This window comes from Bicyclus anynana, chromosome 3 (assembly GCF_947172395.1).
Source record: "Bicyclus anynana chromosome 3, ilBicAnyn1.1, whole genome shotgun sequence".
Taxonomy (NCBI): domain Eukaryota; kingdom Metazoa; phylum Arthropoda; class Insecta; order Lepidoptera; family Nymphalidae; genus Bicyclus; species Bicyclus anynana.
The window spans coordinates 15,252,128-15,353,644 of NC_069085.1; the positions used below are offsets into that span (position 1 = coordinate 15,252,128).

Consider the following 101,517-nt stretch of genomic DNA (forward strand, 5'->3'; position numbering starts at 1 on the left):
ACTATTACTACTTTTTTATATCACGCTTTCATAAGCATGAACAAATGTATGACGCTAGCATAAGAAATTCATTATGTACGGGAAAGACGGATGGCAGGGTTCTGTAAAAAATTGATCTATCACTCCCAACTAGCGAGTAAAGGAAGCAAGTGTAATTTGTATCTATTCTGATATATCACTCGATCATATTTTTTTCATGTGAAACTTCGTGTTATGAATCGTGTCGAAAATTGAAATCGAAAGATTTTTTGGAAATACGGCACCCTAAAATGATTTAGGTTAATTGCTTCGTTGGTCCGATGGTTAACATGTGTGGCTATGTATCATGGGGGTACTGGGTTCGAGATGTTTCCTCTTTTATAGTTCCGTGTTACAAAGAAAGCTTTCATAGATTTTATCGCGGACGAATTTGCGGACTTTAATTACTAACTAACTAGTAACTATCTAGGCGACGCCCGACGGTTTTAATCAAATCAAAATCAAATCAAAAATCATTTATTTCAAGTAGGCTCAGTTTACAAAGCACTGTTGACACGTCAGTAGACTATTTGTAAAGATTCTACCACCGGTTCGGAAGGCAGGTTCTGCTGAGAAGATACCGGCAAGAAACTCAACAGTTGCTCTTTTGAAAAAGTCATACAGTATTATAATTTACAATTGATAACAATTACTGTTTACATTTCTTATACTTTTACTTCCTGTGTGAAGGTGGAAGCCGATCCAACGGCCTCCAAGCATCTTTATCATTAAGGAACTAATGTTAACCGCGTAGTTCCTGTTTTAAGAATACGTGAATAAATTATAGCCTATGATACTTACAAATAACGTGGCCTTCTAGTGGTAAAAGAATTTTCAAAATCGGTTCATCAGAGATTACCCCCTTAAAACAGCTCGAATTTTACCTCTTCATAATATTAATAAAAATTACAAATATAACCAACAAGAATTAATTATTATTATTTTCAAAAAATACCACGGAATAGCCGAAAAGATTATACCAGTGGATTCAATACTTATCCACCGAATATCAAGCTCTAGACCTCGAGCATTTGATATTACAAGAAATATAGTGGAGTTTTGTTTGCAATAAAGCATAAAAGTCATCGGCAGTTCAATAAAGTATACTTGATGATATATTAAGAGCTAAAGCACATTTAAAAATAAGGATTAATATTTAAACATCAGTTCTCTTCAATGTAAAGTCGACCTAATAAATAATATTGAAATGTTCACTTTGCTTTGACGAAAATTGAGGTTTAAATTAATCCATGTTTATAAATAAAACCGTATACAAGATTGATACTTTGTTGTGTGCAGTACATGGTTATTTACACTCGACTATGTTGAACCGCGAGGGGATCAAACACTCATTTGTATGTACATTGCTCTCAATGCCTTCGAGTGTGAAAGTGTATCCGAATACAGAATGACGGAGTACTGATTTCTATAGAATTCTAGTTTTGCCCTATAAATTATTTCTAAATATTACAAAAACCTTGGTGGTATTACTTAGGGGTATAAAAAGTAGATTGGCTCGATACTTACACACACAAAATTTCATCAAAATCGGTCCTGTCGTTTCAGAGGAGTTTGGTAACACAGCGACATGAGAGTTTTGTATAATTTCTTTAAGTTTAAATTAATTTTTAATTTAAATTAAGTTTTCGTAACAAAAAGTTCGACGGCCTCCGTGGTGCAGTGGTAAGCGCAGTGGATGTACAATACGGAGGTCTTGGGTTCGATCCTCGGCTGGGCCGATTGATTTCTTAATTGGTCCAGGTCTGGCTGGTGGGAGGCTTCGGCCGTTACTAGTTACCTTACCGACAAAGACGTACCGCCAAGCGATTTAACATTTCGGTACGATGTCGTGTAGAAACCGAAAGGGGTGTGGATTTTCATCCTTCTCTTAACAAGTCAAGCCCTGCAGAGACCTAGAGACTGCAGTCAAGGGCTAACTTGTAAAGAAGAAAAAAAATTAAAAAAGTTAGGGGGGTATTTTTCAATTGGAAAACTTAGTATAGAAAACAGTGCTTATGATATGGTAACAGAGGCTATAAGTACATACTCTAGCCTCTGTTACTATGTAATACCGTCTATCCTGCGTCTAGACTCTCTGATTGGCTCGGTGTAGCGTCCAGCCAGACTATTATAGTGAGGAAATAGAGATCGCAGCAGTATTTGTACTCACGCTGATATAATATCTCCTAGAGGAGATAATTATATCTATGCATAAGTTACTAGCTAACGCCGCGCGGTTTTACCCGCGTGGTTCCCGTTCCCATATAAATAAAGGTAAAATATTGATAATATTATTCCTCGATAAATGGGCTATCTAACACATAAAGAATTTTTCAATTCGGACCAGTAGTTCCTGAGATTCAATCAATCAAACAAACAAATTTTCAGCTTTATAATATTAGTATAGATACGTAGCGAAGACCGCAGCTAGTAGACTTGGTTTCATAAATGATAAAATGTCTTCTTATTATGTTAGAAAACTTTAATGAACAATATTTAATTAGAACATCTATTAATCTTCACTACAAGTGTGTGGTAAATCGAATGTAAGAAATATATAACTGAAAAAAAGTCAGGAAATGAGTCAACCGTCCCCAACACCAGGGTTGATAAGGGGTATGTTTTTGTGGTATTATTAGGTATCACATTAAAAACCAACCCCGCTTCTCCCCTATATATTTTTTATAACATAGTACCTAAGTTGGGTCCCTAATGTGTATACTCATAATTGTAATAAAATGATTAGATTAGTGAATTTGCCATTCATAAAAAATAAAAATAAACCTAGCCCCTCACAAAAACGTCAAGTTTATGAGGATTAGGGATGTCTCACTTTGTACCTAAATAATGTAACACTTCTTGTTTTTAGCAATAAAATAAATTAAAAAAATATATTGTTTTACCTCTGTAATAATAATAAATAAAATATAAAATCCTTTATTAGCCAAAAAAAAGAGAAATTACAATCTACTAGCTTACTAACTAATAAAAAAGATTAAAATTACTTATCGATGTACAATCATAAGTTAGTATATTAATACTTAATTAATATTAAACAATCAGCTGAATGGGGCGCTGCCTCAGCTCTATGCTACAGCTAAAATACTATAGCGCTGATTTTCAGGCATGACCCCAGGGTGAGCTCCGAGGGACCGATCGGTAATGCGTTTGCGTTGCGTCGTCGTTAAAATGATATATAAAATCATATAGCACCAACTACTACATACATATTTAACTAACATTATACTTAATATAAGTGTATACTATAACTAATGTAATAATTAATGTAATGTAATCACATAAGAAGGTCATTATAATCATTATCATTGTACCTTGTGTATATTCGTGCAATTGGAACTAATGATCTCTCTCGTTTAAGATTGGCTCAGACCAATTATTGTATAGGACCTGCCTCGCTAGACGTTACTTTTCTGTTAAAGTATATGATCAACGATCTAATGCGATTATAGAAACTGTCTCTATAGTATCGATGTTAAATAGTTGTAATCGTGTTCGTCGGTTAAAGAGCTCCGTAAAAATACCTTTTTGTGTAATTAAATTGTTTAAAAAACGGCCAAAAACTTCTGGTTTAGTTTAAGATATATACCAAATCTATGCTCGTTTTCTTTAAAAAATGACAGACAATTTTGTTCGTGACTATGATTGCGATACAGGTCCTTCTATAATTGGTCTGAGAAGATTGGTGATACAGGAACAAGTACCGCGCCGGTCGCTATCGATCGGATAAAGCCATATTGCTAGAGATGGTCTACATTTGTTAAGCTTCAACTTAATTTTAACCGATTTAAAAAAAAGCGGCTTAGGTATGTATTTTACTATAATTATTAGTTTTTACAAGATCCTCAAATATTGTAGTCTAATTAATTATTAGATACTTGAATCGGCACTTATACAAATAATAACACGGTAAATAAGACGTTAAGTATCATCCATCAGTTAAAAAAAAAATATAGTTACACCGCCAGATCTGCCTTCTTTGTTGGGAAGAGCTCAAAAACTACTAAGTCTGAAGGTTCTAGAGAATAATAAATGCATACATTCAGTCGGTAATCTTCTAGCCACTCAACTTACAGCATTACGCCCAGTTGTATCCTTAGATGCTTTTGTGCTTTACTATCGCGTTCCAGGCATGACGTCCGGACGTATTCTCTCTTCCAATGGATTTACAATTTAAGGAGGAAGTCTGAAACTGACGCCAGTGACTAACAAAAAGTTGCGGAGTAAAATGTTAGCTTGGTTTGGACCTATAATTCTGCTGTCAAGGGGCTAGAGTACTTTGATGCCAAAATTAATAGGCATCTATTTATAGTATACTTGCTGACCTAATCACTCTATAAAATTGCAATATTTTGATACTTTAGTTCCCAATGTATGGAAAATGACACAAGAGAACGAATCAAACGTCGCCGCATGATTGAGAAATTCCTTAAATACTGTATAACGCTATGCCTAAGAAGAATGAAGAACATAGTTCCATGTGTCTTGCTTGCACCACTCCATCCATCACTTAAACTTCCGCTCCGAAACTAAACAAAACTTCCGGGTGTTATGAGTTTGACGTGTTTGTCTGTCAGTCTGTCTGTGGCACCATAACTCCCGAACGAATGAAGCGATTTCAAATTTGTTTTTATTTGCATTAAATGTGACTTATGCGCAAGTGTTCGTAGACATGTTTAATGAAAATCGCCTTTGAAAAACTTTCACCCACTTTCACCTTTTAAAGGGCTTAACCCTTTAAAAGGTGAAAGTGGGTGAAAGTGGGGAAGAGTAGCCGAATGTCTGCAAATATACTCGAGTAGGGTCTCAAATGAAAGAGACTTGATTGATAACTTCATGACAATTATGTATGTGAGTAATACATACAATTGAAAATTTTGAAAATCCCAAAATGAAAAAAAATGTTTTTCAAAATTTTCAATTTTATTTATTGCTCATAATATACCTTCCATTTGGTCCATAGTTATCATAGTCACGAACTTTTACTACTGTTCATTAACAGAATAGATTGCCCTTTTTCCGGCGGTTACAACATTAATAGATTATCTTACTTCCGGTTATGAACGAATTTTTGTATGTCATCAGTAATGTTTTCATGAATTACATGCGAGTATAGTGGTATACTAAACACTCCTTGATATTAATCGACTGGAGGGCTATTCTGTAACGACGTTTTGTATAACTCACAAGTACGAGTTTCGAATTCACCTCTACCTTTCTCTTTCTATAGTATCGTGTCAGACAGAGCGATATGGAGGTGAATTCGAAGCTCACACACGCGAGATACACAAAACATCGTTACAGAATAGTCCTGCTGTTTACAACGTAGACATAACTGAATTCGTTCTACGTTTCCGGTGTTGTTTTTGTAGACCGTCTACGCCCGGTCGTTGACCGCTGCTGGCGTAGCGCCAACTGTGCTACGCTGCTACGAACTGACATGACATAATTATTGTTATTGTTATAACATCATTCTGTTTTTGGCTACCTAGTTATATGACTGATAGGGCGTTATGACTTGTGACTTGTGATTACTGACCAGCAGGCTAATTCACTATCTTTGACGTACCTATGTTATTGACATATACGAAATTGAGATTCTATTAAAAAATGTCATCCGGTGCCTACTGGTGGATATCACACAGTAGTTAAATGACATTTTGTAAATTGATTTTATGTTTATTTGAATAAGTTGATAATAAAGACCAAAATAGTAAATAGGCCAGCTGTTTTTCTTTTTTTTGTTTGAAAGTTAACAAGTGACCAATTCACTTGTATGGATTACTAGCGGACGCCCTCTACTTCATCCGCGTAAAACCTTACCCCTACCCTAAGAATCCTATATCCGTCTCCTGTTTCTAAGCTACCTCTCCACCAATTTCCAGCCAAATCGGACCAGCCGCTTTTAAGGTATAAAAAGTGTAACTAACACGACTTTCTTCTACATATACTTATTCACCAGTTTAAGATCATAATAAGCTTTTATTATGTACTGTATAGCAAAAATAATTAACGGTGACAAATACACAGTCTAACAAATGGTTCATTTAAAACTTAATTCAAAATAATAATGTTTACTAATAAACGTTTTCTTCGAACAGTGCGTGTTGCCAGATGACCTACGGACCCGAGACTTTTTTTTTTTTTTTTTTTTTTTTTTTTTTTTTTTTCGTAGGGGGGAAAATCCTCATGGACACCCGTTTGGGTAGTGCCGGACTCCTACCGGCTAAAAACCCTCCTACCTTCAAAAACGCTAGTGTACCTGCCCTTTAGCCTACCACCAGCGTCACTGCCTCTTTCACTTTCCCAGTTCCCTTTCATCCTTCTCCTTTGTTTTCATTACGCTTTCTAAATACATCTTAATTGCGTCCCATTTGTCACTCGCTTGCAACATTATATTTATTAGGTTTTCAACCGTGATTTCCTGTCCTACCTCCTTTGTCACCTCCTCTCTTTCGGTTTTAAACCGGGGACAATAAAACATGGTGTGTTCGGCATCGTCGTTTGGGTGTATGCAGTAAATACATTTAGCGCAGTTCCTTTTTTTAATGCGTGTTAAATAGTCCATAAAAACACCGTGCCCCGAGAAACACTGAGTCATCCGGAACGTGATAGTGCCATGTTTCCTCTCTATCCAGGTCTTAATATTTTTAATCAGTGTATGGATCCAGCGTCCTTTCACAGATTGGTCCCATTCCTGTTGCCATGCCTCCAGAGTCCTCTCTCTGACTGAACTCCTTTCCCCAGGCATTTTTAGCTCATAAGTGTTAGATCTTTCTTGTGCCAGAAGATGGGCTGGAATGAGACTTGCCAGTACGAGAGCTGCGTCAGTGGATGTAGTTCTGTATGCGCAACATGTCCTTAAGGCCATTGTTCTTTGTGCGCTCAGTACTGTTCTTTTATATATATCTTTATCCAAGGCTGTAACCCATACCGGCGCCGCATACATTATTACAGACTCCATAGCCAGAGCTAGTGTTCTCCGTTTTCTAGAGCTCGGTCCACGCGTATTGGGTAGCATTGTGCACAATGCCCTAACAGTTGTTTGGGCTTTTTTACATGCCGAGTTTATATGCTTGCCAAAGTTCAGGCTTGAATCCAGGGTCATACCTAGGTAAGTCACAGAGGGAGAGGGTATTACCGGTGTATTCCCGCAAGTGAATATAATATCGGAATAGAGCCGCCTATTAAATATAATGGCCACAGTTTTTTCCGGGGCGATTTCTAGATGATTATGCCCCATCCACAGCATTATATTATGTAAGGTCTCGTTACCTTTCCTCACTAGGTCTTCTTTATCCTTAGCCGACACCGATACTGCAAGATCATCTGCATAGCAGACCAACTTGACCCCTACTGGTAGTTCTATTGACATGACATCGTCATATAAGACGTTCCAAAGAGTTGGTCCGAGGACGGATCCTTGTGGTACACCACCTTGGATTTCTACTCTGACTCCCTTGTTGACCTGAATAGCCCTGTGCTCAAGATAACCAATCACACTGTTTATAATGTATTTATTAACTTTCCTTAGTTTGAGTTTACTGATTATTTTTGCCCATGATGCATTATTGAATGCATTGCGCACATCTATCAGGATTAGACCATTCCATTTTTTCTCTTCTTTAGCGAGTCTTGCAGATGTTATCACTTCCTTAATAGCGTCTATAGTCGTTCTACCCTTTCTAAAACCAAACTGGTTGTTATGAAAACCACCGTTTCTGTCAATCTCTTGTAAAAGTCTATTATTGAGAAGAGTTTCATAAACCTTGGCCAAAACATTGATAAGGCAGATCGGTCGGTATTTAGTTGGTTCAGTGGGATTCTTTTTCGGCTTGTCGATTAATATAAGCTTAGCGAGCTTCCACGACTGTGGAAACTGCCCGCTACTTAGGAGCCCATTAAATAATGCTACAAAGTACATGGGATATTCAAGAATCACTTGTCTTACAACTTCTGGTGGCAAAGAGTCAGGGCCGGGGGCTTTTTGCGTCTTAATTTTACTCGCAGCATTTCTAATATCCTCTTCTGAAAAACTCATTTCTTTTAGATCTTCTTCCCTATGGTCTATTTCCTCTCTTACCAACCTCTTGTCCTTTGATACTATAAAGAGATCATGAAATACTTTGATTTTTTCCTCAAGAGGTAGGGTTCTTTTAGGATTAGGTAGCTGAAGTTGATTTTTAACTATTTTATAAGCCCCCCCAAAAATGTCTTCCTCTAGGTTATCACATAGCTTGACCCACATCCGTACCTTTGCATTAATAATTGTCATTTTTAAATCATTTTTATAGCTCTTATACTCAAGCTTTAGCTCTTCCCTCTTCTGTTCATCCTTGCATTTCTGGAACTTTCTTCTTCTTAATCTGACATCCTTTATTTTTCCCTGTATAGCTTCTGTCCACCAGTAAGGTAACTTATAGTTAACATCGCATCTAATCAGTGGAGTGCTGGCCCTGAAAGCTGTTTTAAGAGCAAAATCACAGTCTATATGGTTTACTTCTTTGTCCTTAATTATATTTTCAAAAATTGCGTTAAAAGTATCCATGTTAGTCTTTCCAAAGACATACCTAGGCGCATCGTTTACCTTGTCATCTATGTTAGTGATAACTATTCTGTGATCGCTCATGGATACCTCCCGTTCTAAGACTGTCCATGTCGTTTTATTTGTGGGTACATTATCACTGACAAATGTCATGTCGATGTACGATACTCCGTTTGGACGCACGCAGGTTGGAATAATTCCATCGTTAAGAATATTAAATTCCAGGGAGTGGACCCATTCAAGTAGTTCTATTCCCCTTCTAGTTGTAGTATTTCCTCCCCAGCAAGCGTGTTTGGCATTGAAGTCACCAGTTATAATAACTTTGTTCGAAGGTTTTGCGAGTGTTTTAACATCATATTGAACTTTTTCCAAGTATTCTAAGAATCCTTCCGGTGTACATTTATTAGGGCTAATATATAAACTATATAATGAAAAATCTTTAGTTTCCACGCAGATAAAACAGCCAGATGAGCGGTACTTTATTACACTATGCCTTTTGCTGAAATTAAAGATCATGGCGCTTAGGTCTTCACTGATGTATTGATGCCTGTTGTTGGTTTTGCATTTACCAACATTGGGTTCGCTAAAAGCAATGAAGTCGCATTTCTGTTCTGACGCCACTATCAGGGCCATATCATGGGCGCTAATACTTCTATTCGCATTTAATTGAGATCCGCAGAGGAACCAAAGTCACTGACATAGCTCAGCGAGTCGTAAAGCTGAAGTGGCAATGGACGTTAGGGTTCTAAGAGCTGGGATGACGACCGGGTTGCAAGGAGCCGCTGGATGCTGGCGACTCGAGACAGTTTTGTTTGGAAGTTCATGCAAGAGGCATTGGACGTCCATCGGCTGATAATGATGATGATGAATAAACGTTTCCCCTTTAGAAATTCGCAAGTCATAAACAGAAATCAGGATAAAAGACTTGGTTTTAAATTATTAAGTTACTATGCTAAATTAAAATAATAATTAAAAACTTAACGAATTTAAACCATTTCAATCGCAATGGAGGTCAAAATGTCAGAGTTCAAATGTTCCACACGTGTAGGCTTACATTAATACCAACGTGTTTCAGCTGAAAACGGATATATGGCACATGTTACCAGTGAAATCTGAGCAATTAATTCATTTCTTAATTACAAGAACCGAAAGGGGTGTGGATTTTCATCCTACTCCTAACAAGTTAGCTCGCCATCTTAGATTGCATCACTTATCTTCAAGGTGAGATTGTGGTCAAGGGCTTACTTGTAACTTCTTCTGCTAACAATTTAGGTAACTAGCCACGGCCGAACCAGCAGCAGCACCAGCACCAGCCAAACCAATTAAGAAATCAATCGGCCCAGCCAGGGATCGAACCTAGGACCTCCGTCTTGAAAGTTCAAAATTCAAAATTCATTTATTTCAAGTAGGCTCAGTTTACAAGCATTTTTGACACGTCAGTTGAATATTTGTAAAGATTCTACCACCGGTTTGGAAGGCAGGTTCTGCTGAGAAGATACCGGCAAGAAACTCAACTCAACTTGCTCTTTAAAAAAAATCATACAATATTATATTTACAATTGATGACAACGTTACAATTTCTTATAGTTTTACTTCCTGTGTGAAGGTGGAAGATGATCCAACGGCATCTTTATCAATGGAACTCATCAATGGTGTAGTAACCTCGACTGAGTAAATGTTAAGCTATGCATTGGCAGGTCCATCACAGTCTTGGGGATCTTAAATGGGGGAAAATATGTTCTATTTTAGTTCTGTTGGGCTACTTACAAGAACTTGTCAAACTATTTAAATCAAATGAAACAAGAACAAAAGACAAACAGCAGCAAAGGTAGGTTGATCTTGTAATAACAAAACATCAAAGGCTAACTTAACTCAGTCCACTGAGCCAGACCGACCTCCGGGGGATATATCGAGTAATCTCCGACGAAAAGGGTCTGACATTTGACAGGTGTGTTTCATTATGACAAGTTTTGATGTGCCTTGTTTGTATGGATTTTATTCATACAAAATTAAACAAACATGGATCAAGGGACTGCCAAAATGTTGTCTTTGACAATTTCTTTGTGAAGATTACGTTCTGATAACGTAACAATTAATTGACATCAAAAATTCATACTAATATTATAAATTCCGTCTGTCTGCTTGTCTTCCGTTTACTTTTTCATGACGAAACCACTGAACCAGTTTTTATAACTTTTAAGGCACTGTTACACATGCTCTAAAATAGCATGCTAAAACGTGCTATTGAGTATGCTCCATACGAGCATGATTATCATCAGTTTACATTTGCTTGCAATAAGTATGCTATTTTTAAGAATGCTCCTGAATAAGCATGCTAAAAACATTCCAATTACACAAGCTAATTTTTATCTACCGCTCTCTGTCTATAGTATCGTGTTAGACAGGAAGAGATGAAGGTGAAGAGAATAGCAATATTATAAATGTATATATAAAAATTGCATTGTCATTACATACTAGTATCACATTATATCTGTAGTTTAATTAGGAATTATTTATTTTTAAAATGTAAAACATATTTACTGCTTATTTTAATTTAGTTAATTTGAATTTATTTGTACAATTATAAGCTGTGACGTCACACGGGTCTCAGCTGAAAATCAGCGCCGTGTATTATACTTGTACGTAGTGCACGGCATATGCTGAGCTCTACACCCTTTCTTTTTAAGGGTTACAGACAGACATGCTGTCATAATGATAGGGTACTGTCTGTAACTTTTAGATTTGAATAAATTATTTTCTTTCTTTCTTCTTTCAATGCTGATCGAATTCTCTGCTAATCGACTAGCACACTCAATAAGCAAACCTGTTCAGACGCGCTAAAAGCACGCCCCCTTCCACCCGCGCAGCAAGTAGCATGCTCATAAATCGCACGACTGTTGATTCTTGAGCAAGTTCATGTTCATGATTAGCAATGTTGCGATACACATGCTAATAAGTAGCAACTGCTCAATAGTAGCATGCTTTCGAGCTTGAAATGAGCATGAGTAACAGTACTTTTTATTGCAGAAAACTCCATGGTTACTGCGGAAAACGGAGTTACGGACGTCAGCTAATATTTTATATAATATTTTGCAGCCTCAGTACAAATAACCAGTGTAACATCATTAGTTTTATTGTGTTTGTGGTTCTTTGACCTCTTTGTGATAAAACTCGAACAGAAATGTATTATCGCCATGTTTTTTAAGAGAGCACTTTAAGCCACTTTAATCTTTAAAGAAAACGAAGAAAAATGCGTTTATTTCAACATTAGCACAATATCTCCAATGTCACCCTGTGATGGCATAACCCAGATAAAGGCCCCAACTCAGCATAATGTAGCGCTAATGTTCAGCTGGTACCACAGATGTGGTAAAAGTTATCAATTTAAATCCTGTTAACACGCAACATGTTCAATGTAAGCTCCAAATCTATCTATCATTCACTAGCTGACGCCGTGCGGTTTCACCCGCGTGATTCTCGTTCCCGTTGGAGTACGGGGATAATATATAGCGTGTAGCCTTCTTCGATAAATGAGCTATTTAACACTGAAAGAATTTTTCAAATCGGACGAATAGTTCCTGAGATTACTCAGGAACTACTGGTTCGATTTGAGGCCAGTAGGCCTCAAATCCTTCATTTATCGAAGAAGGCTATAGGCTATATATTATCCCCGTACTCCTAACTTCTTAGGCGCGGTCAATGTAACAAACAAACAATCTGTTTAGCTTTATAATATTAGTATAGATTATTTCCATAATTAATATTGTTCTATTACAAGTATGTGGCGATGTTAACTTCAAGTAAGTTGCGTTTAAAGATGTTGTACCTTTTAGTTAGTAACTTTACTTTATTATTGCTTATTATAGTCACGCAAAAAGCAAGGTTTAAAAATGTATTGACGATTCTTAATGAACATCTGAATGAATTTTTAATAAATAAACAAATTTTGACCATATGCATGTTTCGTTGACTGTTAGAAAAAGCTTAGAAACATTTTTTTATTAATAAACGAAATCAATTGAATCATCATCATCAATGACAGTCCTCTGCTGGACATATGCCTCCTGCATGAATTTCAAAACCCAGCGGCTCCCTGCAACTCGCTTGATATATCAGTAAGCTAATAGGGGGTCAACCAACACTGGGCTTCCCTGTGAAGGGTCGCTATCCAGCACCTTAGCATCCCAACGTCCAACGGCCCTTCGAAGTATGTCACCTACCCATTGTCATTGAAATCGAATATTCGAATTCAAATGCATTGAGTATAACATGAAAAATCAATTTGCAATGAATGTAAATTAAACCAAACTAATTAATAAAAAAAGATTCTGACGAATTGATAACCTCCTCCTTTTTTTAAAGTCGGGTAAAAGTTAAATATTTAAATGCATTACATAAAGCTTTTCAACTTTATTACAAAAACAAATAATTGCGAAGAGAAATGTCTACTAGTAGATTAATTCACAAGACAAACTAAGTACTAAAGAAAAACTGTGGGAGCACGTTCACGCAGTACTTTTTACCAAGACTCGTAAATCTAGATTCAGTTGGTATGGATGAACCTGACTAGTATATCATTGTAAAGCTCCAGCCATAGACTAGAATTTCACTATATCCTATTTTTTTGATTGAGAGAGAAAAATAGTTTAACTACTTAGTTCTATAACAGGTGTGTTTGGAATGTTTGGAAATCCCTATGTTTGGTAGTCCCTACAAAAGACAGTCCTGCAGTGGACGTCCATCAGCTGATATGATGATGATGATGATGAGCCTATTTGAAATAAATGAATTTCATTTTTTTTTTTTTAATTTTTTGAATGATTTTCATCGGTATCCGGCGAAGGTTTGTATTAAATGATTTTTATCATCCCGACGAAATATGGAAACTTTATGCTTTATACTTAAACGTTTGAAGGTTTGGACTGAACCTTTGTATCGTCTATCTCCCAAAGCCATCATGATATTATACAACACCTACCTATGGTACATGCATGGGGTGACCTTATCAACGAAAGCTTAACATAACTGAATATATATCTTATGTATACGTAAATTGAGGACAAGTCTTGCTCACAGCAATCAATCCTACTAAACGCGAAAGTTTGTATGTATGTTTGTTTGGATGTGCTGAAATTTAAATCCAGCTATTACCCAAGATTAACACAAAGGCTACCTTTTATCCTGAAAACATCAATGGTTTTTGCAAGATGTTCGAAAAACTGAATTCCACGCGAACGAAAACGCGGACGTTCGCTTGTTAAAAATGAGAGAACTAGAACGATAAATAGAAAAACAAACCTTATATCTCAGAATACAGAAAACCACCAGAAGGAATGATAGCGCAAAGAAGTGAAGCCATTTAAACTACACATTTTACGATTACTCACTCTGTGTTTGTCGTGTTGTTTGACGTGCTATACAGGTGACAAATTTAATTAAATTAAGCCGTCTTGTGCTATTCCTTCGTGTAAAAATGCCGTTGGTAAAAAAAGAAACTGAATAGGATCACATTTCACGTGTAAGTAGATCAAATAAATATTCTTATGTTAAAATAATGAATAATTTTTACGTGAATTTAGTTGTCATAGAAACCGATGACTTCATTTCAAGTGTTGCCAATGTAATTGTTTTGATTTTCCCTACTTTTAATTTCAATTCAAGGATTTATTATTTATGTAAAATATTAATCAACTAAATAGGTAGGCATAGGTTCCGGCAATTAAGTTGAAATAAAATTGTGGTAATCAGCGCAGATAAAGAAAGTGTAAAATAATCTTAAAGCTTTAAAATTTTACAAATAACAATGGCGTGCTATATTATAATAAGTTCGTTCGTTCTTGTCGGTTTGTGTGTTTGTTTGCACATTTGTTTGTTTTCGTGTGCTTGTTTGGTCTTTTGTTTGTTTGTGTACCTACTTGTTTGCTTGTTTGTTTGAGCAAGAGGATTAAATAAAATATTTTTATCTTCAAAACACATTCTTAAAAGATATTAAACCAATTCAATGGCCTTATTTATACTTGAATTTTAAGAGACATAAAAATTAGAGAAATAAGACGAGATAATAATAACTGTGCACACGATTGAAATACATATTTATAATAATAATATAATATAATTATATGGAATATATAAAATTATTATTGTAAATATGTATTTCTTTAGTTTGTTAGTTGATAAGTTTTATAATAACCGTCTTATTATATCTATTATTTATTTGTCCTTGTCTTAAATTTTTTAGAGTTCATTTTCTTGCTGACTCTTAGCAATCACTAGAAAACTGGTCCCACTGTTTTTATTATTTACCATACAAGTTAACATTTAATGTGATGAACTGTACACTTATTGTTTTCCTTTTAACATTATAAATTTTTACCACAAAATAGGGAAAAATTTAACAGCCTCATGTACTAGCAACATTACGCGGGTGAGAATTGCGACGAGTGCAGGCTGTTGTGTACAATTTTTGGACACACTGCGCACTATAGAATGACATCTAAACGTGGCTTCTGGTGGTTTTCTGTATTCTGAGCCTTATATATCAGAACAAAACACTCAGTTGGCACGTCAAAGATCGATATGCAATATTAGTTGCACGTAGCCGCAGTAAAGGCCCGAGGATCATGCTCCAAGGCAATAAGGCGCCGCAGGTGCTCGGTCTGGCTAGACAGGCAATGCCCCCAGCTAACACTAAGACACTAATAAAAATCCCATCAATGTTGCCAACTTAACAGTATTTTAGCTACATTAGTTGGTATCGTAACTGAGAGATTACGATGATTTATATGACATATCATGTAATATTTATTTTTAGTTTGGTTTTTAACCGACTTCCAAAAAGGAGGAGGTTCTACGTTCGGCTGTATGTATGTTTTTTTTTTATGTATGTCCAGCGATAATTCCGTCATTTGTGGACCGATTTTGAAAATTCTTTTTTTGTTTTGAACGGTTTCATTCCAGGGTGGTCCCATTTTTTTCATGTCAGGATCTGATGATGGCATCCTAGGGAAATCGAGGGGAACTTTCGAAAATTGTAGGGACGGCTAGTGCGTTTGTTAGTGTTTCCATAAGGTATTTTAAACTAGTGGTTTAAAATCCAGTGTTATGTTTTAATTAAAGCCGTTTCTGAAAGAACCACAGAAATTTTGTAATTTAAACGGCTTAAATTAAAACATCACTGGCTTGGCACCGCCTTCAAACTGATCAGAAGGTAGCACATAGGTAAGATGTTATTTTTTGCTTTTTAGTTTAGGTTAATTTTTTAGTTGGAAGTCGGTTGAATTTTTTTTATTAAAATTTTTTAACAATTATTTTTAGTTTAATTTTTTGTTTTAGTTTAGTTTTATGTCGCTATATCTACGCACTTCCATGGTGTCACCTGGTTGAAGGTTGTCAGCTGAAAATCAGCTCTGTATGTCCAATATTTCCTTGGTACATGCAGCACAATGCTGAGCTGGATCCTTTTTCAAGGTTGTGCAAATTAAGACTTAGTGATGTTCTGATGCTTAGACTAAGCGATTTGAGTATTAGGCACTACAATTATTGTATTAAGTGGTTAAGTGTAGCACAATTTTTGAAATAAATCTTTTTTCTTTCTTCTTTTTTCATATGTATACAACTAGCAGACACATCGCGGTTTTACCTGCGTAGTTTCCGTTACCGTGAGAATACGTGGATGATGTATGTTACTCGGTAAAGACGTAGCTTTCTATTGCTGAAAGAATTTTGAAAATAGGTCGAGAAAAAATAAAAACTTACGTCTTTATAATATTAATTTAGATAGGTAAAGAAACAACTATACAAAAAGAACTAAAGTTCAAAAACTACAAGCCGACCCGTAAAAAAGGGCCCAAGAAGTTAGGAATAAGTAACTATTTCTGATCGATATACAGAAATGCATATGTGCAAAAATGCACGTGTTGATATTGCACGGTTAGTGTGACTGATTGGATAACGGAAAAGTATTAAATAAAAAATAAAGCTTTCAAACCATAATCCGACTGTTTTTTATTCTATCTGCTGGGATCGCCTTCTCAATTAAGCATAAGCTTACCTTGAAGTTGGTAAAAAAAACAACAAATTTAAGGCAATGCAGACCTACCAAAGCAAATTATTTCTAAGTAAAATTACATAGAAATATAATTCAATGTTCTGTGATGTATTTGTATGATAAACAAGATGCGTATTGGATAATTTAATTGAAGTTTCCAAGTACTTAGACAAGACTTTGTTTTCTTGTATTAGTTACAATAATAGAACGAAACATTGGAAAGGATTTGTATAGAATCAATGACATCGTACCGGAACGCTAAATCGCATAGCGGTACGACTTTGCCGGTAGGGTGGTAACTAGCCACGGCCATAGCCTCCCACCAGCCAGACCTGGACCAATTAAGAATACCTCAATCGGCCCAGCCAGGGTTCGAACCCAGGACCTCCGTCTTGTAAATCCACCGCGCATACCAATGCGCCACGGAGGCCGTCATAAATTAGCCACGGCTGAAGCCTCCCACCCGCCAAATCCTTCCAATTGAGCAGCCTGGTGGGTCAAGGCTCCAAGTCGCAGGCACCCCTTTGTATACAGATATAAAAGACTACTCTGTAACAGGATAAGTTTCTCAGTAAAATTAACTCTAAAACTTCTTTAATACCTACAATGTAATATTGTTAGGAACTGTTACCAACTCGTTTGTTCGGAGCTTGTGTAAGTTATATATTCTTTGTGTTTTAACAATAGATGTTGGAAAAACTTAGGAGACCATTTTCTTTAGCTTTTAGTACTTGTAGAGTTCTTTGTGGCGGTGAAATTACAGGTAGAGACTTAGCACCTGTGTTAGGCCTTTAACTACGATTACCTCAGCTGTGAGCTGTGATAGCCCAGTAGATATGACCTCTGCATCTGATTCTGGAGGGTGTGGGTTCGTATCCAGTCCGGGCATGCACCTCCAACTTTTCAGTTGTGTGCATTTTGAGAAATTAAATATCACGTGTCTCAAACGGTAAAGGAAAAGCATCCTGAGGAAACCTGCATACCAGAGAATTTTCTTAATTCTCTGCGTGTATGAAGTCTGCTAATCCACATTGGATCAGCGTGGTGGACTATTGGCCTAACCCCTCTCATTCTGATAGGAAAGTCGAGCTCAGCAGTGAGGTGTGAAATGTGGGTTGATAATGATGATGATGATGACCTTCGCTGTAGCTACCTTAGCGAACTTAATCATAGTTATGGTAAACTGGCTAAGGTAGCTATAGCTATAAAGTTTGTAATTTTGAAATTACAAGAAGATTAATCTGCATAATTCTATTATAGAATTATTATTATAAACCAGTACTTATAGTAGTCTATACTAATACTATAAAGAGATACAGTCTGTGGTATTGTAGGAGTAATCTCTGGATCTATTTAGAAAACTCTTTTACTATTAGAAAGCAAAGTTATTTGTGAGTGTCATAGGCTCTATTTTATCCCCAAATTCTCACGGAAACGGGAACTACAAGGGTGAAATCGGTGGGCATCGGCTAAGAGATTGTAAAACAGTTGCATAATAAGACGAGTGCATTTTATGTAAAACGATCGAAGTGATTTTTATAATAAAGATGCTAGTGTTTTAATGCCAAATAGTAAAAGTACAGTCTTTGAATAAAAATAAATGCTCAGTATTACAAATCCCGAACCAAGCTTCGAACCCAGGACCTAGCGAACCACTGGACCAATAATTAATCTATGACTAAGGACATATTTAAGCACGTGGGTAATTTATGTCATGATGATAATTATTTTTTCAGATTTCGTAACCAGACCTTTATGATATAAGAGTAGATAAACAATATTATATTGTAATAAATATATCATGGTCAAAGATCCGGCATTAAAAATATACACCCTAATCCGCTATTTACTATTGATAAGAAATAGATAATATTCACTGCGATACATTGCAAATAGGTTGCCTAGTGCAAATGCGGCCAGTCACATTTTTCATACAAAATCCAAAAAACCATGAACTAAATCAAAGGCAACGTATTATAGTCAAATTAAGCATAAAATAAGCTTTCATTTGACATTTTAGACGAATAAAAAACTGATGAGGTTATATAAATAACATTACTTAACTGTTAATATCTGGCAACCCCACAGTTGCAGCGTGAAAACAGGCAACCTTTACTTTTTTAATTCTTTTGGGTATATTCGATTTACTAGTGTACATTTTTTTTTTTTTTAAATGTGAAATTAACTAAAGTAAATATTTTAAAATATTTTAAAAGAAGGCATTTAATACTATCCGGCGCAATTTAACTAGGAAACCTATGAGCAATGTGTCAATGTGAATATTTTCTACCATTAACATTAACATATCTTATCCAAAAATATAAATAACAGATGAGGGTATATATTTTTTACGCCGGTTCTCATACTATCAGGAAGTCCGGCGAGGGACGATACGGTTGATATGTGGACACAATGTTTGACAAAAACATTGACCTCAAATATTTATCTAAAATCCGCTACGTGCAACAAACTTTAAAAAGGGAATGCCCATCCCCGGCTTAGGCCTAACTTAACCACCCAAAAATTTACTTATATCTAAAAAAAATCTTGATAATTTGACTTTAATAATGAAATCATTACTTTATCAAAAAAAGTTTGCTACAATGTTTTACGACATTTTCAATTCATCTTTAATTTGGACACAACGGGGACAAGCTGAGTTTTACGATATTTTATGATTGGTTTGTTTGTTCGTGTTCTTGTTAGTCATAGAAAAAATAATACAAAAAAATTATACAGCTTCAAATGTTACTTCGCCGCTTTGGTATACCGACGAACATTTTGCCAGTTAAAAAAAAATATTTTTCTCCAAGAAACATACTTTTATTAAGCCAATTATTTAATCAGATCTTTATTTATACATCATATTATCATCTCCTTTATATTGGGTTCCCTGGGCTGACATTGTATGGGCCAGTGGGCCCTTTGAATCATTCAAATTTAATTTTAGAATTTAAACCATTTCTGTTTTCATTCCTAGAATTAGATAGATAATGTTTAGTGACAACCGTTTGGTGCAGTAATTAGTGGCTCTGTCTACTATATCTAACCCGTGGATTCGTTTTTCATAACTGTTAAATATTTGCGTGATGAAAGTTCCTTTTTTTATTATTATTTTTTACAAGACCTTATTAGCCCTTGACTACAATCTCACCTGGTGGTAAGTGATGATGCAAACTAAGGCGGAAGCGGACAACTTATTAGAAGGAGGATGAAAATCCACACCCCTTTCGGTTTCTACACGACATAATACCGGAACGCTAAATCGCTAGGTAGTAAATAGCCACAGCCGAAGCCTCCCACCAGCTAGACCTGGAACAATTAAGAAAACCTCAATCGGCCCAGCCGGGGATCGAACCCAGGACCTCCGTCCGTAAATTCACCGCGCATACGCCACGGAAGCCGTTTTCCAGTGTCAGAGTAGTTTTTAGGGTTCCGATCGTACGTACGTACAAAAATGGAACCTTTATTTATGTATATTATTATGTTTAAATGTTTATGTACATTATACATAGCTCCCGTGTTGCATGAACAAGTTCATGACTGAAGACCCCGTATAGGTTCAATACTAGTAGTTAGGTAAGTATAATTTTTCATTCAAATTCGATGCAAGCATATAAAAATCACTTTAATTATAGTTTAAATAAAATTACTTATCGAATAAACATTCACGACCACAAATAGATAACCACGCAAATTGCGTTTCTTCAGCGGTAAACACATTGCACTTACTCGTATGATATTCTCTCTATATCTCTCTATATCTCTCTATATCTACGTATATCTCATGTTGTTATTTTGATAAAAGCCGTGTCACCCACACTCTGTGTCCTTCCCTAAGTGTTTGAGTGCTTTCTCTTACCTGAGATTCTGGCTCTACTAGCTTCGCTTTATAGATTTAGTTCCGTAGGTTCTCAGCTTTTGTCCATAACCTACTTCGCCTCAGTTTTTAGAGGTCCGTAGCTCAAATAGATAAAACATCAGGGCCCACTTAATTGTCTGTCTACTTGTCAAGATCTTTTTTTTTCAGGAATACGTAGTGAAATCAAATTGAAAATTAAATAAAATGTTCAATTCTAAATCTGTATAAATATCGATTTAATCCGGTATACTAATTATACCGGATAATCAAATTAATTCATCAAATTAATTATATATAATAATTAATTTGACCGGACTAATTGGACTTCAAAGTCTTCGAAAGATGTTACATTTTTGACACTCGTAGCAAGTAAATCAAAGCGCAAGACGGGGTTAATTTTTGTTCTTTTGACTAACTTTTATGGGAATATTGTCAATAAATATGTTTGGATAGAAGCAGGCGTTACTTTGCGGAAGTTCATCATGATTATATAATGATTTATTTATTTGCAAAGTCATTTTGCAATTGCACGTTGTAGAGTCAACATCTCCTGAGGATGCTCCGGTTTCGGGGTGAAACGTACGTATAGAGTATTTTGTCGGACCTGGGTGACGTTGTCGCATGGTTGTTCGTCGACTTTTCGCGGATGATAGCAAAATAAATAAATCATTATATAATAAATATGTTTTAAAATGTCCCATTTCTCTCCAAATAAGCGCATTCACTGTGCTGTGACAATAGTTCAATGGCAGATAGAATCTAGGACCTTTCGGTAATGAGTCTGGCCAGCTAACTTAAGTAGGTATACATTTTAAGAATTATTACAGTTAATAATTATATAAAATTGAACTTTGATGGAATTTTGCGATTTTGAAAGCCAAGTTTCATTTAGGTAAGGTTCAATAAAAGAAGACCAAAAGTCCTAGAAGCTAATGGAACATTCTACATTTAAACTATATAGAAAAACTTAGTAACGAGGCACAAATGCCGCAAAATTATATTACATTGTAGACAAATGAATAGAATGTAATCCTCATTATAATCTTGTTTGTTGTGTATTCGCAACAAAAGAATATCAAGAGAATACTTATCAGGGCAGCCTCAACTCAGAGACGGCGAAGTTCTACCTGCTTTGTGCTACATCACTTGATTCAACTCACCATTCAAATATAACTTTTATGACGTTACAATAAGGACTGAAAAATTATAAATTCGCGTGCACTACTGTCTCCTTCATACTGAACACAGAGAGACACAGCGTTATATTTGAGGGAATATTCGCTTAGTGCGATATTGTTGTGTGCTTTAACTGGAAAACCCTGTTAGGGTGTCCACGCATGCGCGTTAACGGGACCAAACATTCCCCTCTCAAATTCAGACGTCGTTCAGCTTCACATGCCACAGGCTTTACTTACATCGCGTTCTCCTTAGATCAAACTAGATTTTTAGACAAATATATGTATGAAACTATTAGTTTTAATGTGTTATAGATGAATTTCTTTCGAATTGTTTACTTATTTAGTGAAATATGACGTTTTAATGAACTGTTTTATACAATGCTGAGTTATTTATGTGATGAATAAGTGATACAAGCAAAGTTTGAGATCGGGTTTTGGTCTGCTGTTCGTAATCGCCGATTAATTTGGGTAAGTTAATTTGCGATTTTTTCATGTGTCTATAGTATTATTACTTACTTGTATATTATACCTACATATATTTTACTGATTTTATTTACGATTGTAGAAAACAATGGCGTGTACCTACCGGTAAATACCACAAAAAATAAATAAAAATATAATTATTAATAATTATTTTGATTTTCTAAAAAAAAAAGATGCTTATAATTAATTTCCTTTAGTGTGCTAACATAGAAATTTTCAAAGTTGTAAGAATATCTTAGAAGCGAAGAGGAAATCCTCATAGACACCCGATACTATACTACTATCGTTAACAACTGAGTCTTAGGGCCATAAATCATTTCTCTATATCTATCTCGCTTGCACTTATGGGTCTTATGGAGCCGTCTAGTGAAGGGTGTAACAATGAAAGACATATTATCGATAAGTAAAGTTTATTATCGTATCTTGTTCACAAAATTAAAAAAATTAACAATATTTGATTTAATATAATACATATTTCATATTATATAATTATTAACTAAATACTTCCGTCTTGATTCGGTCCACTGTCGCTCTGCTCACACCACAAACAAATGCGGCCATTTCACGTGGTTTGTTGAAATTTAGAGAAGCCACTTTATTCGGATCACTTTTCAATTCATTGAGAAACAGGAATACGTTGTGAATCAGTGTTCGAGCTTGAGGGCTAATATCGCCATGTAATTTCTTCAGATCAACGTTAGAAAATAAAGTATCCATAGTGCGCAACGAGTAACACATGAATGTATTTATTTAATTGCAGTAAACACATTTATAGCAAAAAAAATACGCAATGCAATTACATTAGAAACCGACCAATCAGAATCGTCCAAATCATTATTGACTCATCATTAGCACGTGCGCAGGTAGCCGTTTATCGATAATTAGGGTGCGCAGGTAGGCGCGCTGCACATTCCTATCTTTTTTGACTTTTATGACCGGACGACTCAGATGATAATGCGCATACTATAGCCAACAGCATGAGCCGGGTGAGACTCATCGTTATGAGTCTGCTAAAACTCCTACTGTCACTTAGTTACCCGTGTACCCGCATTTAAGCCTTAGCATAGCAATACTTGTGTCTGACATAGCAACACTTATTCTTAGCATGGAAAAGACTAAGTTGTCTGGGTTTTTTCTTAACCTTTAATTCTTCAAGAATAAATCTGCAATAATTGTCCAGCTTCTCTTTCTAATTCTATATTCGATTATTATCGATAGAAGGCTTTTGCAGAAGGTTGCTGCCTGTTGCTTTCCGTCTTTACGCACTTTTCCCAAGCTGTCACTAAGGTTTTACTTGTCGGAACCCTGACAGATTTTCCCTTTACCTTTAAACCTGCAACCTTATGATTCAGGTGTTCCATTTTTTTTTATTCTTTATACAAGTTAGCTCTTGTCTACGATCTCACCTGGTGGTAAGTGATGATGCAGTATAAGATGGAAGTGGGCTAACTTGTTAGGAGGAGGATGAAAATCCACACACCTTTGGGTTTCTACACGACATCGCACCGGAACGCTAAATCGCTTGGCGGTACGTCTTTGCCGGTGGGGCAATTAAGAAAATCTCAATCGGCCAAATCAGGACCTTCGTTTTGTATACCTATCCACTGCGCCACGGAGGCCGTCAAATTAACCACTCAACCTACGAGGCATATTCTACTGTAGGCACAATAATATGGAAGGTCCAATCTTGTACACAGACCATTTCCCAATTTAGGTTTGGCTCCATTAAAAAGTATGAATGCAAACCTTTTTCATCGAATATGTGCGTAGGTAACCCTTTACATTTCGTTACAATACATTTACCCTGAACTAAAAAAGGTCGAGTTTTTAATACCTGCGTACGACATTTTAACCACAACAAGCAATAAGATAGAGAAGGGAAATAATTTGTGTGTGTATTTATACATTATATAAGTATTTATATGTAGTATATAATTGTATATTAATATTATAATATCAACTATCTTAGCACCCATAACACAAGCTACTTTGTATGCTTACTTTGGGGCTAGATAGTGATGTGTATTGTTTAAGTATATTTATTTATTTATTTATTTATAATTATATTAAAGTTATATATAAACTACTAGCGGACGCCGGCGACTTCGTACGCGTGGAATTCAGTTTTTCATATATCCCGCGGATACCTTGGATTTTCCGGGATGAAAAGTAGACTATGTGTAAATCCAGAGTTAAATCTTTTACCATTTCAAATTTCAGCCAAATTGCTCTAGTAACCGCAGCGTAAAGGACGAACAAATATATATCGCGAACTTTCGCCTTTATATTATTAGTGAGATTAGACCAAAGAGTCACTCAAGGTTATAAAAGGCAAAAATATGAATAATTTGAGATGATAATGGCAAAATAACTAAATTAGTCTATTATAATGAGAGCCGTTACAGCCCAGTGGATATGACCTCTACCTTTCGAATCCGGTCTGGGGCATGCACCTCCAAATGTTGTGTGCATTTGAAAGTACACGTGTCTCAAACGGTGAAGGAAAAACATCGTGAGAAAAACTGAGAATTTTCTTAATTCTCTGCGTGTGTGAAGTATGCCAATCCGCATTGGACCAGCGTAGTGGACTATTGACCTAACCCCTCTCATTTTGAGAGGACACTCGAGCTCAGCAGTGAGCCGAATATGGATTGATAATGATGATGATGCTAATGAACTTCAGCCAAGTAACGCTTGCTTCTATTCAATATTGACAAACTGAACGCGCATTGCCTCTCCCGATCGTATGATCGAAGGTCAAAATACTTAAGTTGGTATTAAACTGTAATGTTACGTTAAGGTTTCAGCATTTCAGAGGCTTCCACGCTAAGGCTGTTGAATGAAGGTCGGGCCTTCGATGTAGCCCTGCGCTAATGTTCGTGACGTCCATCCTTTTTTGCGTGCCACTAGAAATAAACTAGCATTAAAAGTTATTCTGGGAAGTGCAGTTATGGAACTGAGTATTGTTGCGCTATTCTGTAACTATGTTTAGTTTAATTTGTAAATGCGACTTTCGAATCTTTTCTTTCTCATTCTATAGTATCGTGTTAGACAGTAAAAGATAGAGGTGAATTCGAAACTCACACTAGCAATTTAGAAAAATATCGTTACAAATAGCCCTACTGTTCAGTAACGATGTTTTTAAACTCGACAGTATGAATTTCGAATTCACCTCTTTCTCTATCTAACACGATACTATAGAATGAGGAATAAAGAATTCGAAAGTCGCACTTGGCTTTATTTCTATCTAAATAGATATATTTTAGAATTTAAACTATCGTGAGTGTTATTCATATTAATTGATTATGACAAACTCACGTGATATTAGGTCGGAGTATGCCCGACTAGTTTCCAACCCATACGGGGCCCTTAGTCATGAGCTGGTTCTTGCATCGCGGCACGATCCAAACTGAAACCCGTATCACGTGAGTTTTAGCCGCGTTACATAGATATAGATATATTTGAATAGAACTAAATGTTAGACAGAGAGATAGAAACGAATTCGGTGATTAAATTGCCGAGCTATGAATGCTATCTCTTACATTCATGAGAACGAACAAGAAGTTAATATAAAAAAGTGCGAACGGTACCTACCTTACCATAAGTTTGACGGCCTCCGTGGCGCAGTGGTATGCGTGGACTTACAAAACGGAGGTCCTGGGTTCGATCCCCGGTTGGACCAATTGAGGTTTTTCTTAATTGGTCCAGGTCTGGCTGGTGGGAGGCTTTGGCCGTGGCTAGTTACCACCCTACCGACAAAAACGTACCGCCAAGCGATTTAGCGTTCCGGTACGACGTCGTGTAGAAACCTAAAGGGGTGTGGATTTCATCCTCCTACTAACAAGTTAGCCCGATTCCATCTTAGATTGCATCATCACTTACCATCAGGTGAGATTGTAGGCAAGGGCTAACTTGTAAAGAATAAAAAAAAAAGTTATGATACCACGACGTTCGCCAAGTTTGGCTGTACATAAAAATGTCCAATTAACGCAAACGTCAGGATAACGAATTTGAAAAGTTCCATTAAGTATGATATTACGTGTTACAAAACTGTTGGCACTTTTCAGTCAATATAAATTTCTATACCACGCTCTTCTCGAGCCAAGGCGCGTTTGGAACCCTCGTTACTTTAATATTAAATTTTCGAGTATGATATTACGTGTTACAAAACTGTGTTCTCAACTTTTCAGTCAATATAAATTTCTATACTACGCTCTTCTCGGGCCAAGGCGCGTTTGGAACCCTCGTAACTTTAATATTAAGTTTTCGAATAATTATTATCACCATTATCTTAAGTTTAATATTATTACCTGACGTTTCGAAAGAGCTTGTAAACTAAGCCTGTTTGAAATAAATGAATTTTGACTTTGACTTTGACTTTGACTTTAGACGTTTGTTATAAAGTCAAAGTCAAAGTCTGTACGTATAACTTTCCCGGTGTCACGATGCCTCAATAAACATTCATCGAATATGGAGTTCGGTCACGTGCGATCTCTTACCCGTAATACCGGTTTCATAACTTTATATTTCAAAGATGGGTTCTGTAACTGAAAGAGATAAAATATAAACCTGCTGTCACTGGATAAAAGCCAAGATTTATAGAACAATCCCGGTATATAATACACTAACTGTCACGATTACCACGATTGTAAAGAACAGACAATTACCCGCACTGCGAAATTATGGAATGCCCTTCCAGCTTCCGTTTTCCCTACCACCTACAACATGGGTATATTCAAGTTAAGAGTGAATAGGCATTTTCTAGGCAAGCGCGTTCCACCTTAGGCTGCATCATCGCTTACTGTCAAGCATGATTGCTGCCAAGCGCTAGCCTATATAATGTAATAAAAAAAAAAGACAACTTTTATAAAATTTCGTTTTATTAAATGTCTGTATATCTGATTGTCTGTTTGTCCGGTCTAATTTCTTCAACGGCTGCAGTGATTTTAATAGAACTTTCACTGAAAGATAGATGAAGTCATTGAGCTACATATAAGCTACTTTACACACCGGAATTCCGGTATCAATTGTGAATTCCTTCCAATGGAGGGAAACCCGTGTCTGCCTACCATTATTTAGTCGCCATAGTATTTTTTTTTTTTATGACAGGACAACGTTTTCCGGGTCAGCTGGTAAATAAATAATGTCGTAACTCGGGTTTAACTATGCGGTTGAATATTTATGCTTTTATTTTATAAGACTCCATTTTCTTAATAGAAATCACTTGAGAGATGAATTGACGGATGAATAAAAAAAAAAAAAAAAAAAATCACAACTGACCTAAAAAACATAAAACGTACCAACTAATCTATAAAGTGGAAAATAACATCATATTACGTTCTACCTGCTGATCACTTTGAAGGCGGTGCTAACCCGGTGATGTATTAATTCAAGCCATGTAAGAGTATCATAAAGATATGGTTTTACAGACTCTCTTTCATGTAGTACCTCTTTCAGAAATTACTTAAATTATTTCAAAACCGGTTTAGCACCGCCTTCAAAGTAGGTTTATTTTTCCATTTTTAGTATAATACTAGATATAGATCTAGGCAAAAAAAAATTTGCCTAACGTATGTTGCTATGAGTCGTGTTAAAACATTGGATGTAGTAGCCTTGTCTGATTACAACAAATTAATGATTAGGCCACACGATGTAAAAGCATTGAAAGGCCACGCGATTACGCAACTTGAATTACATCTCAAAGCCCAAGCATAAGGTAGCTACTCTAAACCGTTGAGGAGTTCCATTATCTGTCCTTCGTCTTTATCACTAGACCCCTAATGACAGTCACAACCCATCTAGGTGAAAAGTTCTTATCAATGCAAATTAATCAAGCCCAATCACAAGATAGATACTGTAAACCATTGAGAAAATTTCTTAACTGTCCATTGTCTTCATCATCAGACTCCTAATGACAGTCACAACACACGAAGGTGCAAAGTCGTCATGAATACAAATTGATTAAGCCCAATTACAAGGTAGCTACTCTAAACCGTTGAAGAGTTCCAATACTTGACCTTCGTCTTCATCATTAGACCCATAATGACAGTCACAACCCACCTAGCTGGAAAGTTCTCGTTGATAATAATAAATCAAGCCCACTCACAATGTAGCTACTGTAAAGTGTTGAGGAGTTCCAGTTAATGTCCCTTGTCTTCATCATCAGACAGTTGCAACTCATCTTGATACAAAGTCCTCATTGATTAAGCCTCTCATAAGGTAGCTACTGACCGTTGAGGAGTTCCTTTACCTGTCTTTCGTCTTCATCATCAGACTTAATGACAGTCACAACCCATCTAGGTGGAAAGTCCTCATCAATACAAAATAATTGAACCCAAACACGAGGTAATTGCTGCAAACCGTTGAAGAGTTTCCAAGCCTGCGTTTCGACTTCATCATCAGGTCGACTCCAGACCTTCATTGAATTGTAGTGCTTCAAAGTGCTTATTGGAAAAAATATTAAACGCTATAGTTGCCCTTGCGATTTTTTAAAGTTCCCCTCGATTACTCCAGGATCCCATCATCAGAACCTGACATGATGACAATGACTCGTATTGAGAACCTCCTCCTTTTTTTTAAGTTGGTTAAAAACTGACTTTTTAAAGAAACGTTGTGCAGTGATCGTGCAAAGATAGTCCATTGATTGAATCCAGTTACAATTTCAGGACTGAGTATTGCATTTTTCAAAGCTCATATAACATTTCAATGTCTTAGACGTCTTATATTTTACTAACCGAGGCCATGCGGTTTCTGCCAGCACAGTTCCCATTCCCGAGAAAATGGGAATGAAATATAGCCTACGACACTCACAAACAACGTGGCTGTGGTTTTCTACTAGTGGTAAAAGAATTTTCGAAACCGGTATAGTAGATCCACAGATTACCCCCTACAATATCACAAACTTTTCCTTATTATAATATTAGTAATTTAGAAAGCTCCAAAATTCACATTGTTAAAAGTTACTTAAAAGGTCGTAGAAAAAGATAAGGGATCTTTTAAACAAAATTCACAGATACTGAAAAAAATGTATCCCCTAAAAGGCGGACCAAACAATAGATTTTTCTCCCAATTTCCTTTTCGAAATTTTCTTCGGTATTATAGAATAACGTTTTATTTAACTTGAAAATATTTAAGACATTTTCGTTATCAAAAGCAATGTTTTACAAAAAAGTGTCGTATTTTTTAATGGAAATATTACAAGAATAATTTATTAGTATGCGTGATTGTTGTAAACATGACCTAATGTGCCCCACTTCCTCGGAAACTTTTTGTCAAATCAAACGTGATTGTCAAATAAAATTTGACAATTTGCGTCGTTCCTGGAAAAGCGTTTGTCAAACATAGCTTGATGAAAGTCAAGTTTGACAACATGTTAGTTCGTATCCAAAATTTGTTCGTATATTACTACGAAACTACTGCACCGATTTAAAAAATATTTCATCAATAAAAAGCAACATTATCAGCGAGTTACACAGGCTACATTTCATCGCCGTATTCCGCCAGTAATTGAAACTACGCGGGTAAAATTGCGAGTGTGTCTACTAGTATAGGTAAATGATTTTGCGGTGATTCCAGAGATTCTAGCGTCTAATGGCTTTATCTTGCAAAAAGAATGTCTTTGTATGATGTGACAGGTTCGCTTTGTTCTCTGTAATATATGGCTTATTATTTATGCACTACTTGTTAAGTACTATCAGGTAGATTAACGCTCTAGGCCAGGGTTTCTCAAACTTTCGGCTCCACGAACTCCTGTTAAAATTTCCGTGTGACAGCGAACCCCCTTACTAACTAATGAACCCCCTCCCCCCTCCCCCCAAAGAAAAAAATAATTTGACTGTTGAAGAAAATAAGGTTTTTATTTAAATAAAAGGTTACACATAAAGTACCAAAAGAAATGTCTTGCTAATATTAATGGGATGGGTGTGCCTGTTACTTGTCGCAAATGGAATCAATGTTAGGAGTAATTTTGGACAATTTTAACCTTAATTCTGACTCGGTATCAGTTATCAAGCCACCATTACGTAAATCTTGTCGCGAACTCCCTGCTGTCGAATGGCAAATCCCTAGGGGGTCCGCGTACTTTGAGAAATCCTGCTCTAGCAAATGGCAAAGTTGCCTGCACACAGTCAATGTTATTGTCAATATAAACTGCTAAGATTTAAGTGGTAAAGTTTTTATTACTATCTTAGTAAAGATACCAATACTGGTTTATATTATGTGGCTAGAAGAGATAACAATACAGTCAATCTCATCCATGACTGTCTTCTATGCGGCATCGTACTAGAACCAACGATATTATATATCATAGATATGTTACGTCTCTACAAAATCAGAGCAAAAAGTGATCCGAATTTAGCTACTCCACTCAGCACACATGCACTATTTTGTGTTTACTTACATTATACATATATTTAAGTATATGTAGTTTTTACACTCCCTGAACACACAACTCGACATTGTAGACAATTTGTTTAAATAACTTTCGTTGTTAACTAAGCGACTAAATGAAATTAAGACAATTATACACATTTGTCCGCCTCAGTTTTGATGTATGATCTCTAGTATAAAACATCATTGACTAGAACTCTATATCGCTAGCGTTGCTAGGTCAATACCAGTAGAGAAAACTAAAGGTAAATTTAGAAAATACATAAATATTAAATTTACCCGAGGAAGGATCGAACTCAGGACCTCCCAGTTAATAAGCAAGACCTGCGCTATACTAATCGGCCCACTGGCATGCACCATAGAGAAGCAAAATGCCTTTACCCTGAGAACCTAATATGAGCCTGTATTAATTATTATTGTAGAAATGATTTTCCATTTAGTATAATATAAATAGTGCTTACCTAAGTTACAAACCTTATGCAAGCCACGGTCGACGAAAAAGGTGATTGTAGGCTTACACTTACGCAAAATAAACCACGCTTAATTAATACTACAAAATATTTCAACGCAAATAAGTTAGATTATAAAAGGGATGGCTATAAACCTACAGGTTATAATAAATACAAGGCCATTCACAAAGGGTATTTACGTCGCGATAGGGCCTTTTGTAAGTAAATAATGTAATAGTGAATATACCCTTGAAAATGAGAAGGACAAAGGGCTTACGTGTCTTATTAAAGTTAATTTACTCATTGTATTCGTTAACAATATTTATTATTTGAGCAATGTTTTCTTTTTTCTGTAATCTTATTTAGTATTGGAGCACATCAGAATTAATTGGTGGTCAACCTTGACGTTTTAAAAGTGCTTCAGTTCAGCTTCACGAGACATTGTTGTGGGCCACATGTTAGCCTACGGACGGTAAGCAAAGATGCAACCTACGGTGAAAAGCGCTTTCCTAAAGCTACTATTACACATGCTTATTTAAAGCACGAAAGCATGCTACTGTTGAGCAGTTACTACTTCTTCTTCTTCTTCTTTCCTGGGCCTTTTCCGCACTTGGCCATTTGTGTTTGGCCGTTGTACGTTGGTCCCTTTGGTGCTGGTCCCCGCCGGAGTTACTCCAGCCAGCCGAGCTCGCTCCAGAAGTTTAGCAGGCCGCCCAGGTCGCCGAACGCCTCATGGAGTGTTGCTGGGGATCCAATGTGTGCTGCGCGTTGTACGGATACACCTCTGCATCTAAGCATAACATGTATCGGGGTTTCCTCTTCCTCCATGCATGCTCTGCACAGAGGACTGTCGGTTATACCTAGAACCGAAAGGTGTTTATTTAGTGAACAGTGCCCTGTCATTAGTTCTGTTACCGTTTTGAGTTTGCTACGTTTAAGATTAAGTAGTTTTGTTGTTAGTCGTGGGTTGAGGTTTGGAAAGGCCTCCCTAGTATGTTTGCACTCATTTGTTTTGGCCCATGACTCTGCATGTGACATCAGCGTGTCCCTGCGGAGCCATGTTTTGTACTCACTGAAGGGTATTGGTACTATAGGAAGTGGTCCATTAACCTTCAGTGTTGTACCTTTGCGTGCGAGTTCGTCTGCTCTGTCGTTTCCCGTGTTACCGTTATGACCCTTCACCCATTTTAGTGTGACGTTATTTGTTTTTGTTAAGTTTGTTAGAGCTATGTGACAGTCTGAGATAAGCTTTGAGGAGGTCGTGTGTTTTTCAAGAGCTTTTAGTACTGCTTGACTATCACTGCATATGTTTATATTAAAATTTGTTACCTTTCTAGCGTTCATTGCTAGAGCCGCAGTTGTGATTCCAACGCATTCGGCCTGGAAGACGGAGTTGCTCTTACCCAGTGCTTGTGTGATGTTTATGTTGAACTCTGGACAGTAGACTCCAGTACCTGTTCCTGTGTTTGTTTTTGATCCGTCTGTGTACACTTCCACTGTGTGTACATTTGGTTTTGTTTCCGTATCATTTATGATGATGTTGTATTTCTTGTCCATCAGGTGTTGTTTCATTGTTTTGTCACATATCCACCCTAGGTTTGGGTGTTTTGCCATTTCTTTCATTAATATGCTTGCATGGCCTGTGTTTGTATCTTTCCATTGCCCGCTAGATTTTAGTCTGAGGGCTGTTAAAGTTGCTTCCTCTTTAATACGTAGGTGAAGGGGTGGTATTCCCAGTATTACCTCTAGAGCGGTTGTGGGTGTTGTACCCATGCTGCCTGTTATTGCTAGACATGCTTGCCTTTGGAACTTTTGTAGTTCTTGCTGGCTTGTTGTTAGTAGTGTTCTAGGCCACCAGATTATGGAGGCATAGGTCATAGAACTTCTTACCACTGTTTCATATAGCCATTTCACTATGTGTGGTTTAAGGCCCCACGTTTTCCCTATCATGCGTTTGCATTGAGTCATGATTATGGTTGATCGTTGGATCTTTGTGTCTATGTGTTTCTTCCAGTTCAAGTTTTGGTCCATTATTACCCCTAAATATTTTACCTCAGTGGATAGTGTTAGGGTTGTATTGAATAGTTTAGGTAGTTTCTTGAGGTCAGGCTTCCTCTTGTTTGTAAAAAGTATTAGTTCTGTTTTCTTTGGGTTTACAGATAGTTCATTTTCTGTGCACCATCTTTCTATTTGTTTAAGTGCATTTTGCATTATGTTGCCTAATGTGTTTTCATGTTTGCCGCTGATGAGTATTGTTATGTCATCCGCGTATCCTATCGTGGTGTAGCCTTTGGCGTTCAGTTTCCTTATCAGGTCATCCACCACCATGTTCCACAGGAGCGGCGATAGGACGCCGCCTTGAGGGCAGCCCTTGGCCACTAGGCCATGTATCTTGCCATTTATGTCGATTTGTATAACTCTTTGTTTTAGGAGTGCATTTATCCATCTCCGCAAAGTCAGAGGTACCTTGTACTTGTCCAAGGATTGATCTATGCTTTTAAAAGTGGTTCTGTCAAAGGCACCCTCTATGTCAATGAAGGTTGCTAGTGTTGCCACTTTGTTTTCTAGATTGTGTTCGATTTTGCTCACTACCGTGTGTAGTGCTGTTTCTGTCGATTTTCCTGTGCAGTAAGCATGTTGGTTTCTGTGAAGGGGCGTTTTGCTTAGCACCCCATCGCGTAGATATCTATCTCCTAGCCTTTCTAGGGTTTTCAGTAAGAAGGATGTAAGGCTAATTGGTCTGAAGGATTTTGGGTTTGTATAGTCGTTTTTTCCTGGTTTTGGGAGGAAAATGACTTTGACCGTTCTCCACGTTTGTGGGATGTATCTATGTGCTAGACATGCTTTAAATAAAGTCGTTAGCCATGGTGTTAGTTGTTCTGTGCCCCATTGTAAGAGAGCTGGAAAGATTTCGTCAGTTCCTGGTGATTTAAAGGGGTGAAAGGAGTTAATTGCCCACTTTAATCTGTCTTTTGTCACTATGCTGTTTGCTAGTTCCCAGTCGTCAGCCGTTGGTGGGACATTGTGTTCATTTTTCCATGCTGGACTGTTTATTATTTTGCAGCCAGGAAAGTGTGTATCTATCAAAGTTTCACTTATTTCTTGATCTGTGTTTGTGTATGTGCCATCTGCTCTCTTTAGTGAGCCTAGGGTAAGTGAATGGTCTTTCGATAAGATTTTCCTCACTTTGTTTGTATTATCATAGGAATCGATGTTTGTGCAGAATTTGCGCCACGCTTTAGTGTCTTTCTGCCTGACGATATGTTTATATTCATTCTGGTTGTCTTTGAAAGCGTCCCAGTCTGAGGGTTTCCTGGTGTTTTTCGCTTTGTTGTATAATTTCCTTAATTGTTTCCTTCTGTGTTCAAGCTCTGGGCCCCACCAGCTGTGTATTGGGGTTTGTTTTGTTGCATGTGTTTTTAATGGGCAAGCTTTTTCGAAGCTACTTCTCATTTGTTTCGGTATTTTGTCAACTACGTTGTTAATTCCGTTAATATTGTTCAGTTTTGCCATTGTCAAACTGCCTGTTGTATCGTGTAAAAGGCGTTTGTAGATATGTGTGTTTGTCTTCCTTGGGTTTCTCCATGGAGTGTCTTGTTTTTTGATTAGGTTTATTTCAAAACTTATTCTGCGATGGTCGCAGAGTGATAACTCTTGACATACGTGCCAGTTGGTTACTCTGTCTTCAATGTTGTTAGATGCGAGGGTGATGTCCACTATCGTTTGAAATCTGCTTGATACGAAAGTTGGTTCTTTCCCCCTGTTTAGAATGCTAAGGTTAGTGGTTAATAGGTATGAGATTAGTTGCTCACCTCTCTTGTTGTTGTCTTCACTGCCCCATAGGGAGTGGTGTGCATTTGTGTCCACTGCTATTATGAGGTCAATGTTGCCTTCTTCACAATATTTGATGAGGTTCACGACCTGTTGCGGTGGTATTTGTTCTTCAATTGGTAAGTATAGCGATGCCAGGATTAGCGGCCGGGCTGGCGCCTGCGACGAAAGAGGCGTTCCTTTTTGTATTCTTACTGTAGTTAGGTCTCTGTAACAGTATTGGGTTAATAGTGTCGCTGCAATGCAGCGTGGCATATAAATACATGTTCTAGGCGGTTCGTTAAGGCTATTATAGAGTAACTTACCGCTGCAGTTGCTGAGTCCGCATACTGTGTTATTCCTGACCCACGGCTCTTGGATCAGGGCTATGGTGTCAGCGTGGACCTCCAGCTGTCGCCGTAGAGCCGCTACAGCCAGTATTTTGTGCTGGAGGTTGGCCTGCAGCACTTGTATGGTACTGAACGCTAAAAGAGAATCAGTTTGGGTGGGCCCCAGGGGCCCACTCTTGGATGAAGATGTTTAGATGGTCCATGGAGCCATCTGAATCATCAGAGTTCACTTCCTCCGACTCACGGCATCCTTCCCATGGTGTCCCATCCGAGGAGGGTGGTGCACTAGGTCCGGGTGCCGTGAAGTCGGGTTCAGTGTTGTCTGAGATGTTTTTACCGGGGGTTTTGGTAACAGAGGCCTCTGTCTTTGAGTCAGCTGCCTTTGTTCCCGTTGTTTCGGTCTCCATCTTAGAGGCGGGAGGGAGGTCCCACCCTGGTGGTATCTCACTCAGTTCTTCATTCCGGAAGAATCTGAGATAGATGGAGCCGGTCATGTAGGCCATCCTTCTCTCATGTGAGAGGATTTTCTCGATTTGTTCCTGGGGTATTCCCATAACTAGGAATACTCCAGGAGGCCGGCTGTTTGTCCTCTTGTAGTTGTACAAAGACCATGATTTTACATCGTAGGCCGGGTTTTGACGGCTGAGGACCCGGTGCAGAGTACCAATGTCCCCGTCGTAATCCGGCACATAAAGAGCCGTCTTGATCCGGCTTGGGATGTCGCATTGCCTTTGTACGACCACAGTGTGATTCTCCCGTGGTGACTTCAGCCGTGGGACGACTGCGTGTAGCCACTGGAGTGAAGGTTCATCCTTGCACCACAGTTTTAGGACGCCCTCACTTAAGATGGCCTTCCCTGTGAAGACTGGTGCATGGGTAAGAGGCAGACCCGGTATAGGGTCTTGTAGGCAGGTTCCAATTATCTCTTTTGAGATCTGGCTTTGGATGCCCGCCGCCTCCTGGTTTGTAAGATCGCTCTTTGGTTGTAGGGCGATCGCGACGCTAAGATGTGGTTGCGCCACACTCGCGTACGTCGCCCCAGCCCTTGTGCGTCTTTCCGTTTTTTGCCGTTTATGAAGTCCCCGGGGCGAGATCGTATCGTCAAGCCTATCCCGCTTTTTGCCGGACTGGCTCGTCGACGACGACGCCGCAGGGTTCCCGCCCTTGCCGTCGGCCTCACCGCCACTTCGCCCACTAGAATTGCAGGCGGCGGGGTGTGTCCGACGTTGGGCGGGGATGTTTAGACTTTGTGCGTTTGAATTGGGATTGAAAATGCCTTTGGCCGGTCTTGATGGGAACACACCCGTGGTATGGTTTGTCCCCGGACGTGAAGCGACATTCACCGCGGGTGAGCTGCCGCCGGATGTCGACTGCAGCCCAGTCCCACTTGGACCATCTGAGCCCCCTATCCGGTTATTACCTGTCACCTGGGTGTCCCCGCCCGTCCTTGCCATTGGCCTATTCAATTCCTCCCCTACTCGTTTGTTTGTCCGTTTTCGTCTTTTGTTTTTGTTTTTCCGCCTTTTGTGCCTGGGCACCACTTGGGTCCAGGCAGAGTCGAGATTCGGAGGCGGGAGTGCGGCAGCCAAGGAGGAGGTGTTTATCGTATTGTCCATCGTGTCGGTCAAGGTTAGTCGAGTGGGCTTTATTTGTGGGGTCCGTTGTTCTGGAATGGTGGTATGTTCATTTAAAGCGGGTCCGTCGGTCCGTTGGGAGTAGCAAATGGGTCGTTGGGCGTGCTGAGCACGAGGCGGTACCTTGCCCCCCCCAGAGTACGTGGGGCAGACCGCAGCCACGCTTCCGGCCGTGGCCGGTTGCGATGGCGCGGTGAGGGATTCCCCGTTTCCGGGACCCTCCTGGGTAGGTAAAATTACTTTTGGTGCCGTCTCCATTTTGGTTTGCAAAGGGTGAGTAGTTTTGTATAGTATTTGTATGTAGTAGTGTGGTGAGTGTAATGAGTGTTACGATGGGGGCGTGAAAGAGGTGGGAAGATTGGGGTTTTATAGGTACGGGTTTGGCGTTACGGGATCATGGATAAAGGGTTGTAGGAACCTTGCCAGAGTTTGGAGTGTCTCTGGCCCGACCATTTTTTGGATCAGTCTTTCAGAGGTGATTTAGACCTCACGGTCACTGGTTACCGCTTCATGGTCACGAAGTGACCATGGCTGTGTCAGGTTATTTGCCGCCGCCTGAGGTTCGGCGTTGACCTTTTACAGTAGGTATGGTCCCTCCTACTAACCCTCCTCCTTTTGCATCCGGGCTTGGGACCGGCATGGGCGGAGTTTTACTTATTAGCATTCAGTTACTACTTATTAGCATGTCTAATAATGAGCATACTTATTAGCATTGCTAATAATGAGCATACTTATTAGCATTGCTAATAATGAGCATGCTTATTTCGAACTTGCTCAAGAATCAACAGTCGTGCGATTTAAGACCACGCTACTTGCTGCGCGGGTGGAAGAGGCGTGCTTTTAGCGCGTCTGAACAGGTTTGCTTATTGATTATGCTAGTCGATCAGCATTGCTATTCTATGTTCTCTTCACCTTCATCTCTACCTGTCTAACACGATACTATAGACAGAGAGCGATAGATACAAATTATTAATGTGTAATTGGAATGTTTGCTTTGAGCATGCTTATTCAGGAGCATACATAAAATTTTTTTTATTGCTAGCAAATGTAAACTGATGATAAGCATGCTCGTATGGAGCATATGAAGCACGTTTTTAGCATGCCATTTCAGAGCATGTGTAACAGTACCTTAATAGATGAAAATCAGCTGTCATTTTTCTAGTTATATTTACGAAAATTGGAACATTCGTTGACTATTGAATTTTTACGAGTAGTATTATGTATTCCATGCTAAAGTGTTTAAAGTTCCACTTTTTAAAAGGCTTAAAATGAGGCATAGAAGTTTACACCGATTTACTCTAGTCTAGAACAATATCACCGGCGTACGCTAGTCAGAAGTAATTAGTAAGATTGACTTAAAATTGAATTACTAATCTCACTAACACCAACAACCAAACACTTTGACAAGACCGCAATAGTGTTGAGTACCTAACTAACTCGGCCAAATAATGGTGTGTACTTAACTAATTGCTACATCGTAATAGTTTGAAGTCCTAGTAAGTACAATATTGGCTACGTAATAAACGTTGCCAATACGTAGGCACGTAATAAACGAGACGCAATAAACGTTGCCAATACGTAGGTATTATTAGACACTACTGTGCTGCAAAAACTACTACTAGACACGGGCATAAATTAGTTATTTCTGCGTATCGTCTCCAAAGAGTTAAAAAATCTTTTGTAGGTTTGGGTGTACTCTTCTATAACAAGATCCTCAAGACTGTGATGGACTTGCCAATGCACAACTTTAAGCAATGTGTTAAAAAACATTTACTTAGTCGAGGTTACTACAACATTGATGAGTTCCTTAACGATAAAAGTGCTTGGAGGCCATTGGATCATCAGCTTCCACCTTCACACAGGAAGTAAAACTATAAGAAATTGTAATTGTTATCAATTGTAAATTATAATACTGTATGATTTTTTCATTTCAAAACTGTTGAGTTTCTTGCCGGTATCTTCTCAGCAGAACCTGCCTTCCGAACCGGTGGTAGAATCTTTACAAATAGTCAACTGACGTGTCAAAAGTGCTTGTAAATTGAGCCTACTTGAAATAAATGAATTTTTATTTTTGAAAAAAAAAAGGGGAAAGCCAACAGAAGTTCTGCAACAAGTCCAAAGGAGGAAGCTCGAATACCTGGGTCATATAATGCGAAACTCCAAATATGACCTACTCCAGCTTATTATCCAGGCAAAGATAAAGTGGAAACGAAGGCCTGGTCGTAGACGTACCTTGGCTCAAGAACTTACGCCAATGGTATGAGTACCAGATCACTCTTTCGGGCAGCAGTGAACAAAGTGAAATTAGCCTTAATGATTGCTGACCTCCGATAGGAGGTGGCACTATCACTAATACGTAGGTACGTAATAAACGAGAGCCGTGATAGCCCAGTGGTTATGACCTCTGTCTCCGATTCCAGAGGGCGTAGGTTCGAATCCGGTTCGGAGCATGCACCTCCAACTTTTCAGTTTGTGCATTTTGTGAAACTAAATATCACGTGTCTCAAACGGTGGAGAAAAAACATCGTGAGGAAACCTGCATACCTAAGAATTTTCGTAATTGTCTACGTGTGTGAAGTCTGCCAATCCGCATTGAGCCAGCGTAGTTTACTATTGACCTAACCCCTCTCATTCTGATAGGAGACTCGAGCTCAGCAGTGAGCTGAATATGGGTTGATAATGATAAGGTAGTTTGAACTATACCTACCTACTCATTTTATCTTCAAAAACATAAAAACTTCTAAGTTAACAATAAAGGTACGCCCAACACACCCATTTTGTATATCTATAAAAGATAAATATCATACATTTTTTTTGTTATATTTCGAAAGGGTAAGGTAGCATTTTTGATGAAACCTCCCAGGAGGCTTGACATTTTCCGACACTTCCAATTATTATTATTATCATATTTTAATCAGTTTACACAAAATCTTGAGATTTTAAACACCGAAACCTTCCTTATAAATCACTCTCTATTGCTGAAAACCGCCTGAAAATCCGTTTTTAAGTTTTAAGAGTTTATTGCGAACAGTCAGACGGCTTTGTCTTATCAAATATTTACATTTTTATTATTACCTAAGATTATATAACCTATTATTAACCTAAGCCACATATTCGTGTTATTCTAGGTAATATTCTAGTGTCATTATTAACCACGCGAATTTCAGTTTGAGCAGCATTCAGACCTTCAAGGATTCCTTCAAAATTCCAGGCTTCCCCGCGGCGTGTTGTTGTATAAATTATCTCAAAGCAGACCCGCCTCGGGAAAATTCTGATAGATAAACTTAAAAGGGTGACCTTAAAATATTCATATCCAATTTAAGCAAAGGTCGAACTGTTGTTGTTTTAGAGAACGTTGTAAAACATTGAATTTTTTAACGATTCTAAAAATACACTTTGTGGTTTTTGCGGAATTTGGAATGCTGGGCCTTAATTTTGTAAAAACAACCGATGAACACAAAACTTTACAACTTTTCACAAAAGTAGAGACAATATGGAATGTCTTTTCAACTGAAGAGTGAATACCTAGGCATCTTCAAGGCAAGCGCGTTCCACCGTAAGCTGCATCAAATTAAAACACAGTTACAGTCCTGGATTGGCCTATAAGCTATTTAAACAATTGTTTGGCGCGTCCTGTCAAAGGAACACCTGAGATAATCAAGAAAAACAATTAAAAACCCTTCGAAAAACATGTGAAATATTTTTGTGCTGACCCAAATTCATGGGGTAAGGGCAGCAAGAATAACACATATTCTACCTACAGCACATGCATAGGGGGGCCTAAGGTGACGATCGCCTAGGCTCTAAGTCATCAAGTTATCTTAATACGGCACAGCTATGCACCTTATGAGTTCGGCTTGTATTGAATGAAGGATAAGTGGGCTACAGAAATTAATTCTTTCTGCCCAAAATATAACAAGAGAAGAGGAAGACCGTTATGTAAATGGTGTGATGATCTAGTGGAGTATGTGGAACCTTTGCGTTGTCTATGTTATCTGGTGGGCCCTTTATGATCAAATACCTGTAATAGCTTATCTTAAATAGTTTGAGGGAGGCCTTTTCCCGTAAATGGGATGACCTTTATTATAAACCATTCCATTTCAATACATGAACTTTATAGTAAACAGGAATTACTTCCACTCGATGAGCTCAGTCACGAAAACCATACTTGGACCTCTTTGTCGAATCTTACAAGTTCGCTTATGCTAAAGAAAGTGCGGAAGGCGATCATAACCTCATCACGTTTTACTGCCAGGGGAAACAGGAAGTTTCAGTTCAGTCATAAAAAAAAGGTTTCATGACCGGATATAAAAAACTTACCTAAACTACCAGCTTTACATCCTGTAGTTTCCTGACCTTAATTTAGGAAATCAGTCAATATTAGTTTATTAACTTTTTAAAAGTGTATTTATTATATATACGGAGGCCGTCAATAAAAGGAGTTGCAGGAAGTCGCTGGATGCAGGCAGCTCAGGATTGTGGTGTAGGGACTTTCAATCCCTACTAAAAGTCCATGTCCTGCAATGTACGTTACATTCATCAACTTATATGACGGTGATAAATGCTTACCCTATTTAAAAACCTTGTGCTCGCCTCTGTAGTCTATACCACAAGCTCAAAGTATGCTACAAAAGTGTCGTTAACCGTAAAACTTGTGATTATGTGGAAATATAAAACGTACCTACAACTGCGATCTCATTGCATTGCAAGCGTCGAGTTTAATGCATGCAAATGTATAACTTGAGGTAGATATGAACACGGTCGATATTCAAATGAGGCTTCCGTTGGCTGGGAGTTACAACTCAAATTAATGCTGCGGGAATCGAAGCACACAGGTTGTTTAGTGTTATTGTACACGACAAATAGGCGAAGTATGAATACCTACCTATAGTAAAAGATATCGTATTAAAAACTACCCCTTTCAATTTATTGAAACCTTCAACACCCTTTCAGTTTCCTTCAGAAACGATTATTTTCAGTTTATTGATGAAAAGTGTTGAATCAAAATTAGAATGTTTAAAAAAATATTGCTAGTAGGTTGCCTAAAAATTTTCTGACCAAACTATTATTTATCTATCATTAATGGTAGCTTAGGTTTTAAGACAACCTACTCGCAACATATTTTTTAACATCCTAATTTAGATATCACAAATGAAAAAAAAATATTGTAGGTATGCAGGTTTCCTCACGATGTCTTTCCTTCACCGTTTGAGACAAGTGATATTTAATTTCTTAAACGTCACACTACGGAAAAGTTGGAGATGCATATCCAGGACTGAATTTAAACCTATGGCTATCACGGTTCCTTTGTAACCGATTAACTAATTTAAAAAAAAATACTTTAATTTACCCAATACCATCTATGAACAGAGCTCTGCCTGTATAATTGGATATATCTGTGAATGATATATCCAACTGTATAGTTGGATATATCTGTGAATGATATATCCAACTATACAGCTGGTCTATTTCCGTACCCATCTCTAGCGGAGGTTACACAATTATGTTCGACGGAATGAGGAAATATGAAGTATGATTAAACTGGGATTAATTGTATCACATATTATATTATATTTTTGTAATTAAGTTAAATACGGATATACAGTGGCATACCAGAGAATTTTCTCAATTCATCAAAAAAAGGGTAGGACTTTCCTTTTCATAAAATGAATAGGTATATCTGGCAGTACAGGCCCTTAGTTCAGAAGTCCACAACAAACTGAAACTGAACTTAAAAGGGAAGGCCTTGCTCTACCCAATGAAAAGTGTAGGCCAAGGCTTTCCCTTTTTCAATTTACTCAAATTCTTCTTCTTTGCCGCTGCGCTCTTGACAGAGCGGTCGTGGCCTTTAGGACGTGTTGGAGGCAGATGTAATACGCCTCACGAGCATTCGCCACTTCTCCCTTTGTGTAGTGAGTCGCGTACATTCATGCCTACAGCAGATTTAATCTGGTCGGTCCATCGCATGGGTGACCTTCCGCGCGGCCTAGTTCCCTCCACCTTCCCTTGCACAACAAGGCGTTCGATACAGTCATTCCCTCGCCGGGAGACATGTCCAAAAAACTGAAGAATGCGACTGTGTATTAATGTCGAGAGACGTTGTTTTATGTCGAGTTCTTGGAGTATAGAGACGTTAGTGCGGAACTCAGTCCAGGAGATTCCCAGCATTCGTCTCCAACATCACATCTCCAGAGCATCTATCTTTTTTTTCTCGACTTGTTACTCAAATTAATGCAGCATTAATTTGTTGTTGCACAGGTTGTTTAGTGCTATTGTACAAGACAAATAAGCGAAGTATGAATATCTAAAGGCCAAGGGCCAAGGCCTTCCTTTTTCATAAAATGAGATAGGTATATCTGGCAGTACAGCCATTAGTTCAGAAGTCCACAACAAACTCCACAGAGTATTCGTGTGTGAACAAAAACAATACAGACAATAGAGTATGAACAACGAATGTACTGTGAAAGGAATTACAGAGCGACTCAATTTCCGTTGCAGAAGTGACGATTGTTCTCGTTTAGAGGTTTTAGGTTGTTGAAATTGTGTATTAACAAGCTTTTATTTTACTATGTGAAGGGCAGACATTCGTAGTTTTATAAAAGCTGAAGTTTTTTTTAAACTATTGGCAATATATTTATTGGCATATTCAATTTGATATAAAAAAATTGATCCAGATGGGTGAAGCTCCAATTTAATAAACTGTGACAGATATATCTGGCAGTGCAGACCTTTAGTTCAGAAGTCCACAACAAACTCCACAGAGTATTCGTGTGTGAACAAAAACAATACAGACAATAGAGTATGAACAACGAATGTACTGTGAAAGGAATTACAGAGCGAGTCGATTTCCGTTGCTATCTCTCGTGGATGTGACGATTGTTCTCGTTTAGAAACAGAGGTGTTAGGTTGTTCACATTGTGTGTTAACAAGCTTTTATTTTAGTATGTTAAAGTCAGACATTTGTAGTTTTATTAAAGCAAAAGTTTTTATGATAGTAATATACAGCAGGCAGCTAGGTATGGAGTGTGAGTAGTCGTGACTTTGGCAGGTGTATATTGGTGTAGATGTATTTAAATAAACGAGTCTCATCGCGTCCACCACTCTGTCCCAATGCGAATTGTCAGACTTCACGATTTTTTCTCCTTTTACTGGCATTTGTAAGTGTTCGTGAATTTCCAGTATACGTAGAAACCACGGCGCGTATTATATAGGATGCTCGGGAGTGTTTCTCATAACTTCAAGGTGTTGATGAGTCTGTAACCGTTAAATTGTAAAATACGTTAGTTTATAATCTCACTCGTGATATTATAATCTACCGTCATATTGTGAACTGAAAATACTGATTACAATTTAACGTGTTATTTCGGTATATCATAATCTCTCAGAAGTGACAAGTCCACTTATAGCCGAACTGCATACCTAATATTTTTTTAACTAAAAAATAAACTTTTTATGTTTTCATACAAAGTAATTTTCATACAAACAATTCCGACTATTCATGCAACACACGCCTTTATCAATCCTTGCATCCGTCATATTTAAAAAAAAGGCGAATATTCTTTAAAAAAAAAGTAACTAACTGTTTATTGTACTAACTACCTAGGTACTTACCTCATCTAATCTTACAAATCTATAAAATCAACAGAATCATGGTCTATTAATAAAAATTCAATATTTCTCCCATGTTTATACGTAATCACAGTATACTGAGACATAATGGTTGACATTTTCTTGACGCTCCAAGTTATCGTATCGACGTGAGACATGATAAATAAATTCCAACTCATTGAACGGGAACACAAATTTTGTTTGTTCGCATTCAGTGATCGCATTCGTGCTTTAGTTATATCCCTTGCTCTCATCGTAAGGAATTATTATATTAGGAATCAGATGAGTTATTATAGCCGTAATGGAGCCGTGGTGGCCCAGATATGCCTTCGATTCAGTAGGTTCGAATTTAACGTGATATTATGTCTCAACGGTGAAGGAAAAACATCGTGAGGAAACCTGAACACCTGATGAATTTTCTTTATTTTTTAAACCCCCATATTATGAGAGGAGACTCGTATTCAATAGTGAGTAGAATATAGGTTGTTAATGATAAATTTTCAATTTTCATTTTCATCACGGAGTTGTAAAGTTGATGGTTTTACACTTTGCCTCGAAGAGTAGGTACGTTAAGCCTTAGCCTCGGACATTATCTTTAACAATAAACTGCCAAATTATTAACCAACAACGCTAAATGATGTGTCATATAATGTGTGTGTCTGTCTGTCTGTGGCGTAATAGCTCAAAAATGGGTGAAATTGCGATTTTTTATTGAATACTTCTACCTCGAGCTTTTACCTATGTTTCGGTTGAACGGACTGTCTCTCCGACAATTATTAAAAATTTATTATTTTCCAAAATTCTTACTTGGAACACACGATTTCTATCCACGCGGAACGTCCTTTCTCTTTCTACAAACGCTAAAGCTTTGAAAACTAAAAAAAATGTATGGGAATGACAGATCCGATCGATAACTTGATCACGTGATCTGTCGATAACAAATGTCATTACCATAATTTTCTTTCGAAGCGTTTGCGATTGAAGAAAGAGAATCGACATGCCCGATGACTATACAGGTCTAGACGTTTTAATTGAAACAGAAAACAGAATACGAAAAAAAATACGAAATGTCGAAATATTCAGTAAAAAATGCTCATAACTTTCTAGTATTTACGCTACTCGTATTTCGGTCACATTGTGATTAGTATGGCAACCCGCGTACAAAATATTAGCATTTCCATTCAAAAGGCTGAAATATTGAAACTGTTTTGAATTCAGTTCAGGAAAGTAAAAAGCTAATTTCCCAGTTAGACGGCGAATGGCGGGACCGTTTCCAATATTGAATGGGTAGTTTTTACTCGCTGCCCGTGCTTTCGATTTACTTTGAATTCTATTTTTTACTTACAATGTATGTTTTTTTATTTATGTATGCGTACAACAATGCAGAGTGTAGATATAGATATCTAGTTTTTAATATATATTAATCTATACTAATATTATAAAGCTAAAGAGTTTATTTGTTTGGTTGACCGCGCTAATCTCAGGAACTACTGGTCCGATTTGAAAAATTCTTTCAGTGTTAGATAGCCTATTTATCGAGAAAGGCTATAAGTTATATATTATTTCTGTGTTCTTATGGGAACGGGAACCACGTGGGTGAAACCGGGCGGCGTCAGCTAGTTATTCGTATTTAAACGTAAAATTCAAAAATACTGACTTTTTTACTGCTCAAAAAACTGCAAAAAGGACAACCTTAAAAAAATTACAGTGAATAAAGGTCCGCTTTCAGGGTGAAACATAAAAGATTTACTGTTGAATCTGGGTGACATTGTCGCTTGGATTCGTCGGTTTTTCGCGGTCAGTCGTCTAAATGGTTCTCTAAGCCGAGGTCCGAAGTTCGGTCCCGGATGGCGATGCATGTAGTAAATCCAGATAAGCTAGGATGCGAGCTATTAGATTTTAAAATCTAAATTTATTTATTTCAAAAGCACTTTTGTAACGCTGTCGTGATACATATCGTTATATGTATTAGGCTGGTGGGAGGCTTCGGCCGTGGCCAGTTACCACCCCACCGACAAATACGTACCACCAAGCGATTTAGCGTTCCGGTACGATGCGTGTAGAAACCGAAAGGGGTGTGGATTTTCATCCTCCTCCTAACAAGTTAGTCCGCTTCCATCTAAGATTACATCATCACTTACCATCAAATGATTGTATCCAAGGGCTAACTTGTAATGAATAAAAAAAATCTCATGTAATGAAAAAAGATAGAGAGCAATATTTTTGCGTTATCAATCATCATTATTGGTCTACAATTTATTGTCAAATTTCTTTCTTGTCGCTAGAATACACGTTTTTTAGATATTCCAATTGCTTATTTCATCAATTTCCGTTATCGATAAACCGTCGCATCGTCAACTCTCACACAATTTGTATATTTTTCCGGTGGAAGCATTAGGCAATTAAGTACGAGTGTACGGAATATTGAAAAGCCTTCTGAAACGAGATCCAATATTAACCGTATTGCTTTCACAGTTTTTCGCTGTAAAAAGCAATGCTTTTAGAACCAGCCAAAGAATTTAATATTTTCTAAGCTATTGAATATAAGCAAACGTCACTTTGTGGTGTTAATTGTGAACAGTTAATAGTTTTTTTGTTATTTTCCATGAAAAAATGTAAATTGGAGCATCTTCAGGAGTTGATGACTACATAATCTTCAATTGCGAAGATAGTCAGAGGCACCTTGAATTTTTTAGTCACATTTTAAGAAATTAATTATCACGTGTCTCAAGCGGTGAAGGAAAAACATCGTGAGGAAACCTGCATACCCGAGAATTTTCTTAATTCTTTACGTGTGTAAAGTCCGCTAATCCGCCTTAGGCCAGCGTGGTGGACTATTCGCCTAGCCCCTCTCATTCTGAGTGGAGACTTGTGTTCAACAGTGAGCCGAATATATGTTGTTAACGATGAGTTACTCTTAAATAAATAAAAAAGATAATTGTATTACATTGAAGTACCAAAAAGCAAATAACGCTCCGACGGTGTTTCGAATTTGTCACGTATTCTATTTCTTCAAGTGTTTTCGATAAAGCCCTCAACGTACAAAAAATATAAACGACAAATTCCCGAAATGTCTACTGGATACGAAACTATCTTACAAACGCTTTATGATCTACGAAATGCTTGAGACAAAGGGAGACAAAGGGAAACAAATAAAGGTTTTTGGGGTTTAAGTGAAATTGCTTTTTGGTATTCACATAAGTGGATGATGTCACAAAGGTTGTGTCGTCGATCTAATTAACGATAATTAATGATTTAACAGTTACTTTTAGTTAGTAAGTATTTTTTCGGACTCAGAAGTGATTACAAACATAAGCAAACTAATGTCGAACAAAGGTTATGATTCACAACATTATCTGTCAAAAGCGCCTTTAACCCTACACACAACGTTCACAAGTGCGTGACTTCACTCAAGGTCATTCTCTGCCATTCTAGGGTCTTATTTTGGTTACAGTTTGATTTGTTTATTTAAGTTGTCCTGACAAATGTTGTGAATCATAACCTTTGTTCGACCTTATTTTTCATATTTTTGTAATCACTTCTGAGTCTGCTAAAAACATTATATATGCTGCGGGGCTGCGGGGTGGGAGATTGAAATTTGAAAATTGAGGTAAAGCGGAGCATATATGCAGAACGAGACGGACAGATGGACGAACGGACAAACTTACTCGCATTTATAATATTAGTATGGATAAAGTCTTTTGCGCTTTCTGCTGTCCCCATTCCTGTACGGTTGAAACCTTTCTGTTTGTTAGACAATGACATAATAAGGTCAGATGGGATAATAATAGTGTTGTGGTCTGTATGGCCTGCTTTGGTGTAGGATGCTACATGTTTATATACGTCGGTCGAATCAATTATTATGTATTTTGTGATCAAATGAAAAATGAGAAAATGGTCAACACAGCTGCTAAATTTGCTTAATGGTTTTTGAGGTTAGTTTTAGTTAACCCTATCTAATAGGTAGCTATCTAAAACTAAAAATATTTTAGCCTCAAAGATAAACTTTGCCATAAAAAGGAATAAAAGCGCCAGCGTGTTAGGCACCTTGCTACAAAATCGTTTACTGCGACAAATCACGGGCGCGCCGTGGTTTGTACGCAATAGACTTACCGACAATAGCTAAACACATGAAAAAGCTCTCCCAAAACTACTTTCACAGAGCTGCCATCCATCCCAACCTACTAGTGGTTGAGGCTTGCAACTACACTTCCAACCTTAACGCTAACTTTAAGCAGAGTCGTCCTAAAAACGTTCTTTACGACCCTGACGATGACATGACGACCGACAACGTTTTTCAGGCAACACAATCACAAGCTACACAGCGTCTTCTTTAAACGCAGACCAGCTAGGCTATTCTTTGATATTTTTAACAACTCACCGTTTCGAATTCACCTCTATCTCTCTCTGTCTAGCACGATACTATAGACAGAGAGCGATAGATAAGAGTTCGAAACTTGCACTGTCGATGTGATAAAAACATCGTTAATATAGCCTCCCAGGCTTCATACAAATTTGGACTTTCACCTTTGCTAATTATAATTATTTACTTTGTTGTGTTATAATATAACTTTGTAGCTAATTAAATTAGTGAACACAAGCAGGCTTTAGGTACACGAGTTTTGGAGTTCCGAGTTTAGTATGATAATTTAATTCTAATGAAGATTAATGCTAATTGTGTCACGGTGATCATAAAGAGGGTAGACATGTAATGTCCTGAAAAGGTGATTCATAGTACCCGACGGAATTGCGTAGTAGCCATGCGTTTATCACCTCTCTTTTCTTTTACGTGGCTTTTTTATTTTGGACGGTTTTTACTGCTAGTGATAAAATGTAGACGTTAGCGTCGCCTTTAAAAAGTTAACGAGCCTAATAAAAATAGTAAGAACTTAATTACCGTACAAAGTATTTAAATAATAAGGTAATTAGAATTTACAATGCAAATTTTATTGTTTTGTGTGTCATCGATATAAAACAACCGACACAGGATTTTAAGTGTTCATCCATTATCAACTCATATTCGGCTCACTGCTGAGCTCGAGCCTCCTCTCAGAATGAGAGGAGGCCCAATAGTCAACCACCCTAGCTCAATGCGGATTGGCAGACTTCACACACGCAGAGAATTAAGAAAATTCTCTGGTATGCAGGTTTCCTCACGATTTTTTTCCTTCACCGTTTGAGACGCGTGATATTTAATTTCTTAAAATGGACACAACTGAAAAGTTGGAGGCGCATGCCCCGGATCGGATTCGAACCCACACTCTCCGTATTCGGAGGCAGAGGTCATATCCACTGGGCTATTACGGGTTATAAGTGTTATGTTTTAAGTGTTAACCCTGAAGAAAATATGAATACGGGTCACCTGACGTTAAATCGTTATTGTCGCCAGTAGGGATGATGATAGTTTTATAAATTGTAGATACATTTAAAGTCTGCTAATAGTAAAGCAATTTTGTAAAAGTAACAAGATATCTGCGATCATTACTTTCGGAGCTACAGGGATTTGAAGGCTCATATTTACGGCACTACTACGGATTCCTGAAAAATGACGTCGTTGATCATAATGATCGTTTGATTTGTAAGGGCGTTCAAACAAAATTACAAATATATTTGTAATTTGTGCGTTTATGTTTATAGTTCAAATATTGGAAACTGTCACATTTAATGTAAGGAAGTTAAAAATGTATGAATTTTCAAATAATTACGATAAAAGATTTTTAATAGATTTTGATATTCGGTAATCTTATTTATTTTGCAAACATCCAAGTAAGCTTTGTTTTTAAATATTAATTAATTAATATTAAAAATTAAACTTATTTTCCGGAATGATTCATAAAAATCAATATATTCAAACCTCCTATCATACCTATTGTTATAAAAAAAAACCTTTAAGCGATTTGTCTATCCACTCCTTAAATAACCTGATATGATAAAGTAAGTATAAAGTTCTGAGATAGCTACCACAAAATGTTAATAAATATCTTGATCACGAACACATTAAGAATGTTATTTATACCAACGAGTTGATTTATTAGTTTTTTATGAAGAAAGTAAATTGATGGAGCAACTGAACAACTTTTTGGGAACACTTTCATAGTTATTACTCGTACGTTTGCGTTTGGAGATTATGCTAAATAACATTTCAAAATATATTTTAGAGTTAAAATTCAAACGTGAAAATGCTTGAAGCACTCTGACCTTTCCGGTACCACTTGCCTTGCAGCGTGTTATGGAAAACAAACTTTGTATTTGCAATCATAAACTTTGTTTGACGTTGACCCTTTGACATTCATTTAGAAGTCCAGCGGGTCCCATTCACGTCTCGCTAGACATCAAAATATTGGTGATATACCTATCTATCGAATAAGTTTTAAGCCAGATTCTGTACGTACGTGTGCTAGCACTATTTATTTCATCACTAGCGGACGCCCGCGACTTTGTCCGCGTGGAATTTAGTTTTCCACAAATTCCTCGGGAACCGTGAATTTTTCAGGAATAAAAAGTAGCCTATGTGTTTACCTATGCTATAATATATCTCAATACTAAATTTCAACTAATTCGGCTCAGTTAGTCGAGGCGTGAAAGAGTAACAAACATTCATATCATCAAAATCATCAGTTTTCGCAAATCTCAGGAAACCATGGATTTTTTCGGGATAAAAAGTCGCTTATGTGTTAATTCAGAGTAAAATCTATTTTCATTCCAAATTTCAATTTTACACCAACCTTTAGGGCGATTGTAATTGCAAAGCAAAATAACTTAAGTATAGTGTTGCTTTGATAAAATACACCCAAATTTTAAAAACTATTGATGCTCAGATAAATTAAGACTACATTTTACAAACACCTCGCTTTAGTACTTTAGGCACTAGTATAAAATTTTCAATTCATAAATACTTAAATTTCATATTTCAAAGCGCGAAGCTCCCATTTTTCATTTCACGCGCAACGGTATAATATTTGCTCTCGATTTCTTGATGCGAGATTGCAGTGAAATTTGAATCACGTCCAGTTGAAGTAGTCGTTGGTTATGTGTAGCTGTATTTATCAGGTGATGTTGACATTACCTAGGATACTCCGGTAATTTGGTGAAAATATTATGTAACCCGACTCAAAAAGTTTTTTTTTTTTTTATTCTTTACAAGTTAGCCCTTGACTACAATCTCACCTGAGATTATTAAGTTACCTGAAGTTATTCGCAGGGTATAACGATTTGGGTTAGTCAATTATTCGCTAGCGAAATAAATCAAAAATGCCTTACGTTATGAACAATAATAATAAATAAATAAATATACTTAAACAATACACATCACTATCTAGCCCCAAAGTAAGCATATAGAGTAGCTTGCGTTGTGGGTGCTAAGATAGTTGATATTATAATATTAATGTACAATTAAATACTACATATAAATACTTATATAATGTATAAATACACACAGACACTGGAAAACACCCATGTTCATCACACAAATATTTTCCAGTTGTGGGAATCGAACCCACGGCCGTGGATGCAGAAAGCAGGGTCACTACCCACTGCGCCACGCGGCCGTCAAACAATGCATAATGTACTTTCGGAAAGTATTTTTTTAACAATACTATTTACAAGATCACTTCGTTGTCAGTTTGTCTGTGTGTCTGTCTGTCTGAAATATAGAGTCTTGGATCTGTGAAAAAAATTAAACTTCAAAGAATATGTAGAGATATAAGATACAGACCAAGTTATGATTGTACAAGTACATCCTTAAGTAATTTTAATATTTTAATTAGATTGTAAGTTAGTAGATTGTAATTTCTCTTGGCTGAATTAAGGATTTTATTATTATTACTAGCGGACTCGCTCAAGCTTCGCTTTGACTTATTAATTTATTTATTTGCACTTCTTCCCTATCCCTACCTTACACTACCATACTCCTAACCAGCTAACCAGGAAACCAGCATACCTACCTGAGAATTTTCTTAATTATCTACGTGTGTAAAATCTGCCAATCCACATTGGGCCAGCATGGTGGACTATAAGCCTAACCCCTCTCTGGTTCAGAAGGAGATTTGTGCTCAACAGTGAGACGAATATGGGTTGATAATGATGATTAATGATGATGTCACATTTTCCCAAATCAAAACTTATAGTAGGTAGTATTCGTTACCTAGAATCGTGTTAGCATGATTCTATAGCTTGGCAACTTCATTCGTAACACTCCCGATATTCCGCGCGGGCCGGGGGGCGTGTAGCGATGAATGAAAAACCCACGACTGATGCACTTCACTTCCCCGGACGCACGATTTCACACCAGCGCAGTATTTCCCCCTGTCGCCCGCATATCATCGGAGTGTTATCAATTGTATCATCATCATACTACAGTCTTTTCAGTCTTCTAGCCAACTCCACGTAGAATTTATTTTATTAAAATTTCCAAAAAGAAAGAAAAGTTTAGGCTAGCTTATTTCACAATCCACAACTCGAACCCAATACCTCATTATTCAATGCCAATATCCACTGAACTAAAGAGGCATTTTAATGATGAGATATGTGAATTGAATTACTAGAGCTCCGACGAACCAGTCGCTTCATATTAGACTTTCGCAAATAAACAACATCACGTATGCCCCACCTTTTAAGAATAAATAAGAATATTTACGAGCCAGCCCCACGTTTGATTGACACCCCTATTTCTATAAGCTATAAGGTTGATTATCGCGTGGCGTATAAACCTAATCACTTTCATTGCGGCTTTATAGGGAGAGTGGATGAACGAACGACTTGATTAATTGAATGAAATCCTCAAACCGCTGAGCTTTCATGGTTCAGTAGCAAAGGACGAAAATGCAATTTTACTAGCGACTCGTCTTCTTTTCGCATGAGTAGAAAAATATATAATAGGGCAAGTTCGTAGATGACACTCCTATGATATGCGAGCGACGGGGGGAAAGACTGCGCGGGTGTGAAATCGTGGTGCGGAGAAGTGAGGTGCATCAGTCGTCATTTCATTCATCGCTACACGCCCCCCGGCCCGCGCGGAGTATTACTAACGAAGTTGCCAAGGTATAGACTACTAGTGAGCACGTTGTTAAATGATATCTCAATAACGATGAGCGATAGGTGTAAAATGTAAATGACCTTAATAGACTAGACTTATATACTTTTAAAGAGCAAAAAGTAATTAATAAAAATGTTCGTATAGGCATCAACGACTAACCGAGTTATTGTAAAAAAAAACAATTCAAGATGGCGGAAAATGCACAATGCACTCATTGGTTCATTAAAAAAAAACGGACACTAGTTAGAAAAATATACCCAACAGAACTGAAAACGTAAAGGTTGTCTGTTTTCACACTACAACTGTAGGATTGCCTGATATTAACACACATAAATATATGAATTAACAGCATTCTTCTTCTATCTTTTAGCTATGTCTGTTCTGTGTAAAGACACAAAAGATATAGCTATTGTAGCAACAATAGTTCTACGCGTAAGGATCGAACTTAAAATATTCAAAACCCAAAATCCCCTTAAATATTCAAACCCCAAAAATATTTACTCTTTTGAAATAATAAATACGAATAAAGCAGAGTTCACTTGGCGCCTGTGGAATAAACAACATTTAGATTAGATTAACGGATAATGCCTGTTATATTTTTGTTTACACGAGGACAAAATTTCATAGTTTCTTATTTATTTTATATTTTTAAATACGTAATACTTAACCGTGATAGCCCAGTGGATATGACCTCTGCCTTCGATTCCAGAGTGTGTAAAAACTCACGTGATATAAGGTCGGAATATGCCAGACTAATTCGAACCCACACGGGGCCCTTAGTCATGAGCTGGTTCTTGCAACGCGGCACGATCCAAACCTAATTAAATTCTAAAATAATTTAATTTCAATTTAGTATAAAATAAATTAATTTTAATTAAACTAATTTTATTTTATTGTAATTAAATATTTGCATATCTTTTAATGGTGAAATATTGTTACTTATTAATTATGAACATCTTTGTACGATAAAATGTTTCTTCATAAATGAATGAATTCTTAAATGATACTGATTTTGATTCTGAAATAAATAATTTCTGTTCTTTCATAGAATAGTGAAAGCCTGTCTGGTTATCCTAATCATTTCATTTTTTGAATATCATGACAATGTTCATCTATATATTAACAATATTTCATGCATATTTTCATATAAATTCTCTCTCTTTATTAGATACCACTCAGGAAAGTTTCAACACTAAAAAACCTTGGAGTGCCATCCGAGATTTCGTTAAAACTAACTGAATTTAGGTGTCTAGACGTCTGCATTGTTATAATAGTTCTGTAACCGGCTGTCTACGCTCTGGTAAATTGTTTTATGGAATTTTAAAAGCTTAAAGAATGGACGCTTCCTGTATTGTTAAAATGTCGTAGAGTAAAACCGTTTAATTTTGGATTTCGAATCATTGAAATCGAGTTTTTTCTTTGGAGTTTTCAAGTAAAATTCTGAGCTCGAAGTTGGGAAGTTGGTAAAGTGTTACACCCCGTGCAAGGGGTCGGTCCCGATCAATTATTAACCTAACCTTTAAGTATGGACGTGGAGTCTCACTGGCAACTCGATATTTTCGTTTTCTTAGTTTTACCTATTTCTCCCCACTTCCCGCGATTAAGCGGCTCAGTAGCTTTTGTTTTAGTAAAACTACCAACAAGGGAGGAGTTTGCATCTTCCAATGAATATCCCGTAAGTAAAAACCATCAATTAGACCTTTTTGCACTGACTGCCAGTTTTACGTTAATAAATTGTTGTCAAAATTTATATTTGTTACCAGAAATAGCTGTTTTACGTTTTTGGATTCTGTCATATTATATTTTGAAAAAAAAAATCATTTTGTCATAGTAATAAGTTTGACTGTTTTCAATAACTAAAAAATGTACTATCGTTTTTGATTTTCAAAATTTTTATAATTTTTAAAGGTAAAGATGACTGTATAAGCACGTTATTTTGATGCCAAATTCCTTATCTTTAATATTCAATCAGTTTTAAAGCGATCTTATATAATTTTTTAAAAAAAAAAAAGTGTCTGCGAGACTCCACGTCCGCTGTAGTTTTAAGAAAAAATTACGTCCATACTTTTTTTTTACACTAATATTATCAAAAAAATTATTACTTGCTTAACAAAAATAAAGAGTTAAAAGTCTTTATAAACATAATTCTTATTTTAAGTCCCAAAGAGCATTTTTTCATCAACCGTTATTCTGATTAACTAAAGACATAAGATTAATTATTGTTGGTGGGAGGCTTCGGCCGTGGCTAGTTACCACCCTACCGGCAAAGACGTACCGCCAAGCGATTTAGCGTTCCGGTACGATGCCGTGTAGAAACCGAAAGGGGTGTTGATTTTCATCCTCCTCCTAACAAGTTAGCCCGCTTCCATCTAAGACTGTATCATCACCTACCATCAGGTGAGATTGTAGTCAAGGGCTAACTTGTAAAGAATAAAAAAAAAAATAACAAAAGAACTGTATTTTAATAACACCAATTTAATTATGCCAACTTTCCATTGTCTATTGTTCCAATTTTAGAATAGCTTTTATATAATAATAATGGAATTTGCCTGAAATTACGCACTTCGCTTGGTTTTAGACGAAGGTTAACGTCGTAGAATACGCCCTTGGGACGTCACTCTGAGCCAAAAATTCAAGGTAGAGTCTACTAATTCCGTCCTCAGTACTTTATTGACACTCTTAAGACCTCAGACTAAATACATAGGGACTAGTATCGCATCCAAATTCACGAACAATATTTTCTGCCATTTTCTAAGGAAAACGAGCTTAGATTTCATACATATCTTATACTAAACTAGCAGTTTTTGTTCATTTTTTACACCATTTAACTACACAAAAAGGTATTTTTACGGGGGTTTTTAACCGACGGACACGATTGTAAACTATGAAACATCGATTCTATAGAGACAGTGTTTATAATCGCATAAGATCGTTGATCATATACTTTGACAGAAAAATAATGTCTTTAAATAATAATGCAGGTCTTTATCTAATTAGTCTGAGCTTAAGACCGATATGGGATATGAGATAACACTTCAGAAGGACTGCAATCGAAGAAAATGTACTTATTATGTATAAGTAAGATAAAAAGCATTATTAAATAATTTAACAATGTAAGAAAACAATAGCAAATATGTTGTATTTGAATAAATAAATTATATATTTTTTTTTGATAATAATATCTTCGAAGTGTTGGAGAAAGTAAAGCCTAGGAGCTTTTATTGAAAACGTTGCCTACTGCCGTCCAGATATAACAAAACAAGGCAAAATTAGGATATTTCTCGTTAACGAAATTTTTTGACGTGACAACGTCTTATAATTCGATGGAGCCGACTGCGCACTCGAAAAAAGACGACGTCATGCGTCCCTCTAGAATTCCCTCGCTCTAGAATTTCCAACTTTTTTTACAAGAAGTAAAGTATATTCTGGTCTATGAAGATTATTAAACAGTGTTTTAGAAAAACGAACATTTTCTTTTGAAAAATGCAACAATTCCACCAGTAGTTACATATGACGTTGTCACGTTCAATTATCGCCAGTAAACCGACTTTACAGACAACCGATTTTTTTTTATCTATATAGAAGTAACCTTTTATGGATATTTGTTTGTACCCATCCTATCTTTTACACAAATGTCACATTCAACGATTTAGAAGGATTTTCTCGGGGACGTAATCGCACGTGTCTGTAATAACAGATAAAAAATACGTGTGACTACACACATTTTGGTAAATAAAGTAAACATTACGTACCTACTTGAACGGCCCATTGTTCCCGCCCGCGTTCCTGTCTCAAGCTGTTTTTGGCTGGTGGGAGGCTTCGGTCGTGGCTAGTTACCAAACCAAACGATTTAGCGTTCTGGTACGATGTCGTGTAGAAACCGAAAGGGGTATGAAATCCTCTTAACAAGTTATCCCGCTACCATCTTAGATTGCATCATCACTTACTATCAGGTGAGATTGCAGTCAAAGGCTAACTTGTAAAAAAAAATCCTTTTAACAAGTTAGCCCGCTACCATCTTAGATTGCATCATCACTTACTATCAGGTGAGATTGTAGTCAAAGGCTAACTTGTAAAAAAAAAATCCTCTTAACAAGTTAGCCCGCTACCATCTTTGATTGCATCATCACTTACTATCAGGTGAGATTGTAGTCAAGGGCTAACTTGTAAACAAAAAAAAAATCTTCTTAACAAGTTAGCTAGCAACCATCTTAGATTGCATCATCACTTACCATCAGATGAGATTGCAGTCAAAGGCTAACTTATAAAGAATAAAAAAAGCGTTTTTACAAAATGTGAACCCAAATAATATGAGGGACGATAAAACTGAATCCCCCACGGCTCCGGCCTATACAGTAATAAATTATTCAATACTGAGTATGTTGAATAATTTTGAGAACGTGCCGCCTTCAGCCACAGAACAATGTCGTTTTTTATACCAGCTGTGCTGTGTGTGGTTTTACTCGCGTACTTACCGTTCCCTTGGGAATGCGGGGATAAAATATAGCCTATACTACAAGTTGATATTAAATAGCCTGTGTGTGAGAAAAGAATTTTCCAAATCGGTTCTGTAGATCTAGAGACAACAATACCACAAACTTTACCTCTCTATAGTATTAGTATAGATGGATAATAAAGAATATGCATGAATTTTAATAAACCAACATCGTAATTTTTAACCTTAATTAAAGTAAACTAATTAAATAGACACTACCCTCGTTAGTTTGCTAAAAACTTGTTTTTATATGAAACTGCACTACACCACGGCAATTTCCATTATGGTCTTGGGAAAATTTGAATTAAGCGAGAAAAAAACCGATTTTAACAATTTTCTTTTTTTATATTAATGAAACCAATTTTTATTCCTAACACGTGATACAAAAAAAATAATATTCTTACTTTAGATACGAATCTATATGTTGGCCTCGATGGTTCAGCAGTTAGCCTATGTAGCTTCGAAGCTCGAGGTCTTGCGTTCAAATCCTGGGCTGTTTGAGAGATTTTGCATATTGACCTTTTTTACCGATAAATTCTCAGGAAACTTATCTGAAATTTACAAGCCGTTGGACCCGCTCATAAACAACATCCGATGACGACCTCCGTGGTGCAGTGGTATGAGCAGTGAATTTACTGGACGGAGGTCCTGGGTTCGATCCCCGATTGAGGATTTCTTAAATGGTCCAGGTCTGGCTGGTGGGAGGCTTCGACCGTAGCTAGTTACAACCCGCCAAAACAAAGACGTCAAGCGATTTAGCGTTCCGGTACGATATCGCGTAGAAACCGATAGGGGAGAATTGAAAATATTTTTATTATTTTAAAAAAATACAAAAACCAATAATAATTATTTACGAACTAAACTAAACAGTCTTAAGAAAATTTAACAATTACAAATTACACAGAATACAAACTTACCTACAGTAGTCTTAAATATTTTAGTTTACATTTATTTGTGTATTTATGTATTTTTAATTAAAACAAACCAAACAAGTTAGCCCGCTCCCATCTTAGATTTCATCATCACTTACCATCAGGTGAGATTGTAGTCAAAGTTGTAAAAAATGAACCATTACAAATGAAACATTATCACCCTGTGGTGTGCCGTTCAAATAGGCAATTTATATAAAGACAAGTTATTTGTTCGGATACAGTTTCCCGTTCATCAAATCATTTTGTCTGAGATTTGGGAAATACGCCAGATTAAACGAAAATACCTATCCGATTTCACCGCTAAGCCACTTCAAAGGGCGCCAAGCCTAAGGAGCAATTAAGAGATAATTCTCAACCTCGGCTGGTCTCTCAGCGTTATAATGATCATGTAAGACCTGAACCGTAATTGAATTTACTATTTTTAGGGTTTTGTGAGGTACCTCAGGGATAAAATGGAATCCATAGGCAAACATTCGATGATTTTTTTTTTAATTTATTCTTTACAAGTTAGCCCTTGACTACAACCTCACATCGTTAGGAGGAGGATGAAAATCCACACGCCTTTTGGTTGCTACACGACATCATACTGGAACGCTAAAACGCTTGGCGGTACGTCTTTGTCGGTAGGGTGGTAACTAGCCACGGCCGAAGCCTCACAGAGAGTTACGTTGTTGTCCAGTAATGTAAAACAATTGTTGTGCTTAATTAATATTATGATCTAAAATTGTCGTTTTACTTATTTTATGATTAAACTTACTTAAATTTAACTGGAATAAACAAAATCTTTTTAGCCAGTGTCGGATTAAGGTAACTTCATGCTCTAAGTTCAAGAAGAATATTTCCCCTCGTGGCGTTCCTATCCTTTAAAATTAATTTAAAAAAGAGGAAGAATATGTCATAAACATTTTTTTTTTTAATTCACGGATGTGCTCGTTTTTTCTCAATCGACCCCTAAACAGGATGCCCTATGCAATTGCTTAAATAGCAGACTAATTTAAGACTGTTTATAACAGACATGAGATCGATGGGAACATTTGTATTTATAATACTGTTTATAACATTTTTATCTCAATGACAAGGTATCAGAATAAGATCGTTTTGTTAAGATGTTGAACTTGGCAAATGATGCATTGATCCCAAATGCAGTCGATTGGATCCTGCATGGAGTCAGCATCTGCAGAAGACGAGTGTAAAAATAGGTTTATTCAGAAGTATGACTGCATTGGGCGTACGTCGTCGGGTTTGCTTGCTATTGGTATCAGAGTAAATGAATCCAGTTAATCATCACTGAGCACTAATTCAGAGTACCATGGCGATAGTGGAAATCGATTGACTAAACAACGTAGACCTGAACACTATGTGTTGACTTTGTTGATCGAAATTGGCACCCACGGCTATAATTTCTATGAAGACTTATTACTCTTTTTTTATTCTTTATAAGTTAGCCCTTGACTACAATCTCACCTGATGGCAAGTGATGATGCAGTCTAAGATGGAAGCGGGCTAACTTGTTAGGAGGAGGATGAAAATCCACACCCCTTGCTAAATCGCTTGGCGGTACGTCTCTGTCGGTAGGGTGGTAACTAGCCACGGCCTCCCACCAGCCAGACCTGGACCAATTAAGAAAATCTCAATTGGCCCAGCCGGGGATCGAACCCAGGACCTCCGTTTTGTAAATCCACCGCGCATACCTCTGCGCCATGGAGGCCGTCAACTGTTCTAAGTTCTTCACGGCTAAATAATAAAGCTAGGTATCTCGAATTTCCCAGTAGAGTTTTAGGCAAATTAAAGAAATAACCAACGCTAAAAATAAGTAATTTCCCCTGCGGTAAAGTAATTTACGCTCAAATTAAATTGCTTCCAAAAGGACAAACTACGAATATATTTTCTTCATTGTCTCCTGGTAAAAATTTCATGCATAAGCAATTTTTAATAAATATCACATTACAGTTTTTATTCGCGATAATCCCACGTACCGTACTAAAAAAATATGATATGCCCTTCCAGCTTCAGTTTTTCCTCACTTCTGGGTCACTTAAAGACGAGTGAACCATCTGGCATCTTCTAGACTAACACATTTCACTGTAGACTGCATCTTTGCTTACTCTCAAATGCGTTAAGTTGAATTACAGTAGAACCCGCTTAAGACGATCACGCTTAAAACGATTTCCCGCGTAATACGGCGTCTTTTTACGCCAATCCCTACAACTTAAGATATGTTTTCATACATTTCCTAACGCTTAATACGATTCGTCATCCCGTTTAATACGCCTATATGTCACACGCGTGTAATTGCGACAAATAAATTACAACTCAGATAGATCAGGACATCATAAAGGTACTTAAACAAGGTTGCAGGACAAGGCTAATACAGGATATCTTATAGAACTGAAAGACCCTGACATCAAACGACCCTTGACATGATGCGATTCTAAACTAAAAAATTAGAAGAAGCACTGCAAAAGTAAAATTTAATTGAAAATTTCGTAATTGCTAATGCATCAAAATCTTTTTGTCATACCAGAATAAGTGATTACTTTATGTAGCATAATTAGGTAGTCTTTACACCAAATACATTAATTTTTATAACTATGTATGTGTATATTGGTTATATTTTTCACTGTCCCCCACCCATATTCCGTAAATACGTTTCCCGTCTAAGACGCGTTTTTAGTTGGGTCCCTGTTATATGTTTGTATATATACTGTATATAGTTTGAAAATATATGACCTTGATTCTAATGGAGGCAGGCTAAAATACTCATATTTTTTGGTTTAAAAATCCAAATCGCGCTAATCTCCCCAAATTTCAAGGACCTACTTACCTAACATTGAATATAGCCTAAGTAGGTTTACGTAACTTTGATGTATTAAGATACCTACTTAACAAGATAATGCTTTAGCTGAAGCTGCTATTAATTAAAGGCATAACTAATCAAGCTCAATAATTATATTATTAATTAAGGCTACCATTTTGAATTAAATTTAACTGTAACTTGTATCTATTAGTAATAATTACATAATATATTAAACCACTAGATCTTGATCTTGATATGCTATTTTAGATTGCGAATCCAAAATGGATTTTTTGAGTAACAGTAGCAAAATAAATTTTGTAACTTATTCTTAGTATTTATAATCTATACCAATATTAAAAAGCTGAAGAGTTTGTTTGTTTGTTTGATTGAACGCGCTAATCTCAGGAACTACTGGTCCGATTTGAAAACGTTTTTCAATGTTAGATAGCCCATTTATAGAGAAGGCTATAGGCTATATTTTATCCCCGTATTCCTACGGGAACGGGAACCACGCAGGTGTAACCGCGCGGCGTCTACTGGTGTGTAATATTTACTAATCATAATGACCTCCCGTAAAGTAACGCCTGCTTCTATTCAAAACATAACGTATTATTATTGCAGACAGTGGAGGATGGACGGCAGAGCTGACGACGAAGAAGCCCCCACAGACCCGGCGGCGAGGAAGCATTCCCACCATGACTATACTGAACAGGACTTTGAAGGTTAGTCACACAGAATAAAGATCATACAGAATGAGTCTTTACAAGCGTGGTGAAGCAGGTGAAACCCATAAAAAAGGCACGTTTCTCCTAAACATCCGCATATACAAACATTTTTCATAATTTGTATTTCAAAATTTAACACTAAATTTACGTAAATTAATGTAGGTATTATTAAATAATTGCCAATAAAATAATACTCCATCTTATTTCTTTAGTTTTTGTGAACCGATTTTAAAATATTTAAAGACATAAGGCTCCATTTTTCTTGACTAATATTGAAAGTTACTGATGCAACGCTTCTTGTCGTACTGACTCGAGATTGTAGTCGTTTTTGAATTTTGTGTTTGGAGCGGCTACGACGCCGTCATGTTCCGTACGCTCTATTTGCCTATTATTGATTAATCTGTGGTCAGTCATAACAGACGGACATTTTCCATTATTTTCCATTCAATAACAGCACTACGAGCAAATCAAACTAATCAAGGACACCACTACATTATAAGCTTCATAATAGGCTAGTTGACGCTTTTTTTTATTGGTCTTAAATTTAGAATTATCTTTCTATTAGATCGTAAAAAATATTATAATTATTCTACTTTTTGAGACTTACATACTCATAAATTTTGATTTAACATCTAAAAACGTTGTTCGCCATATGGTCTATAGGTTACCTGTGACATTACGTCTTGTTTACTAGCTTTCGGCTTTCAGTTCTTTATTAAAAACCATTATTTTTAATATTTACACCAAAAGTAATTATCAACTCGTATTGTATTTGACGTGATTCTCGGAAAACTGAGTAAAAGCATTTAGATCGGTTTAAAGCAAAAATTCAGATATCTTATAGTTTGAAATTTATAGTGTATATATAATACTATGACGTCGTAGGTCCATACTGATCGTTAGATTTGTATGGCCGTTCAAAGAAAATTAGTAATATCTTTGTTATTTATGCGTTTATGTTTAAAGTTCATATATTAAAAAATATCACATTTAATATAAGGAAGCTAAAACTGTATGAATTTTCTATAATATTAAATTACGATAAAAGATTTTTAATAGATTTTGAAATTTTATAATCTTATTTATTTTGCAAATATCCAGACAATCTTTGCTTTTTATGTATAAATTAGTTAACATTTACCTTATTTACCCGAATGTATCATAAAAATCAAATATTCAAATCTAGTCATAATCCGGCAGTTTTGACGGCCTCCGTGGCGCAGTGGTATGCGCGGTGGATTTAAAAAACGGAGGTCCTGGGTTCGATCCCCGGCTGGGCCGATTAAGATTTTCTTAATTTGTCCAGGTCTGGCTGGTGGGAGGCTTCGGCCGTGGCTAGTCACCACCCTACCGACAAAGACGTACCGCCTTGTTCGGTTTGTACGATGCCGTGTACAAACCGAAAGGGGTGTGGATTTTCATCCTCCTCCAGCCATTCTGGCTAGTGTAGGCCCTCGTTTTAGATTAAAAGGAAAGTGTTTAAATGAAAAAAAAAACACTTACACATACTCCTTCACTCTGCATAATATGATTAACTATTTTTCTCCCATATACAAAACAGACGTTGACATAACATTCCCTAAAACATTTTCCTTGTATTCATCACACAGTTCTCGTGTTCATGAGACAATCCTTCTCAATGTTGCTTGGGAGTGTCGTTATGAATTAGCGTCGACGAAATAGGTCAGGAGGGACGGAGGGGGTCTACATAGGCTTGGCCAAGAAGTACCTACACTTTGTTGGTTTAACTTTTGGATTAAAGCTACGAAACGGTGGCTCTGCCATTGTAACTCTGACCTTTAAAGCTCGCTTGGATGTAAAATGGCGTTATCAACTTCATTATCAGCCTATTTCCTTTTGAACCTGAACTGGGTCCTAACTGAAAATCAATTTTTTTTTATTCTTTACAAGTTAGGCCTTGACTACAATCTCACCTGATGGTAAGTGATGATGCAGTCTAAGATGGAAGCGGGCTAACTTGTTAGGAGGAGGATGAATCCACACCCCTTTCGGTTTCTACACGGCATCGTGCCGGAACGCTAAATCGCTTGGCGGTACGCCTTTACCGGTAGGGTAGTAACTAGCCACGGCCGAAGCCTCCCACCAGCCAGACCTGGACAAATTAAGAAAATCTCAATCTGCCCAGCCGGGGATCGAACCCAGGACCTCCGTCTTGTAAATCCACCGCGCATACCACTGCGCCTTTTCTTAATTGGTCCAGGTCTGGCTGGTGGGAGGCTTCGGCCGTGGCTAGTTACCACCCTACCAACAAAGACGTACCGCCATGCGATTCAGCGTTCCGGTACTATGTCGTGTAGAAACCGAAAGGGGTGTGGATTTTCATCCTGATCCTAACAAGTTAGCCCGCTTCCATCTTAGACTCCATCATCACTTACAAGGGCTAACATGTAAAGAATAAAAAAAAAAGAAAAACACCTTGATTTAGGTAGTACCTGTCTTTTACCGGCTAAAATCATACGTAGCACTACCGGTAGCACCAAGGACGTGTTTCACATATGCATATATGCAAAAATAAATAAAAATATCTAAAATAATAAAATAAACGTTAAACGTTATTAAAATATTGGGTAATAGATATAAAAACCGTTTTTAATATTCTTTTATTATAATATGAAAACCTATTCCTAAAGCCGTATTAAGGTCAGACAATTTAAAAGGTCCGCCGTTTATTATAGGTAACATCATCGTCGGAATTTCATTACACGGTTTAGGATCTATTTATTATTTCAAGGCTTAACCTTTATTTAAGCACCCCTATAGCGTTGTGTTGTTGTAACAACCCCTATTCCGCACCCCTACGTGTCGTAGGTACTCCGTGCCTCGGAGAGCACGCAAAACCGTCGGTCAAGGTCATTATCATTAACATCTGATTGTGGTCGTTAATGAATTTAACATTATTTCTCTAAACCCGCCAACCTGTATTGAATAGCGTAGTAGGTCTAAGCTCTATAACCTATAAGAAGGGAGTTCCTTTATTGGGTATTGTTAGTTAGACTGGTGTTAATTTTTTTTATTCGTTACAAGTTAGCCCTTGACAACAAACTCGCCTGATGGTAAGTGATGATGCAATCAAAGATGGACGAGGACTAACTCGTTTGCAGGAGGATGATAATTCACACCCCTTCCGGTTTTTACACGATATTGTACCGGAACGCTAAATCGCTTTGCAGCACGTATTTGCCGGTAGGGTGGAAACTAGCTACGGCTTAAGCCTCCCAGCAGCCATACTGGTACCAATTTAGAAAACCCCAATCGGCCCAGCCGGGGATTGAACCCAGAACCTCCGTCTTGAAAATCCACAGCGCATTCCACTGCGCCACGGAGGCCGTCTAAATATAATGACACTAAATATAATGACTCCTACTTAATAGCGACGTTGTTCCGGGAACAGTTGTGAAAACCTTTTATTATCTATATATATAAAGTCGTGTTAGTTACTCCACTTATAACTCAAGAACGGCTGAACCGATTTAGCTGAAAATTGGCAGGTAGGTAGTTTAGAGGAGAAGGACATAGGACACTTTTTACTTTTTTTTATATACTTTTTGGGTAGGGTAGGGTAGGGGAAGGGTAAGGGTAGGGTAGTGGTAGGGTAGGGGTAGGGTAAAGGTAGTTGAAAGTTTACATCGAGTTTCACGCGGACGAAGTCGCGGGCGTCCGCTAGTAAATAATATATTGTAAACAATGGCAAGTGAACGACGATGGCGACGGGTTGCCAAACCCTGATCGTTTCCAAGTAGATACCCACCTATACCTACATGTGGATTTCCTCACGTAAAATAAGTTATATTTAGTAAGTAATTTATAAATTCTATATCATAGTAGGTTTTCACCTCCTTCCATCAATAGCAGCCGTCGTATATGTACACGGCCTCTTTTATGGACTTTTACACACGAAGGTCTCGAGCCAGCATCAAGCTGCTCTCTGGTACCTAGTTGATATCCTCAGTCCACTTAGTAGGGGGTCGACCAACACTGCGCTTTCCGGCCATTCCAGCACCTTTCGACCCCATAGTCGAACGGCTCTTTACTATATATATTGTTTCGATATCGAGTGGTAATAAATAATAATAATATAAAACTTTATTTCGCTCGGATTCGAAACTCTTCAACTTCGAGATACTCGTATCGTGTGATACAAATAAAGAATACCCAAACAAAACATTCTCTGACGACCTATTTTTGTTCAGCAAACTATTAATTAGTTGGCTAAGGAGTTTATTGCTAGTTTACTCACGATTTATCTTTTAGTAAAGTTTAGTTTGTTACATAAAACCGAGATAGGGGTGGGGTTAAGATGATTATCCTTATAATTAACAGATTGATTGTACCTACAACAAATACTGACCAAAAGTTCTGTCTGACTGATGATGAATGAATGAATGATTGTTTTTGGTTGATCTTTGCTTTTAAAATTTTATTTATAATCCTCATCATTGACAACCTATATTCGGCTTACTGTTGAGCACGAGACTCCTCTCAGAATGCGAGGGATTAGGCTAATAGTTGGGGCCACGTGGAGCCAATGCGGATTGGAAAACTTCACACGTAGAGAATTAAGAAAACTCTCAGGTATGCAGGTTTCGTTACGATGTTTTTCCTTCGCCACTTGAGACACGTTATCCTTAATTTCTTAAAATGCACATAATTGAAAAGTTTTAGGTGTATGCTCCGGTCCGGATTCGAACGTACACCCTCCGAATCCAAGGCAGAGGTCATATCCACTGGGCTTTCACAGCTCTTTTAATTTGTTTTTTTAATTACCGACCTGCCACCTGTATAATATATGTTCGCATGTATCTGCAAATAAATACATTGATTGATTGAATTTTGCACGTATAAATCGACGTATTTACGTATCCATAAATAACCGTTTAGCTGGCAGAGGAAGAATACACAAAGAGAGACACTTCGAAAATGATGTAAAACACCCGCAATACGGGATTAAAGAGGAAAAATCTACGCTTTCTATGTTGGGGAGGCAGCGTAAAAAAACAAAAATGGGGGTAAAGTTTTTCAATGGGGGTAAAGGTATATTTATGTGTAAAACCCTACAAATAAATCCTTTACATTTTCGTTTATTACATAAAATACGAGGCGGTTATATGTGGAGCTTGAAAAAGTAATGATCAATTTTAACGAAAAACATTCTCAACATTTTGGTAACTGTTATGATATTTTCATTTGATATCGGTATAATAACCTCACGGATTCGTTACATACCCATTTTATGTAACGAGATTACTTATTATACAAGTAGGTTCTTTGATATATGTACCTATGTACATATTGGAGGGCGTGTAATAATATGAGGAGCAGAGATGTAACGGTGCTTCGATTCCGGTTCCGTTAAGTCGGAACTTCCGATTATTATTACACTTTCGGTTCCGACTTCGGTTCCGATACTTTTGTATCGGATGTTAATCGGAGGTCGACCGGCGCGCGACGGCCTGTGCCCAACAGGTTCATACATGTTCAAAAACGTATAAGTATTAGTGATGATCCGATATTGTGGTGGAAAGTAAATGGAAATACAAAATAATACTTTAAATTCATTAATTTTATCTTTTGTTTATTTGGAATTATGCCAAATTTTTCACAGTTGTTTTTTTATTTTATAATAAAAAATAAAAATGAAAAGAATTGACTATAAATCATGTTTTATTTGTCCTTAAACAAACTGATCCTGCCTCCGATTTCGATTCCGATTCCGATAAACCAAATTTGAAATCTCCGATTCCGATTTCGGTTCCGATAAAACTACCTCCGTTACATCCCTGATGAGGAGTACCTATCTTCACATTTCGATACGTCTTTAGGTCCGTTTATATCTACAGACTCTTCTATACACTGTTTATTAACGTATTTATCGTAACGCGGCCGCGCAGACGTTGACAGACACGGGCCGTGCCCGGCCTGTATTCGCGGAAAGAATATTTTTCAATAAAGGTGATTCCATTCGCTTAAGTGATTTATATTATGTGGGTGATAACTTCTATTTTTAACTGATTTCAAATAAAGGAAGAGGTTCAAAACTCGACACGGTATTTTTAAACTCAAAATAACTGAAATAAGACCATTTAAGTGCGTATAAGTGCATAGATTCATTCTACATGGATTAGGAAAATCCATGCCTTTTTCTTCGAATGCTATACGTTTAATAGCAGTAAATTTGTAAAAAATTAAACTTAACTGAATTTCAGTAAGTGTATTGGTTAACGAAATACGACACTTGGAAAATAGGCCAGATTTTCCAAAAAATCCAAATTTCATCATCTGGCTAGAGAGCGTGAGAATCCACAACCATCGATCAAAGTACCAGATTGAGGAACATCCTCACAATACACACCATCTCAAGGATTACTGCTTTCTTTATTTCAACCTAAATTATCTAATTTATAACCTCTATAATAGAGACGTGATAGCCCAGAGGATATGGCCTTCGTTTCGGAGAGCGTATAGGTTCAAACCCGGTCCCGAACAATTCTATATTTGATTTATGTGCATGTGCATTTTAAAAAATTAAATAAATATATCACTTGTCTCAAACGGTAAAGAAAAAATATCGTGAGGAAATCTGCATACCTGAGAATTTTCTTCATTCTCTACGTGTGTGAAGTCTGCTAATCCGCATTTAGCTGGATTAAGGCCTAACCCCTCTTCATTCTGAGAGGAAACTCGTGCTCAATGTTCAGCCGAATATGGGTTGTGATGGGTGTGTTATGATGATGGATTATAACCTCTAAAACTGTGTGTATATGTAGCACTTAAATCTACATAACAGATTAGCAAGCTTGTCAACGCAACTGACGGCTTCATGTCAGCAGATTCGCATCAATAAACAAATTGAAATCTGAAAAATAGAACACTAATAGCCCAACTCCAATACAGAGTTTGGTGTGCGAAAATCGGCTTTTCCTGCAATCTCCATTATTTTCTTTCTAAGATACTTTTTTTAATCACTTTGAATTTTCTTCTAGAGCTAACCTTTAGTATTTTAAACACTTCTTTGTCTGACCACAGAAAAACGATGATCCAGAATGAGTCTTTACAGCAGCGTGGTGACGCAGGTGAAAGCCATAAAAAAATCTTCTCCTTGACATACTTTTTCATAATTTGTATTTCAAAATTGAATACTAACAATTGCATAAATTAATATAGGTTTATCAATAATTAAACCAATAAAAAATACTCCATCTTATTTCTTTAGTTTTTGTGAACAGTTTAAAAAATTTTAAAAACATAAGGCGCCATTTTTCTTGAATAATATTGAAAGTTACTGATGCGACGCTTCGTGTCGCACTGACTCGAGAATGTATTACTTTTTGAAATTTGGTTTTTGGGCTACGACACCGTCGTGTTCCGTGCGCTCTATCTGCTATTATTCTTTAATCTGTGGATCTGGCTTACTCGTACCTTTTTAGCTGAGTGGATCCTGGGCGAAGGTAGTTCAATAATGCAACAGCAACAGCGGAGATTGAAACTAAGATTTCTTGAATAACTAGAAACTAATTTACTAGCTGTGAATTTGCGAGTGATTGATAGATACCCGACTCCTCGCGTCGTATATACTCGAGTATGTAGACAATGATTTATGTTCCAGTTATGAGCTAAAGTTCTTTCGTAAAGTGATTATTCAACCAAGTATCTTCGTGTTACACTGTTAGGTAGGTATCGAATTGTTAACGTGTTTTTAACACGTTCGCTGCGGCACTGATATTTCTGTGCTTTCCTCTGATACTAAAACTTTATGTGCTGCTGTACGAGGTCCATTGACCTCGTAACCTTCGAAGACGCTAGGCGTACGAGGTCCATTGTCCTCGTACCACAGCGAACGTGTTAAGAAAGAAAAATGTTTAGGTAGGTTCTTATGTAGCTTCCAAGATGAATCTAATTAGGATGTCTTTCTTATTAACGAATTAGACTTCTTCAAATAGGTAAACGGTAATATTTAAACGTACGATTGTTTACTGTACGATTGTACTTTTAAAAAAATCAAGTTTATTTATTATTTTTTTTATTTTTTTTTAAAAAGAATATTTGCCATATTTTTTATAATATGACCAATATTCCCATTCCCCTCCAACTAGTCGGGAAAGACTGTGCCAGGAGTGAGTACAACAATAGACCAACGGGGGGAGGATTGAACCACCACCCCTAGGTGATGAATCCAACCCCTCTTACCGTTGAGCTGAGGCTTTAAACGTTATATCTACCTAGGACATAAGTATCTATTTATAGAGACTAGGTACTAGATCTATTTGTAAGGCACATCTGCTGAAAAGCGGACTAGAAACTCAGTAGTTGCTAAGAATCAATTGAATCAGTTCTAATTAATTCGAGTTTGTCAGTGTACGATTCAAAACATAAGCCACTACATACAATGGCAGTAATAATTCGTTTTTGCGATCGTTTAGCAAGGTTATTTTGACGAAATTACATTGAAATTACCATGTTATATGAACAATTACTGCTACAAAAGTTGTCAAAATAAAGCTTTACAAGTCAAAGGCATCTATTTCATTGCCACGTGATCGTCACATAGTCTAGCTTAGCTGAAAAGGCTCCCATATTCCTCACATAAAGACAGATAGCTAATTAAATTCTCATAGACATCTTGTTTTGTTCTACTGACCCGAGCGACTCTGCTCTTGACCTAAAACCTCCCTACACGGGCCAGAGATTTCTCAGCTCCGTTACTTAAATATTAATGTCTTTTAGACATCTTTGAAAAACATTGATTCGCTAAAAGTAAAAAAGTTTGTAGTTTCGTAAGCAATTTTTTCCGTCGTCGTCATCAACCCATATTCGGCTCACTGCTGAGCTCGAGTCTCCTCTCAGAATGAGAGGGGTTAGGCCAATAGTCCACCACGCTGGCCCAATGCGGATTGGCAGACTTCACACACGCAAAGAATTGAGAAAATTCTCTGGTATGCAGGTTTCATCACGATGTTTTCCTTCACCACCACATTTTGAGACACGTGATATGTAATTTCTTAAAATGCACACAACTGAAAAGATGGAGGTGCATGCCCCGGACCGGATTCGAACCCACACCCTCCGAAATCGGAAGCAGGGGTCATATCCACTGGGCTATCACGGCTTATTATTATAGATATATGGTCTAATAGACCAAATTCAATGTCAACAAATTTAAGTCTAATACATGTATTAGACTTAAATTTCGAATTTATTAGAGCGCGGCAAATAAATATAACGAAGGACCTTGTTGTTGAATAATCTCTAATGGGTACGTTTAGGGCAATCAAAAAAATACCTACTTCAGAAAGTAAGGAGCAATATAATTATAAAAATATTCAGAACTCAAAAATTATTAATGATTTTAGCTTGAATTGGAAAAAAAAAAGATGTTTTACTTGTCGCAAGAAAAAAAAATACGAAAAGAGTGTGAGAAATAAGTTTATAGTAGATAGCACCGGCCCGAAGTAAATTTTAAAATGGAGCGAGATCCAAATATGGCGCCTCTACTGTTTGCTCCTTATATTATATAGTAGGTACCTATAAATGGCGGTATATCCATTCACAATGGCTAGATTTTCAAATGGCACAGGCCGGTGTCGGGCAGCAGCGACACCGGTGCGAGAAATCTGGTCCTGCGCTGACCAACCCGCATGCCCAGCGTGGTCAGTATCGGGCAAACCTTTGTAGATGGACCAACATACTAAAACACAGCCCCTAGTCCCCGGCAGCCCCGCTATTCCTGGCTCTGGCAACGGCTACGGTAACGGCGGGGCAAGGGGTGTTAAGAATCTCCGGCAGTAAAATCCGGCATTCGGGTAAATAAGGTCAATGTTAACTAATTTATACATAAAAAGCAAAGATTGTCTGGATATTTGCAAAGTAAATGAGATTATAAAATTTCAAAATCTATTAAAAATCTTTTATAGTAATATGATGAAAATTCACACAGTTTTAGCTTCCTTACATTTAATGTGACATTTTTTAATAAATGAACTATAAACATAAACGCACAAATAACAAAGATATTAGTAATTTTGTTTGAACGCACATACAAATCTAACGATCATTACATTACCTACGACGTCATTAGTTCGTGCCATTTTGTATGGGGCGTTTTTCAGGGATCCGCGGCAGCGCCGCAAATCCGACCCTTAAAATTCCAGTAGCTCCGAAAGTAATGATCGCAGATACCCTGTTCCTTTTACAAAATTGCTTTACTATTAGCATAGTCTTAATTTATATACAATTTAAAAAACTGTCATCATCCCTATTGTCCACAACGCTGGCCCAATGCGGATTGGCAGACTTCACACACCTAATAGTTATAGGTAAATACATAACCAAGGATATAAATGTGTAAAATTATAAACCAAGATGTAAATAGACACAGAAAAAAAGATTAAAGGAAATCAAAGCTATTCAAGCTTATCAGTAGCTGTTGCCGTGAATAAAAGCTTGATTGTGATTGCACGCTACCTCGGGGTAGTCGTAATTACGTGACGTATGCAATTAGGGTTGCCAACTTTTTTTAGAAGAAATAGAGTATATCTGATTTCAAAGGGGGTAAATAAAGAGTATGGACTTGAAAAAAGAGTATCATTTAATTTATATTTTTAAAAAGGTATTTTTTTGTACTTTTTACAGCACAAATTTTTTTTATTGTTATTAAAAGAATTGTATGAGTCCAAACATTCTTAACTCTAAATTTATATATAGATCAAGAGCTCATTTTAATCAACTTCAATGAAGCTCTGTTTCTCTCTTCTCGCCACTTCACATTCATGACCGAAAAGACTCTTACAGTAAATTCTGAAGTGGTGGAAACAGAGAGTATATAGCCAATAATTTTTTTTTCAAACGTTTGACGCAATGACATAAGTGGCTGCGTTCACAAACGTCCATATGTAGTTGGAGGAAATTTGGAGATACCAATATATTAACAGTAAATAATCGACATTTTTATTTTAATTATGAGTTTCTGCATAATATTATATGACTAGTAAAAAAGTGTAAAAAAATTGATTATGGAGTACGCTTACATGATATAGAGTACAATACTCTATTATAGAGTACGGTTGGCAACCCTACATGCAACAGTCCTTCTGAATATACCTACTATAATCGCGAATGAAGACATTTCATTAGGTAGGTACTTTACATTTACTTAGTAGCGGAGCCCGCAACTTCGCCCGCGTGTAATTCAGTTTTTCACAAATCCCGCGGGAATCATGGATTTTTTGGGATAAAAAGTATCCTATTATATTGCTCCATAGCCTTTAATAAAAGTCCTATTAAAATCGGTTCTGCCGTTCCAGAGATTAACCCGTACAGACACACAAAAATTTTAAAAAAGCTTGACACGGATATTTTGAAACTTCCAGACAGATAAGTACTTCGATTGTATTTATATATTTTTATTAATTTAACAGGTTTTTAGCCTGCCTGCTTTGAGATTGCCTGCGATACCTGGCTATCTCAAATCAGGCAGGCTATAGAACCTGCTTGGCTGGTGGGAGGCTTCGGCCGTGGCTAGTTACCACCCTACCGGCAAAGACGTACCGCCAAGCGATTTAACGTTCCGGTACGATGCCGTGTAGAAACCGAAAGGGGTGTGGGTTTTCATCCACCTCCTAACAAGTTAGCCCACTTCCATCTTAGACTGCATCATCACTTACCATCAGGTGAGATTGTAGTCAAGGGCTATCTTGTAAAGAATAAAAAAAAATATATAGGCTATAGGAAAGGCCAAGGCAGGTATGTCTGGACCTACCTACCTTACCTTCTCCATTTTAAGCAGGCTAAAAAGTCAGCCTCCTATGATCTTACTATAGGCAAGTACCTACGGAAGTATGGCGTTTGAACTGTGGTGGCTTTGGAAGGTAGCAGATTTCAAGGGTCATGAACCCATCACGGAAACTACCGAAATCACCATGATTTACATAAAGAGGTTTAGATACTTCAGTTAATTGGTTGAATCTTTGAGCATAACAAGTAGGAAGATACCTACCTATAATATAGTTAAAGTGGTAATGGTCCTAGTTGGTCTGCAAATTGACGTCGGCTGCATAATAGGATAATTTGCTTTGAGGCTCCTATACGAGATAAACTAATTACTGTATATGAATATATGGAGTAGGCATGTACGTTTATTCTATGTATAACTAACCCTAAGTACAAGAGCATTATTAGATCTAGGTACATATCTATCTAGTAGCTCTTATAGTAAGACCGATAAGTAAGATTAAGTTACTGATATTAGAACATAAGTAAACATTAGATACTTTTTATTATACTTTACAAGTTAGCCCTTGACTACAATCTCACCTGATGGTAAGTGATGCAATCTAATATGACAGCGGGCTAACTAGGAGTAGGATGAAAATCCACACCCCTTTCGGTTTCTACACGATATCGTACTGGAACGCTAAATCAATTGGCGGTATGCCTATGCCGGTAATTAGCCACGGCCAAAGCCTCCTATCAGCCAAACCTGGACCAGTTAGGTAAACCGCAATCGGCCCAGCCGGGGATCGAACCCAGGACCTCCGTCGTGTAGATCCACTGTCTAGATATTGTAATTAAGCTTTAATGATAAGCAGGACCGCTGAGACCAGGATCCGAAGCTACATGGGCTGACGCATTGACCACGGGATATCACAAGAAAATACGTCCAAAACGAAAAAAAAATACCTATATATTATTATGGACCACATAAGAAGGCTCAGAGTCACACAACGGGCGTTGGAACGAGCTATGCTATGTATCTCTGCGTGATCAAATCAGATATGAGGAGATCCGCAGAAGAACCAAACTCAACAACATAGCTCAACGAGTCGCGAAGCTGAAGTGGCAATGGTCGGATCACATTGTTCGAAGAGCCGATGTTGGGGTCTCAAGGTGCTGGAATGGCGATCCCCACTACAAAGCGCAATGTTGGTAGACCCCCCACCAGGTGGACTGACGACATCAAGCGAGTCGCAGGGATTCGCTGGATGCAGGCGGCTTAGTATCGTGATGTTTGGAAGTCCCTACAAAAGGCCTTTGTCCTGCAGTGGACGTCCATCGGCTGATTTGATGATGATGATGATGATGATGATATATTATTATGTTTTACAGGACACCGAGCGCATACAGTGTTTGTGGGAGTTCACGTACCGGCGCGAAGACACTCCCACCGCAAGCACAAACACCATCATCGCAATGGAGAGAAAGACCCAGAGAGACCTGGTAATGCTAATTAATTCACAGCCTATTTTAACGGCTCACTACCTGGCCTACGTTCCTAAAGGAAAGGGGAAATGGTGAAACCCACCACACTGCTCCAATGTGACTTGGCGGGCTGATAATAAATTAATTAACGACCGCTATCAGGTGTTAGAGCGACCGGCGGCGCAATTACGTTGTCAGCTTTAGTCTCTTTTACCCGCCAAGAGATAGATACAGTTAGACGACGAGTTAGACTACAGGGGTTCCCACTGGCTATTGCCGACATCTTCCCTTGAGTTAATGGAGATTTTATCAATTAACTTAATGCCAGATTACCTACTGAATATCTACTTGTTTACACCTCGAGATGACTGAAAACTTTTGTATAAATAAATATGCAGGGGTAGATAACATTTTATTTAAAATCTAAAATCTTTTAGTTATTACAAATTTGCAGAAAATTTATGCATCAGAATCAGTTGAGCATTAACGGTGTGCAAATAAAGTAATTGATCAGCGTTACATGGCGTAATAAAACTTGTCACAAAGCGTAAACGACGCACATAACGATTTGCTTAAAGTAACTTTACACTCCGTATTCTATAGTAGGTACAGTACGATGCAACGGAACATCGTGTGCTAAGGCATCACCCAGCTATCGCATCCCACCCACCAGAAGTTGCCTCACGCGTCTTGATTTTAACATACTTTATGTACGACTTTCGTGTGGCGACATCGCAACTTATTTCCGTCACGTCATAAGGTTTGCATCTGATTAGTTACCTAATCGATACCAGTTCAGCCGATCTGATAAAGGTTATATATATTCGACAGTTTATTTTTATTTAAGTAAGTATATAGGTACAGTAACACCTTTAGATATCAGATAAAAAATATAATAAAATTTTGGGTATCGCTAAATAGCATCTGTATCAATTTACTAAGAAATATTAGTAAACAAACCTATCAAATACCAACGAATCGAATCATCAATCAGAAGTTAGGCGATACATTTTCCCCATATGTCGTGAAAATGTCGACTTTGATCAAACTGTTTCAAACACCGTCATATGTTGTTACTTAACGTAATTCTAACTTATTCTCTCTCCAAATATATTCTATCGATCTTATTCTCTCTACTTATATTACAATCTCGTAGTGATCATTATTAAAGGAATTTGCGAAGCGAAAATACCATTTCATTCCATCTCTAATCTCAAAATAGAAACTTATTTGCCTCCTCTGTAATTTCACTCCGAAAGTAATGAAAAGGTTCGTTAGCCCGCTCGAGCAAAAAACCAATTTCATAATATATTAGATTAAAAACTTGCGTATAAGTTATATATTATAATCGTGATTCATATATTATAAATCTATACTAATATTATAAAGCTGAAGAGTTTGTTTGTTTGTTTGATTGATTGAACGCGCTAATCTCAGGAACTAGTGGTCCGATTAGAAAAGTTCTTTCAGTGTTAGATAGCCCATTTATCGAAGAAGGCTATAGGCTATATTTTATTCCTGTATTCCTACGGGAACGCGGGTGAAACCGCGCGGCATCTACTAGTACCTAATAAAATAACATCCACTTTCTATTTTTTTTAATTACATGTAAAATGGCATGTGTTTGTCCACGACCGCCTCTGATAATAACTTGTGTTAGTTCGGATGAGACGCAACTGCCTAGAGGCAGAGGCGTAAATAAAATAATGGCGCCCCACATTATCTAGACTGGTTAAGGTTTTATCAAGTGAAAATATTAAATACTACTATACTATTACACAAAAATGCTAAGTTACTTTATCATTAGCTCTGTTTCATTTTCGAATTTTTTTAAGTACAGTTCGATCACGATTTTCTGGTAAAGATTCGAGGGCCTAACCCCTAGGTAGCTACGTCATTACCTATTAATATATTATTAAGATGAATAAGCTTTCTAATGAAAACTTTAAAAAAGTCAATGGTCAAGTTAAAATGGTGACATACCTCAGAATGTAAAGATCTTTGAATTGGTTTTTTCTAAAAACTTTTTTTTTCAAATAACGCGTCAAAATCGGTCCTTTTCTTTGCGAGTTACGATCCCACAATCAGAAAAATATTTGATTAGAAAATTTACTTATTTTCGTCACACTGTCTCATGAATCGTCTATGAAAATTTTTATTGACTTAATCCTGAATACTTCACAAGAATTGCCGTCTATGAATTTATTTATTTGCTACTAATTGATGCAAAACAACTTACTGAACACTTCAAGAAAACAACTTATTTGAAATAATTAAAATTCGTAGGCCCAGCAATAATGGCTCGAGTTAGAAGACTTAGCGTAACGGATGATGGCGAAACACGTAAGACGAAAATCGCGACTCATTTAGATTACTTCTCTCTTACCCATTTTTTAATTAAATTTCTTCTAATCATCTACCCTCGCAAAATCAAGTCAGGCATGATCAACTCATCCGTATCTACCAATTTTCTTTAGTTACTCTACAATCATGAACATTTAAGGAGCTATTTTTGGATGCATGTCTTTCGCCTAGAATTTTCTTTAAATAGTCTCGATAAATTTCATATTTTTTTATTATCAAATTATTCCATTAATTGGTTTCTATTTATACTTCATAGTAAACTTTTTCTTTCAGTAACTCCGCCTGCACAAAGAGTGCAATTTATTCTCGGGGAAGATATCGACGACTCATCCTTTGAATCACATCCACTTTTTTCTGAAATGGAAGAACTCGTTAAAGAAGGAGATGAGTTGGAATGGAAGGAGACAGCTCGGTGGATCAAGTTTGAAGAAGATGTTGAAGAAGGCGGCAACCGGTGGTCTAAACCACACGTCGCTACGCTTTCTCTACATTCGCTGTTTGAATTACGAAGTCTTATTTTAAATGGATCAGTTATCCTCGATTTAGAAGCCAGTTCTTTAGAGCAAGTTGCTGAAAATGTTCTTGATAATATGGTTCTTGAAGGCGCCTTATCTTACGATAGAAGAGAGAAAGTCAAAGATGCATTATTGAGAAGACATAGGCATCAACACGAAAGACGTAATCACAATAATATGTCCAGACTACCTTTAATACGGTCTTTAGCAGACATAGGGAGAAATCACTCTTCGTGTAAAAGTAAGCATAATATTTCTATTCTTCGAATAATTAAATCTAGCATTTTGTTTAATAAATTAGGATAATTATATGGGCAATACGGTACAATATTATGTCAGATTTGCAGGATGGTGGCTCTCGACGCTCCAGTCCGAGGAGTTGTCGGGAGTCCACAGCTCCAAATCCGCCCTTTCTTCATGCTGTTGATACAAGAGGCTCATACCTAGCTGTCCCAGGTCTGAAAAAGCGTGTAACAATGATGTGTGCACAAAATCACTTAAATCACGCCCACTTAACTGACACTTATAAATAACACGCTAGCACAACCCAGCTAATTTCTTATTTAAACTCTATATGTTTGAAATTGTGGTAAAGTGTATAATGATTTATGATTTAATACAACTGAATAGGGATTTCAAATTATTTTGATTTGTGAACAATTGGCGTTATATTACAGTGGAAGACACCAGTACATCAAGCACAAACAAAGGAGATTTTGGCCGATTCCTAGGCATCTCTAGTGCGGGTAACCGCTTGTCTTTTAATCTGCCTTCATCGGTGTATTATATTTTACGATTGGTTTAAAAAGTTCTACATGTTTCGGTGTTTTTGTATTCTCATTTTCATTATTTGTACTAAAATCAATTTCAACATTGTCATTAGGCGTTGCTACTTTAAACAATTCGCTTTTGCTCTGCTTTATTTCATATTGTTTATTCATGAGTAAATTGGCCTCAATTTAATTAGATACTCAAGTCAAAGTTACTTCAATTTTATAATATAAACATAGCAATACAAACATCATTATATTTTAGTACATTACATTTCTTTTTATAATTCTTTGTCTTGATGTTTTCAATTTAGTATTTTTTTACTTTGATAATATACATACTCTACATTTTAGGTGCTGCACATGACGATGGAATGATAAAAAGCCCAAGCAATTTATCTATGCATCGTAATCATAGCTCAGGTGATCTTCCATTAAATGGCGACATAAACCACAAATGTAACACCCATTTCATGCGTAAAATACCACCTGGAGCTGAAGCTTCCAATATTTTAGTCGGCGAAGTAGATTTCTTAGAAAAATCTCTTTCTGCTTTTGTGAGACTTAAAGCAGGGACGATTATGGGAGACTTAACGGAAGTACCTGTTCCTACACGATTTATGTTTGTTTTACTCGGCCCTCCGAATAGCAACTCAAGCTTTCATGAAATCGGAAGAGCAATGGCTACATTAATGTCCGATGAAATCTTTCATGAGGTTGCCTATCGGGCAAAGAAGCGAGATCACCTTCTAGCAGGAATAGATGAATTTCTTGATGCAGTAACAGTGTTACCGCCCGGTGAGTGGGATCCAGCTATTCGTATAGAGCCACCTGCTGCTATCCCTTCACAAGATCCACGCAAACGTCCAAATGATAATAATCCTAAAGAGGAACTTGATGAGGAAGAAGAAGAGGCTAGACAAAGAGAAGAATCTGGGTTGGCCAGGAGTGGAAGGCTCTTTGGAGGTTTATTAAATGATCTCAAACGAAAAATGCCATGGTACTGGTCAGACTTTAAGGACGCTTTGGCTTTACAATGCATTGCATCTTGGATATTTCTTTATTTCGCCTGTCTTTCCCCAATTATTACGTTTGGAGGTTTATTAGGTGAAGCCACTGGAAAAAATATGGCGGCTATGGAATCTCTAATATCTGGTTTTGTGTGTGGCATGGGATACGGCTTTTTTTCGGGTCAACCGTTAACAATTTTGGGATCAACCGGCCCTGTCTTAGTATTCGAAACAATAGTATTCGAGTTTTGTAAGCAAATCGGATGGAATTATATGTCATTTAGATTTTGCATCGGCACTTGGACGACTATAATTTTGATTATTTTAGTAGCTATCGATGCAAGTGCTTTGGTGTGTTACATAACACGTTTTACTGAAGAAAATTTTGCGACACTCATTGCATTTATTTTTATATACAAGGTAAAAATACTATAACAAAATATGATCGTATCATATATTTATAAAAATATTACAGATTTTATAATATAATACAATTTTCAGGCTGTGGAAAATGTAATTTCCATTGGTAAAAAATTCCCTCTGAAAACACGCCCCGATGAAGTTCTTAATTACGAGTGCTATTGTTTACCGAGCAATTATTCAAGAATGCCCGAGCAATTTAATTGGTCCACTGTCAGTAAAGATACCTGCCAGGTATGTTGTTTTATTAAGATGTCATTATTAACAAACCGAAACTTTTCCTTACTTTAATTATAAAAATAAGAGTGTAGTGGAATAACGATTTTTCTTAGACCGAATTGACTTGTTTTTTCTTAAATTAAAATTCATTTATTGATTGCAAGATACACGTACAGAAAATGTTAGAGTAATTTTAAACCAGTGTATTCAGTTAATTTAGATATCAGCATACAATTTATTAGTATATATTTATATTATTATTTCCAGTTATATAATGGTACGTTGGCGGGTGCAGGATGTGACACAAAAGTATACGTACCTGATGTATTTTTGATGTCAATAATCTTGTTCCTGGGGACCTTTGCAATTTCAATAATTTTGAAGGATTTCAAAAATTCTCTCTTCTTTCCATCCAAGGTATCATGTACCTATTTTCGTTATTTTCAATTAAATATGTAACGCTATACGATAACATTTTCCTTTTCAGGTCAGACAAATCATCAGTGATTTTTCTGTTATCATAGCCATCTTGTCTATGTCATTTTTGGATTACAAAGTTGGTGTAAAGACCCCAAAACTGGAAGTGCCTTCTGAATTTAAGCCCACATTGCCATCAAGGGAATGGGTCATAACACCTTTCAATGGCAACCCTATTTGGTCAGCTCTTGTAGCTATATTACCTGCTTTATTGGGAACCATCTTGATATTTATGGATCAACAAATTACAGCAGTAATCGTAAACCGTAAAGAAAACAAACTGAAGAAAGGCTGTGGTTATCATCTGGACTTGTTTATCCTGGCGATTCTTATACAAATTTGCTCTATTATGGGACTGCCATGGTTCGTGGCTGCGACTGTGCTTAGCATAAATCATGTAAACTCATTAAAAGTAGAATCCGAATGCGCTGCACCTGGAGAAAAGCCTCAATTTCTAGGAGTTAGAGAACAAAGGGCAACCCATATCCTTATTTTTTTAACTATAGGTTGTTCAGTTGTATTGACTCCTGTTTTAAGACATATACCCATGCCAGTATTGTTCGGTGTATTTCTTTACATGGGCGTAGCATCCCTAAAGGGTCTTCAATTTTTTGATAGGATCTTAATCATGTTTATGCCTCAAAAGTATCAACCTGATCACATGTTTCTGAGACAAGTAAGCATTTTATGCCTTATTATGTTTATTTATGCCTCTGATAACATAAAATGCCATTAATAATTATATTTCAGGTACCCATTCGACGAGTACATCTTTTTACTGCCATCCAACTTACTTGTCTCGTCTGCCTATGGGTGATAAAATCATTCTCGTCAACGTCTATTTTGTTTCCACTAATGTTAGTGGTAATGATTGGTATCAGGAAATCCCTTGACATTTTCTTTACGAGACGCGAGATGAAAATTTTAGACGACGTCATGCCAGAAATGACTAAAAGAAATCAAGATGAACTACGGGAACTCAGCGATGTTGAGGTGGGACGGTATTCAAAACTATCCCGTTTTTGTTGTCGAAAATAAGCTCATTTCAAAACCATATTTTGCACATATTTATCATCATACACGTACACAGGTAGACTATTTTTATCATTGACATTTTATACCTATCATAATATGTTTTAACAAACCAAATGGACGTATTTTTAAAATAGGAATTAATATTTAGATTTCACTAGTTCATGTGCTTCCATTTCATAAAATTAGATTTCAGGCTTGCTTGAATAAAAACAATTCTTAGGCTATTAAATTGTAGGACACCAACAAGAGCAACCCTCCAGCGTTTCAAGAAAATTTACAAATACCACTGATCAACGGAAACATTATGAATATACCTTTGGCATCAATAAATATATCTGAGGAGATGAATAAAACTGGAATTTGGAAACAGGTTAACAATAGCAATCAACTTAAAAATAGAGCAGATGGAAAAGATTTGAAACAGAAATCTGGTAAAAAAGTGTAAGTACCCAAGAATTCAGATGTACCTAGTATTGTAAGCTTTGTGAATACTTTTTCGATTTATTAGTAATATTGTTGTTATTAGTTATATTTCACTTTTCCTAAATTTATCAAAATGAAAAAGTTTACAATGAAAGTTTGCCAATTACCAACTTGAATATTTTCCAAATTAGTTTAATTGTATTACTTTGCAGTATAAAACACAAGAAACTAATATCGAAGAACGCACTATCTGAAATAGAAAGGCGTCTCTCTACGATGGATGAAGTAGAAGAAGACGACCACTCAGTGAAGGTGTGCATCAATGATACCAAATTTTAACATGAACTCATTTTATGATCCTGAAGAAGCACGGCATGGCACGCACCTGTCACAGAACTTGAAACACTCTTTTCTTTGAATATATCACATAATTATGATAACTTCTGCAGTATTGGAAATGCAGTAAGCCTAGATTAGAACAGTAACCAATCTACAAAAGATTCATGGAATTTTTCGACCTTCTTATATTTTTTATAAGAAAAGAGTGTCTAAAGCATAACCCTTAGCTGTAGCTCACTTACGTAGATACAGTTAAAATTCAACTTTTTTGCGTCTACTATTAAGTAGTTATTTTGTACAGAAAACGCTAGTGTATCTAAGTAGTGTACGGATACATCCTGTGTATTACGTTCATCGACGTATTCGTTATTTGTTTGAGAAAATAAAAAAGTGTGTTCATTACAAATATCATTGGTTGGTAAGGATTGGTTGACATTATATTTGTGAACATATTGAACTTTTGGAACTGTATATTTGATATTTATATTACAATATTACAAACTGTTCCGACTAAAATATCGACTAAATCAGATTTAAGTAAGAACGCTCATGTTTTTGTAACACTAAATGTTAATTAGATTTAAAAGTTGTAGTTGTGGTATTGATATGTTTTTCCCGTTGTCATCTTTTCCTTAAGTGTTCTTAACCTATGTATTTACATGTATATTTCTTATCACTTGTATATCTATGTATGTTACTAATTCTTCTCTGCTTTAAATGTTAAATTATATTAAAACGAGTAGATATTTTCTACTCATTATCATTTATCTTTTCGGTTGCATGAAATCAATGTCTTCACATAAATTCTTAGCATGCTTTTGGCTGTCTATATCGAGTAGACTTTACCTTTTGTACATATTTTCTCAGTAATTTAGATACTAACGGACGTATTTGATTGTCTATGTCTATGCCAACAGACGCTAATATCCTGTTTTTCTTCACATATATAGTATGGAAATATTGTTATTAGATATCTGTAGTGTGCTGCTTTTATTTCCTCTGGATGATTTTCAGAGTGACCTTCTAAGGCGCAAGGAATCTTGGAGTAGCGGACTTAAAAAGAATACCTCTGCTGAAACTTCAGTATAAGTTTCTTTCAAATCTTACTTACGAGTATTTAAATGCGACAACATACAGAGTTACATTTGCTGTTGTATAATCCAAGTACTATTTAAGTTTACATAACATTTACTTATTTTTCAATAAGATATTTAGTGCTGATTGTATTATTAGGGTTAGAATCTTTGTTTCTTTGGTTGTGTTCTGCCATTAGTTAGTGTACTGCGCAAATACAAGGTACATTAATATTATGTCGCATCAACGTAGAGATCATTTTCTAATTTAAGGTAAACTCAATAGCTAATATGTATCTGTTGGTTTGAAAATTAATCGGCACAAATTTACATAGTTATAAAACTTACTCCATTCTAGTATTAACTAAATTGATGTGTTTATGTATTAAATAACATAAGTGGATATAGCTAGACAACTTTGTGTCTAAATAAAGACAATTTTTCTATTAGACCTAAGTAGTTACTGCACTTTGAAGAATATGATTATGTAAGTACATTTTTATTATCTAGATAAATATAAGCTCAAAAACTTTAACCCAACTTTCTTAACTTTACTCACGAACGGGTTTTTTATCCAATGTCTGTGTCGTCTCCGCCATATTAGATTTGTCATGACGTCATATTAGCATCAGTAGAAAATATCAGAAGTTGTCTGTCTTTGTCTACTTGATTAAAGCTTCTTAGAATTTAGAATGTAAAATAAGAAATGTACGTATATTGTTTAAGTAGTATAAATGGGTGTAAGTTAGGACCTTTGCGTTACTGAAGTCTTATCGTTTCTAAGAATGCTTTTCTAACAAGTCGTATTCAGTAGATGGTGACTTTAAAGAGGCGTAGAATTCTTATTCATTGTTAGACTTCCCGACTTACGAATAATTATTATTATTAAAAACTACAATATAACTACAAAAGTTACAAAGTTGTAACTTTTGTAGTTATATTGGTCATACTGCATAAGTATGCAGTATGACCAAAAGATACCAGAAACGCGTCATTCAAGTGACTGCACTGATTCATATTTTTAGGACCAGTTTCACCAACTGATAAGACGTGTCCAAACTCCAAAACTTACGTTTAGAGTTAGACTATCCGATACTATTCAGAAGGTGATGAAATTGGCCTTAAGCTTTAGATATAATATAAATTTATTTTATTTATATATAATACTTGTTATTTTGAGTTTTAAGATTTGGTAATTTATGCGGGTGTCTGACTAAAATTGTATCACCTGTAATTGTAATGTGTGTAATGCCACTGCCAAATAGTTCTAAAGGCTTTACGTGCGGAACAGTGTTTTTGATTTTATGAATGATGAATCTTCTATAAAAGTTAATTATATTAGTCTCTCATAAACCTAGCCATCTTTATTGTTGTACTACAACCATCATGGTTATTATTAGTTGGTTTTCTATACACGATTTTCATATTGCATTAATCTTTCAATGTTCTATCAATATAAAAAAAAATATTTAAAATTATTTTTGGCAACTAATAAAATAAATAAAATGAAATATAATGCAACGCTCCCCAAACCATTAATTGATAAAACTGGATGCTTTATGGTAGCAATACAAACGCGATCTAATTGACTCAAAGCCGAATAAAACAATTAAATCTACCCCAAAAAATATAAAAAAACTTAAGATCTACAAATGGCTCTCACGACATCTTTGTAACAAAAAGGCCTATTTATCAAATCCTTTTTACAGATTTATTGTAACTCTTAATGGAATTATAATCGTGTATTAGTGTTAAGCGTAACACATTAGTTTTATGTAAGCAAGCTGTATAAGGGAGTAAAAATTGATCAATTTACTGTGTGATATGAGTGTATAAGTGAAACCTAATTTATAAGTAAAGTTTACCCTGTATGATGCACACTGCAACAATATGTAAATGGTCAAACTCAAATTCTTAATTTGCTGAATATATACGTACCAAAAACTATAATAATAATAATTTTGCAGCCTAGCACAATAAATAACTATTGCATTTTGGTGATTAAACCTGAATATTTATTAGATTTATAAATAAGTTTAAATGTATTTGCAAATAAAAGTTAAAAGCTCCTTGAATTATTTAGATATATTGTTTCTTGTATTAATTGCTTGTCTAAAGCTTATTGCACAAAAGAAAAATGTACAAAGGCGAAAATAACCCTTGATGCATTTCCTACCTTTTGTAATATGGACAAAGTTCAATACTGCTTAGATAAAAGCTTCTTGCATGCAAGTTAATATAATACATTAAATATAATGCTAAAAATAAGTTTTAATCTATTCAGTCAGTCGAATCAATATCTCCTGATAATCAATATCAGTTTTTCGCGAAAAAAGCAAAATTTGTTATTCATCAGGGTCTTCCAGATTAACAGATTATAAAAAAAAGTTTTAATAAATTTAGTCAGTCGAATCAATATCTCCTGATAATCAATATCAGCTATTCGCGAATAAAGCAAAATTTGTTATTCATCAGGGTCTTCCAGATTAACAGGCACAATAATCTGCTTCTATAAAAGTACTATACAAGCCTTGGCCGCAACTAGACATTGATCTTACGTATGTGTGCCTCGGCTTCGCCTCAGCCCACATTCACACGTTCGTCCATCAATGATCCCCAAAACTGTGATGGACCTGCCAATGCATAGCTTTAAGCAATGTGTTAAAAAACATTTACTTAGTCGAGGTTACTACAACATTGATGAGTTCCTTAATGATAAAAGCGCTTGGAGGCCATTATATCAGCTTCCACCTTCACACAGGAAATAAAACTATAAGAAATTGTAATTGTTATCAATTGTAAATTATAATACTGTATGACTTTTTCAAAAGAGCAACTGTTGAGTTTCTTGCCGGTATCTTCTCAGCAGAACCTGCCTTCCGAAACGGTGGTAGAATCTTTACAAATAGTCAACTCACGTGTCAAAAGTGCTTGTAAAATGAGCCTACTTGAAATAAATGATTTTTGATTTGATTTGATTTGAATGCCTCTCTTGCCGGTGCAGTAATGTACTAAGTTGTCGCAGTTGTACTAAGTTGTCGCAGTGTGTCATCATACTATAAATATTAAACAAGTGCCAATAGCATAACACCATTAGTTAGCTGTTAGTATTTTGCGGACTGGAATGTATGACGTTGAAATCGTAAATACAATGAATCAGGGATGACACTCACCTGATAAATAAATTTGATATTTAAGTCCCCAGGAGGCGACGATTGCGTGTGTCAATTAATTTTCGACTTTACTTCAATACAAGTAAATTCCATATCAGTCTGACAGTAAAAGATGCCGCTTTATGGTAGGCTACAACACGTCCGCATCGTATGTATTGGATGCATCGCATCAAAAGAATTATTTATTTTTACGGTAAATAAAATAAGTTCGATGCGATCGCACTTGATAGACTTTAAGAATACTTAAATCCGTTTGATGCGATGCCTTCGATGCGTTTGATGTGGACCTGTGGACTGCCTTTATCTGGCTTAATTTCATACTCCAAGAAGTCCGTTTGGCTTTGAATGCAGTTATAGAACAAGAGCGTGGTTGTGTGTATAAACTGAACGTTCGTCCCTTCTCCTTCTCTTCTTTGCCTTTCAAACTGGTGGTACTCTTTACAAATACTCAAACTTGATGTTTCAAAAGTGCTTGTAAACTAACTTTGACGGCCTCTTGGACTCTTTGGACTTACAAGACAGAGGTCCTGGGTTCGATCCCCGGCTGGGCTGATTGAGGTTTTCTTAATTTGTCCAGGTCTGGCTGGTGGGAGGCTTCGGCCGTGGCTAGTTACCACCCTACCGACAAAGACGTACCGCCAAGCGATTTAGCGTTCCGGTACGATGTCGTGTTGAAACCGAAAGGAGTGTGGATTTTCATTCTCCTCCTAACAAGTTAGCCCGCTTCCATCTTAGACTGCATCATCACTTACCATCAGATGATATTGTAGTCAAGGGCTAACTTGTACAGAATAAAAAAAAAAAACTAAGCTTTCTTGAAATAAATTAATTTTGATGTTCAAAGCCCCTTTAGTTTTACACACCAACGCGCCGTCTGTCTATACACTTTACCACTACATGTAAGGACCAATAGACTTCAAAGCAGACACACTATAGAGTATAGAGTATAGATGACGTCACATATGACGTCATGTCATAACGAACTCCAGTCCACTTTTGCAAAATTGAATGTTTTTTGTAAGTTTAGTGAGTCTGTAAATTTATGGTGTCGTAATATATTGTAACAACAAAGTAAAAACAATATTTTTGTGTATTAACTATTATAATATGTAAGTCGGGTGTAAGCTTAATGTTAAATTTACAAAAACTTGGTTAACAGAAGTGTTTAAGTTAGGTAATATTAGTAATATCTAATACCCTTTTATACTTGCTTTTTGATCAAAAACTATATTTATTTTAAGAATTCTAACACAACTCGTTTTCAGTGAACCAAAAATGTATTTTGCTACTTTTAAATTGCAAATGGAAAGAAAAAAAAACACCCTATACATCAAAAAATACTAGACTTTTTCTAATTAAAATCTTCAAAAAATTCTTTAGTTTTACACAACAATATCTGTCTGTCAACTATCAAATAAACCAAAAGTATAGTCTGGCAAATTCGTTGATGACACTCCCATGATATGCGGGCGACAGGGGGAAAGCTGTGAAATCGTGCGTGCAGGGAAGTGAGGTACGTCAGACGTGGGCTTTTCATTCATCGAAGGAGTGTTACGAACGAAGATGCCAAGCTATAGACAAATAAACTCCCCAAACTTCGGCAAAGTAGCATCTACAAGTTAGAAATTTTTTTTAATTATTTGGTTGTTTAGTTATAATTAAATAAAATAGTTTTTTGACAGTTATAGTAAAATTTACCATTATCGCCTAATATAGAAGAAATTAGTGGCCATGTAGTCTGAATGTCTAAAGTATTAAGTGTTGTACTAAATACGGTAATAATTACAATTATTTGTTGTACCTGGCGAGTGTTTGCTACAATTTGTATTCAATTTGGAGATATTTGTGGAGTGTTATGAATAAATGGGTTTTTTAATAAATTAATTTGAATGGTCGTTTTTTTATTTCAATCCAATTAATAAATAAAATGGAAGTGTCTATCTATGGTTTCAAGATTTTTTTTTATCCTCTACAAAATAGCCCTTGACTAAAACCTCACCTGATGGTAAAAGATGATGCAGATGATCTGATGATTCTAAGATGGAAGCGGGCTAACTTGTTAGGAGTAGGATGAAATGCACACTCGTTTCGGTTTCTACACGACATCGTACCGGAACGCTAAATCCCTTGGCGGTACGTCTTTTTTGATAGGATGTAACTAGTCACTGATACTCGTAACTGTGTTTTTCAAGTGCTTCTAGTAATAGTCAGGGATCTGTAGAACATTTTTAACTACTGATTACTATCAAGTTATTTTTTCGTGAGTAGCTTCATCTCGATGAGACGATCAACTTTTTTATTTACGAAAACTCTTGATTCTGGTATCAAACTGAGTTACCAGGTAATTAAAATAGAAAGCCACGATATAGGTTAGTATCACCACCACCAGAGGACCCATTGCTAGTCATAAATAAAATTCAGTTTAAAATTATTAAATTCATTTTATATCAATATTTAAATTAAATACGTAACTATCACTTACAATAAAATATCACTAGATTGTTCTATAAATTTCCTAGGCGGTTAGTTTTTCTTTTTCTTTTGGTCGGGCAGTAGGCCCAACTCCTCTTGATACTTTCGTATTAACTGCTCCTGAACATCGGGGAGGCAGGGGGTGTATCGACTGTATTCCATACTGAATTCACCCTTTCCTTGTGTCATAGATCTGTAAAATTACAATTATCTATAATGATCTAAGACTCGACATTAAAATACATTTACAAATTATCATTCTCATCCTCTTCTGTTATTTATTAGTTAAATTAAGCATGAAATCAGCTTTCATTACTCATATTACACTACTAAATAACTGATGAGGGTATATAAATAACATTACTCTACTATCTGGTAACCCCACAGTTGCAGCGTGAAAGCAGGTACCTTTCTATTCTGTGGAGTAGTTTTAAATTATTTTTCTAGAGTATGATTTTTGATTAATTTAATAATGAGGGAAGTAGATTAAATAGATTAATAAAAAAAAATAATCATTTAATACTATCCGGTCTTCAGGGTTAACTCAAGTTAGTCTCGGAAAGACTTTTGTATTGTGGAGATATATACTGTCGACCAATAGACGCGGTGGCGTTGAAATATTTAAATTTCGCTCTATCATTGGATTGGAAAGAGAGAGCGATATTTTTGAGTGTGCCACTATTGGTCGCCATTTGTCTTTCTCGCGTCTTGAGATGTCATAGTGTGTATTACTGGTTCCTGATTCGCGGACCATTACGGAAATATAGTTGCCTCAAATCTCCAGCATATCCGAACATGTTGTTCAGAGGCACCTCCGCATACAGAGTGGTCCAGCCCTCCGAGCCCTCAGTGCCGGTCACGATACCACCGCGCTTGTTGAGCTGGCCCAGCACGGTGCCGTGGAACTCCTCGGGGATGGTGACTTCCACGAACATTATCGGCTCCAGGATCTGCCAGGCGCCATCATCGAAAACTGAAAATTGTGGATAGTGGATTTATCGGTATAAATAAATAAATAAAATCTTTATTAACCAAAAATCATCGATCTCCTATTAAAAAGTGGATGCACAATCAGCGACCAAAAAATGTCCCCACTCAATGAGTGCCAAACACAACTTCTTGGCACTCAATTCTAGTAGACGCATTTGCAAATTCTTGAACTCAATCCTTAAGGTTGAATTTGCTCTGAATTTGGGACTTTATTGAATATTGGACTATATTTAAAGGCCTTTAGGTATAATTTTCGTTACCAATAATTCTAAAATTGTCAAAACAAAATTGGCCAGTTTTTAAGTGAAATTTTCTACATGATTGTGCGTCTTTTTATTATAAGACGTCAATTTCGTTGGCAGGGTGAATGGCCATCTGAGTATGGCTAATATGATGATTTATTAAAAGTTGTTACTAACAGCTGTTTTTTTTTTACTGTTGCTTAGTTAATAATTATACAACTTAACAGCCACAATGTCCTACAAATTGTTTTTAATTATTGTAATGTACATATCTCGTCCCGACGCTCAGAAATTTTCATTTCCTGGTAACTCAGTTAGTTACCAGAATCAAGAATTTTCGCAATTAAAAAAACTACTTACGAAAAATTAACTTGATAGAAAGTAATCAGTTCTAAATAAATGTTCTACGGATCCCAGACTAATATTGAAGACCTCGAAGATTGATAGATTTAAACTATGAGTTTAATATTGTACATTTCACCATCGAGCAACTGAGTACCTAATTGACATATAGTTTGATTATACTACTAATCCTCACAGTGTAAAGTATATCAATTTAATTTACATTCGAGAAGTTTACCTATACCCTATACCCTATTGCCAATAAAAAGGGGCATATTATTTATTCAAACACAAAGATAATAACAGATGCAATATGCGGATGAAAGTATAATGACTGTTATTTTGTAAACCTGAGTCCTTATTCACATGCAAAGAAATGAGAATAGTAATAAATCTATTTACTATTTACCCTACTTGATTACCTTCTTTAACAGCACCCTTCGCAGCCAAGAAGAAAGCCAATTCACTAGAGTCCACAATATGGTGAGCGCCATCTTGCAACCTGAACTTGACCCCGGATATTTTGTGTCCGGACAGGTATCCCTTCTGGCAGGTGTCAAGAAACCCTCGCTCCACGCCCGGAACGAACTGCTTCGGTACATTCGTGCCTATCGTTTCGTCCACGAACTGTAGAACTAAAAAAGAGAGATGAATATCTTAGCATTCCATGAATTCACCGTGCGGGTGCCGGGTCCATCGCGTGGTAGAAAGAAAAACTCCGAGCAGAGTCCTGAACTTGTGACTACAGGATGTAGGGTTAAGGAATTCCTTGACGATCGATCAACACTCCCCGTTCTCTGTTCGTGTTGTTCTCCCTGCCTAGCCATAAAAATCATAAAAATCTTTAAAACATGAAACCCAAATTGTCAAAGTTAGTGGTTGTACACTGTTGCTTCAGAAAGCATGTTAAGATGTTTATATGATTACAGGTCACTACTAATCTTACAATAGTATTAATATTATAAGTGCAAATAAGTCTGTCTGTCACGTTTTTACGGCTTAGCCACTGAAATTATTTATATGATGTTTTGTAGTGATAAATGGGACTTTAGAACAGAACATAGACTACTTTTTTGGTAAATGGTTCCTGCAGGATTTGTGAAAAACGAACTGTTAGTTTCGGTTTCTCGGTGTTTATAAAAAAAAACACTTTGTTAACTGAAACTGAGTTTTATTGTTTATAATTTAACTATAGTTCAAAATACGACAACAAACTCTATTACTATGGATCACTACGTTTCGCGACTCGCGAGGACCTGCAAAGGGTCTATAGGCGGCTAGTATTATCAGGGGCTTAGCCTTGTTACTTAGTCCAGACCGGCGGGCATAAACCAGGTCCGTAGCTGGACAGCAATTCGGCTAATCACCAGAACGACTGACTGTTTAGAGGCAGAGCTACGGTTTATAAAGCATATATATTGCTGACAGAACATTTATATCTGTGTCACAGCTCTGCATTACGAATATAGAATTTAGGGATGTAACAGAACGCAAACATTATCAGTCGAAATAGTAAACTGCATCGAAGAAGTGTGGGTGGTCCTGTATCCTGTATCTGCTCATCTCATAGGAAGAAAGCCTGGCTGTATAGTTGTGCATTCAAGCAGAATTGTAATAGTGATATGCTGTTGTTTGCATAAGATTAGGATACAGTAGACTATATCACATACTGGCAACGAGGTTTATAACACTTGTGTCTGTTATAAATCGGTTTGTAAACCGCATTCAAATTTTACAACCATTATTATACAACCGTTTTATATTCTACTAACCGGCGCCACGAGGTTAGAACCGCCTTTTCCCGTGAGAATACGGTGATAAAATACGCAAATGCCTACCTGACTTACGGTGTCATTCTATGGGGCAATAGCACAGATGCACAACAACTATTCACCCTACAAAAGAAATGTATTCGCATTATAAAAAACGTTAAAAAAACTGAAAGTTGTGTACCCCACTTTAAATCATTAAAAGTTCTTACCCTACCAAGTCTATATATCTTAGAAACATGCAAATTCGTAAGGAAAAATCCAGAATTTTTTCAAAAATTAAATGAATTGCCACGAAAAAATAAATTACGGAGCGCGCGTAATTTTAACTTGGTACAGCCAAAATCAAATTTAAAGATGCACAGTACTGGCCCGCACAAAATGTACATAAAAATATATAATAAATTACCGCAAAACATTAAGAAAAAGGAAAACATTAATGAGTTTTTATTAACATTAAAAAACTTTTTGCTTGAAAAAGTATACTATAAAATTAATGATTTTTTGACCGAAAAACGATAAATCCGCCTCTCTACTTATCTTATCTTATGTTATGTTAAGTTAAGTTAAGTTTTACTTTGTAGTTACAACACCCTCACAGGGTTCCATTTGTAATAAGTATGAAATTTTATTTATGACATGTGGAAATGTAACTTAAATGAATAAATAAATAAATAAATAAAATAAAGCCTAGTGGTAAAAGAATTTCCACAATTCGTGCAGTAGATCCAGAGATTACACCACTAACTATACTTTTTTTATAATATTAGTGTAGACTACTCCATAACACTAAAAGAACAAGTATTTTCTGTTACAAATGGTCGTAAACAACAAACATCTAACCCGTATTCTGGTGCGGCGGCAGTGGCTCCATGATACCGGAGACTCTAGCGTACTGGCCCGCGCCGCCCGACTGCTTCTTGTGAAGGTAGTCGAACGAACATGGTGACATCATGGTTTCCCTGTTTAGAATAAACATTTTTATTAAGACTAGACGAAATATGTTAGCATTCCATGGATTCCAGTGTGTGTCCAAAAATTCCGAGTAGGTTCCCGGACATGTGACCGATGTTGTAGGGTTAAGGACATCCTTGACTGTTAACTAACACTCCCCTAATTGACTCGTGTTGTTCTCCCTGCCTAGCCAAATTTGATAATGCCCAACTAGAGCAAGCAGCTTTGAATACTCTTTCTAATATAGAACCAATGATATTTCTAATGTAACCACTGATAGAGATCGAATAAAGAACCTCTTTTTAGAAGTTGCATAAAAGCACTTAGCTATCATGCGTAAGAAGGCAGTTTCACTCATGCAGCGTCTTCGCGATAGCCACAAGAGCATCCTAGGGTTAATACAGGAGAAGCTGAGCTACCCAATAGTGGCACGTTGGGTAGCGGTACACTTTATATGTTTAGGTTCACTAACAATACTAAAATTGTTACTAATCTTACTAACTCTTCTAGATTAATTTTCAATTCTATGGTGTAAACCCAAATAAAAAGTATTTATTTATTTTTCTGACAGTGTCCTCGGTAATGTCGTTTTTGCATAACATAGCCCTAGTCTAGTGGCATAGTGGCCTGAACGACCAGCCCTTTATAGAGGGATATTTTATGTTATCCCTTTATAGCGTCGAATTTTTAACTTAGAAATTATTAAATTTACTTGATGTTGGATTCATAGACAGCATTTTAGCTACTTACTATATTGACATTGCCAATGGAACCATAAAAAAAATCTATACCTGAAAGCGACCTTTGGCTTGCCTAATTCAACGGGACAGTTATATTCTCTCTCCATCCTTTGCGCATAGATTTCCAAATGCAATTCCCCCATACCGGAGACAACTGTCTCTTTATTGTCACTATCATAACGGAAGTGGAATGTTGGGTCTTCTTTGGTAAACCTGAAATTATTTTAAACATATTTTCAGGATAACTCTCACACCATAAAAAGTAAAAACGGTACTATAGGCTGCCGCATATCTTTTTAGATAGATTTAGGTGAGATTTCATCTGAAGGTGGAAATTTTGCATATTTATGTTGTTTATATGACAGTAAATGGATAGGTTAAGTGACGTCATTCTTAATTCAACATGGCGGACTCCTAAATATGACAGATCAGTTGCTTTTGATGTACCATTATAGTGTAATACAAGTATCAATAGTCAATATTCATTTATTTCAATTCAATCTTAGTTTACAAGCACTTTCGAAAGGTCAAATGGCAGTTTGAGTGGTTTCTAAAAAAAGTTTGAGTAATATTTTTTTAATTGATCCAGATCTGGCTGGTGGTGGTGGTGGTGGTGGTTAAAAATGCCTGGGGAAAGAAGTTCAGTCAGAGTCCTCTCTCTGACTGAACTTCTTCTGGAGGCATGGCAACAGGAATGGGACCAATCTGTGAAAAGACGCTGGACCCATAGACTGATTAAAAATATTAAGACCTGGATAGAGAGGAAACATGGCACTATCACGTTCCGGATGACTCAGTGTTTCTCGGGGCACGGTGATTTTATGGACTATATAACACGCATTAAAAAAACGACGATGCCGAACACACCATGTTTTATTGTCCCCGGTTTAAAACCGAAAGAGAGGAGGTGACAAAGGAGGTAGGACAGGAAATCACGGTTGAAAACCTAATAAATATAATGTTGCAAGCGAGTGACAAATGGGAGGCAATTAAGATGTATTTAGAAAGCGTAATGAAAACAAAGGAGAAGGATGAAAGGGAACTGGGAAAGTGAAAGAGGCAGTGACGCTGGTGGTAGGCTAAATAGCAGGTACACTAGCGTTTTTGGAGGTAGGAGGGTTTTTAGCTGGTAGGAGTCCGGCACTACCCAAACGGGTGTCCATGAGGATTTTCCCCCCTACAAAAAAAAAAAAAAGGTCTGGCTGGTGGGAGGCTTCGGCCGTGGCTAGTTACCACCCTACCAGAAAGAACCGAAAAGGGGTGTGGATTTTCATCCTCCTCCTAACAAGTTAGCCATCTTAGACTGTAGTCTTAGATTGTAGTCAAGGGCTAACTTGTAAAGAATAAATAAAAAAAACCAAAACCTGATAAATTACCTTGCAACAGCTTTCGAGAAATTATCTCTATCCTTATTGTTCTTTGGCTTAATCGACATAGAGACCACTGGGTCCGGTACATGGATGGACTCCATAGAGAGCTGCAGTTTAGCGTCGTTCACAAACGTGTCACCGGACGCGCAATCTACGCCGAACAACGCGAATATATCACCAGATAACACTTCATTCACTTCCTCCATATTGTTAGAGTGCATTCGCACTAAACGAGAGATTTTCACCTGGAAAATGTTTTGGATTTTGTTTTTTTATTCTGTCAATAATCATACAATTAATCTAGTCCAAAAAACAAAGTTCTGAAACCTGCGAAATATTAGAATTGCAAGAAATTTTTAATTTTTTCCTTTTGAAAGCCAAAATTGCAGTTTTCAACTTTATATAACCAAGTAGCTGACCCTCGTAGTTTCCGTTCCCGTAGGAATACGGGGATAATATGTAGCATATAGCCTTCTTCGATAAATGGGCTATGTAACACTGAAATAATTTTTCAAATTGGACGAGTACTTCTTGAGATTAGCGCGTTCAAACAAACAAACTCTTCAGCTTTATAATATTAGTATAGATTAAGATAGCCTGCGTATTTAATAATAACTCAAAACTGTAAATTTTATAGTAAATCTGAACAGAGATCTTTAAAGAGAAAGTTTCCCATAAAACCTTGACTTTAATAATTCAGAGTCAAGGGGTGTAAAGGTTTAGTTTAATGACTTAGCTTAAATACTAAAAATAATCAAATTTGCATTCCTTACCTTTCTACCAGTTCTCGCATTAAATATATTTTCCCCTCTCTTCAACATGCCTTGATAACACCTCAAATACGTAAGTTGTCCAAATTTACTCAACTCCAACTTAAAAGCCAACCCAACAAAAGGCTTCGAGTCATCTCTAGAAGGATCTAGAACTATCGTTTCGCCCTCTGAACCTTTTCTTTCCCCTATAATGGCGGTATTCTCTACCTCGCCTGGATGGGGTAGGTAATCTAATACAGCATCTAATAAAGGTTGAACACCTTTGTTCTTTAGTGCAGTGCCCAAGAGAACTGGCGTGAATGAACGTTTTAGGGTTGTTCTTCGTACAGCTTGTTTTATTTCTGCAACTGTAGGTGTTCTCTCCTCAAGGAATAGTTCACCTAAAAATAAATACAGGTTTTAATTTTGTTACGGAGAACCCTGTATGGGCAAACTTCCGGCGCCCCATGTGAATTGATCAGGGGCCCATCAGCTGATCAAAGTAGGGTTCCGGGCGCTCGAAATACGGCGCTGCTCCGCGAAAAGAGAGCCTTCAAAGAATTGGTTAGATCGGTATGGCAAATGAAACACTTACGGTCAAAAGGTCCAAATTCACACGCGCTTCTCGAATCAAATAGGCTACAACAACGTAACAACGCAACAAGATGGTCAGACGGAAAACCAAAAAAACACTCCAAAGGACACCCGCGTGCTTAAACTTTCCGTTGCTAAAACATAGGGTTGGAATTGAGTTGGAGGGAAGTGGAGTGAACATTAAGTAATACAAGCGATACAAGTGAACAACACTGAACTCGGTCATTATATGTAATTGTCCAGCTGTAACACATAAATGTCACTTCACACTCATTGCCGCCCCCCCCCCCCCCCCCCCAACTGGACGGTTACCTACTTTAAAATAATAATCGTTTCGGCTAAAAACGTCCGAAATCGAAACAGGCTAAAGCGGAAAAACCGGTTTGGTTGGACAGTATCAATCAGTAATACAATCCTGGCTACGTCCATGTCGGAGGTTCATCACGAAATATTGAAAACAGCTTGACATACAAAGATAAAATTTGGCAGGGAGGTAGTTTATTTTTAGCAGACATCCGCTAAGAACGGATTTTGAGACAGAGTTGGATTAAAAAGGTGGAAGGGTGGACAAAGTCGCTAGTTAGGATTATAAAAATAAATATATTATTTACCTAAGGACTCATCAACGTTGGATAGCTGTTCAATAAGCTCATGCCTCCTCTCTTTGACCTCAGCTCTTCTGTTTTGTGGCACTTCATCAAACCTCATCACTTCACCATAATCACCATCAAAGTACACGGCCCTCTCTTCGATAAGTTCCAATATCCCTTGGCATTCTTTCTCCAAGCCAATGGGTAGGTGTAAAAAAGCAGCATTATGCTTCATTTTTGAACGCAACTGTTTTAACACTCTGAAATAATGAATAGAACAGGTGTTAATTTGGAGAATTTTAAACAATAATTGAAAAATCCAAGTGATAACCCAGAATTGACAGAAAGCCCTCTATTTACATTTCACTCAAATTCAATCATAAAATATACTCAGAGGCACCGCATCCGCCCACTTTAATATACTCGCGTCATATTAAAGTAAGCGGATAATTGTGCCTCTGAGTATATAAACTTTATTATCAGTTTTTCACTAATGAGTATAGGAGTATGTTTTATTAAACTGCATAGAATGTCACAGACAAAATGATTACAATGAAACATGGGAGTTATCATAGATAAGCTGATATTTTTTTAAATTAATTCAGTGTCTTGACTATGCACTTTATTATTATGTAATAATGACTATTATATTAGTGTTTTATGGTTAACAATTTCTTGTGAGTTGTTTTTCAAAATGTGTGAAATTGACAAAACATTTTCATTAATGCAACACATATTTCCTTGTGTTTTTCATACAAAACTTGTTTTATATGTAGGGCAAGATACATAGGTACTCCAATTTATTCACAAAAAGTGTTCTTAATTGATATTGAAAACAACAATGAACATACAACTGTTTTAAAATTGATTAGCAACAAAGCATTGCTTGTCAGCATAGTTTTGCTAACATTAGTCAAAAACACAGAACTATGCAACACTATAATTATCTTCTAACTAACAGACAAATAGTGTAACTTAGGTAATGAGGAAAAATAAATGTAAATTAATGTAAAACAATCTCACCTGTCTGGGTTAGCACCCAATCGATCTAGCTTGTTAATAAAGCCCAGACAAGGTACATTATATCTCTTCATCTGCCTATTGACTGTCAACGTCTGACTTTGAACACCACCCACCGCACATAGCACCAATATAGCTCCATCTAAAACCCTCAAAGCCCTTTCTACCTCCACTGTGAAGTCTACATGTCCTGGTGTATCAATGATGTTGATATTGTGGTCCTTCCATATAGTGTATGTTGCGGCAGACTGTATTGTTATGCCTCGTTGCCTTTCTAGTTCCATAGAGTCCATGACAGCACCCACATTGTCTTTGCCTTTTACCTGTAGAGATAAAAGAATTAGAACCATAGTCAATACATTTCTAAATAATATATTATATTGTAAATGTGTGTTGTGGAAATGTACTTAAATTAAAAAATTAAAAAAAAATATGTGTGGAATAGACAGGGGTTCAATTCATGTCTTTAGGACACAGTTATTGCCTATGTGTAAATTGATTGCTTAATCAATTCACACACATGGGTAGCAAATCACACCAATATAATCACACTATCACAACACACTAATATTATAGAGAGAAAGTTTATGTATGTGTAAGTATGGTTTGGTCCTCTTTTACACCATAGCTACTGAACTAATTTAGCTGAAATTCAGAATGAATATGGATTAACGCATAGGCTAACTTGTTATGCCTTTTAAAATAGAACCCAGGAGTTCATAACCAACAATCTACATTAGTATAAAAAAATATAATATACCCAAGTATACTGGTTATATTGATAACATTAACTGAAGACAATGATGATGATGATGACAATAATAAAACACTAACCTCATGCATCTGGTCAATTCTGCCAGTGTAAAACAATATTCTTTCTGTGAGTGTCGTTTTCCCTGAATCTATATGAGCAGATATACCAATGTTCCTAATTTTTTCCAACTGCTTGTGTTCTGCATATTTGACGTGTGAAGCATAATTCTGAAAAGTACGTAATTTTTTTTATTGCCGGTTTTACAGTTGGTGTAAGTATGATAGAGACAAACTTTGTGGCCTATCACAACTTAATCCAGCTACTTCCAAAATAATGGTCTCATTATTCTGCACCTAGGTCCAACTACATTTAAAATATCCTGAATAATATGATTGAGTTACGTAAAGATTTCGAGAAACATTTGAAATAAGTAATGAATCAATAATACCTTATTTAATTCGATTTGGAATCTACGTGATGTCTTAAGTATGTTTGATAAACTTCGTATTCGTTGCATATTTGAAATCGTCATTTTGTTGTTTAAGATTTTAGTACGTGTTTATAAAAATTAAAGTATTAAATTTTCTTTAATTTGATAAATTTTTAACTTTTAAGGTTATATTTAGCAGAGACACCAAAGACGTTTATTGTTGACAGCTGTCAAACTCATGTGCATTTGACTTTGACAATTGAGTTGCAGGCCAAAATGATTGATTTGGAAACTGTAGATTAGGACTACGTTCCACTTGGGATCCTAACGACTCGCTAACAGCCATTTCCCATTTCACTTGCTTGCGTGTGATTGCAATTATAAACTCATTAGTCCAGATAAAGTACTGTATTAATAACAATATTGATAAGTTTTTCACAGATTTTAAGGTGGGAGAGTTTGGCCGTGGCTTAATTCATTATAATTCCTTGACAGAGACATGCTTAATAACCTTCTCGAATTAATACAATCCATAAATCCACACCCACAGCTACCATTCTACCAGCAAAGACGAACTTACCGCCAAGCGATTTAGCGTTCCGGTACGATATCGTATAGAAACCGAAAGGGATGTGGAAGTTTTCATCCTACTTCTAGTAAGTTAGCCCACCTACATCTTAGATTGCATCATCACTTCAGATGAGATTCTTTTCACCATTAGACGAGATTGTAGTCAAGGGCTAACTTAATTAAATAATGAAAAAATAAATAAAAAGATCAAGTTATTTTATGTAACGAGACTAAGAGTTGTCTTTGTTAAAGATTTATTAGTGTGAGTGGTATTTTAGGCTCTAATATTTGATGGCCTCCGTGGCGCAGTGGTATGCGAGGTGGATTTACAAGATGGAGGTCCTGGGTTCGATCCCCGGCTGGGCCAATTGAGGTCTTTTTAATTGGTCCATGTCTGGCTGGTAACACGACAAAGACGTACTGCCAAGCGATTTAGCATTCCGGTACGATGTCGTCTAGAAACCGAAAGGAGTGTGGATTTCATCCTACTCCTAGCAAGTTAGCCCACTGCCATCTTAGGTGAGT

General features: G+C 36.7%; 3 protein-coding genes across 6 annotated transcripts; 1 reads left to right on the forward strand and 2 right to left on the reverse strand.

The window, feature by feature from the left end:
- The first annotated feature begins 21,880 nt into the window (after positions 1-21,880).
- Positions 21,881-89,298, forward strand: LOC112058526 (sodium bicarbonate cotransporter 3). Of its 4 annotated transcripts, none has more exons than XM_052891254.1 (14): positions 21,881-22,136; positions 62,270-62,370; positions 75,493-75,603; positions 77,872-77,928; positions 78,223-78,705; positions 78,804-78,920; positions 79,589-80,664; positions 80,746-80,898; positions 81,151-81,300; positions 81,371-82,036; positions 82,111-82,353; positions 82,631-82,836; positions 83,031-83,130; positions 84,172-89,298. In XM_052891254.1, the coding sequence occupies exons 2-14, from the start codon at positions 62,280-62,282 to the stop codon at positions 84,244-84,246; spliced, it is 3,528 nt and encodes a 1,175-aa protein (XP_052747214.1). In that variant the 5' UTR covers positions 21,881-22,136; positions 62,270-62,279; the 3' UTR covers positions 84,247-89,298. The 4 variants fall into 4 exon arrangements, with proteins under 4 accessions (XP_052747214.1, XP_052747215.1, XP_052747216.1 ...); XM_052891255.1 differs by lacking the exon at positions 78,804-78,920 and adding an exon at positions 79,142-79,210; XM_052891256.1 differs by lacking the exon at positions 77,872-77,928.
- Positions 31,713-37,093, reverse strand: LOC128199891 (uncharacterized). The gene is made up of 3 exons (XM_052891259.1): positions 35,125-37,093; positions 34,801-35,027; positions 31,713-31,848 (listed from the first exon to the last, which is right to left on the reverse strand). Exon 1 carries the CDS (start codon positions 37,038-37,040, stop codon positions 35,295-35,297), a length of 1,746 nt encoding a protein of 581 aa, XP_052747219.1. The 5' UTR covers positions 37,041-37,093; the 3' UTR covers positions 31,713-31,848; positions 34,801-35,027; positions 35,125-35,294.
- Positions 89,299-89,824: 526 nt separating the features above from the next.
- On the reverse strand, positions 89,825-100,644 carry LOC112058527 (elongation factor G, mitochondrial). The gene is made up of 11 exons (XM_024099415.2): positions 100,441-100,644; positions 100,073-100,219; positions 99,242-99,561; positions 98,240-98,478; positions 97,056-97,435; positions 96,289-96,527; positions 94,964-95,125; positions 94,062-94,180; positions 91,872-92,084; positions 90,647-90,848; positions 89,825-90,068 (listed from the first exon to the last, which is right to left on the reverse strand). The coding sequence occupies exons 1-11, from the start codon at positions 100,522-100,524 to the stop codon at positions 89,927-89,929; spliced, it is 2,247 nt and encodes a 748-aa protein (XP_023955183.2). The 5' UTR covers positions 100,525-100,644; the 3' UTR covers positions 89,825-89,926.
- Positions 100,645-101,517: the final 873 nt, after the last annotated feature.

Coding starts and splice junctions, on each gene's coding strand:
- LOC128199891 (XM_052891259.1), bottom strand. CDS start 37,040: ATGGAGACGGCACCAAAAGTAATTTTACCTACCCAGGAGGGTCCCGGA.
- LOC112058526 (XM_052891254.1), top strand. CDS start 62,280: ATGGACGGCAGAGCTGACGACGAAGAAGCCCCCACAGACCCGGCGGCG. Junction 82,354..82,630: donor GGGAACTCAGCGATGTTGAG/GTGGGACGGTAT, acceptor ATTAAATTGTAG/GACACCAACAAGAGCAACCC. Junction 83,131..84,171: donor AAGACGACCACTCAGTGAAG/GTGTGCATCAAT, acceptor GATGATTTTCAG/AGTGACCTTCTAAGGCGCAA.
- LOC112058527 (XM_024099415.2), bottom strand. CDS start 100,524: ATGACGATTTCAAATATGCAACGAATACGAAGTTTATCAAACATACTT. Junction 92,085..94,061: donor GCCGCCGCACCAGAATACGG/GTTAGATGTTTG, acceptor TCTCTTTTTTAG/TTCTACAGTTCGTGGACGAA. Junction 90,849..91,871: donor GAAGGGTGCTGTTAAAGAAG/GTAATCAAGTAG, acceptor CACAATTTTCAG/TTTTCGATGATGGCGCCTGG.